The sequence below is a fragment of the Vigna unguiculata genome, chromosome 9 (assembly GCF_004118075.2).
Source record: "Vigna unguiculata cultivar IT97K-499-35 chromosome 9, ASM411807v1, whole genome shotgun sequence".
Lineage (NCBI taxonomy): Eukaryota > Viridiplantae > Streptophyta > Magnoliopsida > Fabales > Fabaceae > Vigna > Vigna unguiculata.
The window spans coordinates 33,023,132-33,163,129 of NC_040287.1; the positions used below are offsets into that span (position 1 = coordinate 33,023,132).

The 139,998-nt window shown below is 30.9% G+C and overlaps 10 protein-coding genes across 14 annotated transcripts; 4 read left to right on the top strand and 6 right to left on the bottom strand.

The window, feature by feature from the left end:
• The first annotated feature begins 3,046 nt into the window (after positions 1–3,046).
• On the top strand, positions 3,047–8,825 carry LOC114162174 (replication factor C subunit 2). The gene is made up of 13 exons (XM_028045969.1): positions 3,047–3,262; positions 3,778–3,834; positions 3,908–3,986; positions 4,066–4,145; positions 4,870–4,992; positions 5,092–5,161; positions 5,260–5,333; positions 5,984–6,104; positions 6,642–6,704; positions 7,386–7,445; positions 7,972–8,097; positions 8,192–8,275; positions 8,460–8,825. The coding sequence occupies exons 2-13, from the start codon at positions 3,803–3,805 to the stop codon at positions 8,562–8,564; spliced, it is 1,017 nt and encodes a 338-aa protein (XP_027901770.1). The 5' UTR covers positions 3,047–3,262; positions 3,778–3,802; the 3' UTR covers positions 8,565–8,825.
• A 2,286-nt stretch (positions 8,826–11,111) lies between these two features.
• On the top strand, positions 11,112–12,081 carry LOC114164427. Its single transcript, XM_028049097.1, has one exon. It carries the CDS (start codon positions 11,413–11,415, stop codon positions 11,920–11,922), a length of 510 nt encoding a protein of 169 aa, XP_027904898.1. The 5' UTR covers positions 11,112–11,412; the 3' UTR covers positions 11,923–12,081.
• Positions 12,082–21,543: 9,462 nt separating this feature from the next.
• On the top strand, positions 21,544–26,324 carry LOC114162122 (metal transporter Nramp5-like). The gene is made up of 13 exons (XM_028045903.1): positions 21,544–21,859; positions 21,939–22,017; positions 22,104–22,144; positions 22,267–22,345; positions 22,433–22,537; positions 23,303–23,412; positions 24,151–24,332; positions 24,411–24,480; positions 24,574–24,747; positions 24,863–24,967; positions 25,174–25,305; positions 25,403–25,498; positions 25,625–26,324. The coding sequence occupies exons 1-13, from the start codon at positions 21,728–21,730 to the stop codon at positions 25,943–25,945; spliced, it is 1,626 nt and encodes a 541-aa protein (XP_027901704.1). The 5' UTR covers positions 21,544–21,727; the 3' UTR covers positions 25,946–26,324.
• A 1,005-nt stretch (positions 26,325–27,329) lies between these two features.
• LOC114162451 lies at positions 27,330–32,144 on the bottom strand. Of its 3 annotated transcripts, none has more exons than XM_028046354.1 (8): positions 31,858–32,144; positions 31,555–31,602; positions 31,440–31,486; positions 28,520–28,586; positions 28,389–28,432; positions 28,115–28,172; positions 27,982–28,028; positions 27,330–27,445 (listed from the first exon to the last, which is right to left on the bottom strand). In XM_028046354.1, coding segments are annotated over exons 1-8 (384 nt in total). In that variant the 5' UTR covers positions 31,930–32,144; the 3' UTR covers positions 27,330–27,444. The 3 variants fall into 3 exon arrangements, with proteins under 3 accessions (XP_027902155.1, XP_027902154.1, XP_027902153.1); XM_028046353.1 differs by lacking the exon at positions 27,330–27,445 and adding an exon at positions 27,641–27,842; XM_028046352.1 differs by lacking the exon at positions 27,330–27,445 and having other exon boundaries at positions 27,641–28,028.
• A 1,934-nt stretch (positions 32,145–34,078) lies between these two features.
• LOC114162893 (SWI/SNF complex subunit SWI3C) lies at positions 34,079–41,550 on the bottom strand. Its single transcript, XM_028046884.1, has 9 exons — positions 41,231–41,550; positions 40,578–41,093; positions 39,949–40,484; positions 36,384–36,747; positions 36,242–36,315; positions 35,769–35,896; positions 35,366–35,442; positions 35,075–35,259; positions 34,079–34,843 (listed from the first exon to the last, which is right to left on the bottom strand). Exons 1-9 carry the CDS (start codon positions 41,247–41,249, stop codon positions 34,385–34,387), a joined length of 2,358 nt encoding a protein of 785 aa, XP_027902685.1. The 5' UTR covers positions 41,250–41,550; the 3' UTR covers positions 34,079–34,384.
• Positions 41,551–48,175: 6,625 nt separating this feature from the next.
• On the top strand, positions 48,176–51,882 carry LOC114162784 (N-glycosylase/DNA lyase OGG1). 3 transcript variants are annotated; one of them, XR_003599297.1, is made up of 5 exons: positions 48,181–48,882; positions 48,966–49,176; positions 49,299–49,527; positions 49,624–49,706; positions 51,538–51,882. XR_003599297.1 is itself a non-coding variant. In XM_028046761.1 (4 exons), exons 1-4 carry the CDS (start codon positions 48,200–48,202, stop codon positions 49,626–49,628), a joined length of 1,128 nt encoding a protein of 375 aa, XP_027902562.1. In that variant the 5' UTR covers positions 48,182–48,199; the 3' UTR covers positions 49,629–49,960. The 3 variants fall into 3 exon arrangements, 1 of the variants encoding a protein (XP_027902562.1); XR_003599298.1 differs by lacking the exon at positions 51,538–51,882 and having other exon boundaries at positions 48,176–48,882; positions 49,333–49,527; positions 49,624–49,960; XM_028046761.1 differs by lacking the exon at positions 51,538–51,882 and having other exon boundaries at positions 48,182–48,882; positions 49,624–49,960.
• LOC114162783 (beta-galactosidase 16-like) lies at positions 50,733–59,387 on the bottom strand. Its single transcript, XM_028046760.1, has 18 exons — positions 59,144–59,387; positions 56,239–56,334; positions 56,024–56,136; positions 55,838–55,904; positions 55,537–55,629; positions 55,280–55,423; positions 54,843–54,937; positions 54,620–54,725; positions 54,425–54,509; positions 54,227–54,345; positions 53,948–54,109; positions 53,609–53,787; positions 53,413–53,504; positions 53,130–53,239; positions 52,689–52,781; positions 52,279–52,383; positions 51,913–52,058; positions 50,733–51,185 (listed from the first exon to the last, which is right to left on the bottom strand). The coding sequence occupies exons 1-18, from the start codon at positions 59,315–59,317 to the stop codon at positions 51,068–51,070; spliced, it is 2,097 nt and encodes a 698-aa protein (XP_027902561.1). The 5' UTR covers positions 59,318–59,387; the 3' UTR covers positions 50,733–51,067.
• A 12,674-nt stretch (positions 59,388–72,061) lies between these two features.
• On the bottom strand, positions 72,062–74,953 carry LOC114196287 (BTB/POZ domain-containing protein At1g21780-like). Its single transcript, XM_028086885.1, has 4 exons — positions 74,624–74,953; positions 74,401–74,546; positions 73,470–73,576; positions 72,062–72,744 (listed from the first exon to the last, which is right to left on the bottom strand). The coding sequence occupies exons 1-4, from the start codon at positions 74,731–74,733 to the stop codon at positions 72,130–72,132; spliced, it is 978 nt and encodes a 325-aa protein (XP_027942686.1). The 5' UTR covers positions 74,734–74,953; the 3' UTR covers positions 72,062–72,129.
• A 7,582-nt stretch (positions 74,954–82,535) lies between these two features.
• LOC114196006 (F-box protein 7) lies at positions 82,536–89,454 on the bottom strand. The gene is made up of 11 exons (XM_028086477.1): positions 89,281–89,454; positions 88,984–89,070; positions 88,765–88,877; positions 88,161–88,277; positions 87,981–88,077; positions 87,317–87,390; positions 85,830–85,883; positions 85,637–85,738; positions 85,391–85,449; positions 83,431–83,641; positions 82,536–82,865 (listed from the first exon to the last, which is right to left on the bottom strand). Exons 1-11 carry the CDS (start codon positions 89,294–89,296, stop codon positions 82,806–82,808), a joined length of 990 nt encoding a protein of 329 aa, XP_027942278.1. The 5' UTR covers positions 89,297–89,454; the 3' UTR covers positions 82,536–82,805.
• Positions 89,455–93,477: 4,023 nt separating this feature from the next.
• Positions 93,478–94,702, bottom strand: LOC114164568. Its single transcript, XM_028049288.1, has 2 exons — positions 93,918–94,702; positions 93,478–93,642 (listed from the first exon to the last, which is right to left on the bottom strand). The coding sequence occupies exons 1-2, from the start codon at positions 94,294–94,296 to the stop codon at positions 93,602–93,604; spliced, it is 420 nt and encodes a 139-aa protein (XP_027905089.1). The 5' UTR covers positions 94,297–94,702; the 3' UTR covers positions 93,478–93,601.
• Positions 94,703–139,998: the final 45,296 nt, after the last annotated feature.

A 139,998-nucleotide genomic window follows, 5' to 3' on the forward strand; every position in this document is an offset into this window, starting at 1 on the left:
GTGTTTTCAAATTGGTCACAAACTCTTAAAAGATAATTAAACCATTTATTCAATTAGGGGACTTGAATGAGACTTTTGTATGAACAGTGGCGGAACTTGAACAAAAAATGTAGGGCAGACAAATTAGATTTTATATATATATATATATATATATTTGTTTTTTATTATCTTGAATTCTTGGTTCTTGTGAGATTTATCAGGTTTAGTTAACGTAAATGCATTTTTTTCATCTTTATCACTAACCTACCTCTTAAAAAAATCAATTTTTTACTTTTTATCATAATCTTTCTAATATAAATTTATCATCTCTCGCCTATTTGGAAAAAATAAAATTTATATTTACAAATCACAATTATCACAATGCAAAACATAACAAAACTCATATAATTTTAATTAAATAAGTAACACCATATGAATTCAAAACTTAAAAAAAAAATTACCATAGGCAGCGAAAAACACAAAATCCTTAAATTTTACAATTAAGGATTATAATAATTTGGGGAAAATTATAATGAGGGTTCATACCAATTTCACAAAAGAATCCCTAAAATCATAATTAGGGTTTTATTAAGTTGAGATAAACTTAATTTGGGAGAAACATTCTAAAAAGAATCATAAATTTAACATACATAAATCATAATAAGATACTAATCTTGATCTGAGAGATCATGCAATAATGTATACTTTAATTTCAATCTATGTTTTCCAACCTCTATTCCCTATCTATCTCCTTGTATTTATTTTTCTTCACACACTTCTTTCATGATAATTTACATGGTGAAAAGATCTTATAGCGAGAAAAAAAAATCCTAATCTCTCTTATAAATCAATGTCTCCATTAAATTTTTTTATTTTATCTTTTATTATAATTTTTCATAATATAAACTTAATATAAATAATATATAAATATAATTTTAAAAAATATATAAATATATATAAAAAAATTCAAAAAAGAAATTGGGGGAGCTGACTCCCCCTGTCACCACATAGTTCCGCCCCTGTGTATGGAGTGTAAAAAATAAAAAATAATCGTGATATAAGAAATGTTGTGGATAGACTTTACTTACAAATTTATATTTACCATTAGGAATGTCAAAAAAATTTGTACCCGCGGATAAAACCCGCAACAGGTAGGAAATAAATATTAAAAATGGATATCCACGTTAACGAGTAGTATTTTTTATACCTGCATGTTAACGGGACTGGTACAAATATTATAGTATTCGTACCCGTGGGTATTAGTACCCGCTATACTATATATTTTTTTGAAATGATTAAAATATTAACCTATTGATTTTGAATGATTTATTTTTTATCAATTGGTTTTAAAAAAATCTCCATTTATTTGTAAATTGTCATTCAAGATTATTTAAATAAGTTATTTGCACTTTGTTTGAAATTTATAAATATTATGCATTATATTTTTATTTGAATTTTATAGTTAAAATTTGTTGTTAAATATTAAAATTTTCTTTTTGTAAATACATGCGGCTACCCGTGGATATTAAAAAAATATGTGGGTACCCGCACGGATATGGGTACGGGTAGGGATGTCAAAAAAATCCAATACCCGCGGGTATCTGCGGATAAAACCTGTAACGGGTAGGAAATAAATATTATAAATAGATACCCGCATGTAATGGGTACGCGTATTTTTAGTATCTGAATGTTAACGGGGCAGGTACGAATATCATAGTATTCATACCCATGGATACCCGTACCCGCTATACTCTAATTTAAATTTTAAAAAATAAAAAAAACATGACTAAAATATTAACATATTGATTTTGAATGAGTAATTTTTTTATCAATTAGTTTAAAAAAAAATCATTTCTTTGTAAACTGTCATTCAACACTATTTAAATGGATTATTTGGACTTTGTTTAAATTTATGAATGTTATGTATTGTATTTTATTTGAATTTACGATTAATATATTAAAATATGTTGTTAAATATTTATTTTTATTTTTTTGTACATACCTGCGGGTACCCGTGGATATATTATACGGATACCCTGATGGATATGAGTACGAGTACAGATACGTAGTAGATATTTATACAGTGAGTAAGGTACGAGGGAGCTACTACCCCTACCCTATTCGTCCCGTTGACATCTCTAAATAGGGTACAGATAAATATTTATCTAACGGGTAGGGTACAAAAGAGTTACTACCCGTACCCTAACCGCCCCGTTAACATCCCTATTTACCATTAATAATGATTATTATATAAAAAAAAACAAAATATAAACGAGAGAAAAAATATTCTCATTAATTAATTTTACTTAATTCAATCAATTTAAATATGTACATGCCGAGTGAACTAAGAAATTTAGTCTTATAATATTATAAAACACTACAACTAATTTGTTGAAAAGTTAAAAACATTTAAATTAAAATACATGAAGTGTAATAATTCCGGGTTTGAGTGAATTTTTCAGAAAAATGAAAAGTTAACAACATGGACGAAGTCCACTCAACAAACGTTCAAGTCACGTAAAAAAAAAAAAAAGGAAAATAGAATTCATAACAAAATAAAAAAATTAACAAATAACATCAAAACCTACAATCATAGAATTACACAGCCCTAAATTACCAAGTTACAACTTACAAAACACACATTTTCTAAAATACCAGCGATGCTATCAATGGACTCAGTTAACTATATTTGATTCCTAAAGTTTAATATAAATGTGATTTTAGTTTCTGTATTTTAAATAAATACTTTATCTATTCTAATATAAAATAAAAGATATGTTTTAATTTATAATTATTTATAAAATAATTTATTTTGATGCTGGTCTCAAATCTAATGCGATGCGACGTACGCAAACCATATATTTTTTGAAATCAAGAATACATTTTTTTTTAAAATTTCATAATGTTAAACAATTTATTTTAAATTTTAAGAATTAAAATAAAAATAAAAATATTAATTTATATTTTAAAAAAGTATTAATCCATTTTTTTTTGTTTCATACGCGATGGCATTTTAGTAAATTAGATGGAACTTTCCCGCGGAAAAATACTCTCGCAACATGTTCCCTCCTTACCCAAATAATTGGGACCCTAATATCAAAATAAGAACAGAAAACCCTCACCCCCTAAACCCTTTTCCTCTATTTACTAATTCCCAATTTATTTCACCCTTCCGTTTCAGACTCGCGATTGTGATATTTTCTTCGTTCCTTTGACTCGTTGCGTGCTCGCTCGGCGGTTCTCGTCGTTCCACTGAAGGGTTCCATTTCAGTCATATAATCTGGTATTTTATTATTCTCTCATTCTCATAATCTTCCTATTCGAATGTTATTATCAGTGTTTATTTTTTGCATTTCATTCACTGTCTCAGTGCTTGCCTTCGTAATTGTTTGTACTTGCTGCATGTATGATTGCCCTCTTAGTACATCAGATACACTCAAAATTTTATAAGATGTTTTAAGACGCAATAGAAGTCACAAATTCGATTATGCACTAAAATATGTATACATATTCTATTGCGTCCATTTTTGTTACAAAACAAGAAGTTTCCTATTGGAAGGCTTAGCAGCAGGTTTCTCACAACTGGGTCTGGTTTTAAGTTCTTATGCACCAAATGAAGATAGTAACTGTTAAGAATCTGGCATGAAGACACCTCATTTTCCTATATTATGACATGCAGCCTCCTAGTAGCTATTTATATTGCTATTTGTATGTTTTATTGTCTCATATGATACTTTCTTGATATGTTATTGCCTTGATATTTGCTGTTTCTAAACTTTTACTTTTTCTTTTAAATAGTGCGTGAAAATAGACTGTGCCAATCATGCAGAGCTCTCAGCAATGGGTCGAGAAATAGTAACATAAGTTCTCTTTCAATTATTTCTATATCTTATTTTGTACAAATCTAATTTTGCCTGCTGTAACCCAGCCGACCGAGGCAAGTGAAAGATGTTGCGTACCAAGAGGAAGTTATTCGAGTTCTAACAAATACACTTGAAACTGGAAGTGTAATTACCCTTTCTGAACGCCTATTTCTCCTTTTCCTCCTCTTCTTCCTCACTGAATCAAGTTAATCTTCTATTGCAGTGCCCCCACATGCTCTTCTATGGTCCTCCCGGCACTGGAAAAACAACTACTGCCCTTGCAATTGCCCGTCAGCTTTTCGGGTATCCCTCTCTGGTTTTATTTTCACAATTATAAGATAGCTTGCTTATTTCTAGCTGTCATGTCAATTTCTTAATTCTGTTGTGTGACTTGTGAAACCTTAATTCTGTCGTGTCACTTTTGCTCTCGTAAATAAAAGTAAACAGAGCTACTAAATAATAACTAATCAAGAATCCAAGATTAACTATTTACATAATAGAAACCAAAATGATATGAACTCTCTGTTAAAACTTTCTCTTAATATATACTTTGTCACTCTTAAAAGTATTTCTGTAAACCTTTGCTAGTTCAGTTACACCATGAAATCATTTACTGAGAAAAAAAGGAAATGAAATATGATTTAAGGAATACCTTAAGTTCAAATATTTTCACAAAAGTTATATGACCCAATTTCTGAATGTTATATGTGTACACTACTTTTGAATTCTTGACATGTTGAGTCATAGGGATCCACAGACTATGCAAATTGTGCATCACTTTAATAGCAACTTATGGTAATAAATTTACCAGGAATGTTTTTTGATCAACTGTTAGAAATGAAAGAATAGTGTAATGCTATAGAGGATCATTTGAGGATTGAATTTACCAAAATGTCAATTTTGTTTGTTTTATGAGTTGGGATTCACAGACAGTAAAAATGATGCTGTTTTCTTCCTTAAGCTAACCTGTTGTGCTAATGGGTACAATGGCACATGTAATGTAATTTGTAACAACTATATATGACAGGCCTGAGCTCTACAAGTCTAGGGTGCTGGAGCTGAATGCAAGTGATGATAGAGGGATTAATGTTGTTCGTACAAAAATAAAAGATTTTGCTGCTGTGGCTGTTGGTACTTCTAAGCGTAAGAAGTATGTGAAATCTAATTCTCTTAAGATTCTTTCCTCCTCCTTTCTCCGCTTGTAAGATCTGTATGACTTCCTCTTTGTTATGGTGTTTATATATTTCAGTGGTTATCTTTGTCCTCCATTTAAGATTATTGTTCTAGATGAGGCTGATTCAATGACAGAAGATGCTCAGGCATGTTTGCTATGTTTTTCATTTCTGCTATGTTTTTCATTTCTAACGTTGCTTGTCTCAAAGTGTTTGCTTTCACACAACCTTCAATTGCTGTACAGAATGCCCTGAGGCGTACAATGGAAACGTACTCTAAAGTTACAAGGTTCTTTTTTATATGCAACTATGTGAGCAGGTATCTTTCTTTCATGCTAATATGTACTGTTTATTTTGTTAATCTATATCTTTTAGGAGCTAATGAGTATTATAGTTACCATGATAACAGTAATTAATCCAAATAATGCCATGGAATGGCTGGCTCCAAAAACGGTATGGCTTTTAAAAAAAAATTTGGTTACCTTTTTTCAATGAGAAAGTATGTTTTCTATATTTGGTTACTTTTTTTTGGCAACACTGTTTTCTGGGAATAGATATTTACCCTGTTTTCCAAAAGCATTCGTATAGCGAGAAGAAAATCTAACTTTCTTTAGTTAAATGGAAAGTTTTTAATGGAGAAAAGAATATCATATTATTTTATTAAATCGTTTAATGTGGTAATAAATTAAAGAATTCAGTAAAAGTGACATTACTCTTTGAATTATAGGAAACTTGTATAAATATTTCTGGTAAAATATTTGATCAACGAAGTAAAACTCATCATTCATGTGAATCATAATTCTCAAGGTTGATATTTCTCAGGAACCATGGTTCCTGAGTATGAAAATTTTCTTTGGTATCACACGCCATGTTAATGTAATATATTGATAGTCCTTTTCCTTTTGTTATTCTTGTACTTTCCAAGGATATGAGACATAGCTTCATATATGGTTGTCATTTTTTTCATAGGATTATAGAACCGCTTGCTTCAAGGTGTGCAAAATTCAGGTTCAAGCCATTGTCAGAAGTAATCATGAGCAGCCGGATATTGTACATATGCAAAGAAGAGGGACTCTATCTTGATACTGCGGTGAGAACCTTATGGACTATTTAGTTCAGTGGATGGGAAGGGAAGGAAGAGGAGGGGTTTTGATTAGATACCCCGTATGGTTAAGAGGAAGGGAGGGGAGGGATATCAATGTAGAGGATAAGCAACTCTTTTCTTGTTTGGCTCATGAGGGGAGGGGACAGATTTTTAAAATTAATTTACTTTCATTTCCTTGTTATTTTGTGTTCCAAAGTGTAAATAAGATTATTTTTTTCCATACATTTTAAATGTTTTAAATTACTTGTGTTCCCCTTCAAATCAGCCGAATGTTGGAGGGGAGCAAAAATTGAATGAGGGATTTTGCTCCCCTCCATTCCCAATCCATCCCCTCTTACAAATTGAATCAAATTAGAAATTTAATTTAAATCAACCCCTTCAACACCCCATTCAATTTCTCTCCATCCCAATGCCATGTCAGTGCTCGCACAATGTAATGTTATTCCTAAAGTTTTCAGTCATTTATCTATAAAGGTTTTGTTAGATCGTAATGGGTTATTTTACATACCATTGCTTCCACAGGCTCTTTCAACCCTTAGTTCTATTTCTCATGGAGATCTTCGCCGGGCAATCACATACTTGCAGGTGAGGTGCATTTCCTGATCAACACACTCAATTTTCGAACATTTAAGTTATATCTATAAATGATTATTTTGCTATTGCATGTTGCCTGATTTTTAGGACATGCTTTCATTTTTTTTTTTATTTATATCTGGTGCTGAATCAACTATTAACATCAATGGAAAGTTGATGTGGTGATGAGGGCAAATGTTCATTGCTGATATGAGAGGGGAGCCTGTATTATGAATTAAATTTGTTTGATTGTAGGAATGTATGCTTTCATCTTTATGCTTTTCTTGTAATGGCATAAGAATAAAATTCAACGGAAAGATGCAGTGGAGAGTATAAAACACTAGGCTGGTAAGAGATGAGGGCCTCTTGTTAAGACTTTCTGTTGAAACTTGGTAGAACATAGATGTGTTATGATTTGGGTATTATTTGCGACCTGTTCTATCCTTTTAAAAATATTTTTATGGGGCTCTCCTTCCTACTGGTTTCCATGTAGATTTTTTTTTTCACTTCATGCATAACCAATTTATTAGCATAAACTATAAAATTAAATTATCTTGTGTGCTATGAGTTAATACATATAATGCTATCACCAGGAAATGTAAATTGTTTTAATCAAGGCAGTCCTACTGAAAATAGAGGAATTGTGTGTATACTTTTTTAATTTTTGAGCTAACTTGGTATTTAACATTGCAGTCTGCAGCTCGCTTATTTGGATCTTCAATTTCTTCAGAGAATCTGATTTCTGTGTCTGGGGTAGGTTGTGGCACCACCTTCCTGCGACTTTTTCTTTCCTATTTTCAAAGGAAACACTGTAATAATAGATTAAAGTTGTTTATAACATTATTTTGTATGTTTTATTGTATGTATGATGATGGGCTCGAGGATTAAATGACAATTATTGACTGAAGGACCAGGATTTTGAATTGAAGTTTTGGATTTACTTTATCATGTGATTTTCACTCTTGCTTTTTTAAGAATATAGATAAAGGGTTTTTAACTTGTCCTGGTAGTGTGTTGTCTTGATATATAAGTTCACAAAATTAGCCATGTATTTGAAATTTTATGAAAGCATTGGAAGTCAATGTTGCATATATTCCTTGATGTGGCCTCCTATTTGGGGTCTTCTCTTCAAGCTGTGTGCCACTTTTTTGCGTCCTTAACTAGTTTTCATTCCAATTTGTTGTTTTGTGACATCATTTTTGGTGACTATGTACTAGAGCACCTCTTTATCTCCGTTCCTGTTTGTCTGGACTTTCTAAAATCTCAATCAATATACCAGGTTGTTCCAGAAAAAGTTGTGGAGGCAGTTCTTCAAGCTTGCAGAAGTGGTAATTTTGATTTCGCAAACAAGGAAGTCAACAATTTCATTGCAGAGGGATATCCAGCTTCTCAAATGCTTACTCAGGTATTTATATGTTTGTTTCTGTTTTATTGGGCCAGTTTCGTTAAGATTTCTACTGTAACTTATTTGAGTTTTGTTTTACTTTTTGTTTTTCCAGTTATTTGAAGCCATTGTTGAAGAAAATGATCTATCAGATGAACAGAAAGCAAGAATATCCAAGAAGCTGGGTGAAGCTGATAAGGTTATTTATGACTCTTCCGGAATTAATTACACACACTACTTCCCCCCTTCCTATTTACTGTTCCTGGACATGATTTTACCACATTTTCTTGGTGTTTTTAACTTTTTAGAACTTCTAAATTTCAGTGAAGTGCAATTGCCTGTTTTTTCTTCAATTCTCACTTGTTGCTTTTATGGAATTGCAGTGTCTAGTTGACGGTGCTGATGAATACTTGCAACTTCTTGCTGTGGTCAGCAATACAATGAAGGCTTTTAGCAACATCCCAGAAGAATTTGCTTACGAGTGTTAGATATTAGATAGTCAGCATATCGGAAGGATCAATTATTCTGCTATAAAGAAAAAGAAACATGTTTAGTTGAGATTTGGTGTCCGTTGTTAACTATTATGTGAATTGGACTGTGAAAATCCGGAGTGGATTACTAGACAGTAGCTTGGACATTCTTGAGTACAAAATTGACGCGGCAGAAGATAAAACGAATACATAGCGTATCAATTTTCTGTTTTTGCACTTAAATATTTAAAGCAGTTAAAGCACTTCATTTCCGTCTCATCCCAGAACGAATTCAATGCAATTGTTCAATTCAAGGTCAGCGGGAACTCATTTCGTTTGACATCTTACTCATTTGTTTTATTCAGCATAAAATCTGATGTAGAAGCGTAGTACGCATTCGTGGCTATTCATCTTGTTAATTGCAACGCTGTATTTGTAATATAAGTTAATTGAGAACATGACTATGATTGTTTTTTGAAACGTGGATGAACTCGTAAGCTTTTCAGGGTATGGTAGAAACTTTTTGGATGATACTGAGGATTACAGAACTAGTGAAAAAGCTTATAAGAACAAAAATAAATAAATGTCTTGTTATATAAATTCTTTGAGAATATGTAATCTGAATCATTCCAAAATATGGATCTATATGCTTCTTAATATATTTTCATGCATGAAATTTTAGCATACCGTTCGTTTTACTTTCAAACGCTAAACTTGATATGTTGAATACCATCGTTCAACATCGGCTTTAGCAACTTAATTAAAAGAAAATGCACATATAAGTGACGCAAACTGAGGCAGTTAATGTAAAAAAAACCACTGGTACCTTAATTATCATTTTATGGTAAAAAAACATCTCAATTCGGGTAACATTTCAGCAATTGCTGTGCTTCTTTGGCTGCATGAACTGTAAATGAATATCTGATGATAAGAATAGCTAACAGGGGTTCATGTATGCCTGGTGCATTTATTTTGACTATATTGGGAATATTTGGAGACCATTTTCCGTAAATTTGTTTGTAAAGTCAAGACCTCTAAGCAGTAAACACACTCCAACTGATTCATAACGGGTTGCTTGAAATCAACCCTTTCCAAAGTTCAAAGTTCACAACGATACAATTACAAAAACTTCAAATCTGGAAACAGAATGAAATTCTGAATGCTATGACAAAGTCAACTCAGGACAATTAATATAAATAACACATGTAATATAAATTCATACCACAAGTAACTCACTCAGTCCAAAACATCAGGGTATGCTTCTGCAAATAACGAAGGAGAACCATGCATCACAATATATCCCAGTTTAATTTTTTTGCCACATTCCACCTTCACAACTCAAAGATCAAATTTTGTAGTCATGGCAAGAAAATATTAATTATCAAACAAACAAAACAGAGATGGATAGATAGATACAAAAGCCATATATGAAGCTCAGTGCAAAAAGCACAGTCACAATACATGAATACAAAACTATCAAGCATATAATTTGAAACTCTGGAACTCATCCACCAGAAAAAACCATGGAGCAATTCATGACAGCACAGGGAGTGTATAAACTAAAGTCTAGTCCTCTTAACAGTCACTTGTTTCCTCCCACCCTTCACAATTCAAACACGAACACAAAATCCAATCATGAACAGCAAGCAAAAAATAATTTATTGAAAGGAAACAGGGAGAACAACAATGCGACTTAAATCAATGCTTTACATTCGGAAATAGGAGCATAAAATGGCATTAGACAAGTAGAGGAGACAAACCAAAGAGGAAGAACAACAATGAAAAGCATTGACTACAAAATAAGTTGACTGAATAAAAAGATAAAAACTTATGAAGCTACTAATTAATTGAAGGGTCAGCATGCTGAGTATTATTACCTTCTGGAAGCTGTAATTGCTCAAAAGGATATTCATCAGTATTTTTTTTGGAAGAAAATGATTTATCAACTTTGGTTTTGAATGTTTGAATGGGAGTGTCATTATGAGTGATTAGGCCTCTTCTAGTAGACTACTACTCATAACAACCTGCAATTAAGGTCATTGTTGGCCTACCACTTGACCTTGTCTTACTCTACTGGCGCCAAAAACAACTTTCTTTCCCCTTTCAAATGCCAGTGTCTCCTTCATCTAAATGATTACACATGTCGCAACTTGTCCCACTGAAAATGCACCCTACATACTGTTCTTTTACCTACCAATTTGAACCTTTTTTTTTACCTGAATCTTTTTCCAACAGCTACAGTCTCTTCAACAGAGATATAATTCTTGATTCATCATATTGTGTGAGGAATAACCCCTTTTACTATACTTTCAAACTTTCAATCCCAGTGCTTATGATATCACCAGTTGACTATACTTCATTGAGGCTGCTTCAACGTTCAATTGTTGTACTCATAAAAGACAAAACCAATGACTAAAAAATGGAGAAATTTATGTCCGCTGAAACAGGAGAGGTTATTGGTTGTTATTTTCAAATCCTGGGAAGAAATGCAGCAAAAAAGGTAGGGCCATGATATGAAATATCAAAAGACGTTTCAATTTTAAAATGTGAGCCCAGAAAGTCCATTACACAAAGCTCAGTCACATGGTGTGTGTCTCACTTTTCTCGAATGGAGTTACTCAAGACAATAACAAAGTCAGATACTTATGTCAAAATGGAAACGTAAGTCCCACCTCGTGTGGGCCAAACCCAGAGTCCCCACTAATCCATGCCTTTGATTTCGCAAGCACAGAACATAATCACTGCTCATCACATCACCATATAAATACAATACAACATGAGAAAGACACTCGCAATTCACAAACCATTGCTGCTTCGGTTTTGAAATTTGTTTAGAATAGTAACAGTGTTAATAAAATCGAACACAATGGGTGCAAGTGTAGAGTATGATGATGATGATTCCTGTAAGAAACCAGGAGCAGTTCCTTTCAAATGGGAGGTAAAGCCCGGGCTTCCCATAGTGCAGCAAAAGCACCACCACCAGAAACTGGATTCGCCGTCAGTGAAGCTGAGACCACCGCCGCCGGCGGGCTCCTACCTCCTTTCTTCGGAGGAGCCGCGGACACGCTCCTTCCGGTCCACTCCGAGGGGCCGATCCGACCGGTGGCGGTTCGAGCGGCCCCTCCTGACCCGAGTCGAGAGCGTCTCGTCGGGTTGCTTCTTTTCGCCGTTTTTGAGGCGGCTGCAGCGGAGGAAGATGGTTCAGAAGCGAGTGGTTGAAGAGGACTATACGTCGGAGCTAGAGACCATTGGTCGGTGGTCCTTGTCGTCGACGAAGTCGCTCTCGCCGTTCCGGGCTTCCACGGCGTCGTCTTCTGTAGCGTCGTCGCCCAGGCCCATTAGCGATGCTGAATGGGCCGGATTTGGGCTTTTCTGAGAGTAAACTGGGCTGTTTTTGGGCTTTAACTTTTTTTTGGTGGGCGGTGTGTGCGTATCGGAATTGAAGAGATTTTTTTTTCTCTCAAGAGTAAAGGATAGTTACGCGATGTCATGTAAATATAAATATAAATTATAAATAAATGTTGAAATATCATTACGAATGACCTGTGGATCTCTGTCAACTTTTTTCTACGATAATAAACGTAAAAAAAATTAATTATTATAGCACGGATTTTAGCTAATTTTATATTATTTATAATATAAAATAATGAAGTTATAAATATTTTTATATATCTATATATAATAAATTTATATTATCGCAATTCATCACGATATAATATTCAATAACAAATAGCTTTCATTCCTATGTGTAATTATTTGACTTAGATATTTACATCATTGTCATTTCATTAAAACAATTCAAATATATTTTAATAATATAACTTATAAGTAAATATTCAATAAAAATGTAATTGGTTGAAAAAATTTCATGTTTTCTGTATTTATTAAAATTTAGTTTAATTTTAACCCTTCTCTCCATGGATCTTTCTACTCTTTTATGCCAAAATTGAGATACTATTCTAATTTAATATACGATATTGTAAGCCCCTTTTTGCTGTCCTAAAGAGGATTGGGCCTGGCCTTTCGTAGGCCCAAGGTCCGCCCCTCTGAAGGACCCCTATATCCAGATCACCTTCTCATTTTCTTTTGTCACCTTTCCAGAGACAACTCCTTCCCCTCTTCTGTCTGCTGCTAGGTGCTCTGCTAGGGCACAATCTTCTCCCATATTGAGCTAACATAATCGATCTTGTACTTCCTGATAAGTCGAACTCTAGAGCCTTTGGCCTACTTTCTTCCCCTCATCTCACTGTTTGAGCATGTTGGTTGGTTAGGGTTCCATGTATTTACCTCGTTTTATCCTGGTAATTCCGTTTCAGCTCACTACTCGCGTTTCTGGAGCAGTGGCATCCCCTTAGTTAGGGTCTTTTTGCGTTTGGTGCTCAAAACAGAGGTAAGGGAAGCTAGTCTTTTCTGTTCGTAAAAATTTTAGTGCTTTTCCATATATTTGTGCTCTATTTCGTGAATGGGATGATTTAAAAGTGTTGTGCTTGTATGTGAATGAACTGTTTGGTGGATGTTGTCTGTTTGTGGTGCTGCATGTGTGAAACAGTGGGGGAGAACTGGTATTCTCGCCTAAACGAGCTCGTCTCGCTCAGGCGAGAATAGCAGAGAGCTCGCCCTGGTGCTGCTCGAGCATCTCGCTCAGGCGACCAAAGCTTGTTTTTAGCGACGCGTTGTCTCGCTCAGGCAAGAATGGCTCGCCCAAGCGAGTACTCGAGGAAAGCCAGTGTGCTCTGTTTGCCTCCTCGTTTAGGCGAGGGGTTTTATATTTTTGGGCGAATGACGATTTCGCCCAGGCGAGCTGGACTCGCCCGAGCGAGGGCTCGCAGAGTGCCACTGTTCCAGGCCTCGCCTAGGCGAGAAAGCCTAGCTTAAGCGAGACAGTCGCTGTAGCTTAGGCGAGGGCTCCTAGCCCAGGCGAGAATAGTGCAAATTTATGTTTTTGGATTCGTGTTTACCTTGGGTGTGGCTAATTATCTCGAACATGCAAGATTTAGGTGTGATTGCATGAGTTGTATGAGTTGTATGCATTGAAATCTGTATGTGAGCATGAGTAATATATGGAATTTTGTCTGGTTGGTTGAGAATGTGCATGAGAAATTAATGTTGAGATAACAAGTGGTGGTTATGAGTTACGAAACATGAAATTGGTGTGAGATAGGCGTAATTCCATGAGTCTCGTGGGGAGACTTTATGGTGGCGTGTAGTGTGTATATTAAGATATGGATTCAAGTAAGGACTACATCCCGAAACTCTAAAAGGTCAGTGAGTTTCAGATAGAGCAAACTGACCCAAGTGGTGAGAGTAGCGGGAGGCCCTAGTCTATGGCAGGATAATGGCCTTAGACGCTTAAAGGCTAACCTTGTGTGTGGTAGGGTGAAACCCATTGGCAATGGCTCTGCAGAGTAGTAGAGGCCACCACAAGTGCAAGCGTCTAGTGAATCCGATCTTAGTATATGTATCCGGATAATTGAGTCATAGTGTCCTGTTTGTTTGCTATAACATGATGCTTTATGCCTCCTGTGTTGCATGTTTGGACTGTTTAAGTACTTGTTCTTTTATACCATGATAAGTTTTAAACTGCACTAGCTTACCCTTGCATTTTTGTGTATGTTCTGTTATGTCTCCTCTTTTGCGATGATCACCTTCTGGTGGGAGTAGATGAGAGAGGTGCTCGAGGTGGATCTGGGGATAGCAGCGGTGCGGCTTAGATTTTCTTGCCTTAATGGCCTTAGGGGCAGTTTCATGGCCATGGGGCCTTTTGTAATAGCTGTTTAGTGGCAACCCCTTTTGCTAAACTGTTAACTTTGCCCTACGTTTTGTTATGGCATGGTGGTATGCCCAAGTTGTTACTTTTTCGGTACCCTCTTGGATGACTGTAATGGTTACTCTTCTCATATTCTATATTCATCAGATTGCTTCTCGCTATTATGATCATGTGATATTTTATTAAGTAAATTATTCTATATAAATGGGATGTCACATTTTACGATATAATCTCAACTTAAAATTTGTCCACAATGCACAATACTTCGTAAAATTACTGAATGTATTTCATTTTTTAAAAACATAATCATACATTACTAAATTCTCCTCTTACTTCAATAATATTATTTTAGTTGACTTAGAGAAGATGTTTAGAATTAAAAAATAATTAACACCTCTTATTTTCTTCAAGAGAAAAATAAAATAAAACATCTTCATGATGATATTCTAAAATTGAGAGTTTTTATTTTGAAATGTTGAAATTAAGTGGTGTTTAGGTAAAATAATAATGTGATGTCATTTGAGGATGTTATAAATATGTTCTCATATATATATATATATATATATATATATATATATATATATATATAACTATTGTTATCAATTTGAGTCTCCCCAAATTGTGGAGATGTTGTGACACATTGATAGGGTGCTTGAATGTGTTTATGTTAATACAAATTCTTCATGCAACCAAAATCAACTTGACTTCAAAAATCCATGGTTGTTGGATTAAAGTATGTTGAAGAAAAAAGATGTGTCATTTTCTACATTATTTATAAGTTATGCTAACATATTTAATTACACTACTTGCTTTGTCTCAACCATCTCATTCTAAGTGTCATCTCAATCTAGAAAAGCTATGTTACAAAAGGATTATAATTTTTATTATCTATGACTTTGGAATAACTTGAATTATGTGATGATTTTTATGATGGACTCTTCTTCACCAATATGATGATAATTTCAAATAAATCTTTCATGATTCATTTATTGTCTTTTAGTTCTGTTTGTTTATTTTACAACAATGTATCTTTAATAATTCCAAGTCAATGAAATAGTTGGCTTCAAAACTTTATCTTACCTAAACTATATAAAAAATATTAATTAATTAGGTATTATAAAATTACTCTAATTATAAGAATTAACATTCAAAATTTAGATTACTTTATTTTATTTTAAAAATAAATTTAATAGTTGACGTTCAAACTTAATAACGTATACACATATCATAAAATGTAGCAATATATATACAACTATTATTATAAATTTCAACTATATAAATCAAGTTATTTATAAAATAATCATTTTAAAATGAACTATTATCATATTTATTTTTATCATCATTTATATTAAAGATTAAATAATCATTTCAATTTTCAGCAAAAGCTTAAACATTTATTAAATTCTTTAGATTAATTAAAATTAGTTATGTTATAAGCTTATAATTGGTAATGATGGTTTAAAAACTTCTAATATCTTTACATTAATAGTTTATTTTTGAATTAAACTATATTTTTTGTAATTTTTAAAATATACATCACTATTTACTTTCATATTTTTCCAACATCTTAATTTTTTTTTAATTTTTAAAAATATATTTTAAAATTTCATATCATTAATTCAAAAATATTATAACTTCTCTTCTCACATATTTTAAAAATTATTACATTTTTTTAAATGCTTCAAATTTACCATACAAGTTTTTAAAAATTAACATTTCTTAAGTTAATAAAAATTAAATAATTAACACTTAACAAAGGGGTCCAATTAGAAATCAGAAACCAATTGTTCAAAGAATTAAATTACATGTTGAGAAATCAGTTCTTCCAGTGATTTGTATTATTTAGATAAATAAGAAGAAGAATGAGATATATTGATGTAAATTTTAATTTTTTTAGTGTTATCATTAAACTAAAACTGGAACAACGACTCCTTTATCCATTTATCTGTTCATTTAGAAGTCAACTAACTATAACAAAATTAATTATGAGAATTGGTATTAATAACTGAATCTAACTTCAAAAAACACTCACAAGTCCAATCAAACACATGTTGTTGTGTCTTAGTTCACCATTTTCTATGACTTCACAACACGTCCATTTCAATGCTGTGTTCTTATATTTTAAGAATCTGAATGAATCATGCAACACATAGCACAAGAACATCACACTAAATATATTCTATGTTGTTCTGCATAATGTTAAAGATGAATATGTCACCTTATGCAACTTGCATATCTTGCCATTTAACTAGAAACATGCATTTTGCAGGCCACACCACACATAAATTTTATTACCAGAGTTTTCAACAACTAATTCCACTAATTGCTTTTGTCATCTTTTGCTTTTCATATACTGCTAATAAATTCATCTATTCCAGACAAATGGGTGGATTCATGAGATGAAGTATATGTTAATTAATTAATTAACAGGATTAAATATGTTTTTTTTTTCACTGAAAATTAGAATAATCTCATTCCAAAATTTTGATCTAATTTAATTTTCTAATTTAAAAAATGTTTGAATTTAGTCATTTTAATCAAATTTTGTTAAGTTTATTTGACGTTTCAAACATATTTTATGATAACATTTGAATTGTTTATACTGTTTGACACAATTTAGCTTTAATATTAGTCAAAAAAATGTATTTAAAACGTCAAATAAATTTAAGAAAATTTGACTAAAATGGTTAAATTCAAATAATTATAGAATTGGGAAACTAAATTGAACCAAAATTTTAAAGATGAACTAATTTTAATTTTTTATGAAAGTCAAGAGACAAAAATATATTTAACCATAATTAATTAATATGTATTAAATAAAAGCCAACTTTGCAACCGGGTGGGATATAATCAATTTATTTTGTTTTGTTCATGAAAATGACTCTGAAGAGATTGTCTTCAAGACATAGAATCATGGATCCTCTTAAAATATTGAAGAAATTCAGTGCTATTTAACAGTGTGATGATGCTCAAAAACAGGAACTTTATGAATTGGAGTTCATCACAAATTAGAAAGAGACAATTGCTATGTGCTAATTAAACAAATTTATTAACCAAATTTCCAATTCAAGACAACTACTAAGAACATTTGCATATTGATCAATAAATATATCTTATTAAACTTTCTCTGTATAACTCATCATGGCCACTGTTTCGTCCTCATCGATTAAAGCAAGTTTTGTACTAATCACTTTATCTTCCGTATTCTTCTTTCTATCTATAGTCATGATCTCAATTCAATTTTCATTTTCTTTCAACATTTTAAGAAAAACTATTGTCTATATACACCTATGATGTACCATAACGAGAAGCTTTTTTGACTATTTCATTTCATCAAAAAATATTTATTATCATTTTCATATTTAATAGATATAAGATTTTTATCTCTTTCTCATTTTCATGTAAAAATAGATATACAAACTTTTTACTATTCTAAATATTAATTAAATAATTTTTTACAAAAAAAATATATAATATTATAAAGTATTAAATATCAAAAGAAATACATTTTTTTTCATACACATTTTTACTCCAATATATCATAAAAGAAATATATAATTGAATAAACTAACAATCCAATAAATGTCAACTAATTATAGAAAAATAATTAAATATGTGCCTTCAAAATAAGTTATGAAACTAAAAATGAAAGTGAACATATAGATTTTTTATATAACCTAATAAATTAAAAGTGTTTTAATTTAAACGATTATGAAAATACGAATCGATACATTATGAAAACCAATACATATGTACCTGTCTATCTCGTTCCTATATAAGTAAATGATGATTGAACGTATTTAATCAATATTTTATTTTATTGCATTATATCAAACTATTAAAAAGAACTAATATAATTTTATTTTTTATTAGTGTCAAATACATTATCAAATAATAGTATGTTATAAGTTTAAATACTACTTTGATTCCTAATTTTATTGAATTTTTAATGTTATTCTAGTTTTTTTTTTTCAATTAAGTCCCATTTTTTTTTAATTTTTGCTAATTTAGTTTTTTTAGTAAGGTTACATGGTATGTCATGTGTTAGATTTATGTTTTTTTTTGTTATTCTTTTAATTTTACTTTTTTTAATTCTTTCTTAATTTTTTTTCTTAATTAAAAAAATTATTCACATGTTTCAACAACACTGACACTGAATTGAATATAAGCTTTTATTGTTATTATTATTATTATTATTATTATTTTATATTTAAATTTATGCAATAATACTATCCATAAAAAATATCTACTTTTCCTTTCAACTTCACACTCTCGTAACAAGTTTATAAAATTCATGGTTTTAATTTTATGTATTTATAATGTATGTATAATTTTATTCTTTTTTATTGACGATAAAGATTGAATAAATAAGGAAGTACTTAGGGTAGTCATTTTACAATATATATATATATATATGCATAAATCACAAAAACCTAACTCTAAACCTCATAAAACCTTTAGGACTCTTACATAAATTTACCTTGTTTAATACACCTTTTATTATTACTATCGGTGATGTCCTTGTCATTGATTTTAAAGTTGTTCTTCCGTAGTATTGCTTAAGTAATTCTTTTTTGTGGTTGTTATTATGATTTCTGAGACTAAGAGTGTGTTCTTTTGGGAGTATGAATTTGGAGGAGAGTGTGAAAATGAATATGTGTGAATTTGAGTATATGAATTTGTGTGTTTCTTTAGTGGATTTAGAGGGTAAATTGAGTGAATTTGGAAATAAATTTTATGAAAGTTTGTGAAAAATTTGATTAATGTGATAGATAAAATAAATTGTAAAAATAGATAAAATTAAAAAGTTACCAAAATACCCTCGTTGGAAAAAGAGAATGATTAATTTTGCATATAGACATAGAGTACATCATAGGTCATTCTTAACATTAGAATTTTGAAACATATAATAAAAATTGCTAAGTCATTAGGATTTTAATTATTCAAGTTTAGACTCTTTGGTAAAACATTAGAGCTTGTTACATAAGGTGTGAATGTTAGAGTAAGAAGTAGAAGAATATTGTTTGATGTTTTTGCTTTGAAATGGATAATCATGAAACCAATCTTAGTGAAGTCTTTATTATATATTGTTGCACACCATATGTTTGAGAAAAATACAAAAAGAGTTTTATTTTTATTTTTGTGAAATTTGATGTGTAATTGAGTTATGAATTGTAAAAGTTGTCAAATGTTACACAAGTCTTTTGAAAAACTATACTTAGACTTTCCAATTAAATTTTTCACTTTATTACTTATGCGATTTGTTACATTTGTCAATCTCATAAGATTTATTAGAAGAGCTCTGATCTCATCCTTCGTCACTTTAAGTTCCTCAATCCATTCTTCAAACATTTTATCCCATTTTTCATTCTCCTCCGATTAATTATAGAACGGTAAAATCTAGGGTTAGAATCTCCTAAAGTAATCCATTTTGATCTTACCTTTTGCTTTTCTAGAGATTCTTGATAGAAGCTTATTTTATTAAGTTCAGCCAACATTTTCCATATCTGCTCTCTCGTATTCCCACCTAATCCACATCTCATGCATGATGTCTAACTATCTTGTTTTTTAACTATTATCATTTAATCATGTATCAATACCCCATTTAATAAATTTAATATGATAAATATCACACTAAACTCGTTAAGTGCTACTGCAATATATTATTTCCAACATACCTTTTATTAAACGAGTAACAATATATTTGTAAATTGTGTAACTAAAAATATCACAAAATTTTATTATATATATATAAATATATAAAAGTAGGAAAAAAATTATGTTCACAAAACACTTTTTACTTTACAACCTTTTAACAACTTCTTCTAATAGTAATAAATATTAAATAAAATATAAAATAGATATTGAATAAAAAATTAATAAAATCAGTTGTAATTATGGAATGTAAATTTGAGCAATTATCAACGTTTTTTTGTTTTTTCTTTAAACATAAAGTGTACTTTATCAACGTGCTAATTTTTTAAGAATAATTAGATGCAGAACTTAATAATCAAATAACTACAAAATCAAGGACACAGCTTTCGTTAGAGTTGTTTTTCAAAATATATGAACTACGTTGCCCGTGAGGGGTATGCAACAAGGCTGCAATACATGTATTTTATTTAAAATCATATAAAATTGGAATTAATATAAATATTGAATTTAATTCACTAAAATATTTGAGAGAAATATGTTCATGTTTTGGTTAGTATATAATACACTATAATAGAAATCCTCACATTTACACATGATATTTTGTTCTTAATGGTCCAACAAATTTCATAAGTTACTGGTCATTCATTTCTATTCTTTAATTCTTTGACAAATGAAGATATCCAAAACTTTGTCTCTTCAAAAACTATTTTGTAAGATGTGAAAGAAGATAAATCCATTCACATGTTAATCATCTTCTCATGTCACACAATATGATTAAATTAGAACGTTTTATTTGCCACTTTTTTCTTTCAACCGAGGAAAAAAGAGTAAAGTAAAAAGATGTCATAAAAAATTAAATGTCAATCATAAAATCAGTTGAATGATCAATTAAAAAGGATAGCAACTTTTGTTTGTTGGTACATATCTTATTCTTATTCCTATTTTATATTAACTAAATAAATGTAATCTACGTTGGAAGGCGATTAGAGATAAGGTCATTTTATACTATATAAGTGAGGTGCAAAATTCATTTTTACAAGTTGATTTTGTGCGATTGAGTTAGACTTAAAATCCACTTCTAATAATCTATGTTAATACCTTTTTTTCGACAACTATAACTCAAAATATTTTGAGTTTATAAAATATTAACGAGTTTTTCTTGAATAAACTATATTAATCATTCATCATTCCACAGTTAAAAATATAATAAAATTTAATTTTTTACCTCTAATAATCTAAATCATTAAAAGTCGAGATTAACAGTAATTTAAATATTCCACTTTTCTTAATTGTCAATTTTTTAAGGATAAAATTACAGTAAACATTATAAGAAAACTTTTAGATAATAATTAATTTTAACCATAAAAAATATGTTTAGAAATTAAATACAATGGTAAATCATAATAATGTTATGTGAAGATACTTATGGTTGAGACGGACTTGTTGTAGCATTAGTTTTTTAAGATTATTTTTTCCTTGAAGAATGGAAAGTTACAGAAAACATAAATAATATAAGGCTAAGTGTGATATAGTTATAAGGTGAAGAAGATTGAAAGGTCCTGCGATTCATGCCACTGCAATAAAAGAATATGCTACGTGGTGTCAGGTAGCTGAGAGACTAAGAGGCATGAAAATGGAACTCTAACTTGTCTCAACACAAAACAAAATGGAGTATTCACTATAAATATTCACACTTTCACAACTACTTTTATTCACTCAACAACCACCCTTCTTCAGCTTATTGCATGCACAGAAACAAATGGCTAGCTTGATGCAACAGCAACCAAAAGGCGTTAATGTAGGTAGTAATCGCATAGTCGCAGTCAATGTCTCTCCCTCTAACAACCTTCCTACACCATCTCATCACGATGCCTCTTCAAATCATGATCAGGTTCTTCTTAAGATTTCTCAAACTTTTTTTTACAGTTCTTCGTCTATTTTTGCATAACATTGATGTGTGTTGATCACAGAAGCCTGGGTGGAAAAAGTTCATGGCATATGTGGGTCCTGGCTTTCTGGTTTCCTTGGCTTACCTTGATCCTGGAAACAGTATTTCTCTCACTCTAAATTCTTCATACCCTTTCTATCACTTTTACTTCTATCTGTGTCGGCTTAATGCTTCTTTTCACATGCAGTGGAAACTGATCTGCAAGCTGGAGCTGATCACAAATACGAGGTAATATAATCAAATGAAGTGATAAATACATCTCTTAACTTTCAACGAAATTTAGAATTAATCTTTTTTTCGAAACTTTTAACTAATTTATGAGATTGAAATTGTGTGTTGTGTTGTGTTAGCTGCTGTGGGTAATACTGATTGGACTGATTTTTGCGCTTATAATTCAATCGTTGGCTGCGAATCTGGGCGTAACGACTGGTAAGATCGAAAACAGAGAGTGGAAGAAAGATGAGGAATTGCATGAAATGGAAAGTTTTATTATTGTTGGGGTTTTGAATTTTGCAGGAAAACACCTTTCAGAGTTATGTAAAGCGGAATATCCATTATTGGTAAAGTACTGCTTGTGGTTATTGGCTGAGCTCGCTGTCATAGCTGCAGACATACCTGAAGGTTTTCCTTTTTTTTTTTTTTTCCTTCGTCTTTCGATCCAAATCTTATAGGCAAAAGTTTCTTTCACACTATTTAACCGTATAAGGGTAAAATAGTTTAAAAAAAAAATTAACTTTAAAAAAAATGTAAAATAGTTACGAGAAATAATAAAAATGTGTCAAAATAGTACAATCTTATTATGTCCTGAAAAATCACTTTGTCGGCTATTTTTTGTAAATATGAAAGAAAATATCTAAATACTTATGAAGGTAGTTTTAATGATTGGGTGAAGATATTAATTCAAATCTATGAGTCAACCAATTACAAGTTAAGTTAGGTTGATTTTTTTTTAAATATTGATTTAAGTGAAACTCAACTTACTTAATTTAAAAAATAAATGAATTTAAATCTAATTAAAGGTAAGTTAACGCTTAATCTATTAACAACAATTTTTTTTTAATAGAAGTTTCATTATATTTATTTACTATTTTTAATTAAGTATGTTTATACTTTAATATTTTTAAGAGTAAAATACTTTTTAATGTGTAATAAAACTGTTGTACTCGGATAAACATATTTGTGTAATAAAAATATGAGAGACGCTAATTCAAATAGTAAAGTGACAATTTGACTCAGGTTGAAACTCCTAATTTTCGTACGAAAAAAGAAAAAAAACTTTTGGTTTCTTGATTTTAAAAAAAGAATTACATTTTTTTCAGATTGACGCATAGTATAGTATTATATGCATTGACGGTGATTAATTTGATGAAAACTTGATGATGACAGTGATTGGCACAGCCTTCGCGTTGAACATACTTTTCCACATCCCTGTATGGGCAGGAGTTCTCATAACTGGCTGCAGCACCCTCTTATTTCTTGGTCTTCAGAGATTTGGGGTAATAATTAAGAATCATTATCCTAACTCATTAAGATACTAAAATCTCATTATATTGCTTAATTTTCTTTGACAATACATATTATTATACTTCGAAGGAAAATGATTTTTTAATAATTAAATTTGGACAACTTTATGATATAATTTGAGATGGTATCTTAAAAAATTGTTAAGACATCATTGTCTTATTTTGAATTATAAGTTGGTTAAATATGTTTTTTATCCCTTAAATTTTCGTAAAAATTGAAATTAGTTATCTTCGAAATTTTAGTCCAATTTAGTCATCTAATTTTAGAAATGTGTGAATTTAGTCTTTTAATAAAATTTTGTTAATTTTATTTAATGTTTCAAACATACGTTTTCATGATAGCATTTGAGTTGTTTATATCGTTTGACAAATCTCTGCTTCAGTGTTAGCTAAGAAATTATCTTGAAACACGTTTGGAATGTCAAATAAATTTAACAACCAAATTTGGTTAAAAGAACAAAATTTACTCATTTATAAAGTTGGAGCACTAAATTGAATTAAAATTTGAAATAAGAACTAATTTCAATTTTGTTAAAAATTAAGAGACCAAAAATATATTTAATTTATTATAATTTAACAACCTGAGATGATATTTTCTAAAATTACTTAGAAGTAATACTTCATGTCATAAGAAAAAGTTGAGAAAATTTAATTTTCAAAAATATTGTCTTACTTTGAATTAGAATTTTAGAAGTGTTGGTGTGTGCACAGGTAAGGAAGTTGGAACTGCTGATATCAGTGCTAGTTTTTGTAATGGCTGGATGTTTCTTTGGGGAAATGAGCTACGTAAAACCACCTGCTTCTGGTGTATTGAAAGGAATGTTTGTGCCAAAACTCAGTGGTCAGGGAGCTACAGGGGATGCTATTGCTCTTTTGGGTGCCCTTGTCATGCCGTACACTTCCTCTTCAACTATTATTACTTTTCTTCAATTTCTCCCATAAAAACCATATTAACATCTTACAAAATGCAGGCACAACCTTTTCCTCCACTCTGCTCTGGTCCTGTCTAGAAAAGTACCCAGTTCCGTGCGTGGCATCAATGTAAGCAAGCCCACTCCGAAAATAAAGAAAGCTTTTAACAATTGACACATTTTTAAAATAAGCTTAATATGACATATTTGCTTGATTACGCAGGATGCATGTAGATACTTCCTCATAGAAAGTGGATTTGCATTGTTTGTGGCATTCCTAATCAATGTTGCAATGGTTTCTGTGTCGGGAACTGTTTGCGCTGCTGACAATCTTTCTGCAGCAAATGCTAATCAGTGCAGCGATCTTACCCTTAACTCTGCTTCCTTCCTTCTCAAGGTTAATTACTTACTTCACCACACAAGTTGCCATAGTAAAATCATGATGTTATGTTTATAATCCTATTTCAGATCCAATTTATCTGACACCAAAAATTGTTGTCCTTTGCTTGTAGAACGTGTTGGGACGATCGAGCTCTACCATTTATGCTATAGCACTGCTAGCCTCAGGACAAAGTTCAGCCATCACTGGAACCTATGCAGGACAATACATCATGCAGGTTACTTAAGAATTTTTTGTTTTCGACAAAGGTTAATTGTTAATATTTTTGTTGGTGAAAGTAGTTGAATCTTAGAGTTGAACTTATAATCTCTTTTACTGTTCGTTCCAACTTGATTCTTAAATGAATCTTATAACTCTTAATTAAGAATACCATTAAGCACTTTATTTTGTATAATTTGATGAAGGGTTGGTTTGATGGAATAGGGTTTCTTGGACATGAGGATGAAAACATGGATTAGGAACTTTATAACAAGGTGCATTGCCATAACACCTAGTCTTATTGTTTCAATCATTGGGGGTTCTCAAGGGGCTGGTCGGCTTATCATCATTGCATCGGTTTGTATATTCTACAACTTGTCTTTCTTTTAAGCATTGGATAACAAATGAACGAGTCAAATTATTATAATGAAAATCACAATAAATTGTTCTGCAGATGATACTTTCATTTGAGCTTCCATTCGCTCTGATTCCTCTGCTTAAGTTCAGCAGCAGCAGTACAAAGATGGGACCTCACAAGAATTCTATAATTGTGAGTTCTATTCTTCCCCTAAAAGAATGATAGATTTGTATCCACTAACCATTATCTTGGAGAAAGATTAAAGATTTTGGATTGAAAAAAAAAGAAGAAAAGAAAAGTGACATGATTCTGGTGCAGATAATTGTGATCTCATGGATTCTGGGGTTGGGAATCATCGGCATCAATGTGTACTATCTTTCTACCTCGTTCGTGGGTTGGTTAATTCATAGCAGTCTACCAAAGGTGGCAAATGTGTTGATTGGGATCATAGTGTTTCCTCTAATGGCACTTTATGTTGGCGCAGTTATATACCTAACATTCAGAAAAGACACTGTTAAGACGTATGTTGAGACGAAGAATGAAGCAGCAATGGAAAAAGGGTTTGTGGTTGATGGTCAATTAGAGTTGAGTGAAGTTCCCTACAGAGAAGACTTGGCTGATATCCCCTTACCACCATAAATGCATCATCAAAAGGGGTTTTTCTTCATAACTGTTGATGGCTGCTTCTCACAATCATTAATTGAAATTGGGAAATGAATGTAATGTTAAGAAGCCCTTGAGAATTCTCCTCTCGAGTTGTGTCACCCTGTGTTTCTTGTTTTAACTACTGTGTAAGCTTTGTGGATTTTTATGTTATAGGAAAGGTAATTTATATGAAAAAACCATTCCGGTGTAAATCCTGTGATCAAGTGGTGTCGAAAATTTTGGAATAATAAACCCCCCAAAGAAAGTAGCTTTTCCATTTTCTTCGACTTTGTAATGGAAGGCATGACTGAAGGTAAGATCTTACCTTATGTATTTGTTGCAGAGAAGACTATTTATTATGGGTTCTTGGGGATACCAACGTTTTTCGAGAGGAGATATTTAAAACTGCAAGACAATAAATCTATAAATTTATGAGTATTTTTATTTTTATATTTTTAACATTATTCATCCTATTATGTTTACGTAATAAGAAATTTTCAATTTATTTTAACAGAAGTATATATACACACACAAATATATATATTTTCTCTTGAAAAGATTTAGACGGTTGTCAAAAATAATAATGCATGAATCACATAATAAATTTTTTAATTTCACCTTTTATTATATAAGGTGTTGTTCCATCTCATTGAAGATTTTCTTTCTAACCTTTATTAATATATACGAGTCAAATATCAAATTTATTTTTTACAAAACTTTCACATTGTTTTATTTAAGTAAACGACATGATGACATTAAAATCTACCGCCATCAAATTTAAGATGAAACATAATCTTGGTATTACTTAAGGATAAAAAGTTAAATATTTAAATTGTACAATTTCGGCAATTCCATATTCGATATAATATTCACTAATTTAATTATTGTATCAATATTTTCAAGCTGAAAATACAAAAAAAATGCGCAACCAATGAAAAATAACAAAGTTAAACACGCAAGTTAAGAAGTATATAATTAAAATATATTTGACGAGAAAATTAAAATATATTTATTTCTACAAATATATTATTACAAATTAAAAATATTCCATATGTTCCTTTGAAATGGTCGTTTACGTTTTATTTGCCTAAACCAAGGAAAAAACAACTATTTTTTTTCTATTTTGAATACAATTTTACGAGAGTTACTTTACTTATTATTTATTATTTCAACAACTATTTTATTTCAATATATATTTATGTATCATTATTACAAAATAATTTCTCTTTTCATATTAATTAAATTAAGAGTATAATTGGAAAAACATCATATATCCTGAAATTTAAAGATGAGAGCTAAAAATTACCAATTATTTGTATTGTACTGACAATGATAATTGCACCACTATTTACAGCAATTGGCAGGATAAAATGGTAAATGACCAAATTTTCAATATTTTTCTGCTCATGGGGGAATCAATAAAATAATATTTGCCCTCCTATCAGCACAGATCGGCATCAATATATAGAACCAAACAACTTTCATCCTCAATCTCTGTTATTCAAAAATAGTAAATAAAAGAATACAAATAACTGATAATATTATAATAATTTTACTAACATCAATTTACCTTAGTGTTACAGATAACTGTCCAATTTTAAAACAGATAACATCAAATTTATAGAGGAATAAATATTTAAATTTCTCTCAATCTCCCGGTGTTTTCTATTTAATTCAAACAAAAGACAATTCAAATCAATCCTTTTATTTCTCCCATTTTAACAATGACATGTAATTTAATGACATATTTAATGGGGAGGCTATTAAACGTTTTTAATTTAAAAACATTATGACAACAATATGAAAATTTTGATCCTAAAAGTTCTACTTTTCCTCTCCCGTTTCCTACTCCGGTCATTAGTTCAACATTGTCTCTCTACACTTATAGTATCTGCAATATTCGTAATAAAAAATATTGTAAATTTTAAAACTTGACCTTAAAATCCAATCACTTTTTTTTTTTTCTTTTGTAGAATGCCCACTTGGTAGAAATCCAATCACTTGATATATTTTCATCAGCAATTTCTTACCACATGCTATTGTCCATCACAGCAGAAACAATGCCTTTCAATGTCTCCTGCATATTGATTGAAATATGTATGGTTATTTGTTTGTTGATTCTTTTCCTTTTTGCGTGAGAAAGAGCAAAGCAGTAAAACATACCACAGAATGGTCTTTAAGACCAAGCGAGAGGACCAATGGCCTGGAGGAGCCAGACAAACTGCGAATCAAGAATTGGAGAGTCAACATGATTCCGAAATCGAATTATTAAAGTATACATGAACAAAAAAAGGCTAATATATTAACCATTTGAGATATCTCTTTTAAGATATTTGAAACCCAAATTAATTTTTGAGGAAAAGTGGAAGACTCCAGATGCGTAATAAAATCTAAAAAAGTTGTGAGATTTTCTCTTAAGGAACAAAAGAATGCATACCTCATTTGCTCAATCAGCTGACGTGCACATGCTACTAACATTGGCTGCATCAATACATTCTGTGAATAAGAAGCACAATATGACAGAAAAGATCAAGGATAACAAATACTTTCCGACATAAGCAAGCATACCTCATCCCGTTTGCCAAATATAACAGAAACGTTGAACGTTGGATTGATGGACACCCCTTCTTCCTTTCTGGCATTGAAAAGTCATACATGCAACTATGTGAGCAATCCTTTCTTATTGAAACATATCACTGATTTGAATGTACATGATGATACATAATTTTAAGCTGACAAATAAACAAGGATTTATCTAAAGTCCTAGTTATTTTAACAACTTTAGTTTGTTAGTTGTCAAAAGGGGTGTCCAATGAGTTGGAGATCTTTGTGATTCAATAAACCATTGCATAGTAGTTTCTTCTCTTTCTCTCTTCTTCATCTCTTAATTCTTTTCCTAAGATTTAAGAACTTTATCTTGGGTTTATAACAAGATAAGTCTGACGATATGATTCATGATGAGGAGACCCAAGAAGGCACGAATTCAATACCATAACAAACACGGCTATGAGAAGCCCAATAGAAAGAAGAAAAAGCCCATTAGGATGAGAGATTATGTTACTTATGAAGATAAGCGTAAGGATAAAATGGGTAGCAAATAGGAAGCACTGATCTACGCAAATTTTTCTTTTTCCTTATTGTTCGTTAGGCACCAGAAACTATATCTATTATAGATTTCCTTTTACAAAGGAGAGGAATCAAAGATTTTATCTCTTCTGATTCTCTTCCATCTCTATTCTGTTGTGTTTCTTCATCTACTCCCTCTATTTTCCTACTGCTGCAGGTCAAGCACATCATCTGACCTACCAGAACATGGACCTGAGGACAGAGGCTTCGGAAAATCTTGTGGACAGCCGAGTGAATATGGGTTCCAATCACATTCTCTATGTTGGGAGACATGGAAGTCCGTGAATAGCAGCAGAAAGAATATTGGAAGAGGAGAAGGTTGATGAACAACTCACTCCTAAGACACCAAACTTGTGGCTGAATAAAGATAAAGCTGAGAGCAAAATCAAATTGCCCAATCTCAATGGCGGCAACCTTATGATTTAGATTGCTAGTGCAGAGAAATATTTTTGAGGTGTGACAGCAGAAGCCAAAAGAGTAGGGATAGGTTGCATTTAGAGGCAAGGATCAGTGGTGCATTGATTTGTGGAAGGACATTTTAGCTGCCTGTATGAAAGGCAACCAACTTAGCAGCAATCAAGATCAGCCAATGATGTATACACAAAGATTTCAAAATATTGGGGGTGCAGATATTGGATGTCCCAAAGGAAAAAACTGAGATTACTTCCTGGGAGGATCAAGTACACAAATGCAATGCCAAGTATGAACACAATCTTAATAATACTACAAAGTCCATACATCTAGCCTGAGATATCAAAGAGGAGTTGTGTGGCACCAAATCTCAATACAATGTTTTGATCATTGTTGTCAAAACCGGACCAGACCAGCTGGTTCAACCAGTTGAGCTGGGAACCAGACCAGTCTCCAGTCCAAAGTTTCCTAAAACCTGAATTTCATTTGAACCAAGATAAAACTGGTTGAACTGGCCAAGAACCGGAAAAAGTAGGGAAAACCAACAAGTTGATAGATTCAAACAGTTGGCTCTAAAAACCTGTTTTTTGTTTTATTTGGTTTTTTTATTTTTTTTGAGACTTGCAGTTTGTAATCAATTTTATGTTATTTTTAAAATTAAATATGATGTATTAGATTTGTTTGCTTTCATATATAACTTACTTTTAAAATATTTTGTGTTGTCTTACGAGACTTTTAAGGGAAGTTTAAATTTAAATTTTATAAATTTATTTCCGTCATCCCATTATAATTAATACTACTTTATATATAGCACTATTATATTTAAAATATTATAGCAATAATATTTACTATAATGGACTCTATCCCAGTTGAACCTCGATTGAAACTCTGAATTCGAACCTTAAAGTCATGCCTTCACCAGTTCAGTGACTGGTCAGGTTTTGACAACCTTGGTTTTGATGTCAAATCTTGAACATAACTCAAGTGAAGGAGGAATTGCAACTCCAACTGGGCAGCTATAGTGGCTTACCAAGCCTGATTCAAGGAATGAAGTTCTCACGCCCTTTCAAGAATACTACTGGGCCAATCAATCATTCAGAAAAAGAGTGTGTGGAAGAAATACAGCAGCAGCACACTCAACTACGAAATCCTATACTATTGGTGCTTATTATCCACAATGAAACAGAAGCGTTTGTACAAGCCATATTACGAATGAAGAAGAAGCAATGAGGGCAACCGTTTTCACTTTGGTTTGGCAGGTCAGAGCCATTTAGCTGAAGACACAGATGTCCAGAAAAAGTATCATGGTTACTATTTTGGCAGAAGATGGAAAATTGGAGGAAGACAAGTGATTGAAAAGACCAGTTCTCAGGAAGGAGAAACTCTGTGGGAAGGTGCACCAATTGTATTTACATGTTAGATGCTCAAATGATCTCTCTTTTCAGCAGGGGAAATTACACAACTGAGAACTATAAAGCAACATCAAATCATGATAGATAGTGGGGCAAGTCATACTTCATTGCTTGGGAGTTAGTAAAGTAATTGGGATAAAATGTATTACCGACCACTACATTGGGAGTAGATTATGGGATGGACACAAAAAATTTCCCCCGAGGGTGATGTCAAAAATTGAAGTTATTGGTTTCTTTAAATGATCCTGAAGGAGATTGACTTGTTTAAGTTGGGAGGAGTGGATCAAATTTTTAGAGGAGGCTTGGTTAGAAGCCACAGGTTCAAAAAAGTAATATAGAGATCTCTACATCTCTACCTGAGTGACTGAGTCTAACAAAAGCAATGATACCTCATAAAACTCTATATAACAAGGTCTTGATGTAGAATTCTCTTTAGTATCAGTAGTAATATATTTATTCTCAGTATTAGTTGCTTATGATTTTACTGGATAAGAAATATAAATAAAATCAATGATATTTCACAGAAGTCACATGCAGACCTGGCATATACTATTGTCCCCATGGTTCCTATTTGGGTAGCAATAACCTGATAAGCAGTCAGAAAAGTAAGTACAATCACCATAAAACATAGAAAAAAACTCCATCAGCACTCACCAGAAAATGATCTTCGTATCTCGAAATAATAATCTCCGTTTCATTCCCCTGCAAGCAAGCAAGTAACTTCTCAACATTAGTCCAACATTTCAACATTAGTATTAATTATCAACATTAAAAAATATATATTGAACAGCTAAATTTGAACCTCTAACATTGGCTTTTGGAATTTAGAACATGAAATGAATATCTGTGTTTAAAATCTCATTGCATCTTCTATAATTACAAAATCAATGGAAAGGAGTTAAAAATTAGTTGCTGGCTACTAAGAGTTGCAGGAAACGAACACTCGCGCATGCATACATTGATTTCCCGAGAGAAATTGAGTTGAGACACTGGAAATTGAGAAGTGGAGCTTTCCGTATTCATTGACATCGGCGCTGATAGGTCACACTCACACTACTCAAAGACTCTAACAGTCGTTATCTCAAAGTGCTTCTTTCGAGAATCGGTTTCAAAGGAGAAGAAGATGAGATCGCCGCCGGTGATGCCGACGGAGCGGAGAGGCGAGGTTTTCGTTGTTCCTGTTGAGAGAGAGAAGAAATGGGAGAAAATGTGCAACTTCCTCTATGCACCAAATTTCGGCCTATTTTAAAAATAAAATTAGAGTCAATTTTTAAACTCCAGTAAATACATTTTAGTGTTTTTTTTTTAGTTTAAAATTATATCAAACCAAACAAGCTGTTGTAGTTGGTGAGTGACACTAAAATTGTGTTTTTTTATGGATAAACTTATATTATTATTAATAAACCTAAATTGAATAAAAATAAAAAATTTATCGTCTTTCTCCATATTCAAACTTTAAGAAAACATCAGTCCCTATATCTGAATCCATGACTTGTTTTTCATTGTCGCTACTACTTCCTATTTTAGTGCCACATACTATTAAAGCCAATGAATATTTTAAAGTATTATTTAATACATAATCAATTATGAGATACTAATAATTAGTGATGAGTTATTTTTTGTTATTTTAAGATAATAATAAATAAAATTATTTAGGGTTAAATATGTTTTTGGTCCTCAAGTTTCAGTGAAATTTGGTATTAGTCCATCTTCAAAACTTTTGATCAATTTAGTCTTTCATCTTTAAAAATGTGTGAATTTAGTCCTTTTAATTAAATTTTGTTAGGTTTATCTAACGTTCTAAGCACATCTTATGATAGTATTTGAATTGTTTACACTGTTTGACACATTTTTGCTTTAATGTTAACTTATGTATTATCGTAAAATACGTTTAAAATGTCAAATAAACGTAACAAAATTTGATAAGAAGGACTAAATCCACACATTTCTATAGATGAAGGACTAAATTTGTATAAAGTTTCGAAGAGGGACTAATTTCAAAATTTATTGAAACTAGAGGGATCAAAAACATATTTAACCCAATTATTTACAAAAGAAAGGCAAAAATATTTGTACCCGTTGTTATATGCGGATAAAATTTGCACTGAATAGTTAGTATTTATAGATTTTTATTACATGCAAATAGCAGATATTTTAATACTTGTCTATAAACAGGTCAAATGCAAGTATCATATTATTTGTACCCGCAAGAATATATTATTTACAAAAATTTAAAATTTAAAATAATTAAAAATAATTTATATTTTATTAAGTTAAATTTAATTAAAATTAAAATTTAATTTATGATTTATTAGGTTAAGTTTAATTAAAATTAAAACTTAATTTATATTTTATTTTATATTTTTTCATAATTTTAATTAAATTTTATTTCACAAATTTATAAAACATCTTTTTTTTTAAATATTTATGAGTATCCAAAAGCACTCACATGTTTCAAAAAATCCACCAATATTTTTTAAAAAGGTACTCACACAAATAAAAAGACGAGTAATGGATGAATTTTCTTTCGGGTTAAGTGTAGACACTATCTACATATGACTCAACCCATTGTCATTCCTAATCTTACCCGTGTTAACCCCATCCAATCATTAACTATTTCTTAATATAGAAAGAATAAAAAAGGTCCTAAATCACACGTACTTTTATTGATTATCTTCTAACCTCGGTATGGTTACATTTATGATATATTATTAAATTCTTAAAACATGGTCAAAAAATTTAATATGATTGAATAAAAAAAACTTAATTGAAAGCAATAAAATCTATTTTAGAACTCTTTTCTGTCGAAAGTAATTGGTCACCAACCGAGACATATCTATTTATGCATAAAAAAGTGTAACCAAATGAAACAAAAATTTGAAATTTTATACTCTTTTTTTTTTACCTAAACTAAAATAAATGAATAAGAGGTCATCCACCATACTAAGAACTTGTTTCATCCACAAACCTTAAAACTTATTGTTGAGAAAGGGTGTAACCATTTCTGTTGCGGTATAATTGCCTTTGGAAGAAATCTAGTTTCCGCCACCCTGTCAAATCATAAATGCTCAAACTCTTTTAATAATAAGAAACATTTTTTACCAATAATTTATTCTAAACCAAAACACAACCAAGAACCGTGAACTACATAACATACCAGGAGCACTGAAGACAGCAGTCACCATAACGTGGTCCTTATTCATCCAAATAGTTTTAATGTAATCTAATTATAGAGGACCTGATGGACTTGACAAGATTTCAAGGTAACTAAAGGCCACAAGAAAATAAACAACGTTGGAACATCACATGATACTTATTTTTCCTTTAACCACAGTTTCACAATCAACTTCAACGAATTACAGGATCTACATACTAGATAACTTTCTTGGCACATCCACCTAACCTCCTCTTCACTTCTGAAATAGATGATTACCAATGAAAATTACACCTTTTAAGTTCCAAAACTCAAAATCTACTCCCCCATTTAACCTAAACCAGAGTTTGTTCCTGATACAGGCCTCAACAATGGATGATTGGACGTGGGCTGCACATTACTAGGGGCATTGAACATGGCAGTTGAAGGTGATTGTGATTGTTGTATCATAGATAGTGGTAATCTTTGCCCCAACCCAAACATCGAAGGTCTTGGGGCAAAGGACATATGTGGATGAAGTGATTGATTGCTGCCATACCCTGAGATACTGGGCTGTGAGGGAGAAGCAGAGATCATTTGTTGCCTGTTGTTGCCATTGCTAGCCATTGAAGGACCAACACCCGATGCAGCCATTGTGGGTGTTGCTCCTGCAGTCCCAAGACGTGCTGATATTACACGAGACCGTTCAGCAGCAAACCTTTGCTTTGTTCTCTCCAGTTGTTCGCATTCTTTCATTAACAATGTTTCTATTTCCGCAAACTGTTTCAGCTTCAACTCTAATCTTTTCAGCTGGCAATAAAAACAGCAAGCCACAAACAAAAGTTAAAAAAATCAAGTTACTAGCTCTGCACCTGATTTTTAGTAATCTCCAATTGCTTAATTTACTTTATTCTAAAAAAATGTTCACTTGTTTTCTCACGTTGATGCACACCATCCAGACAGAAATGGACAAAACAGAAATTAACTATATCTAGAATGTTAGTTTAATATTGGAATAAAGTCAGAAAACAACAGTGATACCTGATGATTAACTATGTTAGCACACAACCTCTGAATTTCTCGTTCTTCATGATCGGCAAATAATTTAGCTTTCATTGCTGCTGCAGAGAGGCCTGCTTTAGCTGCATCTTTAACTTTTTCAGAAGATAGTGGGGTTGTCCTACCATCATTTAGTCCCCATGAACCATGTACCTTCGCCTTATCCTCTGAAACCAAAAAGAAGTATTCCCAAGAAGAGAATTACATACTGGGTTTTATTAGAGGGCTGGGCTTGTATATAGACAACATAAAAAAACAGCACCCATAACTGACCATTATTATTATTATTTGATACCGCTGTTTCTCCATGAGACCCACCATCACGACACCGTATGCTTTCGGAATTTGTCCTACATGTGAAAAATATTAATTTTTAATACAATATTCCTAAACTAGCAAGTTCAGAAAAAGAACAGAACAAGTTGAGCTTAATTTTCCCACTCCACCCACCATACTATTCCAAAATAGGAACAGGATAAGGACATAGTATGGTCTTTTCTTCTTTTTTTTCTTTTCCTTTTGTGGGAGCTTCCCATAATGTTCGGTTCTAGTTATAAGATTTTTTAAATAAAATAAAAAGGCCAAAAGCAGAAGATAAAATGTCCAAAAATGAGTAATAACCCCAAAGAAAACACTTCATCCAACAAACTGCACTTGCTATGACAGGCATACTCACCTATTATCATGTCCAGGTGCTTCCACCTGTGAAGTGCTGCCAGAATTATCCACTGACAATACTGCTAATGCTGCATGAGCACAAGAAGCAGCTACTCTTGGTCCAACTGCAGAGGCTAAAAAGGCAACCTTTGGAATGCACCAACCAAAACAAAATATATAAGAACTGTAGAATATACGAGGCATTTTAATTTGTTGTGAAACTTATAGAATCTAGATACAATATCTTAGCCATCACATCACCCTTTAATGCATTTGTAAGTGCCACAGATAAATTGGGGGTTCCATCAAAGAGAAGCAACGTAACTTGAAGGAACAAGTTTTGTTTATAGCTTCTTTTACAAATAAACATGAATAACATAGTTAAGGACATGATGTTAAGTGTCGTATTATAACCACATCCTATGCTGAAAAACATGTTTTCAATTGCCTTAGTTGAATAATAATTTAAGCATATACTTAGCGGTCACTCACCAAAGCCATAACAGGATTTCCAGAATTTGCAAAAGGAAGCCGGCTGTCAGAACTTCTCACTTGATGGACAGGTCCTGTAACAGCATAGATACCAAATCAAAACCATATAAAAAGCAAGTTGAATTAAAAGTATAAGATAGACCTGGAGTATTTCCGTTTGAGTAACAATGCAGTCTTCCACTACCATCTCTATCAACTGCATTGGATGACAAAGGCATGCTCGGAACATTAATATCTTCCAATTTCCCATCTTCCATGGGTAGACGGAGAAAATGAAGAATGCATTGTGCTTTTGACTTGGTACCAACATGCTCAGCAATTTCATTCCAATTCTCATTGTAAATCTCCATTGCTTCAAGAAGCAGTAAAGTTTCTTGATCAGTCCAATTATCCCCGTCCAGTTCACCATAATCCGTAGTTGAATCCACCCTTAAAAAATCTAGACTTGAATGACCAATGACAAATCTCCCATCATGAAAGCAATCAGTGCAAAGTAAAATATCAACCTGTAACAAGAGATGCTAATTACATATGATGGAAGAGGTGTTCAAAGTTAATCTGCAGCTTACTTAGTAACAAGAGTCAACTCCCATAGTTCACAAATTTTAGCATCATATATCAGGTATGGGAACAACTTGACATAAAACATTTGGTTTTCTTAAAACTTTAAATTGTCCATTTTAACCAAGCACAGACTTGCAAACACTCAAAATAGTAAACATTTTTCTGCAAGACACAAGTAATTGCTACAATAATCACAGTAGTAAATGAGGGGACCCAAGATACAAGAATGAAAGACATCGAGCCAAAGAAGTTACAGTAGTTCTTATAGATAGGTTAGGTACAATAGAGTGGTTACCAAGCATGGAAAGCTGGGAGGAGAATTATATGCTTTACTGATTGTCATACTATATACATCACAAAAGCATTTGATTACTTTCATGTTCTCTGTTCTCAGTACTTTTTTTAATCTCATTTTGTTTTGGAGTTTGTACTAAATAATTTAGTTTGACCTGCAAGATCTTTTACCATGAAGAAAACTGCAGAATTGTTAGACAATCTGGTGATGTTGAGCATGGAATGTGATTATGGACGACATACATTGCAGAAATATGGAAGAATATGCACGGTATAGAATTTCTTTTGGCAACTATCAGATAATAACATAAAGAAACAGGGACTTAGCCTTGAGATGGAGGAAGACAAGGAACAGCCAGTCAAGAGTCACGAATCTGCAGGCAAAAAGCAGATATATAATAAGATGGTAATTGACAATTTCATGTACATTGTCGATGGATGCCAATCATGGGCAAGAAAACGTCAACTTGGCTGATTTCAGGGGCAGCCACCCAATAGTGGTGGATTCATTGCTAGAAGAAATTCTTCGAGGTAGAGAAGATCAAGGTGGATGCGAAGGTTACTCACACTAGTTAGCATGGAAGGTTTAGCAGTACACTGGTTCCATATCTTGAGGAATAAAATGTCAAACTTGACCTTGAAAAGGTCTGATGCAAGCATTGATTCAAGGATTAGGAGAAAGAAATGATGGCAAAGTATATATGAGAGGTTAACCACTGTGACAAACCACATTGGCTGATGACTATGTCCGAGAATACGAAATTTTGGTGGGGCATCTATTGGAGATCTCAAAGGAACTTCTTTTTAGGTATTTCAAGGGGTGATTGAGAAGTAAAGTAAAATGCAAAGTGCAGGCGGATAGAACACCAATGGATAAAAGTGACAAAAGATAATATTGAACAATGAAATCATACACAATACAGCAACACACTTGCTGTCCCAGGGACAAAAAAGAGTCTCATTATACAAATACAGCAATTCTCTTGCTGTCCACAGAGCCAGAAGTATCCTAAAGAGTGTAATCTCAGTCCGCATACTGAAAATAACTACACAACCTAATATCAGCTGTATACTCCTAAACATAGTACATAGCTACCAGCAGTTATTTTCTACACATAACTGTCATCCTGCAGTTTCTAATGCAAAATTAATTATAGCATTTATTGTCAACACTTAATTGCCATGGATCAGCTCCCATCACTATGGCCTGCCGGAAAATCAGTCTACATTAAGGCTGAAAGATAGAAACTAGTTCTCCAAATTATCTTTATCTACTTCAATAACAATTACTTCTCCATCTTTTTTCAGTGCTTCATTAGTGACCAAAATTAACAATCTTAATTGTTTCTCTGTATATATGGGGAACTGAACTTTTCTTCACACCTGAAACACAAAACCTTGCTTTTCCTTTCCATCAATTCTTGATATGTAAATGGTGCAGGCCTTGGTTAAACTTGGCTGAATTTCGTGCGAATACTCTGTTCTTAAACCTGCGAACCCTGTAGATGAAGTTCCTTTGTTTTGTCCAGATTAAATGATATTTGAATTTAAACCTTGACTGAAATGACTTTGGCTTCCATTCCACCCTGCAGTAATAATTGATCCTGCATCACCTTCTGAGCCATACAATACAACTGCTTTGATGGCCTGGCCTTTAAACAATGCTAGAAGATCCCATTTTCACAGGCAAACCTACACTCGCGGTTCCAAACACACACAAGTGCATTTTGTTCGGCCTCAGTACTGCATATGCATACTACATAGCTAGAATTCTTGTTCTGGGTACAAAACTTTGCAAATGATGCTTAATTTCAAGTAGCAAGCTACCAAGAAAATAACCCAAATATTTTTCTTCTGGTAAACAATTGACTTGTGATGTACACAATTCAAATGATTCCATAAACTCCTCCACCAATGAATAGATGGGGGAAATTCCTATATTTGAGGCTTTTACTCATCTTAGGTAGTTTTTGGCCAAACTTTTTTAGACCCTAAAGCTACTTTAAAGTTGAATTTAAAAATTAAGAGCTTTAAAATTAAAGTTAAATCCATTTGATAATTCGATAACTTTTAAAGTCAATTCAAAAGAAGTTCCTTTCATATAAAAAATCCCATTGGAAACTATGAGAGAAAAGATGCAGAAGAGAGAAAAAGGTAGTAATGAGATGAGAAAAGCACTAGTGTGGTACAACCAATACAAGCCTAGCACAAAACACAACAAAAATAAGGGAATGCAGAGAAAGTGTTTCTTATTTTTATTTTCCACTTGTACTTTTAATTACCAAAATATCACCTTGTTTTTATTGTTGTATGGGAAGATTGCTTTATCTGTTTCATAAACAAACTATTGAAAACAAGAAACAAAGAGAAAAGGAAACAAAGTAGTTAAAAGTGAAAAGGGTAAACGAAAGCAAAAAAAAAATAAATTTCAAACCAAATAGACCCTAAGACTTCTAAAATAGTCGGAATGTTAATATTTTAACATTCTCTCAAGTTGAGGTTTGGTTAGTAAGCATCGACTTGTTACACATAAACACACCTAACAAATATAATAACTCTAAATTAAAATATAGAGGTGCATAAGGCCTTTCGAGAAGATAGAGACCTTGGTACAAGCTCAACCAGATAACCTAATATACTATTATCATAACAAAACTTTAAATTAAAATATAGAGGTGCATAAGGCATTTCGAGAATATAGAGGCCTTGGTACAAGCTCAACCAGATAACCTAATGTACTATTATCATAACAAAACTTTAAATTAAAATATAGAGGTGCATAAGGCATTTCGAGAATATAGAGGCCTTGGTACAAGCTCAACCAGATAACCTAAAATAATTCAGAGTACCTCTTTTTGGGACTGGTAGTATACAACAGGAAGTGGACGAGAACAATAAATGCAATGATTATCCGAAAGATGCTCTCTTATTCTGTCCTCCAGATCAAAGACATCGACATTATGTGCAGTCAATGACGAATAAATTTCGTCAGCTTTCAGCTTACAACTGGGATTGTCAAATTTGATCAAACTATCAATAGATTTCAAAGTCTCTACCGGCACACGGACCTCTCCACTCGGCTCCTCCCTCAAGCAAGAAATAACATTGGGAGACTTAAAACTCGATGTCTGAACACAGTAATTAATAATTCCCCAATGATCAAGGAACCTCACAATCCGAGTCAAATCCTCAACATCAATCCCTGTCAACAAACCCTGGCAATCAGAAAGCGTAATCCTCTTCCCAGGTTGCTCCAAATGCATCGCAACAATGCAGTTCCTACACTCCATGTACTTCTCTGGAGTATGATCGGGTGATTTTCCTGAAAAGAAATGTGGCACTGCTTGCCTCTCTAGCCTATGCACGGTGGCAGGTGAAAACCAATCTGTTCACAATCAAACCAACATCAATCCAAACCGTCCAAAACTCAGAAAACAAAACAGAAGTCAAACAAGCACACGACCAAAATTCAGTTCACCTGAATGCATAGGAACTACAAGAACCTTAGTTCCAAATCGCTTAACAACCCCACGACCTTCCAATATGGCAGGGGGAGTTATGACAAAAGAGGAATCACCCTCCAAAGCTAAGTTATCAGATGGCACAGCCGACAGCGCCTGAAGCTGACCGTGAGACACGTTTTCAATAACAGGAGGGACAAGAGCGCACTGAGCCTTATTGTCTCCAGACTCAAGGGCTCGCTCCAGAGCCACAATTGAAGTGACCGAGGAGTGAGGGCGGTTCACGGAGCGCCTTATCACGAGGGGAAACTGAGAAATGGTAATGCCATGGTCTGAGAGAACCTCCGTCTCCACATGCGGTTGCGAATTAGGGTGGTTTTGGTGTGTTTGTTCCTCAGAATCGTAGCCACGTTCCGCATGGTCGTCCTCCGCATTGGGGTTTTCTTCGTCGTCTTCGTCCTCCTCCTCGTGCTTGGGGTGACGCCGAGCGACTTGAGAATCTCTCTTGCGCTTCCTCCATCTGGTTCGGTTCTCTGCAAAAAGGAAAATTCAAATAGAAAGAAAATTGAGAACAGTGGTTAGGGAATTGAGAAGAGAAGAGAAATTGGGGAAATTGGAAGCGCAGTGTTGGCATGGAGAGAGTGAGGGTTTTAGAAGAGTGAATGAATACCTGAAGGAGAAGCTGGCATGGCAAGAGGAGAGAGGGGTTTAAGGGAGAGAAAGAGAGAGAAAATTGTGGGAAAGATTTGAGTGTGGGGTCGTTGATTGGCGCAAAGGATTGGGATTGTTGTTGGAAGAAATATTTTTGAGTTGGAGGATCGATCTCTCTCTCTGCTGGATGATGTGTGATGGAAATGGTTGGCGTTTGGGGCAAAACACAGTGTTGATGTGCGTTTGTGTGGCTGTTACCGGAACCACAGTGGAAGGTCTAGCGGCTTTGTTTGCTTGCCTCGCGCGTGCTTCAGACGCTGCTTTTTCATTAGGCTGTGCTTGCCAGGAAGGGCTGAGATACTTCACATGCCGCTTTTATATCCCTTGCTTCTTCTTTTTTTTTATCTTTTAATTATTCTATTAAGTACTAACAAGTATTTTAAATATGTTAACTAATTAACTAATACCTTAACATTTATTTTAATCTTTGAAAAAACATCTTTATTATGTGAATTCAGGATGGATCAAAGTTGTTAAATGTATTTTAGATTTTTTTGTTGTTGTTGAATAAGTGGAATATCTATAAATTTTATTAATGTTTAATTGTTTAATATTTATAATGAGAATTGATTGATGACATTTAACAAAGTTTTTCTTTCATACATTTAAATTTTACTTTAACCAAGGATATGAATGAAATATATTTAATTTATGATACAGTACTATTTTTAACTGGATATTTATTTAAGAGAGTAAAGATGATACTTTTTTCTCTTCAAATTATATATTCATTTGTATAATACTTAATAAAAATGTTTTTAAAACCAAATTAAGTTAATATATGTTCGAGATTTGTGATGGAAGTCTTTTGTTTTGGTCTACAAGAATTATAGAATTAAGAAGATATTATTACACAAAACATTAATGATTTTGCTAAAATAATAAAACATTAATGACAAAAATTTAACTGGTAAAAATAGAAGATATGTTTATATAACTTTTATTGTATAAATAAATTATGTTTTCTAGAAAATAATTGTATCATATAATTATAATTTTATAATTTCAAAACTTAATTATTTTTTCATTAAAATTTGTAGTACTTCTGTTTATTATTATTTTTTTTTAAAAATGTATATGTTGTTATGGATAAATTATGTAGTTACGAGTATTAATTAAATTAAACGTTAATTTTTATAATTTAATAAATATTAAAATAATTACTACAAATATGTGCGATCATTTTTCTCTTTATAATAAACAATTATTATTAGAATAATAATCAAAATACAAAATAATATTAAATAAATTTTTATAAAAAATATTTTTATAATTTTATTATTAATAATTTTGTTATTTCATAAATAAATTTTTATGAGTAATTATTTAAATTTTAAAAAATAATTATTAAAATAGTAAAAAAGTTAAAATAAATATTTAATATTCTATATCTTAAATATTTAAATAGTTATCTTGAAAACAAATTAAATAAGCAACAAATAAAAATTTAATAGCATGTAATATATAAAATAACAACTTTATAATATAATTTATTTTAAGATATTTAATTAAATATTTTATACTGGTAAAAATGTCGCATATATTTTATCAAACACAATTGTAAAAATGTTAATATAATTTTTAATGATTTCTATCAATTAACAAAAATTTTAGTAACTTATAAATTTTATCAAGGACAATGATAAAAATTTTGATATAACTTTTAATGATTTTTGTCAAATAACAAATACTTTTAGTGGATTAGTTAACATTTGTCTTCTTTTATAAATTTTAAATAATTTTCTACAAATTTAATAAAGGCTTAAATACCTTTTTGGTCCTCATTTGCGTATTGTTTGTTGCGGATGGTCCTCATTTTCACATAATGTTTAAAATGGTTCTCATTTCGACGGAATGTTTAAAATGGTCCTCATTCTCATCATTCGTGTTTTATTTTGTCCTTTTCTGTAACGCTGTTTAAATCATTAATGAAACACCCTACTACAAACTGTGTCACATGTACAATGTTCCATTAATGATTTAAACGGTACTACAGAAAAGGACTAAATAAAACACGAATGCGAAAATGAGAATCATTTTAAACATTCTGTATAAATAAGGACCATACATTCTGTCAAAATGAAGACCATCCGCAACAAACATTACGGAATGAGGACCAAAAAGGTAAAACAAGTTTGTTTCATAATTAATTGATTTCATTTTTTTTTTTCATTTAAAGTTCATAATCACCATAAAAGTAATTTATTTTGACCTGTTTTGGACGTTGATAAAATAGCTGATAAAGTGGTCATAATAATTTAGTGTTGTTTCCTTTTTCAGAAAATAGTTTACTTCGTTCTCTAGCTTTTGCTTTTGAAAACGAAATTTTGAATTAATTTGTAGAAATATAACAATTTAAAGTTGTTTAAAAAAACAAATTTATAGTTATATTTTTAAAATTGATAAAAAATAAAATAAAATTATCTGCATTTGGTTTTGAGAAACTTTCCTTGAATGTTACTCTCAAATGAGAGATTTGAGAATTAAGATTATTGATGGACGCTTATCATTGTATTATTTTTTTAGTTTTCAATTTTTTTTTAAAATAATAATTAAGTTTTATATTTTTCCCCATTTTAAATTTTATAATTGAATTGAATTATTAATTTAAAGCTTAATATTATATAATTTCTATTTTGCTTCGTATTATTATTATTATTTAAAATTTTATATGTAAACTCCTTAAAATGTGAAAATGTTTTCTTTTAAAAAATAACCAAAACAATTAGTGAATTTAAAAATGTACTACCTTCTTCTGTACCTTTTTCTGTCTCAAACGACTCTCCCTTCAAAACTTTTTATCTTCTCTCCTTTTGTGAACTCAAACAAAAATTTACTGTTTTAGAAGACATATTCTCAGTCGTAAAGGTCTCTTCTAGTATAGCCAAATAGATTTTTCAATCAGGTAAGTTGAAGCTTTGGTCTCCTTCGATACTCACCTTGTTTTGGGTCATGTATGTGATCTTTCTTGGATTGCATGTGTTCCTATAGTCTTTATTTTTCCTTTTTGTTAATCAATGATTCCTTCCTTTGGTCTAATTAGTGAATAAGAGTTTTCATCAATCAATCAAAGGGTTTGGTGGATTCATAAAGATATTTTTGGACTGTATTGCAGACAAGGGAAGCTAATGACTTTTCATATCAATGACATTTCCGATTTAATTAGAATATTGCATGTTGATTTTACCCGTGATTGGAGGTTTTTGTTTAGCAAATTGGGTTTTTTTTTTAATTGAGGGTTTAATTATGTATGTTGATGAGAAAAGTTGATTTTTAAAAATGTTAACCGAATATAATTTATGAATCTTTCCAAATATAGTATGGTTGTTTTTATATATGAGATGTATTAAAATTGGTGGTTTATCAGTGTTATGTTGAAAGTCTATTAGTTTGACAAGAGAAAATTGATGAAGGTGAGGTTCAAATTGTGGTCTTCGAGTAATATGATGTTTGAGTTGAACTTGGAATTGGGTTGTGGTATGGTAACAATGAATGTAAAATCTGAAATCAAATGGGATTCAAAGTTGTAACCATGTTGAACTTGCGAGATTGATATTACTTAGTTAATGATGTGTTTTCATTCATTTATGGATTTGTAAATGTTGTAATTTATGTGGTTTAGGATGCAAATTGGAATGAGAGGTCTTGGTTGTTGGAATTGTTCAGTTTGATATCATTCATAAAACATTTTGAAATAAGTTTGAACAGAAAAAGGGAAAAATACCAAACTATGCAATGGAACAAACTAGAAACCTCACACCCAAACGCATTTGTCATGGTGTCGGACGATGCATTTGGGGTCAAGCGCCATCCTAAAATCTACAAAGTCAGAGAGCAAAGTTGGAGTCAGCATCGGGCGGTGGGTTATGGCACTGAGCGCCCACTAGTCAATGGACCTCTCTTGCGCCAATGTCGGGCGTCCCGTGTTAGCTACAGTCTGCTTTGTTTATTGTTTTTATATGTTTCGTGTTCTTTGGTCCTGTGATTTTATGATTTATGTTCTCCATGTTATTATAATATGATTTACAATTGAAAGATGAGTTTGTTGGGGGATCTTTCAAGAAAGGAAATCCTATTTTATGTAATCAGTAGTGTACACATTAATAGTAGTGTACACATTAATGAAAAGAATCAATATTTATGAATTATCTTGATATTCTAATACTCATTTAATAATTTTAATAATATTTATTGAAGACTCATGTAGAGTACAATGAGTTATATGAGAGGTGCAGGAGGTCTTGTCATTAATAACATTTAAAATGTTGTTATGACAGTTAAAATGACTAACCTTTGTTTTAACTCAGTAGAGCAACTCAGGTAGAGCAATATTCTTTTATTATATATCAATGTCTAGATCTAGATAATTAATTCTTGAGAGTAAGGATGTAAAAACAAATTGTACTTGCGGGTATCTACAGATGAAACCCGCAACGAGTAGGAAATAAATATTGTTAAGGGATATTTGTGGGCAACAGGTACGAGTATTTTTAATACCCGATGTTAACGGCGCGGGTACGGGTATCATAGTATCTGTACCCGTGGATACTCGTACCCGCTATACTCTAATTTAAATTAGAAAAAATACAAAACATGGTTAAAATATTAACATATCGATTTTGAATGAGTTATTTTTTTATCAATTAGTTTTTAAAAAAATATTTTTTTGTAAACTATCATTCAACATTATTTAGATGAATTATTTGGACTTTGTTTAAAATTTATGAATGTTATGTATTGTATTTTATTTGAATTTACGATTAAAATATGTTGTTAAATATTTATTTTTATATTTTTGTAAATACCCGCGGGTACCCATGGATATCCGTGGATATTAAAAAATTTTGCAAACGGATACCTGACGGATATGGGTACGAGTACGAGGCAGATATTTGTGTAGTGGGTATGGTACAAGGGAGCTACTACCCATACCCTACCTGTCCCGTTGACCTCCCTACTTGAGAGTCTATAATTGTATGTTTGGTATTTTATAAATGTTTGAAATATGTGTTTTTTTATGTAATTAGTTTAACTGATATATGACTATTTCTTTTATAAATTAGCTTACCCTCATGTGTTTCTTGTTGTTTGTCTTCTTTCTTTTGCAGTCTTGTTGGGAGTGAGTAGAGGATGATATAGGTTTAGAGTTTCCTCTAAGAGATGATGAGCCAGTTAAGGAAGATGTTAGATTTACATGTTAAATTATTCTATTAGAATTAATAATTGGAACTTAAGTTGTAGGTATTAATAATTTAAATTTAATAGTATTGGATATTTACACCTTTACAAAAATATAATATAGATAATGTAAATTTTTAAATATTTTAATAAAAAAACTAAACGGGCCAATAGACTAGGGGCGTTGAACTTGCTCAGTGTTGGTCTGTTGAACTGTTTGGCCTTTTTCAACATGTTCTCCTTAATATTTTAAGGCTCCAGATCGTCCATGTTGGCTAGATTTTTCTTAAAGAGTGAATTGAAAAGATGTTTGGGTTAGAAACATCATATTAAGGAATGCATGATCACTGATGGAGTAAGGTTCGAGATGTTGACGGTCACGACAATGAACCTCTCAATGAAGTGTCTAAGGGTCTCACCCCTTTTTTGCTCCACATACTCTAACGAGGTCAAGGTGGTAGGTGCCACCTTGTTAGGTCTATAAGGAAAGAGTATCACTAGGGAGATACAATACCAATGAAACCTGAGTCCAACCACATAAGACACTGATACCACTCTCAACCCAAAACCTTAAGACAATGAGTTTATGAGTCTTTATCCTTATACAGTGCTCTACTTTCTCATTTCTAGCCAATGTGAGACTTAGACTCACACTTGGATTCCTAATAATCTCCTCCTCAAGGGTGAGTCCCTTCAACCACATTGGTATATTCTCCCTCCAGCGGAAGCATTCCCAACCACAAGTACTATTTTTCTGTACCGTCGTTCTTCTTAACGGGACACACTTACTTGGAACCTTTGTCAGGAAGATTTTCAATACAAAGACTATACTGCACTTGTCTGAGCCGGTTTCAACCATCGGCTCTGATACCATTTGTTAGGTCCATAAGGAGGAGATATCACTTGTTAGGTCTATACTAGAAAAAATAATACTTCCTAGTGTAGTCGTGAACATAGACATACACATTGTACGCCGAACTACGTTAAATTTTCTGTGTCTATTTTTCTCTCCTTTATTCTTACCTTTATTGCCTTGTTCCTAACACCTTGCGGTCAATGAATCAAGCTTTAGACATGGATCAAAAAGTATTAAAGGAGTACACCGAGTTGGGAATACAAGTTTAGAGTTCGACTGTCTAGTGTAATAGGGAACAACCTACAATATACCTTATTGTCCCTGGTGTGGATGTAAACTTAGGTGAAACATGTATTCATTCAGATGGGTCGTTGGATTAGTCATGTTAACATACTTGCATATGTCGATAGTAATCCTTCTTGAGATACCAACGTCGATTATGTTTGATGTATATAAAACATTTACGGTATAATATATCATATAATCAAACTATCAATATTTGATCATGTTATGTTAGGATATGGTAATCAAATCAATAAACATATATGTTAACATTATTTCATCACTTTTAAGTCAATAACGATAAATGAGTATTATTGGACTAATGTTAAGTATATTTGTTGTTGGGTCTATAGGTGCAATCAATTTTAATAATTATTTGTAAATTATATTTCTGAAGATATGATTCCTGGAAAAGTATTACAAATGTTATGTAGAAAAAGAAAATGATATTTAAACCTGGTTAGAATTTATATCCGTTAACTAGGCTAATCTAAGTGGATTTTTAAAATTTCTTTAATTAAACTTCAAGAGTCACGACTCAGCATCACCCGACCCGACCCGAACCGTCCTTATTTTACCGTTACTTTGTCCCTCGTAACATGAGATAGGGAGATGCAGTCGTTGCATTTGAGACTCGTCAAGGTCTCTCTTGCGGCCATGACCACCAAGAAGAGAAAAAGATCCTCGAAACTGATCCCACCCACTCCCTCAACGCCCCCAACTCCCCAAACCCAGGCCCGCCACTCTCTCAACACCGCAAAAGCCCGGGCCTGGGCCCCTCTCAACTTGACCCAGGCCGAACTCTCTCTGCCACTCACCTTCCCCACGGGCCAAACCTTCCGCTGGAAAAACACCGCCCCTCTAGAATACACCGGCGTCGTCGGGTCCCACCTCATAACCCTCAAACACCTCCAAAACGGCGACGTTTGCTACTGCCTCCACTCCCACTCTCACCCCGAAAAAGCCAAAACCGCCTTGCTAGATTTCCTTAACGCCGCCGTTTCTCTCGCCGGCTTATGGAAGGCGTTTTCCGCTTCCGATGCGAGGTTCGCGGCGCTAGCGCGCCACTTGAGCGGTGCGAGAGTGCTCCGGCAAGATCCTTTCGAGTGTTTGATTCAGTTTCTGTGCTCTTCCAATAACAACATTGCACGAATCACGAAGATGGTTGACCACGTGTCGTCCCTGGGAGAGCACGTGGGAGACGTTGGAGGGTTTCAGTTCCACGTTTTCCCTTCTTTGGAGCAATTTTCCTCTGTCTCAGAGCAACAACTCAGAGACGCGGGTTTCGGTTACAGGTTCATTAGTTACTAACCCTAACTACTCTTATGCAAGCATTCAATTGCAAATGTGTTTGTGACTATGATTGTCGTGTTGCTAGGGCTAAATATATAATTGGAACGGTTAATGCTTTGCGATCAAAACCTGGTGGAGGGGAAGAGTGGCTTCGTTCTCTTCGAAAGTTGGATCTTCCAGATGTTATATCTGCACTTTCTACGTTACCCGGTGTTGGCCCTAAAGTGGCTGCTTGCATTGCTCTCTTCTCGCTTGATCAACACCATGCCGTTCCTGTTGACACTCACGTTTGGCGGGTAAGCTTACACTTGTTAGTTATGGTTACTGATTGGCTATTGCATCTGTTGTAGAATGTTGCGATTCAAAGAGTTTAGCATAGAGCGTTTATTTGAATGTATCTCTTTTACACTTGGGTAAGATTGCCACCAAGTATCTCTTACCTGAGCTTGCAGGTTCGCAGTTGACACCAAAACTCTGTAATCGTGTTGCAGAGGCATTTGTTACCAAGTATGGTACATATGCTGGGTGGGCGCAGACTCTATTGTTCATAGCCGAATTACCTTCACAGAAGGCCATCATACCTTCACATTTGTGGACTATCAAACAACGGAATCCTGCAAAGGTAGAAGATGGCGAAGAAGAAGTTGGTAAGAGAAACACGTTTTGTTCTTAACCTTTTAAATTTGCATATTAGACATTTAACTTTCTGGCAAATATTTACTACGTTTTGTTTTTTCAACTAGAGTGAGATCTACAAATGGTGTGACTCTGAGGACATAAATGCACCAGACTTAGGTGTGACATGCTGCTGTCAAGAATTCATTAGGTAGAATATGCTGATACCACACTGGTTGTTCTGTTATACATACTGTTGAGTGTTTTTTCGTCTGGCTTTAATTTTTGTTCTCTGCATTTTATTAGCTTTTTTTTTATCTGCTGTAACCGATAGCTTACATCGTTCTTCTTCATTAATGAATAAGAACATAAACGAAAGATTTATTTTTCCCCATGTAATTTGACTTGGAGTTTTACTTTTCCTGTAAATAATTACTATGCCCAATTGATTATTTACTTTTTACCTCCCTTTCGCTCATTTGATACTTGTATTTGTAATGAACACATCTGTTTGCACATGTTCTTTTGTCTAATGGATGTTGATGTGTACATAAGCAACTTCCTCTAGTGGTTACATACGATTTAGTTTCTAACGCTTTCCTTGATGTTCTTACAAATTGTTGCATGCACGGTATTAAATTGCATCAAACTGTTTCTTATTTTGTTATTTTTCAAGAGCTATGCTAGTATGTACTTTGAAAAGGGTGATATTCACACAGGCATTGGTATTTAAACTTGTACGGTTTTCTTAGTTCTTCTTGCAACTTTCTTTATATGTATGCTATAACTTTGTGTTACTTCTTTCCTTTGACACATAATTTGCGCTCCTTTGAGTTGTAGAGTTGAGACTGGTGCTTCCTCTGTCATAAATGAAATCCTGGATAAATATATTTTCTCCTGTCACTGTGCACTTCTAATTGCTTATATTTCCCTGATGATGTAATACTACATATATTGTGTAAGGCCCCAACGACTAAGTTTGGTATTGAAAGGTAATATGATGTATTGAGTTCTTGATTGCTACATGCTTTTGGGCTATGATATGCCTGAATAAACATGTTCAGTTGTTAGTATATAATTCTTGACATGCATGTGGTATACGAAATAAATTATTAGCTACGTAGGCAGATGAATAGATAATTAATTATTCAAGCACAGGAAAGTTATAAAAATCTGTTATTTTTGTTTGAAAAAGCTCAATACTTTAAGCAAATGATAATTTTAAAACGCCTGAGAGTTATGTAAAACCTTAAGTCTATTTGATTGCTCTTGTTTATGTTATGTAATTTATATTATCACTTTACTGATGGCAAGCATCATCTGTCAAGAGAATTAAATCTGGCTGACAAGGACAGTGAATGGACATATTGAAATTCCTCACAACTAATGACAAATTCTTTCTCTGAACTCTTCCTTGCTTATATTTTGGGGATGTCTAAATATGCATCTGGCGGGAGAAAGGAGAGATGCAGGGCCATGCTGTCGTATATATTTCCTTTATCTATACACCTGCGCTCTCTGCATCCATGTTAAGAAGATAGATCATTCCTGTTTCCTCGTAATATGTATCTTTTACTGTGATGTGATGTAAACTGTGTCCAGAGTGATTGCAAGTGGGTTCCCAGTTTCTTCTTCTAGCAGAACTAGTAGGTTCCCTGTAGATTTTAGGAGGGATCGGGGTATGTGATACCTGAATAAAAATGTTAAATTGTAAGTGAATAAATGCCTGACTGTTGGTAGGAGACTAATTATATTTAGGTGTAAAAGCATTGTAAAATCAGAATTTTGAAGTGTGAATAAATAGAAAATTAATTATCAGGACACTGGGCACATAGATATGCGTTGCATTTGTTTGGAAATTTATGTACTCTAGATGACCATTTAGAATAACAACAGGGGAAAAAAAAAACGAAAAGAATGTATAGTAAAAACAATTATCTTTTATTTTTCACAAATAGGGTTACCCATTTTGAGAGTGGCTACACAATTGAAGAAGTTATAATATTTTATTTATCTGCATTTTTTTATTTATTTGATTGAAGGTATTGTTTTGGAAAGCTGTCTTAGTTGTGGTCAATCCGAGCCCGGCTCAGTCGTGGTCTCTTTTGAGAGTTGCCTTAATGGCAACCTCAAGAGTGATGGTTTACTTTCTCCTCAAATGAAGATATTACTTGAATAAAGCTTGGAACATCCTCAACTTTTACATATGTCTGTTTGTGGGATTGAATTATGTTACAAAACCAATTTCCATGGTTCATAAAAATATTTTGTATCTTTTACTCTTATTTTAAAATAATTACATTACTATGTGTTATAATCATTGAGGGAGGAGCTTCATTGAAATCAGTATCCGGCGTGTTTTGTGACATCATTTAGGGAAATAAGAATTTTTAAAATTATTATGGATAGGATTATACCATTTCTGCGAAGGTGTTCCCCGTGGCGTTTGGAAGGATACCCAATATCGGCCTATACCTTGGCCATTAATCCAAGTATAACCCTTTCCCATGGAATCAAGATTAAGCACTATCGGATCGTTTCCCTCTGGTGCATCAAACGTTGTCTGCCAATAATCATGGAAATAAAATATTGGTAAACTGTTAAAACAATATTGTAGATAAATGATAAGCAGTTGTGATGCAAATGGAAAGCAGTTTTCATTCCGTAGATAAGGGTAGTGACAAAAACCAGCACAAAAGCCTTTTAACATGTTTAGTCGAACTCTCCTCAATGTCCATTCTTGGTTAAGGAAAAAAAGTAGTGTGAAATTTATGATCACATACCTTATACCATGTGAGTGGCTTCGTTGAGCTTTGAAATCTTTCCCATTGAACTTTACTTGATCCACTAGCTGTGTAGATTTGCAATTTTTCTCCCAACAAACCAACCTTAATTACAACAAATGCAAGATCAACATGCAATGTGCAATATTTAGTTTAATAATTAGGAATCGAAGTAGAGGGTTCAAGTACACATATTCTTTTAATTTGAAATTTTAAGCAGCAGGTAATGAATATGTACGATTGAACAGAAGACTGTTCAGAGTAAATGATATGGGACAAAAAAAGTTATGTTAACTAACTTCTGAGAATACTTTGTGAATAGTATGTCAAGATAATTCACGATTGATGTAGCATGATTGACAATTGAAGTTTCATTGGTGGTGGGGGTCTAACAATTTAGAGATAGTCACCTGATATCCCCATGCTTGATTAGTGAAATCTCGGCCTTGAACTTTCACTCTACTTAAACCAGCAATCTTGTGCTCGAGATATGCTCCTGAGTTCTTCATGTAAAAATAGACATAAATTTCACGTAATTAATTATCTTTCTTTGGCTACCATACTGTCAAATAGTTATTTTGTATGATTATAAGCAAAGCATGCTGTATCTGCAGGCGCATGCTTGCCAGATATTTGTTTAAAAGTAAGGGATGCTTCACTAAGTCCTTAGTGTGATCTTAAATCTTGGTAGAGGAAAAGAAACATGAGAGACGAAATAACCATCATACTACCTGGAAGGCTGGTACTTTCATCTTTGGTATTTAGATACTGCGAAGATTAGTTTTTAATTTATTCTTCTTTAAGTGGCTTCATTTAATTGATCCTGAACATAAAACAATTAAGACAAATACCGGCAGTCCAACTGTTGCACTGAGGAAAGAAATATTGTTCATCCCTTTTATGAGATTGAGTTTGTTTTCCATGACAAAAGACGCATTTCTGTGACTTCCATGAGCAGAACCTAGAGTTAGGAGCATGTGTAGATCCCAATGTTAGCAACTCAAACTGTGCATTATAATCTAAAGTATATTTAAATAACCAAGTCTGTTGCCAAATGGATCAGTTAGTTCTATCCCGAAAAAAGATGCTTTCCTTCTTTCTAAAAAAAATGGGATCGTCACGGTTGAGGTTTACCTACTAGATTTCCGTTGATGAAGGTATGCAAAACATGTCCTTGGCTGTGTGCACTTAGAATGGATTGAGCATCAGGAGAATTGTCATTAAACCTGCACGAGATGTCAACAAGAATCTTAGTGTTATATATATGGACGTTGTATAGCATGTATGTATACATGTTCCTGGCATCAAGATCGTATGTTGCTAATTTTACCTAAATGTGTACCACATATAGTCAGATGTATCTTTTGCTGTGCTGATTTGATCCAATAGTGTATTTGCTCTTAATGTAGTATCGTCAAAACTCGGGATGGCTTCTTTGTACACTTTCCATTTCTCGGCTGAATTGAACTGTAAATATGACTTCATTGATCTGTCATTTTTTGTGCGTACCTATAAGAACAGAAAATATGAATCGCCTTTTAGTAGCATCAAGATGTTTGTCGAAGTTAATACAAGATTAAGTAGTAAACAAAGCACAAGGAAACTATCCAGCATATGTCTTGTCTTTTAAATAAATGATGACACTATATATTAAGCGTTTGATTTTTACCTTGGCAGTGTTAAAGGCTACACTCTTGCAGTCTGGTAGAATACTGATTGATTTGGGGGGTAATTGGTATGGAATATTTTGGAATTGAATTGTGACACTTCGATCTTCATTATTTTCCAGGAAGGCAGCACATTCTGTTGAGCTACTTTTGAAAACATAAGCCTGAAGAATGATGGAAAATGATTGATTTTGTTTAAAAGATCCGTCTTTTAGAGAGTACTTTATAAATTGTGACTCAAATACCAGTATTATAGTGAATTGACCCAATAGTTTTCTTACGTTTTGTCGTGAGCCCAAGCTGAAGCTAGTTTGAGTACCATAAAGTAGGGTTTTTGAACATGACTTGATTGCTGCATGTAGCTCCTTAAGATGGCCCCATTTTGGTTGCCTAACCAAACCTGCTTACCTTAGCATAGTCAATCACGTTGTGATTCAATATCTATATTTTACTAAAATGGAGAAAGGAAGGAAACATACCGTATTCATCTAGTGGAGCTTCGTCATAATAGGATGTCGTTACGAAAGCGGAGGCTATCCTGTCGAAATTGGTTCCTCCATGGTACTGCATCAAATCCACATATCAAGCCACTTAAAAGAAAAATAATGGCATGCCTGATTACATGCTGGGGATAAAGAAAAGAGAAACCGTTACAACAAGGTTATGAATGATACCATGTAGTAATTGACATAGCTTCCTCTCTTTGCAATGAACAGAGCAACATTGTACGCAATGTCTTCAGCAGATCTTATGTATGGTACTCCACCAAACACTTGGTAACTTCAAATTTTAACGTGAAATGATTGGAATTAGACTTCTCAAAGGCTTTGAAAGTAGCACTTTCTGTGAAAAAAAAAAGGTTCGTAAATTGTAATGCAGAATTTCACAAGAACTTACAAACTTGTCCAGTTCTCTGTCCAGAGTGAAGGCTTGTTAGGTGAGTTAGGCCCCTTAAAAGTTGTACCGCACTGCATGCCATTGCATGTGTTGATCTGCAGATTACATGACTTCATTTTATACATGATGTAATATGAATAATATAACTGATAAGAAGTAATAAGAATTAGTAATACATTTCTTTAGTGCATTTTGATTGCCAGTTCTGGCTTAATTTTTCCGATTCAAGAATCCATTTTTTGCGTAAACATTCACATCCCTGTACAGTGTTATTAGATAAGGATCCAACGATAGGTATAATTATTGTCCTTTTCTCTGAAGTAAATAATATCCATTATGCTTGAGCTTGTATGAAGTGTAGTATATTTCAAAATTCTCCATTTCTTGTTTTATTGAACAATGGATTTGACAAAATTCCAGGGAAAGTAGAGACTAACCACGGGATCAGGAGCATTATCTTGCTTGCACATGACCCAAGGCACACCAGTTTGGAGTCCCACGGCCATTTGGGCAGCCCAACGAATATAAGATAGTCCTTTCTCGTGAAACGCCCCCTCAACGTTCCCATATTCGTTCTCAATCTACAATCACCATAAACCATTTACAAAATCCAAAAAATAAAAAATAAAAATAAAAATAAAAAAATAAAACAAACACAATTGACAAGTGTTGTTGGTTGGAAGTTTAAACAAACCTGTGATAGTATGATAGGTCCTCCTTGCGAAGCATAAAGATTAGCCGATTTCATCACGTTGACTATTCTGGCAGCGAACCTTTGCATGTGAAACTGCCATTAATGAATGGTCTGTTAATATCAGACTTGAGTGAAAAGTATATAGTAAAGAGTAATTTGTGTTAATGTCTAAGGAGACATGACCCAAATACTAAATAATATTTTGGATAAAGTAACAAGAGACAGATGGACTACCACGCTTGTGTAGTTCAAATTACAGTGATAGATTGAGGATCACAGTTCAGAAACTAGAGTGGAATACCTTGAATTGCTCATTGTCAGATCTGAATACGATACCCGGAATATCATGTAACCAAATTGGAAGACCCCTGCACCAAGAAACCCGCAACTCAGTTTCTTCTACTACGGAATCATTATCATAGTGTTTCTTATCATCAAAGTTCCCAAAGTAACTTCACTGACAACCAAAATATGCTTTAATTCTTACCCATATGTGCATTCACTCTCAATGTATGGTCCAATTCTGAGGGTTACATATAAACCCTGTGCTTGAATTTCCTTAATGAATCTCACTATATTATGCCTCCCTCTAAAGTTATACTACAAACCAAGTAAAAGATGCTTCTCGTAATTAATGAGCTTTAAGAAAATACATGAGAAAAAAAATATATAGACGAGTAGACAGGGTTTGAGTTTGGTCACCTGGCCTTGTTGAGGTTCGTGAAGGTTCCAAAACACGTAAGTTTGTATGACATCTAATCCACCTTCCTTAGCTTTCGCAATTAAATTAGGCCACATCTGTTCAAATCATCAGCAAATTACAATTCACAATTTAGAGATTATTTTTTTTTTTTTTATGTTATTCTTATTTACCTATTCCATTATTCCAACACGCAACTTTTCTATACCCACATTAATTCCTGGCTTCTTTTCATTTAAATTTTACTAAATTACTACGTGAGCCCCGTCTGCATTAATATTGATATAATCTCTTTTAATTCAAACGTAGAAAAATTTCTTCCGTTCATAAAAAAAAGTTAAATCGAAGTCGTTTATGATGCCTACACGTGACCCTTTTCGAATGGAAAATGAGGTTTTGACAAAAAATATTTTGACAAAATTGACAAACTTTCTATAAATAGGATTAAAGTAGATTAAATTTTTAATTTTTAATTTTTAATTAAAAAGAAGTAATAAAAGTAGTACTTTTTTACTTTATTTAGAAGTAATAAAAGTAATGTATCATTTTCCTTTTCGAATTCGATTCCCATTGTTTAATCCTTTAGCGCATGTAGCTAATTTTGGCCCTTAATGATTGCAAACCCCCAAAAGACCTAACCCACTAAATTTGATTACAAGCTTTACATGAACGAACAATGGCTCAACAATGAGCATTTTTTTCACGTTCAAATTAGTAAGCTTAGAACAATATGATACGCTAATTATGTGATTTTATGAATACTTATTTTACCATAATAATAAAATGAAAAAATATAAAGAGATTCTACCGTGTTCTTATTTTCATTATTATTATGATAATAATAATAATAATAATAATAATAATTTCGTTGCCATTAATAATTGACCCAATACGAGAACTTGAGAATATACATACAAGTTTGCTACAAATTAGGTGTCATGAATTAATATTCTACAAAAAAATTGAACCTTGTTTTTTTTTTCAGATATATCTCTTTATAATATATTTTTTTTCCGCGTAAGAGGTTCTTCAAGTTTAAAGCAACGAATAATTCACAAAAATATCCCTTATCTCAAAATTAAATTCAACTTTTTTTCTTCTCTAAAAACCAAAAAAAAACAGTTAATAATGGTCGTTGAGAACATATAAATTAAAAAATTAAAATCTTAAATTGTTTGTAGAGAATATATATATATATATATATATATATATATATATATATATATATATATATATATATATATATATATATATATATATATATATATATATATATATATATATATATATATATATATATATATATATTAAATTGCAACTCTAACGTGGCTTCTTTTAACGTGGTTTTCCTGAACCTCCTATTATATGTTAAGCATAATCATTATCTGAATTTTTTTGGGACATGCGAATAATTTAATATTTAAAAATGTTATTGTGGTGTTAGGACCCGCTTTACTCATTTGGTATTAATAAATATTTAATAAGCCAATCTTGATATTATAATCAATATGTTTAAATTACTTTTAATCATATTAAAATGTATTTTTATTAATAAATACAGTAAATATAAACAATAAACAGGAAAATATTAACATAAAAATAATTTTCAGACATTATATTAAATAAAAATGGCAAGGAAAAATAAATAAGATCTCCATATTTATTGACTAATATATACTCAACAGATGGGCACTATCCTAAATAGTAATCAAATCCCATCAGACATTTTCTCAAAAAAATTACATAATACGCTGACCATATTTTTGAAGATTTATTTCGTTAAATTTGAAGAATACTCCCTGCACATACAATCTTGGATTTTCCTACTTAACGATGATATAAAAGTAGATTTTCTACAAATTAATTACTCTGACCATTTTCTACTTAAGTACTCTTTAATCCACTAGTGAGAAAGTTCTGTCCTGAGTGGTCCACTAAACAATTATTAAACACAATTAGATGACAACTTAATCATAGATAGGTTCAGGGAAGAACAGAAACTGAATCCAATTTTGACTCCAGTGAGATCCGATCGTTGATTAAAAAATAAATTAAGGAGATCCAGTCAAAGCTATAGTGGATGAAGAAAAATGAAGAGTGAAAGATGGAAGTTCCCTTAAAAAATAGTTTAAATCCCAACACTAAAATAGTCAGCTCCAAAGTTTAAACCAAAAGAGGAGAGAGTGAGAACCATGCGTCAATGGTCTCCATGTGAACTCAAACCTTCATTACACTGCTACACATGCATCACTAACACTAGATGTACAAAAAAAAAAAAAAATACAATTTACATTCTTAAATAAAGTACCAAGACTTTATATTATATATATAGTTCATATATAATAGAATTAGAAGACCCTGCAACTTGCTTTCCATTATATAATAAAACAAACCGCTTGTCTTTTTGTAAGATTATTTATGCCAATCTTGCATTCTTTTTATATATAAATTAATCTTTGAGAAGTGATGTTTAAACTAACAACTTAATCACTGATCTTATTTTCTTTTCCTACCATATTTATATTACTTATTATATATGTATATTTGTGTGGGTTGTTGGGGGTGTCTAACAATATTTTCATTATTTTTTTTATTACCGTTTTCAACCACATCGATAAAGAAGTGTAAAACAAGAATAACGTGAACCAACCATAGCGTTGCAAGAATAAACCGTATCAACGCTAAGTTGCAGAGAGTATTCCAACGATGATGGAGCACTCTTTGATATTTCTTACCTAACAATACTACAACCAAAACCAAACGGTTCTTATTTTCTCCTTCTTATTATCTCTTTATCCTTAACCCAGAAACATAGCACAAACACACCATATACGAACTCTATAGTACAAAATGAAAAGAAAATCGTGTGTGTGAAAAATTCAAGAACAAAGAGTGAGGGTGGCGTACCTGAGGAGTGCTGCGAGGATAATGAATTGAACCGGAGAAGAGGATTCGATGCTGTCCATCAACGATTAAGGATCTTCCGTCGTAGGTGACATTGCCACCATAGGCGCCACCGATAAACGCCGTTAAAATGAATGCTAACGGGAAACACCGTCTCCACCACCACACCTTCACCATTTCACCTTCAACTGTCGTTGTAACTTTTTCAGCTTTTGGTGATGAAGCACTCTTAATCTATATATATATATATATATATATATATATATATATATATATATATATATATATATATATATACACATGTGTTGTTTGCGTGATGGTCATTTATTTATATTAACAAGGTTTTGTTAGAAATGAAAGTGGTTCATATATAATACATGGAGTTAATATAAATGTTATTAACAAAAGAATTAGTTAAATAATGTAAATAATTAATTTACCCGACAGGCCCACATCACATGGTTTAACGTATAAGAAACCAATTTCGGGATTCTTTTCAATGCATTTCAATTGATTGATACAACACTGAATCAATTTTTCTCGAATTTTTGAATAAAAAAACGTGGTTAATTACTATAATTACTTTTTGTTAAGTTGTATTATTTCTGCATCAAAGGATTTATGTATGTTTGCATTACATGTGACTATCTCCTTTATGTATTTTTTTTTTCGTTTTATGTACAACTAAAGAATTCTTTTAAGGTGAAATACAACTTTTTGTCGTCAGATTTTGGTGTTCTTTCCCGTTTACAGTAAGAACGGCGATTGAATAATGATTGGTTGTAGCTTAACTGCTAACAGAAAAAGTAGTTAATTATAGTGAATAAATAACTTTGTTTTCAGTACAATATTATTTCATAGTTTCTATTAATTGCACCAGAAAAGGAAAAATCTGATAAGGATATTAATTCATTTTATCAAAAAGCAATGCAATATTTTTTCTTTGCATTGTACAACAAGACAAACGAGTAGATTTGGTAATAAGATATATCTAACCTCAAAATTAGTTGTTTTTTAATTATAAGCTGGTTTGCTTATATATAACAATTTTAATTTTTTGAAACTCTCAAAAATATCAAAGGATTATCTCACAAAACTAAAGAGTTACGATGGGACAAATAAATTATTCGCTGCTACTAAGAGTAATACAAAGTAACACGAAAACTAGTTACTTACTAAATAAATAAATAAACTTAATCAAATTTGTTTTCAATGACTTTAGATATTTTCAGACACACTCGTAGTAGTCACCAAGTCTATTGCATTTGCATTTCTATTTTTATACACAAATAAATTAATATAATATAGTACTATCCTTTTAAAATTCGAACAAGATCATTTACTAGAGATCCATTTTTCGTTGCTTTAATTTTAATTTGGCAATTTGATTCCTAAATGAATAAGTTGGGTTTGGGTTGCTATGTGTTGGCCCAAGTCATGCTGAATCGGTTTAGGTAAGACTAAGTCCATGTGTATCCATGTCAGGTCTAGTCAAGGTTAAGACAAGTCAAGTCAAATCCGATTCAAGTCAAGTTAGATTTAAGTTCAATCAAGTTGAGTTTAGATCAGGTTAAATCGAGCTCAGGTCAAACCGAGTTAAGTTAAACCCATGTCAAGTCAAAGTTATATTGAGTCAAGTGGACTCAGGTACATGTCAGTTTAGAAAAAGTGTGTTTCTACATTAGAAAGAGTAGAGTCAGACTCACATCAAATTGAGTCAAGTCATGTCTATATTGGACCAAGTTTAAGTTAGATTCATGTCTAACAATTTTGGAATAAGTTGAACCCAAGTTAAGTTATGTCATATTGAATAAGTTTGGCTGAATTTTAACATTTCAATCAAGTTTCAAATAGTATATGCAATACCCTTCTTTTCCAAGTTTTCCAAAAACAGATACCCAAACCCCCTCCCTCTCATGTGGCTGGATGATGAATTCTTCTAGGTCAAGCTGAGGAATTCTGCTTCTCCTCTCTTAGGTTGTCTTCACTCAAGTATTCACCCAAAGATAGGTAAGGGAAGCTGACTTTTCACCCAAATTTCGTATGAAATGTGTTCATGAGTGATTGAATTGCTTGATTGTGTGTTCAATTCATGTTTGAAATTGCCTGTGTGTGAAATTGGGTGTTGGATGATTCTGAGCGAGCCTGCATGTGAAGAACATATGTGATTTCCTGGTAGTTTCGCCCAGGCGAGCTGCTCTCGCCTGAGCGAAAATACCAGAAGAGCACCTCTATCACTGCGTGAAATCTCACCTAGGCGAGCCGGAGTCGCCTGAGCGAGATAACTTCTCATCTAGGCGAGCCAGTTTAGCCTGAACGAGAGTTCGCCCAAGATTTTATTTTGCCACTGTAAGAGGTCTCGCCCAGGCGAGAGCAGCTCGCCTAAGCGAGACAAACTCTCTAGCTTAGGCGAGACCCTCTAGCCTAAGCGAGTTTCCCTGCAGAAGTTAGCTCCTTCACTGTTTTTGACTAATTGATATTGTATTAATTGCATTAATATGATAATGGCTGGTCTTGTATGTGATCCTTATGCATGATAGTCAGTGTGATGGAATTGAGTGTGAAATTGGTATGAATGAGAATGTGTTGGAGTTAGGATTTCAAGAAAAATTCTAAGGAAAATGGTTTTAGTAAATGTAAGGGCATGAGGACTCATATTGGTGGCATCCTGACGCTCCTAGTAACCATTAAGACTCATGTAGAGTATGATGGATTACGTCGGGGGAGTAGCAGGAGGTCCTGGTCTATGGACCTGATTCGTCATAGACGTGATGGAGCTTATCTTGGGAGTGGTTGGATAAATACCCCTTGTGCCTAAAACTCTGCAGAGTTTGGAAATCGTCACAAGTGCAATTTAAAATATTTTAATGACTCGTATAATTATGATAAACATTTGAAAGTTAGCCGAAATCTTGTTGTAATTCAAATTTACTTTACTGTTAACCTAATTTAAATAAGAGTTTTTGGGAATTGAAACTTTTCCAATACATTACAGACAAATAAAAAACATCTTATTTTATAAGTGTATTGCAGTCTACCTGAGTCATGAATCAAATCGACCACTCCACACTTATATTATTACAATAATATTAGGTTAAAATACTCCGTTGGTCCTCGTTTTAGTTCAGAAATCTCAAATTGGTCCTCGTATTTTAATTGGTCTCAATTTCGTCCTCGTTTTTGTAATTCAGTATTAAATCAGGGCAATCGTTAACTGTTGGTAAACGACATTTATATGTGATGATGTGGCTGTAATGTTCAATCTTACGTGTCAATGAGTTGTGGTTGGCACCTTAAACAACCATTGTTGTCTTCTCTTTTAAGAAGGTAATATTGGGAGAGGGTAAGTGTTTGAATTTGAAAGAGGGTGCGGAAGGTTTGTGGTCTCCTCCGTTTTGCTCGTCCTGCACCGGTAATGTCTCCCTCTCATTCTTGCTCGTCCTCGTCCTGCACTTGCAATGGTTGGGGAATGAAAAATTCTACCGTTTCTTCTCATGGGGGTGTGGGGAGGAGGTTCGATTTCGCATCTCTTTGCTATTGCGGTGAGAAGGCAACCATGAGAACTGTTAGAACTGCTAAGAACAGGGGGAGAAAATTTTGGGGATGCCCAAAGTTCAAGGTATGAGATATGAAAATGAATTTAGTTCTGTTTTTTGTGGATGTTGTTTTTGTATTTTGGTTTTGGAAAACCTAATTTTGCAATTGGGGGTTTTTTGTTTCGTTTGATAGGGTGGAAGTGAAGAAGTTGTTGGCTGCAAATTCACGCAATCACACTGATTTTCCCAATCCAATCCCTAATTCCCTAATTACAACATTTAGGATTTTTCAAGCACTATGTTATTTTTAATTCAGTCCACGCAGTCACTGTGCCATTCTGAAAAATAATACATAACGCCACGTCAGAAAATCAAAACCAAGATAACGTTAAAAAATTTAACACTGTTACTGATTGTTCTGATTTAATACTGAATTACAAAAATGAGGACGAAATTGAGACTAATTAAAATACGATGACCAATTTGAGATTTCTGAACCAAAACGAGGACCAACGGAGTATTTTAACCATAATATTAAAAAAAAAGTAAAATAATTATAACATCATTCAACTTACGAGAGGATACAAAGTTGTTGTATTGCATGGTTAAAAGTTATACCTAAATTCGCACGAAGCGCAAGGAAGAAGACAAGGAAAAATGGTGACATAATGTGGCAAAGAGGATATTTAAATTTATTTTATCAAAAAAATTAAAAAAACAATAAATTAAAATTAAATTGTATATAAAAATACTTTATACTTTTAAAATATAATTTTTAACTTATACATAAATTAGTTTTAGTTTATATTAGTTTTCTTTTAATTTCCTATTTAATAAGAATTTCTGGAAAAAAAAAATTAAACATTGAATATCCATTGCGACGAGTGGGGGAGTATTTGATCCCCGCAAGAATTCCTTTTTTGGTTTCTCTGTTGCTTTACGGAAATAACAACTTTATTTTCGTTGGGTTGCGTTAATGATCAAAATTTCTGCACTGATGTTTATCTGAACTATGAATCGTAAATTGGACAAAAAGGAAAAAGGGAAGAAATATTCCATTATCATCTGATTTGTGAAAAATGGAAAAACAGAGAAATCTGTTTATATATTTAATAATACTATTTAAATTAATATATTTCTTTTCCTTTTCTATCAGCTATTGTACTTTACTTTCCCTTCAAATTTTCTCTAGTAAAGAAATTTTCGTTCAATGTAAAGGAGAACAAAAAATGGTCTTTCAAGTTATTAAGGAATAAACGAATCAATACCTTATCTTATTGAATTCAATTAAAGCAATTTTATTTGATGTAGGGTTTTGAGTGTGATCAACAATTATTGAGGTATAAATAATCATGACATATATATCCTTCTATCCATAGATTGCAGAAACCAAAACCATTTATTATGAAAGTGATACAAAAAAATATAAGAGATCCAAGAGATAGGTACACAACTAATCAATGCATATCACAAATGCTCTAAATAGACCATTTCTGATAAACAAAAATCTATCCTAAGAAATCATTAATATATATATATATATATATATATATATATATATATATATAAAAGATTTCTTTTGGTGTATATAATTTTTTTCCATTTTATCTTTTAAATAAAATTTAAAATAATTACTTTATTATTTTATTTTTTAAATTATTCTATTTAAACTTATTTTATTCTTTTAAATGATTTTTTATTTAAATTTAATCATTTTTAATTAAATTAATTACTTATAATGAAAATAAGAAGACACACGTTTTCACATGTCGTTTTACTTAGTATATATAATAAAGATAAAATATAATTTGAATTAAAAAGTAATAAAATATATTTTTAATTGCATAAAAAAATTATATTGATGTGAAATTTCTCTTTTCCAAATATTTCTTTTAAATTATATTGATAAATATAAAAAATATCTTGAGGTAACCTTCACTAAAAAAAAGTGATTTTTTTTTTCATGAACTGTATGTTGCATGACCTCCTCAAACTATTGGAGGCCAAGAGTTGTTAATGTAAGGCCCCCATTTTATTTCTGCCATACAGTTAGTGGGCTGCCCTTGTAAGTGGGTCTAAGGCCGGCCCAACATATAAAATCCTTAGGTCTGTCCTAATTTCACACTCGCTCTCACTCTCGCAGAAACACAGCAGCCGTCACCTTTCCCTTACGCACTAGAGTTCTGCTAGGGTTTCGGCGTTCTTCCGATTCACGTTCCATCTTGGCCATTGTTCTGCTCACCTTGCTGTTCCAGTTTGCGAGTTGGGTTCTAGAGCTGTTGTGCTCCCTATTTCAGTGTAGAAGTCCCGCGCAAACCCATTCCAGGTAAGGGAAGCTAGGACCCTCGGTTTGTTTGGTACGAGTTGCTATTTTATGTGGTTGGTGATCTTCTTGTGTTTGCCTGTTGATATGGATGTATGATGCGGTGGGATTGTTGCTTGTGGTACGTATTTGCGTCTGTTGCAGGTGAAAACAGTGGCGGGCACTGATAAACTCGCCCAAGCGAGCTAGTCTCGCCTAGGCGAGATTAACATAGGCTCGCCTAAGCCTTTTTCCCACGAATGGTCGCCCAGGCGACCCGCTGTGGCTTTTGAGCGAGCAGGCAACTCGCCCAGGCGAGAGGGATCTCGCCTAAGCGAGATCCCGCGTTGCTCATGCTCTTGTCCTTGTGCCCTCGCCTAGGCGGAGGGGGTGGCTCGCCTGAGCGAGACCCCTCAGCCTGAGCGAGGTGCTGGGCGAGACAGTGCTGCGATTGGATGTTTGGTTGTTCCTGAATGATCTGTTTTGGTTGAGTATGATTGTATGATGAGTGATATGTATATAATGGAACATGAGGTATGTTTGGCATGATTCATGAATTGCGTATGACGGGTTGGGTATGATATTGGCATGTGAAATGAATGAGTGGTATGGAACTAAAGGGACACGTGATTAATATGAGATGAGGCCCTAGATTCATGGAGTGGTGATGATCAGAGGTATGAATTCGAGATATGATGCGTATGAGGAATTAATCTCAAGGGTTGGTATGGAAATGTAAATATGATTTTATGTTTGTTTATTTCTGAGCTATGAATGTTGGTCCGTGTCAGCGTATAAATTCCTTGGGGTCTCTAGGTGAGACCTCTGGGGTCGCGCTTCAGTGGTCGGGACGTAATTCCAAGACCCCTGTTAGTGGATGTCCATGGTGGTGCCCCATCTGTATAACTAGGTAAGGATTCAAGGTAAGGACTGCATCCTGACACTCTAAGGGGCCAGTTAGTCTCACTTAGAGCGGTCTGACCCCTGTGGTGAGAGTAGCAGGAGGCCTGAAATTCATCAAGGGCTAACCTTGTGGTGAGGGAGATTTGATTCATCGTAACACTTGTAACGCATAGCTCGGGGGTGAGCAGCTCAGGGTCGAGCAGAGGTATCCACCACAAGTGCAAGCATCCGCTGAATCCGACTAAGTTATACGTATCCGGATGAGTCGAGTCGAGTCGTAGTGTATTGAGTGAAGAGTCATAACATGTTTGGTTGTTACATGGATACGAGATGATGAATATATATATTGGACTGTATGATGCATAAGTTGTTGGCTCTAGCTTACCTTGGTTGTTGTATGGTTGTCTTGTATGTAGTTCTTCTTTCTTGCGATGATCATTGACTTGGTTGATGGGAGCAGATGGGCGAGATTCTCGTGGTCAGCAAGGGAATGGTGATTCAGCAGCTTAGCCATCTGGGCTGAAGTCGTTTTATTCATGATTTCTTTAGGGTTTAGGGCTACGGCCCCTGTATCGTCTTATGATTTCTTACTCTACACCTTTTTGTTAGAATTGTATCTGGTTTATGTTGGCATCGTGGTGTGCCAGGTTGTAGGGGTTGCGTTAAGGACCCTAATACTACGCTGCTATACTTTATCGCGTGACGTTTCCTTTAATTTGGTTTAATAATTAAATGGGACGTTACAGTTCCAGATGATATTAGTAGTAAGGTACAATCGTAATATTTCGGGTTTGTACTATGTTAAGCAAACAATCAAATAATTGCGCTCAAATTTGAGAAAGTTCACTTTAATTTCCGCAATAAAATGTTACACTAAAAAATAATAGTATATTTATATATATGTATAATCTTTTATATATAATTTTATTAATTATTAAAACTTAATTATCTATTTTATTAATTATTAATTTAATGATCAAGTTTATCCATAATTGAGAATAACACGTACGTGTATATATTATATTCAACTACAATAATCATGTAGACATAGGACAACTACAGATATATTTTTGAAATACAAGTTTGAAAACAAATGCTATAATATCTTATCTAGACCCACTTATTGTTATTATTACATTTTTTTACGTGGTTCAATTGTAATTTTAGAACTTGTTGAGAGACAACAAATTATGGTGTATTATTAATTATCTTAAACTCCCCACCAAGCCATCAAGATATGTCGTATTACACCGCCAAACTTGATCATGTGCAAAATCCACCGAACTTAAATGCTACATTGGTACTTCTTCCTCTATGTTAAGTTTAAGGTTGTGTTTTCTTGAGAAGAAGGATTAGAGAGAGAGAGGTCAAGATCGAAAGGATTAGAGGTTGAAGTTGATGTTGTTTCTTTTAAGTGATTCAAAGGTGATTCTAGAGTAGATTAGAGAGTAAAGTTTCTAAAAATTTATGACTGAATGGACTATTATGATATATTAAAAAAACTTTTAATAGAAAAAAAAAGTTAGATTACCAAAATGTCCCTATTGTTATAGATAATATAAAATTATATATAAATAATTTAAAATTATTTTATAAATTTTATTGAATGATTGAAAATATAAAAAAAATATTTATAAAAAATGAATGATACAATATATTTTGTATAAAAATAAATTTAATATATAAGGTGGAAAATAATTAATTTACATGGAAACTTTTTTCTTTTTAATAGTAATTTTAGAAGTAATAAATTTTTATTATAACCATAATAAATTATTATTATCGTTAACATAGAATTAAGAATGTGAACTAAAACCACGTGTATTGATTTTAACCGCCAAATCACATGTAACAAAAATTAAATAATGAAGGATAATTTGGTAAATCCAGCTTGTCACCCCCTAATCTCACTATAGATGGTGAGATTGAATTTTCAGTCAATCCCTCTAATCATCTCCTTCCATCACCTTATATCACCTCTAAAAGAACACATTACTCACCTCCTAATCATCTCTTCTCATTCCTTGTGAATAGTACATCCACCCAAAAAAACACAACATAAGTGATGACATTGAAATGTTTATATTTGTGGTGATTGTGATGTAAAACATTATCGATGGAAGGTTGATATTGTAAATTAGTCTAGAAGTATAGATGATTTTTAAAGATCACACTCAAGTATGTTATTAATAAAATTTCAAAGTTGTAAATATAATTTATATTAATTGAGTTGTATTTTCTAAAAAATATCATCTTTGTATAACTTCTTTCTAAAGTTATTTTTTATTTTTTTATAATTCTAACCTTATTTTTCATCCTTTCGAAAATTAAAAGCTATAGGATTGATCTAAGGAAATAACTGTACACATCTATCCGATGAGAAGGAAAACCATAACAAGTTCACTTTTTGTCCCTTTTCTGAGGTCAATTTGCATTTTGAGTTACAAGTGAGTTATGATTCAAAATAGCTTAAATTGAATATTATTTTGTCTATAATCATAAGGATATGCTTAAATTTCTAATTCAAGTTTGGTTTGTATAGTTATATCATCCTGTAAAAAATAGAACTCTAAGGAACAACTTTGAGTTAAAGCTGAGGTAAGGGAAACTAATATCAATTCTTGATTGTTGTACTTGTTGGTTTATAGCTTCATACTCGATTAGATTGTATGATTGATTTGGTTTGAGTTGCTTGATTGATACAATTTATGAAGAACTATGTTGAATGAATTTCTGGTGAATGAGAATTATGTTAAATTGGGTATCTGCATAAATGTTGTTTGAAATAGTGGAAGTTGAGATGTTCATGTTCACTGGTTTCCTGATATGATGATGTGCAATGAGTTGGTATCGCTAGGACCTTGGGATCTAAAGTCAATGCACTCCAGTGACTATAATGTTGGCTACCACCCTAATGTCGTGTTTAGTTTTGAAGATGATTTGGGAGAATAGATTTGAGAGGACAAAGAGGTGAATGAAAGGTGAGATGCACGGATTTAATATGAAAGTTGACGAGTGATGTAATGTCGTGGCGAATCTTCAAAAAATATGTCGAGAGTGCCTAGATAAATATATAAAAAAATTTTAGGGTGTCAAATATAAAATACATACTAAAATTAAAAAAAAAAAAACTTGGGGAGCAAAAGTCTCCTACCTTCAAAGTTCTGCCACTGATGTGATGGATTTGAAGATTAAAAAATATTTTAATGGATAAAATTAGATTATTATTATTTTATCCTTAAAGATAAATGTAAATTAAATTTAAATGCAATTAGTGTAAATTATGTTAAAATGAAATATAAGTTCTTATTTAAAATAAAATAAAAAAGTTAAAATTGATTAAATCATATTAAAATAAAAAGGGATTTGTATTGAATTAAATTTTGTAAGTATAATTTGTATATTATTATAATTGTTAATAACAATATTATTATTTATTATTATTATTATAATGAAATAGGTGTTTATATCAAATTAAAAAAAAATAAGAATTTATGGAATTACATTCAATTAAAATAATATTGGTTTGTATTAAGTTTAAATTAAATAGATGGGATAAGTTTATATAAAAATAGTATTAATATCATTTTATGAAATTATTTTAAATTAAATGATATAGTTTGAAGTTAATGTAAATGTATGAATATGATAATAATAATTATTTTTATTTTTAACATAATAATAATAATAATAATAATAATAATAATATTATTATTATTATTATTATTATTATTATTATTATTATTATTATTTTCAAGAGCTCCTCATTCTTTCTCAAAATTCTTTCTTCTTCTCTAGCATGCTAACCATACACAACCAACCACCACAACGCGATAATTAGGGGTACCTCCACATCTCAAGATCACCAACAACACGAGATCACCATTGTTCATGGGAGATGCACGACCTCCTGCATTATGAAAATGACATAAAATGAACACGAGAATAACATTGGAAATGGCGTAAAATGGAAGGGAGAATTGATTCTAGAAAGATGAGAGTGGGTTCTGCTTAACAACTAACGAGGCAAAAATATCAACCCATTAGGCATGAATTCAAAATTTTCTCCTAGGGAGCTCTCTGGCTGAGCCAAACTAGGCGCCCCTCTATTTCCACTGGGTGGTTTTGGTGAATTAATGCATGGAGTTTGAGATGTGATCTTTTAAGAATGGGTGTGATGTTTGAGGAATACTCTCTATAAATGATGTTGAATACGATGAGAAAATGGAATGATTGAATTTGAAATGTTATGAGAATTGTGTTTATGTATTGATATGGTGTTTCTAATGACGAATGTTATATCAATTAGTCTAGTGTTATGCATTGAGTAAGGATCCATATTGTGAAGTGATCCTAACTTTAATAAACTTACACATTCATATAGAGAATAAAGATTAGATTGTGAGAATTGAAGGAGGTTCCTATAGCGGGACTTGAGACGGGGGGCTTACTTTTGACGATGTTATCAATGGATTAACCTTGTCATGAGGGATTGAGACATGGTAAATTGGGGTCGATTGCGACATTTTATTTCATGATTACATGACAAGTGCAGAACTTCACGAGTATTTAATTCAATGCATAAGTATTCCATAATTAAGTCTAGAGTGGGTATGTTTAGAGTCTATAACAATACGGTTGAATTGGAATGAGGATGGATCAATAATTTGAGTGTTAGTAAATTTTATAGTATATCAAATTACAAATTTTGGTTGCTTGAAATCATCACTACTTTACTCTTTTCTAGTTGTTGTTTGTGTTTCTCTTTTGCTATGATATCAATTGTATGCATAAGCATATTAGAGTGCAAGTGGTAGTGATACTAGACTATAGAGGAATAGAATTGGATGTCAAGGAATATATATATATATATATATATATATATATATATATATATATATATACACACACACACACGTAAACAATATGTTGTAATGCAAATTGAGCAGTAAACCAAAGTTCAAACCTGACTCAACCTTTGACCCGACTCGACCTTCAGTCTATCTCGACCTTCGGACCGGACAGACCCAACTCAACCTTCAGCTCGACTAGCCCAACTCAAACTTCGGCCTAGGCCGAGTTGACTCAGCCTTCAACACATGTCAGCCCAGCTCAAGCTTCGACTTGGGCCGACCCAACTTGAGCTTCAACCTGGATTGATCTGACTTGATCTTCAGCCCAAATTGACCTGACTCGAGCTTCAGCAAAAGCCAACCCAATTGGACCTTTAGCTCGACCCTGCTTGGGTCGACCTTCTGTCGAAGTTGGCACAACTCAACTTTTGACTCGGGTTAACCCGTCTTGACTTTCAGCCCGACCTGGCCTAACTCGACATTTAGTCTGGCCCGACCCGGCTTGACGTCTGGCCTAGCCCAGCCCAGGCTGGCTCGGCTCGACCTTCAATCCGAGCCGACTTGTCTTAATCTTCTACCCAACCCGACTTCACCTTTTGGATTTGTGAACTTTTTTTGTCTTAACACACGAGCAATTCCACAACTTAGAAAATTTCAATTTCTTTAAATTTCAATTTCTTTCTTTTTGAAGTGAATTTCAAAATTTCCTATTTTAATTATTTGAAATACATTCTTAAAAATCCTTAATTTCAATTCCTTTTTATTTTTTTCATCTAAACATATCATTTTTTTTGAAAGAGTTTCAAATTCTTCAAATAAATTAATTACTCTGTTCAATTGACTCATTTAAACACACCATAATAGTCTTTTGCATCAAATAGTAATAGCATGGTTAGGGGCACATTTGTACTAGCCAAACTAGCTTTTGGAACTGTGAATCGGAATTCGGCAAACCATGTTTGGCGATTGTTTATCATAATCAAGAGTGTGTCTAAATGCAAGTGTGACTAAAAAGAGGGACAAAATCTTTGTTAGGATGGAAATTTTATATCAACAAAAATATATGTACTAAATTTTTTCTCATGACTAAGTTTTACCACAGTTTTGAAATGGAAATCACAGCACATAAGTCACTTTGCTTTAAACTTAATTTTAACAAAAATGATTGAAAAACTAAAATCATCCAAAATTAACATTATAAATACTCATTCTAATTCATACTAAATAACTTACCTAGTAAATGCTGACTCAAATATACTTTCATTTACCATTTTAACCACTGGGCCTTCAGGCAGAAGCAGATAAGTTTTATGAAAAGCTACCATTGTATGATAAAAAGTAGAAAGAGCAAACAATGATTATGGTCATCCAAAGAGAATTTACACGATCCATGAGTTAACTTTTACATGGTTTCGAAACTGAAAGCAACTCCTGAAACATCTCAAGCATTAGCTCCCTATCCGCATTTTGGAAAAAAATATTCATTTCATCCTTCATATCATGTACCTTACCAAATTCAAATAAGTACACAAAACACCCATTCTTTAACTTTGGCAATTGATACAACCAAGCCTCATGTAGCATCTCAAGAACATTTCTCGAGTGGATACCTTCCAGAAGGCTTTCCTCACAGATGTCTTTGAGACCACCAATGTCATATTTATTAGCAGCTCCAAGCAATGCAAGCCGGTGTTTCGAGAAATCTTTTTTGTTGATTGTTCCATACAAGAAACTAAGAAGAGCCGTGCAGGATTCAAGTGACATGTCTTCTATATGGATTGTAGAAGACTCTTTTTCCTTCAGGTTGTGATGAAACATGCTCTGGAACACTGGAGAACTTGCTGAGAGAACTGCCTTATGAGCTCTCAATGAGCCATCAGCAGTCATGATGGTTAGGTCAGCATGTTTAGCCTCATCAAGCATACGAGAGAGGACACGAAGACTGCTACTTTGGGATGCAACGGATTGCACATTTCCATCAGATAGCCAAACAGAACTAGTTTCTTCTCCCTAAGTTCGAAAAGAAAGATCATAGGTTAAGCAGGAACAATCTTAAACTAGTTTAGAATGATCAGGGGACAATTCAATCCATTGATAGTGCAATATGGCTGGGAAAGTAACTCAAACCAAATTCATGCCACAGGTTATATTTATAGAGATCTGCTAACAATACACTTTTTTTTCTTCTAATATAGTCTCATTGTTAGTTAAAAAAATTTAACTGCAAGGATAGAAATTCAAATATTCAATTTCAAATACTTGAGATGTTTATATTCAAAGATATGGTTCTTGATATGAGAAGAACTAGCAGCCTAAGTGAGGTTTTATCAAATTTGTCAAGAAAAACTGGTAATCGAAGGTTTCATAAGTTTGTCTAGAAAACTCATAACTGAGGATTTTTCAAGTTCGTCCATAAATCTTGTAATGTCATTTGAAATCATGAATAAATATGAAAAGTTTCGTGGATTCAGGCATGAGGTGTCGAAACAAGCTAATATTGTGTTCTATCGCTATTTCAACATTGTAGTGTTGTTTGATCCTCATTGTGTGTGAAGAAGGATTTGTGTCACAAACAAAATCTTAACCAAGAAAATAATTTCTTAAAAGAATGTCAGAAAGTGTTACTAAACAGGTAAATAGTTAACGGGAAATTAGTATATTTCTAAAGAAAATATATAATATATAGCACCTCAATATCATATAAAAATAAAATATAATCATGTATAGAAACTCACATTTATCTTCAGGTCTAGAAACTCAACATCAATGGTGTAGCGACCAACAAAAGTAGTTTCCACAGACCAGACAAAGTCATCATGTGTCCTGAGCAGCTTTTCTTGAACTGCAGCATTCCATTATATATAATATAAATTTAAAACTGCTACAGGTAATTGCAATTTCAGCTTCGTATTTCCAATTTGAGTTGCAAAATGCAAATCACAATATGAAATCATCTCCGTTCTTCTTGGCAAACAAAGAAGACAAGGAGGTCGTGTCATAAGGCTCAGAACTTCAGGTATAAATGAAAACAAGGCCCTACTGATAAATAAACTTAGATTTGAAAATTCTGGTTGAGTTGAATTTAAGGGGCATGGCAGGATGAACATAAATTTTCTGTAAGTGTTAAATTTGTGAAATGAAAAACACAATTTGGTTGAAACTTCTCAAATTTGAAAAATCAAAACTAAAAACTATCTCTTGTGATCGTGTACCTTATTATAACCTATAACCTTGAAGCTCCAAGACTATGGTATAGTCATTGTTAATCAGTCAATTACTCTTCGTCCTTGCTAAACTAATTTGGTCCTGATGGGATAATCAGAGAATTTGCCGAACAACTTGAGCAATTTATCTTTGTAAAAGTAACCAGAGGACAATGCACCCATTAACCACTTACTACCACTCGTCCCTCTCTTTTGGGAAGCATTCCCCAATTACAGTCACACAGTAGTGAATGAAACTTATTTCCCTAATTTCATACAACATTAGGCAATTCTTCACCAATGGCCAAATCAATCATCCACACGCAAACTCTTTCTCCCATAATTTACAACTAAAATGCACATAACACACAAGCTACTTAAGAAAACGCAACACTTACAATGAAAAAGTAAGGTTTGCTAAGAGGCAATGAACAAAAAATATGTTAATGCATAGTATTGGTACCAGGGGAAATATGAAAGCTGCGAGATGAGCCAGAATTGGAGACTCGAAGAACGAATCGAGCAAAAGGAGGTTGATCCTTAGAAACCGGAGAAGGTTCTGGAAAAAGATGTATGAAGAGGTACTTATTCCTCACAATTGAAAAGTACCTGGTGAAGTGCAAAGTGAAAATCTCAACCCAAACTCATTCAGTTCAAATACACAAAGACACACGCAACAGACTTACCAGTTCCAGATTCCGACCTTGAAAGGGTCAGATTTTTGGTAGGAACAAAGTCCAATGTTGTCGATTTTCCACTGGGCTAATCTCCCAAGCGTCTCCACCTTATCGCCCATGCCTTTCTTTTTTTTTTTTCTTCTTCTTCTTCTTCTTGTTTAGTTTATGGATGGTATCACGATTTCACAAACACCTAACCTACGATTAGAACAAAGTTGGACTCTGTCTAAACATTTTGACTTTCCAACTGATCTAACATACGTAAGAAGAAAAAACACTTAGAAATTCTCAGGTAACATCTTCTGAAAAAGTCTTAAAAAACGAAAGCATCAAATACTTTTTCTGGTCGCATTGAATGTCTGTGCTGGAAATTAAGTTTTATTAGCGAATGCCCTTATTTTGAGTAATATTTTAATAAAATATATTGAAAGTTTTACGAAGTGTATAATTATTAGGTTTTGATACATATTTGGTATTTATTTTGTGGTTTTTTTTTTAATTTGTCTTTATTTTGATTTTGTGTTTAATTAAGTCTTAACTTTTATCAATTTAATTTTTTTTAAGGGGATTTAAATAGTCAACCTTGCATGTTACGTGTGTGTTTATAGTTTTTCTGATTTTTTTTCAATATTTTATATTTTTTAAAAATTAAAAAAAAATTATTTACGTGTCAAGTCACTGTTATATTACATGTTAATGTCAATATCACGTGTTATGTTATTTTCTTTTGTTTTATTTAGTTTTTATATTCATTATTTTTATTAATTCAATCCCTATCTTTTTTATTGTTATTCAATTTAGTCTCAATTTTGATTAAAATGAACTAATTTTGTCCTTCTACTAATTTAAGCCTAAATTTAATTTAATTTTTTTATAAATATAATACTAATATTTTTATTAAAATTGATATTTTTATTAATGATTTTTGAAATTTAATTATAAATTATTATATTTAATCATAAATTAAATATAATTTTTAGATTCAATTGTTAAATACATTATAATTATTTAAAATATTATTAAAATATATTTATTAAAATTGACATTTAAATCTAAAACAATTAATATTTTTATGGTGTTTTAGATATTAAAATCTAAATTATTTTATATTTAAATATAAATTTTAAAAATGTTAGTACTTTTTTTAATTCTCTAAAAAAAATTAAAAGATTTGTCACGTGTCAAGTTGACATCGTGTTACATAACAGTGATAGTATTTCTATATCTACGCATTTCTAAAATTAGAGAATTAAATTAGACAAAAATTTAGAATAGAAACAAATTCCAATTTTCATTCAAAATTAGATAATAAAAAACATATTTAAACCTATATCCGAATACACATAACAAATTTGTACCACTTTTCAAACTTACATTGATCGATGTGAGTCTTCTATTTTCATCTTGCTTTAACATTTTTACTAAAACTGATCCCAAATTTTTTACTACACTTACCATAGGCGAAATATAATTGAAATACAATGCTAATTTTTATTGCGAAAATGTTTGTCTAAAAGCATATGTAACGAATCGTGACGATAACGGTAACGGGGTAACGGTAACGGAAATAATAACGCTAACGGTAACGGTAACGGGGTAACGGTAACAGTAACGGTAACGGTAATGATAACAGTAACGATAACGATAACGATAACCGTAACCGTAACGGGATAACGGGGCAACGGTAACGGGAACGATAACGATAATGGTAACGATAACGGTAACGGTAACGGTAATGATAATGGTAACGGTAACGATAATCGTAATGATAACGGAAATGATAACGGTAACGGTAACAGTAACCGGTAACGATAACGAAAAACGACAATGGTAACGATAATGGTAAGGTAACTATAACGATAACGGTAACGATAACCGTGATAGAGTAACGGTAGCGCGGTAACGGTAATGATAACGATAACGGCAACGGTAACGACAACGACAACGGTAACGGTAACAATAACGATAATGGTAACGGTAACGAGATAGCGAGGTAACGATAACGATAACAAAAATGATAATAGTAACAGTAACGGTAATGGAAACAATAATGGCAACAGTTATGGCAACGGTAACGGTAACAAAATGATAATGATAACGGTAACTATAAAGGTAACAATAACAGTAACAGTAACGATAACGGTAACGGGATAACGGTAACGATAACGATAACGGTGACGATCATGGTAACGGTAACAATAACAATAATGGTAACGGTAACGATAACGGCAACGGTAACGGTAACGGCAACGATAATGGTAACGACAACGATAACGATAATGGTAACGGTAACGGTAACGGTAACAATAACAGCAACGGATAAAGGTAAAGATAACGGGGTAACGGTAACGGTAACGGAAACGATAACAGTTACGGCAACGGTAACAATAACGATAATGATAACGGTAATGGTAACGATGTAACAGTAATAATAACGATAACAATAATGGTAACGATAACAGTAACGGTAACGATAATGATAACGGAATAACGAGATAACGGTAACGGTAATGATAACGATAACGGTAACAGTAACGGTAACGGTAACGATAATGGTAACGATAACGATAACAGTAACGACAACGGTAACGAGATAACGTAACGGTAACGGTAACGATAACGGTAACGGTAACGATAACGGTTACGATAATGGTAACGATAATGGTAACTGTAACGATAACGGTAACGATAACAATAACGGTAACGGTAACGGGGTAACGAAAATGATAACGGTAACGGTAACGAGAACGGTAACGGTAACGATAAACGAGGTAACAGTAACGGTAACGGAATAACAATAATGGAATAACGATAACAGGTAACCGGTAATGGGTAACGGTAATGGTAACGGTACCGTAATAGTAACGATAATGGTAACGGCAATAGTAACAATAACGTAACAATAAAGGTACGACAACGGTAACAGTAACGGCGGTAACGGTAATAGTAATAGTAATCTCCCGTTTGATATTTGGTCACTGTTTGGTCCCTATACTTTCAAAATTATTATTTTTAATCCCTATTGATTGACGATATTAAAAATAACAAACAGCATGTCACATGTTATTTAACTTTTTATATAAAAGAAATTTAGCGTCCACCAAACTGACATTTTTCACGATCTGAAAAAGAAATGCTCTTAATCCCTAAAATTTGAACTTAATTTAAAAATGATCCTGCTTGAAACTTGATAACTGCTTAGTCCCTACATATTAAATAATAATTATATAATAACAATAATAATTATAATAATAATAAACTAATTATAATATTATTATTATATAACAATAATAATATATAATTATTAGTAGTATTATTATATAATTATTAATAATATTAAAATAAATAATAATATAATAACTATTATTAATATTAATATTAATAATAATTATAAAATAATAATAATATAGTAGTAATAATAGTAATAATATAAATAATAATTAATAATATTAATATATCAATAATAATATTATTAATAATTAATAATAATATTATTTATAATTAATATTATTAATAATACTCCAATAAATATATATTCAACTTTTTACAATATTAAGGTATTTTTTAAATATGAATAATAATATCTTAGTAAGTGATAATACTGTAATGTTATTAAGTTAATATATAAAATAAATTTATATTTTTTAAAACTGAAGTGAAATGTTAAAAATAAAGTGAAATGAATAGAAAAATTAATTATTGAAGAATAAAAAAAATAAAAAAAGATAAACAATTTTATAGAAAATAAGTAAAAATAATTATTAATTTTAAAAAAGTTAATAAATAATTATATTGTAAAAAATATAATTAGTATTATGAAATATGGATACAAAAGAGAGAATCATCTTTATATAGTATTATATATATATATATATATATATATATATATATATATATATATATATATATATATATTAAGAAAGTAACTTTAGCCAAAGTTACATGTACAATTACTTAATTTTCGTTTTTCTATATATTATTATTTTATGCATGTCTTATTAATATAATAGTAGTTATATGCTTTTTAACATTTTCTTAATAATTTTATTTTCTTATCAAATATAGTCGTATACTTAACAAAAAGTAAATCTCACTTTTATTTAGTATTTTTTTTGTTTAATTTTAATAATTCTTAAATTGTATTTACTTATTACAAGTACGATACATGTATTAAATACGACACACTTCTTATACGTTGATATATTTTATTTTTTGTTAAAATACCTTTTTGGTTCCAATTTCTCCCACGTTTTATCAAATCAGTCCTAATTCTGTTTTTATATTCAAATAGGTCTCAATTTTCGTTAATTTTGTTAAATTTGGTCATTTTTTTTGTTAACATTGTTTAAATCATTAATAGTGATGAACAATGACGGTCATGTGTCACTTCGTGATCTTTTTATTTTTTTAAAATGTCCACGTGTCAACACAACAATGTGTCACGTGTCAACCCAGCAATGTGTGACATGTCAAAGTCAATGTTTTATATTCAACCTAGTCCCTATATTATTTTTGTTCAATTTAGTCCTAAATTCTTTTAACATGAACTAATTTTGTCTCTCTCAAAATTGAGACCAAATTTAATTTTTATATTAAAATTCACATTTTTATTAAATATATTAAATTCACATCATTATAACTTTTATATAAAAATTAAATTTGGTCCCAATTTCGAGAGGAACAAAATTGCTCAATTTTAAATAAAATTGAGACCAAATTAAACAAAAAAAAACAAATATAATGACTAAATTGAATATAAAATATTGATTATGACACATGACAGGTTGTTGGATGGGTTGACACATGAAAATTTAAAAAAGAATTATAAAAATTAAAAAAAAAGATAAAAAAAAAACTCATGTGACACGTGACAGTCACTGTTCATTATTGTCAATGATTTAAATAGTTTAACAAAAAAGAAACAAATTGAACAAAATTAACAAAAATTAGAGTCTATTTGAACACAAAAACAAAATTAGGACTTATGTGACAAAATTTAATGAAAATTGGGACAAAAAAGATATTTTAACCTTTATATTTTAAATAATAAAATAGGATATGTGATATATGCATATTGAAAAGTGTACAATAATTCTTAAAAACATGATAAATATATTATTGTTATTATGTGAATCCAAATCAAAATCATATATATTAAAATTGTTAACATAAAAAATTATAAATTATTGTCATCATAAAAGTACTATTGTTTTATAAATTAGATATTTTATTGATAAGTATTAGTAAAGTATCTAAAGTGACACGTGATCCAAATTGAAGTATCGGTGCAACAATTTGCATGCATGCTTATTTATTTTATAATTTGAAAAATTAGTTGTTGTTCACTAATGTCCTAACTAAAATAATCATTCATAACTAAGACGAGACTAAGAAAATGGTGAAAATGGTGAAAATGGAGACTTTGATGGATAAGTTGGCCTTATATAGAAGTGATTTTGGTTGAAGAAGAGTTGATAGACTGTTACAGTAGACATGACACACGTGTTGATATGTTATATTCATGTGAAACTTATGTTAGGGAAAGAAAAGTTAACTTTATGATGCTAATTTTGATACAAATCTACAATAAAAAAAATGGTTACAAAATCTTATATTGGAAGGAAGAAAAGCTGGTTTATATGCATGAAAAGAGCGATAATCCAAAATATAGTGAATATTATTGATCTGTTCAAATTTTAAAGACATATTCACTTTACCTTCACTTGATGCATCAACCTAAAATTATTTGAATATTTGATATATTCTTATACCTTTTTCTTACGTTACTCTACTGTTAAATTTCATTATTATCACATCCCTCATTTTTCTCTTTTTCTTAATGACCATATATAATATTAAAAAAATACAAAAATGTCTATATATACTTTTTGTATTATATATTCTAGCAAACCCCCCATTAGAGCCATGGTTAACCATTGGTCTTTAAAACGTATTCTCAAAATACTTATATCGACAGCTGAGGCAATAGGTGCATGATTAGGTAATATTCCAATTTGTCCGCTAGTAGTAGGTAAAATGATTTCCTTCACTTCTGAATCCCAAACAATTCGATTGGGGGTCAATACACAAAGATTTAAAATCATTTCTCAAATTGTTCTCCGTTTCTAAGTTCTTAGTCTTCGCAGTAGCTTCATCGATATTACTTACCAAATAAAAGGCTTGTTCAGGAAGACCGTCTAATTCTCCAGAAAGAATCAAATTAAACTCTCTAATTGTTTCTACTAGACCAACATATTTTCCGGCCGAACTGGTATATATATATATATATATATATATATATATATATATATAAAGTTTAGTTTGGTATTTGAATCTCATGCGGGAATACTCTGATCTCCATATGAAAGTCCACTCACATTTTTTACACATTTTATTATTTAATTAAATATACATAAGTTTCACCAAATACATAATAAACTCAAAGTCTTTAATAAAGTTTACATAAAAATTATTCAATAACTAAAAATATTAAAATTTTATTCATAAAAGAGTTTGTTGCTTTCAATTACTTCTTATGAAACATGATATGTGGGAAGAAAAGTTGTGGATACTTGCTTTGTAAGCAAGGGTATTAAAGCATGTTTCTTTCCATCCTCCCCTCCCTTTTTTTACTTTATTAAAAGTGATGAGAGCATTTGCCTTTTCAAAAGCTCAATAATATGCCCCAAATGCACCCGCCATAATCAATTCTATTACCGCTTTAATTTTTTTTATCCCACTAATTTTTAGGGATGGGCTAATTTAATTAATGAAGTATAGGAAAAAATACTCACTACTTCAATTTCTCAACAGTTAGTGTGTTAATTTAATTTTAAATTTCTTTCAAACACTAAACTGAAAATTTGGATTCTCTATCAAATTTTTTTGTACTGTTTTTTTATGTGCCTACAAAATATACGTATAAACATTAATTTTAATGTTTTAAAATATATTAAAATATTAATATCAATATATTTTTAATATCAAACAAATGATAGTAAAAAAAAAATCGAATAGAGAATATGAACTCGTCCGAATAACACTCTTTTGAGCTTTTACATCACTATTGTTGTCAGTTATATCTGAAGTAATTGGACTCAATCATTGTTTAACGAGATACCTTTGTCTGTTCCAGCTTTCCAATTTGAACAATGAGAACTCACCACTTTAACAAACGAGTCAATGCCCAGACAACTTTCAAATTACGAACACTACCTTAAATTAAAACTTCCCCTTTTTTTCTCTCTTTACTTTTCTCATCCTGTTACACTAGAGCATCACCCATATTAATCAATTATCTGTTATTTCTTTATATCATATTGCACTTTATCATTTTGTTACATACATAAAAGTAGCTTATAAAAAAGAAAAAAACAGAAAGGAGAAAGAGGTGAATAAAGTGATTTGGTTGATTGAACTATTATATTGTTTTAGTCATTTGTTATTTTTACCTTCTTTTCTGGTCTACTTATTTCCACTATCTATTTCTTCGGCTCTATCAAAGACTCTTGGGTGTTCAGCTATCTTTCTCCTAAATAAAACTTATGGAAACACTTTTTATAAAGTGTTTTTAAAGCATTTATTCTAAAATCAAAATTGGATACCAAGTAGATTCTCTTCTACCGGGAACAAGGGGTCTAATACAAAGGTGTGATCCTGAAGGCATTACCTATCTGTTTGCAGGAATATTTTTCTTTTCTTCATTAACTTATTCTTATTTTGAATTTACGTTAAGCTAAAGAGTTTTCAAATAGAAACCCATAAAAATAATAAATAACAGGAATTAGACAGGGTCGTGCATTTAACCTTTTGAAGAGCTGCCTCGCTACTGTTATGAGTATTTCCTTTGCGCTTCATGTTCCCATGGCAGCAAGTCTTCCCAAACCCAGAAAAGCAGTATTGACTGGGTTCACACTTATAATTTATCACCCAATTCCTCTACCAACACGTCTTACACAATTTTTTTATAGTTTTATAACAACATATCTTCAACAACCGAATCCATGATTTGCTAAAAAACTACAATTATTCCCGTTATGCAGGTGCATAAATAAAGGGATGATTCTGCAAAACGAACCAAATCAATCTCATCACGACACTGCTACACATAGATACAAATATACAAATTTAATGACTTCAAGTTGTGTAATATTTACAAATGAGCCAATTCTATTCCGAGGCATCCTAACATTCAACCAGGCACAAAGTAATCCATTTTCTCCACCGGAAGATTCAAAACTGATGTTTCCACCTGCACAAAAGGGGGGCAAATTAAGGAGTATTCGAATTTCAGAAAGATGTGTGATTAGAGCCATAATGTGAAACCATAAGCCAAATAATCTCTTTTGATAATTAATAGTTGGCTTTTCTTATGAAATAATAAGTCATAATGTCAACATGGTCCTCGATAAACAAGAGAGAAGTAATTTGAAAAATATGAGAAACAAGTATGAGTAATATTAATGACATCCAATACCACCTACATATATGCTAGAAGCTAATGGATGCTCCTGATCACATTTTCATCTATATCAACAATGTTAAGCTACGAAACTTCCATTATAGTAACTTCCTACTCAATTGACTAAAATACAAAATGAATAAACTTTGAACTTTATCGCTTTATTAAAAATATATCATAATCTAACATAGAATTTAGGGGATTTTATTACTTTACAACGTTTGCGGCAATATTAGAAGCAACAAAAATCAAGAAGTAATTGTCACTGAATCCAGGGATCATTAAAATGTTTATTAATCAATTTAGTAGCTGCAGGCTTATATAATTAAAAGGATGACGTGAGAGAAAAATGTACCTCTTCAAACGGAACAAAGACAAAGGGAGTCATGCCCCTCTTATGTGAGACAGCTGGTACATCTGGGTTGTGTGTTTCGTCATCCTGCCATCCTTCAACAACCCCAAGAATGTCCTCCTCAGGTACACTTGCTTCACTACTGTTTACACCACTAGTGACAAGTGACATCAAATCCATCCGATTGTTAGCCCCTGCTGCAGTTCCCCTTATCCTATACCGTACGCAACAGAAGCATATTAAGTCCGATTCATACTGTCAGTAAAGATTAATTTCAAAAGAAAAAGAATAAAGAAATAAGCTTAATTCAACTTTATAAAAATCCAAGTTAGTTTTACATGTTACAAAACTTCTTTTCCGTTTCTATATTCTGCTTTTCAGTAGAAAGGTTAAAACCAACGACCTTCTGCAACTTTCAAGAGCCTGGGGGACATTTCAAAGTGATGTAACACAAAGACCAATTATAATTATATTTTGGATTGATGATTTTATTCCAACTCTCATATGGTTTAAATAGGTTGAGGATTAATGATCTTACATCGGAAAGAATTCACCTATTGTAGAAGTACGAAGGCACTTATACCATTTTATAACTTCTCTAAAATTTAACAGATCTAATTACTACATCGTGATATTATTTTGATGACATATACCAAATTTTAGATTAACACTTCACCAGTATGTAATTTCACAGTTAACAACGACTTTTATTTTAAAAATATATTATATACTAAAATATATTCGTAAGATGAACTAGAAGGTAGCTTTTACATTGCATGGTAATTTGCAAACATGATGTACTTAATGGAAACATTTAATCTATTTGGAGAATAAAGAAAATCATCGCCATTAATAATTACAGGGTATCACTTACTCTTGGAGTAACTAGATCCCCAATGACTTTATGTTACATTCTCTCTTCTATTTTATTTGTAGTGATAAAAACACATTCCTCTTTGTTTCTATGTGATCGATGTAGCCATCCTCACCAAGTAAGATAAGATCTAAAAAAATGCGTTTAGAATTTAACATAACCCCACAACATCAACTTGTAAGATGAGAACTATCCAAGTTTTATAAGCTCTATTTAAATCATATCTGTGAAACTGAACCATCACTCTTGAGGCTAAAATTAATGCAAGCCTCGAAAGGCCACAACTAAGACTAGTTAATTAAGGTGGTCTTCAAACACGTATAGGACTACCAGCTTGGAGTTCGGCAAATACATAAAGGTGGCCCAACACAGGACTAAGACTCTAATACCATTGTGAAGGGGAATATAATTTCCTTGCTAAAGCAAAGTTGAATTAACTCCAATTTTGGATTAACATCAGCCAAAATTTAATTATTAATCAATTGTCTGACTAGGTCTTCTCTGTTACCTGTTCTCTAGTATCCCATTTTATTGTCAATTATGTTGCTCAAAAGTCAATAACAGTGACCCATGATTAGCACGTCATATGCCAGTGAGCCAAGTTAAATTTACTTCAGACACATGTGACAAATAGAATGGTTGGGATTTGGGCTTACTAGAATCCATATATATAGAATATCCTTCCCTGTTTCAGCTCCCTTCATAAGCATGAACAACTATGCCTCCTTATTCTATGATCCATGCTGAAAAGGATATTCTGCTTCCTTGCTTTATTCTTTTATCTGGCATGGGAGAAGGAAGGGAATTTTTGAGGCATCCATTGGATCAGTGAACTCCAAATCAAAACAACCTTTAACTTTAACTTATTACACTGGAAACATTTCTCTAAATTCAACACCTCATCCTCCACCGGTTGAAGATAATCTAGACGAATATTTGATCTATTTTATAAAATTGCCAGAGTACAAATGGCCCATCAAATCCCAACCTAACAAGGTAGGGAACGGGAAAAACTTAATTTCTGGTTCTTGATGTTAGCTTTACTGTTCAACAAGACACGTATGCTAATCAGGCAAACTCATCAAATACCTTAAGCGTATCCTCAAAACAGTAGGTCGCATGCCTGGATATAAGACTGCAGCTTCAACCTGCCATGATAATAATACCAATTGCCAATGCCTCAAAATCCATAAGAAGAAACATAAATACTAATTTATGCAATAAATTTCCAAAAACAGAATGTGTACTCAGATATTTAAACAATGCAGTTTAAAGGAGAGGCAGACGTATCAAGAAAATATGAATTATATAATTTAACAAGCATAAGAACATAACCTTGTCATCTGACAATGTGTAGTGGCCACCAAAAACACAGTCTGCTTTAGATGATCGAAAATTCATACACTTCACCACATCCTTGATCTTCATTGATGAATTCTACATAAAACAAAAAAAATAAAACCTTTCAAACAATCAGATACAAGAAAGTATATACATTAAATGGATTCAGTCATTACTGAATTGTAACCTTGTAAAGGAATCGGCCAGATGGAAAAAATCTCATGTACCGGAAATAGCAGACCTGCAGAACATGGTGAAAATTACATGCAAAAAATAAATAGGTAAATAAATGAAAAACTAAACAAGATTTTTGCACAACTTGCTTTTACAATGTCTCTCATACACTGCAACTTGAGGACCAATATAAATAGAACCTACATTCTTATACACTTTTAAATGGTTCAGGCAATCATCCTAGATGCACTGCTTTGCTGCCAAAAAAAATTATTTCTTCTTTCTAAATTAAATATTTCAAGTGAAAAAGAGGTATCAAGTAGTATCCTGTATATCCAGATCAAGAAACCACCATTGCATAAAATAAATGCATAGAACACACCTACCGGGGGAAGGTAATCAAATTTTACATTAAAACCCTCTGTACTGTGGATGAAACTAAAAAGACAATACAAACTTCAAAAGCATTTCATCATATCAAGGATAACAATACACTCACCAGTCTTCTCCAACAATTACAATGGTTTATAAGTAGAAATATCCTATTATTTACTATAGTGCTAAACGGCCATAGTACCAAGGAGACTAGAAATAATACCCAAAGGGGCACTCCTACACTCAGGTTTTTCACACTCTCAACTCAACTCAAGAGGCTCTGACAGAAACGTTGTAGTTTACAATACAACAATACAATTTCATCAATGGGAATTATCACACATCAATCACCAATAGAAACTGAAATTAGAGAAGTGATTTAATTGCCGCTTGAATTTGTGTGACCAAGACACATATCATTCTTAAAGTCTTAAATCGTGTGGGACAACAAGAAGGGCTAGCAGCTACCCATCTAGTTTTTGAGGTTATCCGGACAGGAGATCAAAAGGTGTGATTTGCAGGTTTATAGACTTATCAAGTATATTACGGTAAAGATCTTACAGAACAAGGTTCATCACATGAAAAAGCTAGGATCCCATATTGTATAGGATTTATAAATTCACATACAATTTTATAGTTACGAGTAACAAGGGTTTCGAACTCTTAAAAATCACTGGACACTATAAACTGATGATGCTGAATTTCTAAGTGAGGAATACTAAGGTAAGGGCTGGCTGTTTGGTTCGGTTTTGTTTCTGTCTTTATTTTCAGTTGATAAGTTTTCATTTATAATGGCAAAAATGTAATCTTGTATTCCTTTTCTTTCTTGTCTTCAAGTTTTAGTAAAAGAACTTGAAAACAGGATATGGAATGGAAACATAGTAACACTTCTGTAGTTATTAATGAAAATGTAGAACTGAGAATGAAAACAGAAAATAAAGCAAATACCTTCTGATACTTGCAAAGTAACAGTCTACTACAAGCATCTTATTCCCCAAAATAAGATATTGAAAAAAAGTTGACAAAAACCCAGTTAACAACATGCTACTTAATGACACAGTAACAAATATTTAAAAAATAAAAAATGTCTATTGCTTAGCAATACAAGTAGATATTGATGCATACCACATGTACGGGATTAGTGATTTTCCACTCAGCAACTCCAGCTCGAATATAGGTATTTCTACTCACATAAAGACCTGAGACATGAAAGCATAGTAAGAAAACGGAGCTAACTTAAAATGTAACATAAAAGGGATAGGAAAATAGTGTAAGTTCCGTTATAGCTTGAATTTAAAGTTCATTTTATTATTTTTCTTCTTCTCTTTTGACCCTTGGCTGTGGAGGAGGGGAGGGTTATAAATGTGAATGCTAAGATGTCCCACATTGGCTAGGAATATGTCACGATAGTCCTTATAAGGTTAGAGCAATCCTCTACCTCAACTTAGCTTTTGGGTTTCCAGTCCATTTCCAAAATAAAACCATACTCTATCAAGCCTAAATAATGGGTTACTTGCAAAATGTACTTGTGTGAACTTTAAACTCCAAACCTCCGTATTAGGAAAGGAAGGAGAGTTAAGATGTCAAACATTGATTAGGGAAAAGGAATATGGCCAAAATACTCCTAATAAGGCTAGGACAATCCTTTCTTTTTAAAATAGCTTTAGGGCTAAGTTAGACCAAGTCCAGTTCTAATAATGAAAATAAAAAACCATAACCATCACACACCATTGTCAATCAATAGAGGAGCAGAAAACAAAGTTATGCAATAAAAAACAGTTTTTCTTACCATCAGTCCGCAACCTTGGTCGTAACAGCCACATTTTCCGCCATGATCCATAATATTTTGATTGAAGTATCTTATAGTTTTCCACAATCCCAGATAGCTTCATAAGAGGGACTCCATAATCAGAAATGTGATTTTTAAGCAGTAGGAGCTCTATAGTTAAAAACCTTCTTCTAAGTTTACCTGCCAAGCCTTCAAGCATGCATTGCGCCAAAATACAGGATTACGAATTGTGTACTTCCATTTTCGACACACACAAGCTGCCCTCCCCAAGTCATATGGAGTCATTCGAGTAAAGACCTATAAAATATATTCAGTAAAAATCTCAGTTTTTCTTGTAGACAACGATAGACTTTATAGAATATGAATTTCAGTACATATAATTTATTCAAAAATTGGAGAGAAGGACAAACAGTTTTCATAGAGGTTTCGAACAAGTGAAGAATTACGTCACTGATATTCTGGTTCTTATTTTAAATTCAGTTCCTGAGCTCAAAGCATCGACAAGGCAAACCTACTATCAAGTTAGTTTTCAAAAGTTGTATTTTGGCAAGAGTGTGCGCGTGAGAGTGAGTGAGAGAGAGAGAGAGAGAAAACAATGAGTTCGTGAACATGACCAAACTGTTCCACATCAAACATTTAGATCAGACACGACTGATCTGAAGTAGTAGCATACAGCAGGTAGTAACTAATCACATTGCCACTTTCACATAATGTACTTCCACCATCAAGAACCACCATTAAATCAATGATAAATAAATATATATAAGTTGATGACGTGAAATACTTCAAAAAGCAGCTCATCAGGTAAGGAGCGATGTATAAGTGCAGGATCCACGTAAGGCCTCCTACTTGCACTCCCAAAAGGCGCAACAGGTCTAACATTAACTCCATAAAGATCTGAAACAAAATGCATAACAACAAAAAGAAGTGAATTAGGCCACCCGATTATACAGAACAAACATTTTTGGAACCAAAGTAACCATTGTAACAGCGTGGAACATACCAAGCCATGGCCTCCTCGTAATAAAATAGTCAACGGTCTTCAACCTCAAAACCGACTCGAGTTCAGAGGAAACGGCCAACGCAAGATCTGTAAAAGAAGGAAAACATAAATAAACACTCAGAGTTTTATCACTCGTTCATAAAAGAACCAATCTCCTCACAGGAAATGAACTTAATTGTTCAGTGAATCGCCAATCTTTAATTCTCAATTGACCAAAATTTCGAAAATACACACAATTGGATATTACAAAATTGATAAATAGGAATAATTGTGTGGGAAGAGAAAATCCAAGTGTACCAGAACCAGAAGCCATGGTTGAATGCGGCAGCAGAGCCAGGTTCCTTCGCGAATTTCTGGGACAAAATGAGAAGAAAGACGAAAAATGGGAATGGGTTGGGTAACAATTGCAGAACAGAATAATACATGGAAACGATGTCGTATTGACGTAGGCCAGGTACGTAGTGAAGGCGCTCCAAATTTTATGGCGGGTCCTTTTATAGTGAAACCTGAAACCGACATGTGACAACCCCTTCCATGGTTGTAATTTTAACAAACAAAATATGTTCGATAAATGCGTCTAAATACATCGTTCAAGTTTTAAAAAGCAATTTTTGTCACATTTTTAAAAGTTATTATTTAAATACTTTTATTTTGTTTGAAAAAATTAAATTTTAAAAGACTTGCTTATATTAATTTTAAAAAATATTCAGGAATTTAATTAGCAAGTATCTGTACTTATCGTCATCTAATCATTAATTATTATTTAAATATAGTAAATATTTATTTAAGTTTGATCTTGAAGGTTTAATATGAATTTAGTCGACATATAGATTTATAAAGATTTAATAGTTACAAAATTATTAATTTAAGAATATTTCTTTCCTAATTACAATGAGATAGAAACTTGAATGAGTGCAAATTTAAATAAATATTGATTCTAGTTTAAAACTGTTCTAACAATGTTGAACTTTTAAAAAGTTTATTTATATCAAATGTTAAAATGCATTATCCATTTTATTAACTTATATAATTTTAAAATATGAACTTTTGAAACAATTATTTCAGAAATTATATTTAACTTTGTTATAAAATTATTTCCAATAAAAACTATCAAAATTGATATTTTTATTCAAAAATACCAACCGCGTGAATTTTAATCATATCGTTTAAACAGTTTAATTTATGTGTGCAAACAAATTTCACTCCGTTAGTAAAAAAAATGCTAAATTTAATTTTTGTAATAAACAGTAGAATTTTTTTCTGATTATTTTTATAAGATTATTTACACTATATTTTGTGCATTAAAATGATCCTGTTAAATTATATTGCGGCCCAAACCCAACATTAGGAGTATCAAACCCTCGAACCCTTGATGCGAAGAGAGTTGTCATGGCGACGAAGCTTCAGAGGAGGAACATGAGAAAAGAAAGGAAGCGCGAGAAAGAGGAGAAGAAAGAAAGATCGAGAGAGAGGAGAGCTTCGAAGGTAAGCATAAAAGAACTGTATTCCCTTTTATTCTCTGTATTCTTCTCCTTATCTTTGTACATGAAGGAGATCTATTTATAGTCTCCGTGAGAACGAAAACAAACCCTAACTAATTAACAGACAGCCCTAACCAACGATCAACAGAAAACAAAACAGAAAACAGAAAACCCTAGATCTAGGGGGTTTTCAATACCCTCCCCTCAAGCTGGGTGATGGATGGTCATCAGCCCAAGCTTGGGAAGAATGGTCTTAAAAGAGGTGCGATGGAGGGCTTTTGTGAAAATATCCGCGAGTTGCTCATCGGAGTGAATCGGCAGTAAGTGGAAGAGTTTCTTCTGGAGTTTTTCGCGGACGACGTGACAATCGAGATCAATATGTTTCGTGCGCTCATGGAAGGTGGGGTTGTGAGCTATTTGTCTGGCAAACTGGTTGTCGCAATAGAGGATAGATTGGTCGGTGTGCTGAACATGGAAGTCGTGGAGAAGGTAGTTGAGCCACTGTATTTCGCAAGTGGTAGTGGCTAGGGCACGGTATTCGGCTTCTGAGGAGGACCTGGACACAATACTTTGTTTCTTTGATTTCCAGGAAATCAAGGAGTTTCCTAAGAAAACGCAGTAACCAGTAACACTGCGCCTTGTGTCTGGGCATGTGGCCCAGTCAGAGTCGCTGAAGGCTTTGATTTGAATGTCATTAGTGGCAGCGAAGAAAAGGCCATTGGCAGGGCTGGTTTTTAGATATATGAGGATGTGTTGGGCCGCTTGTTGATGGTATATGGTAGGTGCTTGCACAAATTGACTAAGTAAGTGTACTGAGTAGCAAATATCAGGTCTTGAGTTAGTAAGATAAAGCAACTTCCCTATCAGACGTATGTAGGAATCAAGATCATTTACAGGTTCAGCAGTTTTGTCAAATAGATTTTTAGTGTTGTTCATGAGAGGGGTCTGGCATGGTTTGCAATCCAGCATTCCAGTTTCAGATAGGATGTCCAGAGCGTATCTTCTCTGGCATAAGTGTATTCCTTTAGTAGATCTAGCCACTTCAAAGCCTAGGAAGTATTTTAGGCTTCCTAAATCCTTAATTATGAAGGCTTCATGTAGGGAAGCCTTTATTTTATCAATTTCATCCAGGGAGTTGCCTGTCAATATTACATCGTCTACATACACAAGGAGAACAGTAAAAGTGTCTAATTTTGATTTAGTAAAAAGAGAATGGTCAGATTGGGATTGAGAAAAACCAGCAGATATCAGAAAGGAGGATAGTCTAGCAAACCATTGACGGCTGGCCTGTTTTAGGCCATAAAGGGACTTAGTTAACCTGCAAACTTGACCTGGTTTAGGAACCTGAAGCCCAGGAGGTGGATTCATGTAAACCTCTTCATCAAGGGTGCCATGTAAGAAAGCATTATCCACATCAAGTTGGTGTAAATACCAATTTTTGGTGGCTGCAATGGCTAATAAAAGACGCATAGTAGTAAGTTTAGCAACAGGGGAAAAAGTATCAATGAAATCAATTCCCTCTAGTTGAGTGTACCCTTTAGCAACAAGCCTAGCCTTGTGTCTTTCAATAGTCCCATCAGATTTATATTTGATTTTAAAAATCCACTTACATCCTATAGGTTTCTTTCCAGCAGGTAGATCAGTAAAATACCAGGTTTTATTATCCTCTAGAGCTTTTATTTCTTTATGAATAGCATCAATCCATTTGGGATCCTTGGAAGCTTCAGCATAAGTATGTGGTTCATGCGTGGAAGTTATAGCTAGAGTATATTTAAGATGCTCTTTAGACAAAGATTTATAAGAAAGGACAGAATTAATGGGATAATTAGTTTTAAAGACAGATCTATTATGAATGAAATGCTTGGGGTTCATGGAACTATTCACCTGGTGTAGATAATCCTTCAAATAGGTAGGTGTTTTCCTCTGTCTTTCTGACCTTCTCAGAGTCACATTCTCAGATCCTTGATCATTGTTGTGTGGGAGGTCAATGTCGGAGTGGTTAGTGGATTCGTCACTAGTGATGTCTGGAATGGATTCTGTTTCTGTTTCTGAACCACCAGTGTCAGTTCTGGGAGGAATCTGTTTATTAATTCTGACATCTTGTGGACAGTTGTCAATGTCATCAAATAGGAAGTTTAGGTCATGTTCTTCACTCTCAATGGACTGGATGTGCTGACTAACATTCTTGTAAGGGAAAACATTTTCATAGAATATCACATTTCTGGATATAAAAATTTCTCTGCTGGAGGTGTCAAGTAGAACATAGCCTTTAACACCATTTTTAAAACCTAAAAACACGCATTTTCTAGCTCTAGGGTCAAGCTTGGTTCTATTACATTCAAGAGTACTAGCAAAACATAGACTTCCAAAAAACCTTAAGATTTAGGTAAGTGGGAGGTTTTTCATACAGAACCTGATAAGGACAAGCATTATTTAGAACAGTGGTAGGCAATCTATTAATGATATGAACAGCATGATTTACAGCATAGCACCAGTAGGCTTTTGGTAAATTAGATTGGAATAAAAGACAACGAGTAGTATTGAGGATGTGCTGGTGCTTTCGCTCCACAACAGAATTTTGTTGGGGAGTTTCAACACAACTCTTTTGATGATTTATCCCATAGGTATTGCATATATCAATACAATTAAATTCTGGACCATTATCAGTTCTAAAAGCTTTAATAGTCTTATTAAACTGATTCTTAACAAGGATTATAAAATTCTGGATAAGTTTTCTAGTTTCAGATTTAGAGTGCATAAGAAAGATCCATGTGTGTCTAGAGTGATCATCAATTACAGTTAAGAAATATCTATGACCATGAACAGAAGGAATGGCAATAGGTCCCCATATATCAAGATGAATAAGATCAAAACAAGCATCAGAAACAGTATCACTTTTATGGAAAGGTAATTTATGTTGTTTTGAAAGATGGCATGTATCACAAGCATCAGAACCTTTAGATTGAATGTAAGGAAAAGTTCTACAGATTTGCTCAGTAATCCTACAGGCAGGATGTCCAAGTCTATAGTGCCAAGTATCAATATCAACTTTAGAGCAGTTTAGGACAGTATTAGGAAAGAAATTAGTAAACTTGGTGACAGGAACAATGTCAAGATAGTAGAGGCCCTGATTGAGATTAGCTTGCCCAATCATCTGTGATGTAATAATGTCCTGTATCTGGCAGCACTTAGAAGAAAAAATTAGTTTACAGTTCAAATCCTTGATTAAGGTTTGAACTGAAATTAAATTGAAATGAAATTCTGGAACATATAGAACATTAAAAAGAATCAAATCAGCACAGAATTGGACTGTTCCAGCAAATTGAGCAGTGACATCATTATTATTGGGCAATTTTATTTTTACTGGTTTTATTTTGAAAAAGGTAGTGAAGCAATTTTTATTGTGTGTGACATGATCTGTGGCACCAGTATCAAGAATCCAAAGATTCTTACCTTGTGAATTCCTGCTTGAGTCATTATCACGTCTCTGTATTTGGTTGATGTTGTGTCCAGCACCTTTAGTGTCATCAAGGAGTCTTAAAAGTCTCTGCATTTGTTCTGCTGTGAATCCTTTGGTAGATTCATCTTTCACTGGTTGTTGTTTGTCAACAGAGTCTTCCTTAATGTTGAGATTACAAACTTGTTGTTCCCTCTTTTCTTGACTGCCCCTTTCTTGAGTGTTGTTGCTGCCATCATTTCTTTGTTTGTACCAAGGTGGGTATCCATGCTTAGAATAACATTCTTCAACAGTATGATTCATCTTATGACAGTAGGAGCACTGTTTGCCATAGTTAGGATTTCTTCCTCTTCCCCTTCCTTGAGATCGGGGCATGAAGCCTCTTCCTTGACCTCTCCAATTGCCTTGATCTTGAGACTTTCCATGTCTTTCAGAGGTGTTAAAGAGAGCTTTTCCCTCAGTTCCTAGGTTAGCACTGCCATTATTCTACCTTTCTTGCTGCATAATAAGAGAGTAGACTTTGTTTATATTGGGAAGAGGATCTAAGAGCAGGATTTGAGTCTTCACTGTGTTGTAGCTGTCATTCAGACCCTTCAGAAAACAGATCACATACTCAACTTCTCTCTGCTTTATGAAAATCTTGGAAAGGTTGCAGTCACAAGATTTACCGCAAACACAATTAGGGACAGGGCGTAGGAATTCCAATTCCTCCCATATGGTCTTTATATCCGTAAAGAATTGGGTGATGTTTCTTTCTCCTTGCTTGGCAGAATGCATTTCCTGCAGAAGGTCAGAAATTCTGAAGTAGTCACCTTTAGTGAACCTTTCTTTCAGGTCCTTCCATAAATCTCTTGCAGATTCTATGTAGATGACACTCTCAGCAATCTGAGGTGAGAGTGTTCTAACAATCCAGGAGAGAACCATGACATTGGCTCTCTCCCAAGTTTCATACAGAGGATCATCTCTTGCTGGAGTCTTGATGCTCCCATCCACGAACTTCAATTTATTTTTGGACAATAAGGCTCTTCTCATATTCCTGCTCCAGGAATTATAAGTGGTTTCATTTAAGGAAGGAGTAGTGAGGACCTGTCCTAGATTTTCCCCAGGATGAATATAGTAGGGACTTGTGGGAATCAAAGATTGGTCAAGATCCAATCTTTCCATCTGCTGTATTGGTTTTTCTTCCTTAGATTCTTGATTGTTGATTTTGTCTTCCATGTTGCAAGACTTGGTCCTGTATCTTGCAGATTGACTGAATTAGGCTGTAGAGTGGGCAAACGGAAACAGAGCAGGCTATGAACCTGCTCTGATACCATATTGCGGCCCAAACCCAACATTAGGGGTATCAAACCCTCGAACCCTCAATGCGAAGAAAGCTGTCATGGCGACGAAGCTTCAAAGGAGGAACATGAGAAAAGAAAGGAAGCACGAGAAAGAGGAGAAGAAAGAAAGATCGAGAGAGAGGAGAGCTTCGAAGGTAAGCATAAAAGAACTGTATTCCCTTTTATTCTCTGTATTCTTCTCCTTATCTTTGTACATGAAGGAGATCTATTTATAGTCTCCGTGAGAACGAAAACAAACCCTAACTAATTAACAGACAGCCCTAACCAACGATCAACAGAAAACAAAACAGAAAACAGAAAACCCTAGATCTAGGGGGTTTTCAATAAATTACAAACTTATTGTGCAAAATTGTAGTAGTGCTTATCTTTTTTTCTTTTAAGTTTGAAGGACGCAAATTATAGATAATGCATTTGGAACCACAGAGCTTGAAATTGTAAATGGGTGTTGAGTTACGTGTGGTTTTGATTGGTTATGGGCTGCTTGAGACCCTACTTTGTTTTTTTTTTCGGGCTTGGGCCTTTGGTAAAGAATGAAGCCCAAATGTAACCATAGCTACAACATGTTTTCTTTAAAGTTTCATTGTATAATTATAGTAATCTATTAATTTATTTAGACATTAAAGTTAATTATTAGTCTATTTAGAGACTTGTTCATTTATTTAATGTTGGCTTATCCTGTATAGTAGTTTTTTTTTTTTAGATTTTTGGATGAGTTAGTAGACACTAGAACAGTATATGAAATATTATGACAAGTATAAAAGAAGAATAATTAAGATAGAACATCTTTCAATAAGTTTCTTCATAAACGCTTTTAGACAAAAAATTATTTTTCTATGAAATAGAATCAATGCATATGAATTAGAAAAGCTACATATGTGAACTTCTATATATAACCTCATGTAGGACTTAAATAAATTGAGTTTCCATTAAGTTATTGAACTTTTATTTTAAGAAAAAAAGGGACTTAATTGATTTTAAACATAATATTTAAAAACTAAAAGATGTTTGGATAAGCTTATACAATTAAATTGAACTTATCTAAATTTAAAAAGAAAAAATCTAAAAAAACTCATTCACTCATTTAATGTTTTTATTTAGTGTCCAACGTCTCACATTTCTTGTTTCTCTTGCTAAACTATTAATTTTAATTTTCAGTTCTTAGTTGTGGGTTTGTCAACAATTAACAGTGGCTCCTCCCTCCATCTCCAAATATTTCTTTCTGCATCAATAAAAAAAATCTACTTTTTCTTTTCAGATTGTATAATTTAAAAATTAAAAATGACCCTAAACTATATGATTTAGAAATTAAAAATAATTTTTTATTTATTCAATTCAAAAGTCATTTTTTATAGAAAATATTTTTGAATTGTATAAATTAAAAGTAAGAGATGACTTTTTTAGACTGTATAATTTGAAAGATTGACTTTCAAACTGTGAAATTCGAAAATTATATTTTTTTAAATTTTTTTTACAACTTTCGGAAGTTATTTTTTATTTTTAAATTATATAATTAAGGGAAAATAAACTTTCAAATTGTATAATCAGAAAGGACAATTGAAAAGTTTTTGTATATGGGCTGAAAGAAGAAACATACAAAGGTGCAGAAAGAAACTGCCCAGTTAACATTCTCTACAGTCCAAATATGTTGGTTGAAATGTTGGTGTAGTTTTCTTTTGAAGCTACTGAGACAAAAAACAATGATTAAAGATTGGGGTTATTGGTTGAAAATCTTCATTATGTAGAAGTTTGACACAAGCAATATTATTGAGTGCTTATATGGGACAACATAATCAGAATATGTTAGGAACAACTTCAGAAATCAACTTTGACCAAAAGTTTATACATCACAGCATTTTATTGTAGTTAACCCTTTTTAGATACAAAGTGTACAAGGGTAATTCAAATACTTCTAAGACATTTTATATTCTTTCATACTTTATAACATTCATTAGGGGTGGATATATGGACCTGACCTTCGGGTCAGTCGTAGACCTGCAAAAATAATGCGGGGTGGGTCAGAATAGTGAATTCACATACCTACACTATCTTGGCTCATCGAAGCCCGTAATCTGTGTGGACTGATCCGTAAGTCCGTATAAAAAAAACTTACACTTGTATATATCAGTTACTTTTTTCTAGACTCTTGCATTAACGTTTTGAATTCTTGTATGATTGAAAAAGACAAGTATTATATATTTTTTAATGTGTTAATATTTGAAGAATACATCTTCTATGTTAAAGTACGAATATGAATATGATAAAAATGTTGAATTATCAATTTATCATCCAACTCTTCAAATTCTTGCTTATTAATTTTGTGAACTTCTTAAAGTTTTTCAATTTTTTGAACATTAAAAGTTTTATCATAAGAATTTTAAAAAAATAAAAAATTTTAAAAAAGTGGGTTGGTTCGTGGGCCCACGAGCCCGCACTTATGTGAAATGGGTCAGATTTTTCAACCCGTGTTAAAAATGCGAGACTAGAGCTGTCAAAATGGATCGAAACCCGCGAGGTAACCTGGCTCACCACATGTTCATGCCGGGTTGGGTTGAAATTTTTTTACAAATTTCAATATGCGTTGATTTTTTACCCGACTCATCCGGGTTGAACCTGTGGTGAACCAGGTTGGCTCACCAACCCGCAGATAAAAGGGTCACACAAATGTTTTTATTTATTTTTATTAAGTTGGGTTTTACATTTGAAACATATTAAGTTATTTTTTTATCCAACACATAAATAATTTATATTTTTTTTTTATTTTGGTTTGTATTTAGATTGTATTAAAGTTTATTTAGATTTTAATTAGAATTACAATTTAGTTTTGACTGAAAAAAATAAAAAATAAAATCTTTTTTAATTAAGTGAACCCATGAGCAGCCAACCCGTTTAACCCGTCAACCCGTGGTGGGCTAGACCGAGTTCAAATTTTTTTGGCTAACTAAAAAGTGAGTTAGGTTGACTCACTAAATTATCAACCCATAATGGATCGAGCTGGGTCCGACCGGATTACCCGTTTTGACAGCTCTATGCAAGACGAGACAAGTTGATCCGCATTGTGCAAGTCAAATACAAACCGAGCCTAAATAGATCGGACTAACCCACGTTACCATCCCTAACTTTCATAAACCTTAGTATTTGTAGAACCTAGGACATGTTGGTACTTCTCGAGTATCCTAACCTTTTCTCTTGAGACGTTTACCGCACTACCAATCTAACAATAACTTTTCCTTATATGTTTGTTCATTTCTTGTAATTGAGATGCAATATCTTTAATTATATAATGGACGGATTATTAAAACAACGAAAGATAAATTTTTTATATTTATATTTTTTTTTCTAAATTATATATTTTATTTCAGAATAGGAGTTTTTGTTGAAATTTTTATATTTAATGAATTAATTTATACATCCATTTTCTTGCATATTGTACATCTCCATCTAAGATAAGACTCCTAACTCTACACTTATATTTTTCACAGTTTCATTTTGGATAAAGGAAAATAAAAGAGTTTATTTGTAATTAGAAACTAAAATGCTACATATATATATATATATATATATATATATATATATATATATATATGTGTGTGTGTTAAATATTTTAACAATTTTACTTTTTTAAATATTTTTATCTAATTATACATGCTGACAGTGTATTACACCTCAACAAATATATAAAATAAATTAAAAAAAAAATTGTTTCAGTGAATTAACCTATCTAATGGTAGATCTATTAAAATTACAAAATTTCTAAGTCATTAATATGTAAATTGAGTTTAAATAACTTTTACTTAATTTTACTAACACATAAATTCAGTCGAAGTAACTTTTTCTTAATTTATACAATAGTAAACCACCATGTCAAGAGCAAAGTTAATTCACTTTAATATCCATATTATTATAACTATATTATGAGACCTACACCTAAAAAAAATTACTTAAAAAAATAACATAAGTCTCATTGAAGTTCTATCACAAAAGGGGTACCTCTATTTTAGATATGACAAATAAATTCGTCTCTGTTGATATTATTTGAATTTGTTTCCGTTTTGATTGGAATCCTTGCATTGACCGGGTATAGGTATGAAAAATTTCCGACTTTTTCAATTGGATATGGGAATGAGTATGAGAATGTACATATCCCGCCATAACTCGTTCCCATTTAAATTATTAAAATATTCACAATTAATTAATTAAACCTATATATATATATATATATATATATATATATATATATATATATACATATATATATAGACACACACACACACACACTTTCTATTTTTTATTTCTTCTAATTATTTGGTTTATCATGAAATTCATTCGCATCTCCAGTCTATTTTTTATCTTATCATAACCTTTATGTAATTATGTTAAAATGATGTATGTCAATTAATTTTTTTTTTATGAATCAAATTTGAATATTTCTATTATTTTTTAATAATTTTACTTATTATATATTTTTCTTTCACATGAGAATGTTTAATACTTTCAATTTAATTGTTTAATAGCATAAACATTTTATTTACTAGATAATATAAAAAACAATATTATTTACTTATTATTATTCATTTTTATTTCATTTGAATAACTCTTTTGTTTTTCTTCAACAATTTCCGTTATTTTTCAACCATTGAGTATATATGTTGATGTTTGAAAAGTTTTCTTAAATCTCTAAGGTATTTTCCATCTTATCATATTCTTAATTATACATTTATTTTGTTTGTGCGATTTCTTTCAATAGTCTCTCAAATTATTTTTGAGACACACATTTGTTAATTTTTTAATATTTTTAATATTTTTAATTATTGTTTATTTTCATAGAATACTATTTCGATATATTTTATCTAATTATTTTTTATTTTCTGACTCATTATCAATCATAGTGTAATTTTTTCACTATAATTGTATAAATATATTTTATTTACTACAATATAAAAATTTTATGTAATTGTCATGAATATTTTTTTTATCACATCAAACATATATTAGAGTTTAAAAGATACAATATTTATGTCAAAATTTTATTATTATGTTTATTATTTGTTCTTTGTGTCATTTTGATCAAATGATGTATTATAATTTTTATTGGTGTATAAAAAAGATATTCATTAGAATTTAAAAATTGAAGTAAACAAACATTTAAAATATATTTTAATTTGAATATTTGTTTTCCTTTTATATTTTTTAAAATATATTTTTAAATTTTATCAACTAATTTTTATTAATATTTACAAATTTAACAAATATTTTGGTTCTCATGAAATTTTATTTGGTATTCTAATATAAAATATAAACAATTATAATTTATTTTAAAATATTTCAAAATATTTAAATTTAGATACGAGGATATAGATGAATTTTTTTATAAAAATAAATATAAAATAGCGAAATTCGTCTCGCTCATCACGTTGTCATCCTAATCTAATTATTCATATTTTTAAAAGTATTAAAGAAATACAAAGCAATCAAATTGATTAAGTTGAATTATTTTTAAATTTTTATTAAGTTGCTCAGAAGATTAATTCAATTAATTAATTATTATTTAAGTTGGAATGATCGCTATTTACGAAAAAGATAAAAGTAATCTTAAGACATCTGCAGTCAGAGTACAACTCCAACTCTAACATCCATGGTTACGTCTACCATAAACGGACGTTAAACTTCACGGTCAAGATTCTTTAGTCATATATTTTGAAGACTAATTCAACCTTGGCACTTGAAAATGACATTCAATATCCTTACTAAAGAAATTCGATGATATGCAAATAAAATTAAAAATCTTTAAAATATTGTTTATAAATTAGTTAAATCGTTTTATGTGACATCCTATAGAATAATTATAATAAATAGAACATCACATCATTATAATATAAAATAGAACACTGATAGAAAAGTATATGAGAATTTATTATTACAGTTATCTCAAAATATATTGAAAAGGAAAAACCATTGGCACAGAACAACCATTGGCACAGAACAATACCATAAAAACATAATTTAAAAGGGCATCAATTTAGCAAAAGATTACTCACAAAGTAATGAATTACAAAATATAATAGTCCAACAAGAGATACTAAAAAGATAATTACTAATGCACCTAAACTAAATAACAACATCGTCAGTATGATCTTCAGAAATCTCCTCATCTACTCACACCAAAATTTGGTGATCGTCGCAAAAAGAAAAGTCAAATAGGAAACAAACACAAAGAGAAAAGGGTAAGCTAGAGAAAATAATTGTTAACATATGAATGACCAAATAGATTAGAAACAAATGGATCAGTAAGCATACAAGGCATGCGATGACAAACAATACAAGACCCTCTAACTCAATTATCTAGATACATGTAAAGAGATCAGATTCATTGGATGCCTTCACTTGTGGTGGCCTCTACGGCTCTACAGAGCCATTGCCAATGAGTTTCACCCTACCACACACAAGGTTAGTTCATGATCATCTAGGACCATTATCCTGCCAAAGACTAACACCTCCTACTACTCTCACCACTTGAACCACTCTACTCTAAGTGAGTTTGACTAATTCTTTAGAGTGTCAGGATACAACCTTACTTGAATCCTTATCTAATTACATATACTAAAACACCACCATAAGATCTCTCCAAGAGACTCATGGAATTACGTCAAGCACAACCCATGAATATATCCTCACACATCCAATATCATTCATACCGGGCACAACAATTTCAATTCATTACATCACATTAAACATATATGGCATCATACTTTATGCTTTTAAGGAGTAAATCAATCAATTATGGAAGCAATCAAGTAAGTGTGAAACAATTCTTTTGTCAATCGCGCTAAAGCTAAAGAGCTCGAGCTCGAGCGACAACTTAAAACAGAGAACAGGGACGGGTTTTTGCTATTCTCAGTTAGGCGAGAACTTCTCGTTTGAGTGAAAAACTTAGGTGAGTACAACAGATCCCCACCTGCACTCACACATGCAAAGCCAAAAACCAGTGCAAAATAGACATGCAATCAACTCCATTCCATACAATCATCAAATCAGTATATTTCAACACCTAATCTCAGACAAAAACTAGAAAAACACCACTATAAAATAGTTTGAGTTCTAGCTTCCCTTACCTCAGAACTGGAAACAAGCTTGCGGGCAGCACCACTACTCTAGAAACAACTAAAGAGCTGTAACAAAAGCACAAGGACAAAAATAAAGCTTTAGGAAAGAACTCAAGACAGAACCAAAGCAACTAAACTAGAAAAGAAAGAAAACACAGAGTTTTAGTGTTTAACTTATGTGAAAGGGCATTCAGACAACTTAGGATACCTTCTGTTTTAGAAAAGGAAGGAAAGAACTAGAAGGAAACTAGTGACTTGCCTTAAGGGCTTTTTAGTGAAACTGGGCCCAAAACAGGGAACAAAAGTGGGCCTCACATTTTATGATTCATATTTTTATTTTTTAACAATTACAATTTACTTTCAAACTATCAAAATTCATTCAGGATTAAAGATAAATAAAATATTAGTTTAAAAAATCAATGTCCAATGTAAAAAATTACACAACTAAATCAATATTATAATAATTAAAAAAAAAATTAAACGACTCTTATATGAGAAGTTTTTAAATCTATTTTCCAAAAATAATTTTAAAAGCAAGAAAAGGGATGTGGTAGTGGATTGAAAGAACAGTGGCAGTCCAAAAAATAATGAAATGTGAGAGCAAAGGTTCCTATATTGATGATGGGCTTCCACTACAAATTCCACTTTCTTTTTCTTGTAGAGTTGTTCAATCAAACAAGTGACAATTATGGCTTCTGAGACATTTTAAACAAAAAATGGAGAGATCAAAGTTCTATAGTGGATGGGATCAAACTATTTCTTAAAGATGTCAACTTCAGAATTATTGAACACATGTGCATGTTTTTATTTATAGTTATCTTATGAACACACAGTATTTCATATATCAAATATAATCATAACAAAAATCAAATAATTGTAAAAGAATAATAAACTATTTAACAATTTAGATAATATATAATAATATAATAGTATAAACCATAATATCAAACACCTTTCTTGTCTTTCTTTCTTAGTTTCTCGTGACATGACATGATGTCTTAATCCATGTGTTTTAGATCATAGTTAAAGTAAAGTTATTTTTTCTTTTATAATCGATTTTTTACTTTTAATAGTTTGAATAAACAACTATATCATAACATATGGATGATCTTCAAACCAACATACATTCCATCACTGTATGCACTATTATTAACATTCAAAGTATAATATTGATGCCTACACATACATAATCATTTATAATAAATTTAGAATCATCTAATTAAATTAAACATATGGATGAAAAAAAAAAACTTTTGTTGAGCATAGTAAAATTTGTCAACTATACTAAATTCAGAATTTATTTGCTCTTTGTTTGAAATCCGTTGAACAAATTAATTAATAAAATTATTAGATGTATAGGAATTAGGATAAAAAATTGATAGTGAAGATGAAATATACTACGGAGAATTCTATCTATTTGATGGATTGGACAAAAATGTCCAATTTTGTATAATTTTCCAAGACAAGTTAAACTTCAAATCTATTAAATTTTCTCATTCTAGCTATTAAAGGTACTAATTAACTTATATACTGCACATATTACATGTAATCACTATTTCTCAATTTAAATGTTTGTATATAGTTTTACTATAAAAGATGATGATGATGCATAATTTAGTCACACAAATATATCAAATATGTTAATCAAATAAAACTCTTTTACTAAGTCTGCAATACAAAGTATAATTGTTTCATGATTTAATATGCACATATTTGAACCAAACAATTTTTTTAGAGTATACAGTACTCAAACTAACCAATCAACTTACATTTATGGTGTATTTGGATGAGACAATTTAACAGGATAATTCATTTATTTGGAAAATTTGAATTTCTTTTACCTCGTGTTTAGATAAAGTATTTCAACAATGTTGAAAAATTGAAATGTATTGTATTTGAATTGATTGCAATTAGATTTTCTTCATTTTCTAAATAACTTGTTTGGATAAAGAAATTAAAATACCTTGTATTTCAATTTCTTGTTTGGATAAAATAATTGAATTTCTTGTGAGATAAAATTTCATTTTAACGATATTTATTTTAGGCTTAATTATGTTTTGAGTTCATGACAAATTTGGAAACGGACTCGACAACCCAAATGGATTAGGCTGACCCGACGACCCAGTCGATCGGGAAACCCAAATGGGTTAGGCTGGGTTGGCCCGACGATCCAAACAGGCCTGATCAGCTTGACGGCCCATACGGGCCGATAATGTTCCGTCAAGTTCGTTGACCCAGCCACCCGACCCGTCTAGGTTGTTGGCCCGACTTGGCCCAACTAGGTCGTCAGGCCTGCTCGACCCATTTAGGTTGTCAGGATCGTTTGTGTCATCGGGCACATCCAACAAGTATGTGTTGTTGGCCCGGCCCGACCCAACAAGGTTGTCGAGTCTGTCTAGGTCATCGAGTCGGTCAGGCTTGTCAGGTCAACGGGTTAGTCTGGTCGTTGGGCCTGTTCGACATGTCTAGGTCGTCATACATGCCCAACACCTCTAGGTCATCTGACTCGCCCGATCCGTGCGAGTCAGATGACCTAGAGTCAGCCTAAAATAATTGAATTTCTTGTGAGATAAAATTTCATTTTAACGATATTTATTTTAGGCTTAATTATGTTTTGAGTTCATGACAAATTTGGAAACGGACTCGACGACCCAAATGGATTAGGCTGACCCGACGACCCAGTCGATCGGGAAACCCAAATGGGTTAGGCTGGGTTGGCCCGACGATCCAAACAGGCATGATCAGCTTGACGGCCCATACGGGCCGATAATGTTCCGTCAAGTTCGTTGACCCAGCCACCCGACCCGTCTAGGTTGTTGGCCCGACTTGGCCCAACTAGGTCGTCAGGCCTGCTCAACCCATTTAGGTTGTCAGGACCGTTTGTGTCATCGGGCACATCCAACAAGTATGTGTTGTTGGCTCGGCCCGACCCAACAAGGTTGTCGAGTCTGTCTAGGTCATCGAGTCGGTCAGGCTTGTCAGGTCAACGGGTTAGTCTGGTCGTTGGGCCTGTTCGACATGTCTAGGTCGTCATACATGCCCAACACCTCTAGGTCATCTGACTCGCCCGATCCGTGCGAGTCACCGGACTCGTTCGTTCTGCTTGGGCCATCAGACCCGATAACCCATCTTGGTCGTCAGATCAGTTTGACTCGTCTCCATCTTTGAGTCCACCCAACTTGTTTGGGTCATTAAGCCCGTTTGGATCGTCGGGTCTACTCGATCTATTTATGTCGTCAAACCAGTTTGATTTAATTTAGTTACGTCGGGCCGTCCGAACTGTGTGAGTTGTGGGCGGTGTGAATTTCTTAAAATATACACATAATTATATATTGAAATCTATGAAAACATAAAGTTAGAATTTATACATGTATATAGTATAATTAATTTAAGGAGAAGTGACATCTAATTTGTCTCTGTATTTTTCATCTTCAGATTATTTCTTTGTCTTTCACTTACTCATGCTTGTGGCCGGTGTTAACTGAAAAAAGTAGCAAAAGTTATTTGTATGGCAAAGGTTTAGTGATAGGGGTATAGGGAAGAAGAAAGGGTGTCGTCTTTTTCTAAGAAAGGAATCCATGAAAGTAGAAAGATTCTCCTCCAAAACATATAAAATATTAAACAAGTTATGATAGTGAGAATCAGACACCAAAAAAAGGTTTTATATCAATTAAATGAAGAATACGATACTAAAAAAAACAAAATATTGCAATTTATTTTTAATTGGGTCCACCATTTCTATGAACCCTTAAAACATGGTACGAAACCGCCTTAAATATTTTAATGAAAACCTGGTGTGGAATTGCAGTTTATTAATGTTTGGATTATTAGCCAGATCAACTTTAACTTCTTAAAATCACATTAAAAAATTATAAAAAAATTGCAATATAAAATTAAAACTATTTATTGAAAATTTGGATCTGATTCAAACAACGTTGATTTATATATGGCGTGACAACTATGACATAACCACCCAGTGTTGTCAAACTCAATAAATCTTTGTTCCATGTTTGTCCCTTTACCAACGACAACGCCCATTAACTTCACACCAACAATTTTTAAACCTACAAATTCAAACAAAAGTTAATAAATTAAATAATTAATCTTATAACTCTAAGAAAATAATAAAATACAACATTTCAATAACGTGTCCAAAAAAACATCAACAAATCAAAATAATGAATTTCTATACTAGAACATTTAAATAATTTTATTAAGGAGTACTTTCATACCTACCTCCACTCCCTCTTTATATGCAGAATAGTCATCCTTAAATACTCGTTTAAATAGTATTTATTTTCTAACCACTACGAATTTTATCCACAAATATGAGTGCTTATGTCATTATTAATACTTGTTAATCAATCAGCATCGTATTAATTGGTAGGTGACAATAACCTTTCAGGCAAAATACCGTAAAAGCAACATAGCATTTGATCCTTCAAAACCATGCATATCATTTTCTCCGAAAACAAAAATGGAAAAAGACAGTTTCCTATTATGTTATATTTTTAGTAATGTCTATGTTTTAATATATTCTCATACGAATTTTGATTAGTGCTTTGTTAAAAAAACTCTTAATTAAAAAGAATAATGATATATTTTTAATTATTTTTAAATAATTTCATTACATCAATAAAAAAACCAAATTACGTAATAAAATAGTGATTGAAATGATGAATTGAAAATAAAAATTAATTGTCAAAATATCATTATTCATATTTATTTTTTTAAAAGTAAAAATATTCAAACTTATCGCTTTATATCTATAACAATATATGAAGGGGATTCTTCTTTTTGTGTTCACTTTTCAAAATACTGATTTTACCTTTTAAATATAATAATTTATTAAATTTTTAAAATTTGACCGTTACTTTTACAAATTTTTTATAAAATCAGATGTCTCTGCTTCTTCTCTTCTTCTTTATTTATCAATGGTTATTTTTTTATCTGTTTTGATATATTTTACTTTATTTTAATAAATATTAACTTAATAATATTATAATATTATTACCTACTAATATAATATCACACATATTTAAACAATACATACGCGAATATATCACGTGAATATCATTATCACATATCTTATATTCAATTCAGTTTTAATATTCGTTAATTTTGTTTAATTTTGTACCAATTTTGTCACATTTTACATGGACTAAATTTAATTTTTATGTAAATGTTATACATTATTTTTTATTAAAATTCACATTTATACTGAATATTTCTTTTACTAAATTTAAACCAAACCTAACTATACTTTTAAATATTTCTTTTATTAATTTTAAGCCAAACCTAACTATATTTTTTGGAAGGAAATTATTAGACTTATGCTTGATTTTTACTACATGTAAAAAATAAAAAATAGGATTAGAGTCAATTTAAAATTAAAAAAAAAATTTTTCAATATTTTTAAAATTAGAAGAAAAATTCTTCATTATTTTTTTAAAATTAAAAGAAAAATTCATCATTATTTTTAAAAGTCAGAAGGAAAATTCTTCATTATCTTTCAAATGATAAGGAAAAATCTTACTTATTTTTAAAATAAGAAGAACGTTCTTCATTATTTTTAAAATTAGAAAAACGTTCTTCATTATTTTTAAAATTAGAACGAACATTCTTCATTATTTTTAAAATTAGCAGGAAAATTCTTCATTATTTTTTAAAATCAAAAGGTAAATTCTTCATTATTTTCAAAAGTTAGAAGAAAAGTTCTTCATTATTTTTAAACCAACCCTAGTCCTAATTTTTACATATAGCAAACATCAAACATAAATATAATAATTTCTTTCCAGTAATATAATTATGGTTGGTGCAAAAATAATGAAAGAAACATTTAATGTAAATTTAAATTTTAATAAAAATTTCAGTATAACATTTACATTAAAAAAAATTGTCAGTTTGAAAGGGTCAAAATTGGAAATTAATTGATCAAAATTAAAGAAAATTGGAATTAAATTGAATAAAATTAACGAAAATGGAAACAGAGTTGAATATAGGACACGTCACATTGACACGTGACAATGATACTGACTTGACATTTAAACAGTTTTTTGTAAATTAAAAAGAAAAAAGAAAGAATAATAATAAAATTTTTTAAAAAAATTAAAAAATTACAAAATGATATATGACTGTCATTGTTTACCTTCCGTTTACAATTTAAACATCTCACAAAAAATGATAAAATTAACTTCAATTAAAAAAAAAAGGAATCCTTGTTGAATATTTAAAAAAAAAATCAATTTTAACAAAATAGAAAGGATTTGGAATCAATAATATATTTAAACCTAGAAACAATTATGAAAATTCTAGATTTGAAAATTTTACATGATGAGGTTCTGAGAAATTTAACAGAAGTGAGCAGTTAAATAACTATCCAAATCATAGGGTCAAATTCAGTAGTTAGTAGTCATTTTCATCCATGTCAATTTCATGTTTTTAAACATACCATGGCAATTGGACCATCGTCAACTATTTATAAATATTAGTTATAGTTTAAATTAAATTTTAACATATCCATGCTTAATTTTTCTTTTTCATTTTTTTTGGTAAATTTCATCATAATATTATTTATTCGGTTATTACATTATATTTTTAATAAAAAAATATTTTCTTACTAAGGTGGGCAACAAAAAAACTCACCGACCAAAACTAAAACTAAATTATTTTTATCAGGCATAAATAATTTGATCATAATTTCCATTCAGTTTTCTCAATTTAATTCTAATATTATTTTTTGTATTTGGTTTCAATATTTGTTAATTTTGTTTAATTTGATATTTTTTTAAACGTCATTTAAATAATTAAATATTAACCAATATGTCACTTTGTGATTTTTTTAGTTACTAGTCAAATAAGATTAGGATTGATTGGTCAACCAAAAACATTACTAGATCTCTCCTAATGCTCATCTTTTGTCCCCTTTTAACAACCATTTTTCCTACATTTTTCCTTTCTTTTTTCAGAAATTGCCTCATTACAGTCTTTTACTCTTTTATCCCTCTATCTCTTCGATGCTACCTATCTTTATTATTTATAAACAACCTTAAATCTTTATTGTCCCTCACTAAACAAATAGTTCGACCTATGTCCTATTAGTAATTAGATCGGTCATTAGGTCTATCACAACAATTTTTATTTTAATTTTTTATGGGTTAAATATGTGTTTGTTCCTTATCTTTGAGTGAAAATTTGAACTAGTTCCTCTTCAAAACTTTGGCCAAATTTAATCTCCGAACTTTAGAAATGTGTAGATTTAATCTTTTTAACCATTTTTTTAAAGTTTATATAACATTTCAAATACATTTCATGATGGTATTTGAGTTGTTTACACTCTTTGACACATTTATGCTTCAATGTTAGTTGAGAACTGCGTTTGAAACGTCAAATAAAAACTTAACAAAATTTCATTAAAATGACTAAATTCACGCATTTCTAAAGATGTGGGACTGAAGTGGTCCAAAGTTGTTTAGAGAGACTAATTATAATTTTTACTAAAAGTTAAGGTACCAAAAACATATTGAATGTTTTTTTTATTTAAAAAAAAATGTTCACGTGTCAAACCAGTATCGTGCCGCATGTCAAGATCTGTTTCTTTTAATTTTTTATGGGTTAAATATGTTTGTTATCCCCTAACTTTTAGTGAAAATTGGAATGAAAGGTCAAATTTAGTCCCTAAACTTTAGAAATGTGTAGATTTAGTCCTTTTAAACAAAACTTTTTAAGTTTATCTAACATTTCAAACGTGTTTTGTGATAGTAATTGAGTTGTTTACACTAGGGATGGTAATGTGAGCCAACCTGACCCGTTTTTCCTCACCCTGCATTTTGGCTTGCAAAGCGTGGGTCGGGCTAGTCTGCCCTACAACTCAAAAACGGTTTTACTTTCCTAACCCGTCTCGTGGGCTGTCCCGCATTTGTAATGAGCAAAATAAAAACTTTTTTATTTTCCCATAATAATTAATATTTATTTCCTATCGAAATAATTCCAATTGGTTTAACTAATCAAAGACTACAAACAATAGCAGTTAAGATTATAGCTAAAATACAATAGCGACATGTCACCACCTTACAAGACAGATACAAATTTGTTAAAATAAAAATGCATAAAAAGATATTCGATATTCAAGAACTAAAATCATTATCTTATATACAATGATAATAATAATAATAATAATAATAATAATAATAATAATAATAATAATAATAAAAGGAACTTACAAAAACATGATAAATGGTGTGGGGATTAAAAAGGGAGAATATTTAATTTTATAAACAGGCCAACGCGTCCTGCCCCGCCTTAATCCCGCACGGGCTGTGGGCATGTGTGGACCAACATGTTCAACTACCCAGCCCGCCCCGCATTTTTTTTTCTGTGGGTCAGCCCGCTCTGAATTGTCACCCCTAGTTTACACTGTTTGACACATTTTCGCTTCAATTTTAGTTGAGGTACGCGTTTAAAATGTTACATAAACTTAAAAAAATTTGATTAAAAGGACTAATTCGCACATTTGTAAAGATGAAAAACTAAATTGGTCCAAGGTTTCGAAGAGAGACTAATTCTAATTTTGACAAAAAGTTAGGATACCTAAAACATGTTTAACACTTTTTTATTTTAAAAGAAATGTCCATTTGTTATTTTTTTTCAATTCAGTCTCAATTTTTTCTAAAATTGAGGAATATTGTCTCTCTCCAAATTGAGACCAAATTTAATTTTTATATAAATGTTATACTGATATTTTTGTTAAACTCACATTTGTATTAAATACTTTTAATTTAGAGTCATAATTGGTCTAAAATTAAAATTAAAATTTTAAAAGTGGAAAATAACACTATTGATTTAAAATTTTAAGAGGTAAAAAATGTTAATAAAACAATAGGTCAATCTTTCGCAACCAAGAGGGGGGAACCATTTCTTTAACCAATTAACAAGATAAATGGATGATGCACAATTTAAAGACCTAATTAATCACCCAGAAATAGAATTTAATATGAAAGAAAGAGCAAGGATGATAGAAAGATAGAGCACACACAGGGGTTTATATTAGTTCGATTCCTTAAAATCTACATCTAGTTTTTCCTAGCAAACACAGTTAGAGAATTTTTGCACTATGTCTCAAAAGATTTGCAAGATTAAGAAAGTACTTAGAAAATCTTAACCCTAAGACACAAGACAAGAAAAATTATAATGCAAGGCTATACACACACGCTTGCACTAAACAAAATCACACTCATAGTGATTTTCAGATAACAAAATACAAATTCTAAAAATAGTAATAAGATTGAATCACTTATTTAATAAGATTTTACTCCATAAGCCAAGATCTATGTGATTAATTCCACTCTTGAAAGACCTTGATAAACTTCAGCTATTTCCTACGTTGTGCTCCAAGAAGACTAGCTCTAAATCTTTTCCAGGAATGAATTGCTCAGTCTCGTGAAGACAAAATCCCATATTTAATGATCAAATACATGTTATGAGATGTTTAATGGATTATATTATTATCCTAATGGATTAGCTCTTTAGTCTATTAGATTATGAGCCTAATGGATTAATTTGACACTTTTTCAAATATCTTTTAAACTTTCGATCCATATTAATTCATAATAAATTATGCACATGGTTAAGATTCTAACAAGTTCTAGTTTGGGCTAATTATAAACAAATCTTTCATAGCACAAGGACATCATAAAAGGCAACAACTTGATCTTCTTTGATATATTAACAACAAAAAATCAAATATAGTAATATAATCGATTAATATAATGTTGTATGACATTTTTATGTGATTTTTAATACTTCATGTGATTTTTAACCTCTTAAATTTTTAAACCAATAATGTTATTCTCCACCTTTAAAATTTTCATTTTAATATCAAACCAAGTATAACTCCAAACAAAAAAATATTTAATAAAACTGTGAATTTTAATAAAATATCATTACAAAATTTATGTAAAAATTAAATTTCATCTCAACTTTGGAGATACACAAATTTGCTCAATTTAAACAAAATAATGAGACTGAATTGAACAAAAATAATGATTATGAAGACCAAATTGAATATAAAAAACTGACTATGACGTGACATTGATCTTAACAGGTGACACTATCCTAGATTGAAATGTGAATATTTTATTAAAAATGAACAAAATTTAAATATATATATATATATATATATATATATATATATATATATAATCATGAAATAACACATGACAGTCATTGTTCATTGTAAGGCCCATTAAAATTGGCCTAATACTTTCTGCCCTAAAGTAAAGGGGGGCTACCCTTGTAAATGGGCCTAGGGTGGCCCAAGTGATAAAACCCAACCCTAGTCCGTCCTAACCCACTCACTTTCTTCATTCTCAGATTCGCAACCGCCTTCCTCTCCACTGTCTCTGCTAGGGTTTGTTTCCCGCCTCGAACCGGTCCGCCCAAAAGCTCAAGTAGTGATTTCTACTCCACGTAAGCGATTCTAAACCTACTGTATTTACTCCCTAAAGTTGTTCTTCGTATTTCACCGTTTAGAGTTTGAACTAATCCCGTTTTTCCACTGTTCCACCAGTTCTGCAAGTCCATCACTCGAGCTACTATGCTCTGAGGTCCCGTGTTGAAGTTTCGTTAACCCTCTTTCAGGTACGGGAACTTAGAGTCTGAGTCTAAGTTGTGTTTTTATGCCTGTTCTTGAGCTTGTGAATGGTCTGCATGGATAAATCACTGGTTGGGTGTGTGTAATGCTTGGTATGTTTGGTTGGATCGGGAAACGCCTTTGTTGCAAGTGAATCAGGGGCGAGAGCTGTTAATCTCGCCCAGGCGAGTTAGGCTCGCCTAAGCGAGTCTAACGAAGGCTCGCCCAAACCCCCAATGCGCGAAAGGTCGCCCAGGTGACCCGCTCGAATTTTTTGAGCGAGCGAACACCTCGCCCAGGCGAGAGGGGTCTCGCCTAAGCGAGATCCCGTGATGTTCTCTGGGTGCTTCCTCGAGCCCTCGCCTAGGTGAAGGGGGGCTGGCCTGAGCGAGACCCTTCAGCCTGAGCGAGGGGTTGGGCGAGGCAGTACGCTGTTTGGGTGCTTGTTTATTCTTGGATGATTGATATTGGTTTGGGTGTGAATTGTATGATGGGAAACATGTATATAATGGAGTATTATGCATGCTTGGCATGAATCATGAATTGTAGATGATGGGTCTGGTATGAAAGTTGGCATATGAACTAAGTGAGTTGGTTATTGTTAAAGTGGCATGAAAATGAGATGAGTTGAGACCCTATGAGCATGAATGGTTATGATAAATTGAAATGGGTTGGTCCTGGAACATGAAAGGCGTTGGCTTTAAAGGTTGGTACAATTAACGTATACGTGCATGGTGAATATTGTTTTGGCTGCGTGATTATGTTTTGTATGTGTCAGTGCATAATTCCTTGGGGGTCTCTAGGTGAGACTTTCAGGGTCGCGCTTCAGTGGTCGGGACGTAATTCCATGGCCCCTGTTAGTGGGTGTCCATGGTGGTGCCCCATCTGTATAACTAGGTAAGGATTCAAGGTAAGGTTGCATCCTGACACTCTGAGGAGTCAGTTAGTCTCACCTAGAGCAGACTGACTCCTGTGGTGAGAGTAGCAGGAGGCCTGAAATTCATTAAGGGCTAACCTTGTGGTGAGGGAAAATTGATCCATCGTAACACTTGTAACACATAGCTCGGGGGTGAGCAGAGGTATCCACCACAAGTGCGGGCATCCGTTGAATCCGACCAAGTTATACGTATCCGGATGAGTCGAGTTGAGTCGTAGTGTATTGATTGAAAAGTCATAACATGCTTGATTGTCGTATGAATATTGGATGGTGAAAGTATATTTGACTGTATGATGAAAATATTGTTGGCTCTAGCTTACCCTATTTGTTGTATGGTTGTCTTGTATGTGGTTCTTCTTTCTTGTGATGATCATCAATTTGATTGATGGGAGCAGATGGACGAGGTTCTCGTGGCCAACAAGGGAATGGTGATTCCGCTCTGGGCTGGAGTTATTTTCTTCATGTTTTCATGTATCGCTTTATGCATTTTTACTCTACACTCTTTGTTAGATTTGTATTCATTTTTACTTTGGCATCATGGTGTGCCCGATTTTGTAGAGGTTGTGTTTAGAACCCCAGGACTACGCTACATTGTTATCTCTATGTGATGTTTCCTTTAATTTTACGCATTAAATTAAATGAGGCGTTACATTCATCGTCCATAATTATTTAAATTATTTTAGAAAAAATTATAAAATTAAATAAAATCAACAAATATTAAGACTAAATTAATATATATATATATATATATATATATATATATATATATATATATATATATATATATATATATATATATATATATAGACTTAAACGAAAATTAAGACGAAATCCTTATTTAAATTTATTTTATTAAGATAGCTTTGTAAAACATCCAAATGTTAGCGTGTGAAAAAAAATAAAAATAAAACACTGAAACCATGTCATACATTGAAACCATGTCATACATTAACCATCTAAAAATGTTAAATCTCCGACTTCATGTTAAAACAGTGAAAATACTAAGTACATTAAGAATCGTGTTTAAACTAAAATACACCATAAACTAAATTACATATCATCTTCTAGCCTTTTCATAACTTTCTAAAATAATATTTTTACCAATTCGACCATTTTTAACAAGTGTAAACCAACAATCAGCACTACATTAATGCTTTAAAATTATAATTCAAATAATCAAATAAAGTTAAAGTTCTAACTTATTCTTAGATATTTTAATTCACTAATAAAATATTGGTATAGTCCTAAATTAATAAATATTAATTTATTTGACTCATATTTCACATGTAAAAAATAAAATTATACATGCAAGTTAGAGATGAGAAAATAAAATTAGGAAACTGAGGGAAAAACTTACTAAAAATATCCAATATGATTTATTATCTCTATTATCTTATAAACTACGATTTGTAATAAGAAAAATATTATTATTATTATTATTGATTGATTGATGATAACTATCATTTTCATATCATATTCTATGTTTTAATAAGGCTTAAATACCTTTTTGGTCCTTATTTTTGTAGTGTTTGTTGCGGATGGTCCTCATTTTGACAGAATGTTTAAAATGATCCTCATTTTTACCGAATGTTTAAAATGGTCCTCATTTTCGCAATTCGTGTTTTATTTGGTCATTTTCTGTAACATCGTTTAAATCATTAACGGAGCATTGTACAAGTGACACGGTTTGTATTAAGGTATGTTACGTGTACTGTAGGTGGTAATTAGATATTTGGGGATAAATAAGTGAGCTAGGGTTTTGGTAAGGAATGTTTGGGCAGTTGGTGAGTTTTGACAATCTTGTTCTTCCATTCTCAATTAGTGTTGCTGCAATCTTCTTCTTCCTGCAATCCCATTATATAAGTATGTTACGGTCCCAATCTTCTTCCTTTACCTGTGGTTGTAATCGTTGGAGGCAACCGTATTGTATCACTTCGTGCATTGTTGGTGGTTCAACGAGAAAATGGATTAACCCCGATTTGTAGCTGTGGAGAGATGTCAGCTTTGAGGATGACAAGAACTCCAAAAAATATTTTGGTAGAAAATTTTGGGTACAATCTTTTTTATTTGTGTGTTAATAATAAATTGGTTTTAATTTTTGGTTTATTGATTTACAGGGTGGTGGTTCCAATAATGTGAGCTGCAACTTTTTCAAATGGCCGTGTTGGTGAAAAGGATGTCGTCATCATGACACAAATGATTCTTTTATGTGCTCTTTAAATGTGCATAGTCGTAGATTCTTTTATATTGCTCTTTAAATGACCCATCTACTATATCTGCAGCCATTGTCCTTACTTTACGAGTTGTTGATATTGACACATGTGTAATCCATTTTCTTAAAGCCCTTTGTCTTACGTCATTTATCTTTAGCTTTGGATTCTCTATTAGAGTTCGGTCCAAGGTTTCACTAAGCCACATATTAATCTTGAACTCCCTGCTATAAGAATGAACATCAAGAATGAACCCTAAACCCACCTACCTCGTTGATGATGATTAACTGAAAAATTGAAATGAAGAGTGCAACTGCAATCCAATGATGAAATGGCAAGTATTAGCTGCTTCCTCTGCAAATCCGAGCTCAAGAAATACGAAGATGAAGAAATTTTCCTAATTGCAAAATTTCCCCTAAATTGAAAAAATTAACCATATGTACAGTACACGTAACACATCCTAATACAAACCATGCCACTTGTAGAATGCTTCGTTAATGATTTAAACTGCGTCACAAAGAAAGACCAAATAAAACACGAATTGCGAAAATGAGGACCATTTTAAACATTCGTTAAAAATGAGAACCATTTTAAACATTCTGTCAAAACGAGGATCATCCGCAACAAACACTACGAAAATGAGGACAAAAAAGGTATTTAAGCCTTTTAATAATCAAACAAATGTTATTTTAATAATTAAACGAGCCTTCTTTTTATTATTAAACAAGCCTTTATATTTCCATAGAGATTCATATCATTCATGAGCATGTAGGAAAAAGAAGTTAAATTATAATAATAATATTTTTTCAATTATTGTAAAAGAAAAATTAGTTTATATAGTGAAAATATTTGCTTGAAAAAAGTTAATAATTGTGTTTTTTACAATATAATCTTATAGTTTTTCATATTAAATTTTTTACACCTTTAAAATATAAAATATAATTATTTTAGAATTATTTTCCAATAGATTATTTAAATATGAAAGAATATTATATTACTCATTAGATAAGAACAGAAGTTGAAAGATATTGCCCATATGCATTTATTCATTAGATATTAGAACACGACAGAAGTTTGAAGATATCTACTCTTACAACCACTCGTATACGACTTTATCTCTTATTTTATGTCATTCGAATAACTTATGTAAGATTTTATAGACTATTGAATTCAGAAAACAACTAGTTATTTAATGGAGTATCTGTTTCTTTCTATCTTTTGGAATTCAGTATTCTTTTTAAATATATTATGAGGCCCATTTAAGAAATATTTTAAAAATTGTTTGATTTGAAAAAAACATAAAATATTTTTCAAAATAATAAAGTCATGTGATATTATTACCAAACATAAAATATTTTGTGTACAGTTTAATATGCTTAAAAAGATGCTGTGTAAATCAGCAGCAGTATTAAATATATAAATCTAAATGTGAAGAAAAACTATAAACGATGTCTTCCTTAGCATCAGCTTTAGCTGATGTGACTATTATGAAAGCAAAAACAACACTTATACCAAACAAATCTTCTTATTTCTTTTTCCAAGATTCCATTATATATAAAACAGAATAAGTTTATTTTTATTTTCTTAAAATACTAATTTGGTCCATAATTTTGTTCAATTTTATAATTTCAATTTTAATATTAATTTTTTTAAATAAATTCTAATTTTAATCAATTTTATTTTTTTAACGTCATTTAAATAATTAACGATAATAAACAATAATGATCACATGTCATTTAGTTTCTTTTTAACTTTATTTTTAATTTTTGTTAAATTTTTAAAAGATGTTTACGTGTCAATCTAACGGTATGTCACGAGTCAGTGTCAATGTTTTATATTTAATTTGATTCCTATATTTATTATTTTATTCAATTTAATCCCAATTTTTTTAAAACGGAATAACTTTGTTCTTCTATAAATTGATACCAAATTTAATTTTTATATGAATGTTATAATGATGTTAAAATTCACATTTTTATTAAATATTTTGGTTTAGGTTACAATTTGTGTAAAATTAGAACGAAAATTATAAAGATGAGGACCAATTTTAAAATTTTAGATATATGGTGTTAGTTGTCATCCTTAAAATTTTCGTTCTAATTTAAAAATAATAGTAACTTTCAACCAAAAATATTTAATAAAGATGTGAATTTTAATAAAAATATCGTTATGTTTTATATAAAAATTAAATTTGGTATCAATTTTGGAAGGGACAAAATTGTTCAATTTTAAATAAAATTAAGACTAAATTGGAAATAAATATCGAATATAAAAACTAAATTGAATATAAAACACTGACCCAAACACATGACACGTTGGATTGACATGTGGACATTGTTTTTAAAATAAAAATAAATAAATAAAAAAAGACATAAAGTGACATGTGATAGTCATTATTTATTACTGTTAGTTATTTAAAAGGCATTAACAAATAAGGACTAAATTGAACAAAATTGACAAAAATTGATACCTATTTGAAAAAAAAATATTATGATTAAAATGACAAAACTAAAAAAAATGGTGACCAAATTAGTATTTTAATAATTTTTTCAATTTTTTTAAACGGGTATATACCTATAGGTCTAAAAATTTTTACATTAATTAAAAAAAAAAGGTTAAACATCATGTACAAAATATTCATAAACTTATTGATGAGTTAATGCACTTTTTAATTTTAGTTTTGTGAATAATAAGATTGATTAAATAAAATAAAATAAAACTAAAATTAAAATATTCATTCAAGAATTGAGTTTTGATGAATTAATAAAATGAATATAGGTTCTAAGTATTCATAATCTTAATATTTTAGATTGATTGAAAATTATGTTTATCATTTATGTAAATTAGACTTATATTTAATTAAGGTTGTGTTTTCATAATGAATCACTTTAAAAATAAACTATCAGTATCGTGTTTATTAGAATATCATTATATTTAATTATTTATATCATGTTTGGGTATAACTTAATCAACTTTGCTTCAACAAATAGATTAATGACAGAAGGGTAATGTGAAAGTGCAATGGGATTATAACTCTTACTTTTTTATTGTCATCTTTTATATTTTCATGTGACTTAGTGTGGGTCATTCATTAATGTACCACTATTTTTTCTTTTAAAAGAATCAATGATACACACTAAGCCACTTCAGGAAGAGTAAGAGATGAAAGTCAGAAAATGAGAGTCAAAGTATAATTTTCCATTGTGAAATTAATTAAACGTGTAGTTTAGAGTTGGTCTATTATGGTGTTTTTGGATTAGATTATGGATTTTGGGAGAGTGAATTTAAATGAATTTGATAGGAAAAGTGGATGAAGTTGAGGTTGTGCATATTAAAAGAAAGACGATGAGAAATGAAGATATTTGAGATAAAAGTTAATGAATAATGTGATATATTTAATAAATTAAAAATAATTATAGTTTTTTAATATATAAAATATTATATTTTAATAAATAAATATTATTTTGTAATTATTATTCATTTCCTTGCAAATCTTTGTAACATAGGGGGGAAATTTAAGATACCAATTCTACCTCAATTGTTGTGCAAATCTTCATTGGTTTGTACACAAAACATCCACGTTTTTTCATCGCACTAAACAAACAGACTCTTACCTTGTATTTGGATGAGAGATTTCAACAATTTCAATAAATTAGAATATCTAGTAATGGAATTATTTGCAATTGAATTCTCTTCACTTCTTAAACAATTGGTTTGGATGAAGTAATTGAAATATTTTAAATTTCAATTTTCTTGTTAGGATAAAGCAATTTAATTTATATTTTATGGTAAACTCAACTCTACCTTCGAGTCTAACTTAACTCAACCTTCAATTTGGTACGACTTGTCTTAACTTTTGGTTCAAGTCAACCTTCGGCCTAGCTCGAACTTCAATTTTGTTCGATCGAGCTTAACATTCAACCTGACCCGGGTTGGCCTGACTCGACTTTCAGCCCGACAAACCCAACTTGACCTTTAGTTCGGACAGGCCCAGTCTAACTCGACTTACGACCCGACTCGACCTTTGACCCAACTTGACTTTCTTCCCGGGTCGACCCAGTTCAACCCTTGGATTGGTCTTGGCCAACCTAGTTTGACCTTCGGCCTAGCTTGACCTTTAGGTCGGGTTGGCTGGCTCAATCTTCGGTTCAATCCGACCCTATTCAACCTTCAGTTTGATCCAGCCTAACCAGGCCTAACTCAACATTTGGCCTGGCCAAGCCTGACTCAACCTCTGGCTCGACCAAGCCTGGCTCGACCTTCAATTCGACCTGGCCTAGCTCGACTTTCGGCCCGGGTTGGTCCGACTTGACCTTCGACCTGAAACGACTTTTCTCGACCCTCTATCTTATCTGACTTGACATTTTCGACCTATGGACCTTTTTTGTCCTAACCAATGAGCATTTCCACAACTTGGAAATTTTAATTTCCTTCTTTTTTTTGAGTGAATTTCAAATTTTACTATTTTAATTATTTGAAATACCTTCTTAAAATTCTTCAATTTCATTTTCCTTTTTTTTTGTCTTTTTTCTTGCGTTTTTTCTTTCTGCTTCATAATTATTTCTTATGAAAGTATTTTTTTTTATTGCCTTTTATTCAATGTTGATGGTTCTACGATGGTTAGGGAAAGGGTGGTGTGACTCTGTTTGCTGGTGGTTCTATGCTGGTGATAGGAAGAGAAATGTTAGGAAGCATGGTGGTGTTGAAACAATAATTAAAAAAAAAAAAGAGGAATAAACCGGTTAAAAGGAATCGAAATCTAAAGACCTACCTTTTTGCCTTGCTAAATATGCTTCGATTAAAGAATCAAAATAAATTTTTTAAAATAATTGGTGTTAAAATCCTTACCTACACTAATAAGTAATTGTTGTATAAAAGAGTGAGACCAAGAGTTTATTTATATATAGAATTTAGACGATGTGGATTTAGAACAAGTTCAACCGTATTTAATCAATTATTTCAAGCATTTAATTAATTGTTCTTGCTAAAATTTGGTCATATGGATCTAAAAAGAGTGAAAGTCACCACCAACAAAAAGATTTTCCGATGTTTATAAGTAATTGCACAAAATATATGAATATATAAAATAAGTACGAGAGAAAATGAGAGTACTTCCACTTATATTTCTAAAGAAAATCACTTCCCATATATTTTTTCTTAAAATTTCATTTACTCATAAAAATAAGGATAGGTTTATCTTAATCTGAGAAGAATTTACCACAGCACAGGTGAAAAATAAGGCACATAGAACATATTTATCAATAAAACTGGGAGCATGTAATTTGAGTAATTAATATTTAAAATATGTTATTTTAAAAAGAAAGCCGCATTTAAGAAACTTATCTTTAGAACAGTTTAGACATAAAATAATGGAGTGGTCTTTACACATATTATCCACTTGTTGTCTCCTTTTTTCTAAACGTTAAATTCAAAGCAACAGTTGTATGTTCTTGGTCAAGTATGAATCAGACTTCTTTTTCGGTCTCTTTCTGTCGACATATTTGATAAGTTCACAAACCAAAGCGTCACGCAAGAAATCTGGTTCTAACACTATATGTGCATTAAATGAGACTATTATAATTTAAATTGAAATTTCAAAAGTAACTTTATGCTTTATGATAATTCTGTCCTATTTAATTATGACTACTTTAACGCTAAAAATAATACATGTAAAACTTGTATATAACTTAACAAGTTAGGTTAATAATAGTACACAAATAGTCTTCTTTTTATTGTGACGAGATTATTAACTTTTAAAGGAAATTGCATTAGTTATAATGACCTGGAAATTAGAATAATGAGATTCATAAAAGAGATTTGATATAGTTTTATTCTAATATATTTGTATTGGATATCACACATTAATTAGAGATAAGTTTAACTTATTAGTGAAAGTAAATTTCATCTTATAATTTGATTTTGTAAAGTTTAATATCTAATATAAGAAGAATTTGAGGATAAGTTATTGTAATTCAAAAGGTTTATGACAAGTTTAATGACCAAAGTCTTGTAAGAACATTTTTTTTTTAAAATTCATGATGCTTCATGAACATTGGAATTAAAAAGATATAAAAATCATGGTTGGAAGCATATTTATAGAATAGTTTGAGGCAGTTAAAAATATTTGTAATTTTTTTTTAATTTCTTAAACAATTTGTAATTGTTGCTGGGCAACGAATCTTCACTGGGCAACAAGTCATTAGCCTAGCGCCACTCATTGAGCCAAAAGTTTGTGTTCGCATACTGGGCGGTTTTAGTTATTTTCATGCATGCATACTTTGAGTTAAAGGACCAAGACTCATTTGAAACGAGTAAATAATGATGCTTGAGCAAATTGTGGTTAAGATTAATCATTTTAGTTGTTTATAAATTGTATTAGTAAAATGCAAATTGAATATTAATTCTTACATATGATTGATTTGTGTTTTTTTTAAAGGAGTTATATTGTATTACAATGTTTATTGAGATTGATGAAACTTGTATGAATTTGAGGTTATACATATGGAATGATGTGTGAACCATTGTTTAAGTTGTTGATCATGTATTGATACTCATGTTGTAATAATCTAAGTCACATAGACTAAGATATTAGATGGCAAAAAGCTAATGGAGGAGTTCTCACATTGTAACATGTATAAATGTGCAAACTTAATTGGATTCTGGTAAACTTATCCTATTTCATGATTCATGGGTTCGATTGTAAATCCACATCTTGGATCGGATCGGATCAGATCTTAATATCTACTAGAACGTACTTGATAGAGGACTATCCCAAGATTCCATACAAGAAGAACTTGAACTTGAAGATGAACTTTTGGGTTTTCTTTTAGAAATTAGTTATGTTTTATGTTTTTGGGTTTTGAGCTTTCTTTTATAATTAGTTTATGCTTTTATGTTTTGGGCTTGGGCCTTCTTGTAGGGTTTGCAGATTTGCTTAAACTTATGTGCCTATAAATAAAGGTACTAAAAACTGATGTAGACACTCTTAGTTATATATTGAATTTGATTTCATTAAAGAAAGGGTTCTCTTTGTTCTTGGCTTAGGCCTCTGGTTCTTATCAAAGATTAACATCTTTGTGGCGAATCTTCACTTGACTTATCAATCTATTGTGACGTCCTTCATCTTTGTCTTATTCCGTGTTCTTCTCTGATTTATTCGTGTTGTGCCTCTTGAGGATTCAAATTCAGAAACGATCATACTCTTTCCTGGATAGGATCGTATCAGTACTTCATATGAATCTTTCAAAAAGCATGTGTCGATATTTTGCTTGTTGAATATCTTTGCTGAATAAAATCCATGTGTGGTCTTTATGATTTTTGAATTTTTTTCTTTTTGAAAAAATTGAATTATTTTCTGTTAACTCATTAATATGTTTCATTTATACATATTTTCTTAAGTAAAATATTATTTCAATACCTTATCCTTGCATGTGCTGTTGTAGTATGACATGTGATGATTTTTATATGTTCACGTGCATGCATGTAGATACAAGACAAGAATGAAAATTTTTATTTTAAATATCTAAATTGTATTTTGTATTGGTATAAGTTTTATATTGGTCTTTTAATGAATTTATAGTATAATTAATAGTGTAAATTTTTATAATGTTACTTTAAAACATAAACCTCGTCACCACATAAAATAAAACTGAACCCAAATATAGAAAAAGGCAATCTCATTCACAATACAGAAAATCCTAAGACAAATGCAAAAAAAAATGCATAATTGTTTGAAGGAAAAGATAAAAAAAAATTAAAAAAAATATTGTTTAGAGTTATTTAATTTTAAAAGTGATATTTCTATTTATTAACATTAAATTTTATTATTGTTTTATACTATTAATATATTGTTTGTTGAGAATAGTTCAAGTGTACCGCATTTCCGAGGTATTGTTTGTTTTGGAGTATTTTAGCTCCGTCACGGTTTTGTCTTTAAAAGGCGACTCAGAGGGTGGAAGGAGGTAAGAGTATATAAACTTCGCTTGACCTCGATTGCTAAACGATGTGAAACTTATTGGGTGTACCGGAACAATAAACATTATATAAAAATAAATCGAACTTTGACTCACACTTAACTATTCCTAACAATCTCTCTTTAAAAATGAGTTTTTTTTTTCATATGATATATATATATATATATATATATATATATATATATATATATATATATATATATATATATATATATATATATATATATATAAACCAACACCGTTATAGTTATTTATCAATAACTTTATTTATTAGTATTAACATTTAACAAGAAATAAAAAACTTGAAAATAGAAAAAAACGAAAGAGAAGGAAGATTATTATTCTATAATGCATAATCGATTGTATAATTTACAAAACAATAAAAATAGAGTAAATAAGAGACAGCATAATGGACTATGTCACTCGAAAAATAATTAAAAATAGTTATATTTGATAACATTAAATAAGTTTGTTATACCACATCATTAATTACATTACATTAAAGCTTTTTTTTTTTTACTTTTTTATAAAGTTAAAAAAGTTATTCATGGATTTCATTCTTTCTTTCGTCCTTTCTCTCTCTCTTTTTAATATTTTTTTCTTTTATCAAATCACTTCCTCTGTCTGTTTCTTTTTCTTTTTTTCTCTTTTTTCTTCTTTTTTTTTTCTCTCTTTAATGGAGTAATTTGAAGACAGAGTTAAAAGAAAGTGCACCAGTTTTCTTTGGTGAAAAGATTGTGAATTTGAATTAAAATTTATTGTATATGTGATTGATTCAATTGAATTAATAAAGATCGATAAGTTGTTTTATAATGTAATGTCAAAATTATCCCTAGTTGCAATTTTTTAAAATGTAAACATTTTTTGTTATTAAAGAATTAGTTAGTAAAGGGAAACTAATAATTTTCTTGAAAAATATAAACTATTTAAAAATATTGTTAATTGATTGTTAATAATAATTATAAAAAATTTAAAGAAAAAACAACTATTTTAAAAAAAACAAATCTTGAATATAAGAATAAATTAATAATTTCTCAAACAATTCCTATATCCACGAATTTCTAATTTGATCCTTAATTTTCTTTTTAAAAACTTTCAAAATGTTTTAAATCCTTAATTAAGAGAAATTTTAAGGTCATCCTTAATTTCCTCTTCTAAATACTTTTCCTACGAATTATTACAAAATGTAGAAAATAAGTTAAACCAAATAGACACAATTATGAAAAATCATATCAAATCAAATTCTCATAATACCCACAAATAATAAATTATGTGAGAGGATGTGTCAAGAAAGAAAGACACAAATGTATTATCCTGATTGCCTTCACATTTAGAGATGAAACAACCATAAACACATAACATTCACGGAATTACTCTTGACCTCTTCTTTTCTTCTTATCTCGTGAAGAGATTTATACGGTATAATTGATTATGTAAAAATTAATCAGTGACAAAAATTAGAATAATTGATTGTTATATATACAACATAATGGACAATTGGTTATGTTGATCTAATATATTAAAATAGTAGTTATCATTTTATAAATATATTGTTTATAATTTCTTAAAATTATTATATATCTAATTATTTTGATTGAGTCTTTATTAAATTTTTGCGATATATTAAGTTCTTAAAATTTCAAAATTTTTAAAATGAGTTAGTGTTGTTGAATTTACCTATAACCTATATGAAATGAGAGTTATTTTACACTATCACTACACTTAAATATTGTCACATAATAAATCATTATAAACTACCAACAAAACTTTTTCAAGGATTTGATGTTGTATTTACCTAAAATTAATCTTAAAGCTAATAAAAATAATAATTTTCTAAAATATAAAATAAAAATATATATAATATTACAAAATTAAAAAAAGATAAATAAATTTATAAAATTATACAATATAAAATTAAAATATATAATTTTATGATTTTAAAAATTTATAATTTATATAAAAATATTAAAATATAAAATATAATTTCTATATTTAATAATTATAAAAATATGATTTTATAAAACTATAATTTTATTAAAATGTAATTTTATAATTTTATAAAAATATATAATTTTATAAAAATGTATAATTAAACAAAAATTATATAAAAGTATAAATTATAAAATTATAAAACGATATAATTATAAATCATAAAATTACGAAATTATAAAATTATAAAATCATTAAATTACAAATTTATAAAATTATAAAATTTTTAATTTTTAAAATCATAAAATAATGTATTTTTATTTTATGTTTGACAAAATTTATAATTTATATTTTATATTTTTTTATTTGGTAATATTATATTACTTTTTTAATTTTTTTAATTTTATATTTTATAAATTTATAATTTTTATTAGCTTTGAAAATAATTTTAGGTAAATATACCAACAAATCCTTCAATGAGATCTTGTCATTATGATAGTCTACAACTATGTATTATATATGATCTTATATGATCATATTTAAGTAGGGTGGTAATGCAAGATAACTATCACATTATATATGTAATAGAAAAATCTAATAGGAAAGACTTAATTGAAATTTTTTTAAAATTTTAGGATATAATAGACTACAAAAATTTAATATCGACTCAACTGAAATTTTTCAAATTTATGAGGATCTAAAACATAATTAAGCCAATTATTTTTTTCATTTTTTTTAATTTAAATTGTTAAATATGTTTTTGGTAACTTAATTTTCACATAAGATTGAAATTAGTTTTTCTTCAATACTTTAAATCAATTAAATTCCTCAACTTCAACAATAAATGGATTTAGTCATAAGAACAAAGTGAGGTTAAAATTTTTCTAAGCTTTGTAAGAGCATTCCAGGTGAAGTATGATATGTCATTATTGACATGTGTCACTTTGTTTTGTTTTTGAGTGAACTATCAAAAAAAAGAAACTTCCTCTTCTCTCTTTGATTCAAAACCCTTAAGCCCCATCTATTTTTCTCCATAATTTAAATAGACTTATAAGGTGAGATTTGCACCCCACTTATATATATTATGAAATTGTCTTATCTCTAGTCAATGTGTGAAACTTCCAACATACTCTCTTATGCCGAGATATATACATCTCGTTCGTAGGTCTAGAAATTGGTAGTCCGATAGCGACCTGATAACTAGTGGAACAAAATGTCCAAGAAATCTCGTTAGGATAGACTTTAACTATGACTATGATACTATGTTAGCATGTATAATTCATGAGAAAGAAGAATGTGTACAAATACGCAAACAAATACGCACAAAATATGTTTGGTGAAAACAACTCTAAGAGAGTTTGCTTGCTAATTTATTAGAACTTTGTCCAATATATGAAGTACAATGTCTCATCATATAAAGGAGAAAGTAAAACCTAATAAAAAAGAATATTTAATACTGATAAGAAAGAATACAATATATGATACCTCTATCAATATAGTTAAAAACAAGTAGAAGTTATATAATATTTTTATCAATTATTTTTATACTAAAAAGGGATGGATGAAAATTTCACATTTTCAAATTTTTTAATTAATTAACTACAAAATAAATAAGTAACTTATGCATAACGACGTGTCCAAATATCATATTATAGGATAGAATATCATTACACAACTCTGTAAAAAATTAATATTTTTCCATTTCAATAACTAAATTCATTTATTTTTTAAATTAAGAATTGAATTGATTTAAAGTTTTGAAAATGAATTAATTTAAAATTTATGTTTAAATTAATAAAATTATATTTAACTGTGATATAATTTATTTTTCTCACTCAGTAATTCAAACAGAACCTAACTGAAATGATTGTTTATTTATTATGATAAGCGACTATATAGTAGGAGTAATTAGGTTGGAGACTGAACATTTGCAAAGCTGACCATAGGTCCTGAGTGCAGAAGAAGATAGATTCCATTGTTAGGTAACTGCAACGTTAACGTCGTAAGCACGGGTCCACACATATAACACTAAATCATTGCAGGATGACACAACCAAGTAAGCTCCACATGATTAATGTCACCAAATATTACAAATATAATAAAATAAAAATCAAGGGCTTTTTTTTTTTTTTACGACGTTAATACGTACGAAAGGTGAAGGAATAATTGGCTCTAAAATTAGAGTGCTACCCTTTCCTTGCACCAAAGGAATTCAAGGAATGTGAGGCTCAAAATAGATAATGTTCAGACACACACATATAACTCATATCACCAACTTTCTGCACCAATCATCTTGTCCCAACCACCATCACTGCTTATGCAACTACTCAACTTACACAATTTTTTTATATTATATTATATTATATTATTATTATTATTATTTTAAACATTTTTATATATTATAACATGTTATACTTAAATTCTTATATGTTATTTAAATGTTAAGGATTTATAACTTTATTTTTTTATTTTTTATTTTAACAGCATTATATATTTGGATTCCAATGATTATCCCCACGTTGTTATTCATTATTCACAGCATCTAACAACTACAACAACTGTCACACCACACAATTCGTCTTGTCCTTCTCTTTCACAATCACGTCTACAAAATCAAGATCCTTTCAATTACAAAAATTATACTACCGACCACTTTGTGTTCCACGCCTTCACATTAATTCTTTCCAAAGTATTTTTATTGCAAGATTATATATATAATGAATTATAAAAATTTAGATGAGTTTAGTAGATATTTTTATTAGAAGATTTTAACATCACATCAAAATTTGTTCTTGTATCTTAAAAATATATATTTTATCCATGATTAAATAAAATGTTAAGAGATTTGTGAGTTTTATAATCTTGAAAATAGTGTAGAATGATGGATCTCGTAAAATTTAAAATAAAATATTATATAATAACTTCGTGGAGAAGGAGACAACTAGTCAAGAAATAATTAATGTAAATTGATTTTATTATTTTTATTTTAAAATTTTGAATAATTGTGTTCATTAATTAAAATAATATAAATATGTGTAACAGATTTTATAAAAATAAAATTGTCTTTTGAAATTTTAAACAACTCTAATATAAAACAAGGTCTCAACTAAAAGTTCTAAGTAATTAAATTTTGTTTATATTATTAAATTTATGTATTTATAATTAATAATTTTAGATATTGAAATATTGTTTATTTTTTTAATACTTAAAATTTTGTTAAGTTAATATAAATATTGCAAAAAATTATTAAGTTAAAGAAAATAAATTCAATGAAATCTCAATACTTTTAATTTTTTTTTATGACAAACTTGTAAGATGTTTAAAATTATTTTTTTTAGTTTTTATATTAATTTAAACTTTTTTATGTTTATATATTTATTTTTTAGCAACATTAAAATATAATTATTTTATTATTTAATTATTTTTTAACTTTTATGGATGAACACTAAATAAAATGTTAAATGCAATACTTAAAGACAATTTTTTTTTAAATAAAATAAAATTGCATTAATAATTATCATGTTAAATTTTATTTATTATTGTAATTAATTTTAAATTTTATAAGATTTAATGCATATTAATTATCTTTAACATGTGTCATTAAAACACCGATTAACTAGGTCCTGACTTGTTCATTAATATAGTTGAGCAAATTTTTAATAAAGGTAAACTTAAAATTAAATTAAATACATGTAAAGTTACACTATACGTTTTCTCTCACTCTCCTGGCATTACTTTCTCCCAAACTAACAAACAAAACATCATTTATAGAAATTAATTTCGAAATAAAAACAAAATATCAATAGAAAGGTAACATATACATCGTCAGAACCGTATTTTTTTTTTAGTTTATACCATGTTATTTTATTTTAAGGAGAAAAAATTAATATTCCTATTAATTTTATATATTTTAAAATAAAATAGGTTATGAACTCCAAATAAAAGAGTTTTTATTGTATATTATTATATATTGTAGATTATAGATAAACAACATGCTAAAGTATGATACAAGTTGGAAAGAGGAAGAAGAAATACTAAAGATGAGAAAGGAATAATTGTTTCTTATATGTTGAAAAAAGTTAAAGAGGAGTGAGAGAAAAGGGAGAGAAATTAAAAAGAGAGAGAGAGAGAGAGAAAAAAAAAGCTTTTTCAAGGAGAAAAAAACATTGACTACTACAAATTCTTTAAGGGGAATTAATAAAACAAATGAAGTGGTTGAGTTTTTTCTTTTTCTTTTTCTTTTTGTCATATACTTATCTTTTATGTACGTTATTAATGTACTTCATAAATAATAGTATGTCATCAAAGAGTCAAAAGGTCAAAGCTTCTTGATCTAGTAAAAATAAGGATTCCTTTTATACATGTTTCGAAACTCTTTGCTTTAAAAGGCGAATACATTTTTGTTTTAAAAAAAATGACTTTCTTTTTTAGAGAAAAAATAATATGATTAGAAGAAGACCAATTGCGTAAAATTAGAGACTTTTTTGTTTTTATTTTTTCTACCTCTATGGTAATATTTTTTAGTTTTTTTGAAAATATTACATCACCGTCTCATGTATATTATATTATATTACAAGAGACGTTAGTTAATAGTAAAGTAAATAGTATTCATTAAAAACATTTAAAATGTTACCTATTGACAAAATATGGAGACTCTTCTCTCAACAAATATTATTTCTAAAAATTACCTATTATATTAAAAACATATTTAATATCGTTAAAAAAAATTAATCTAAATATAAGGTGAGAAATAATTAAACATGTTTTAAATAAACTTATTTTTTATTTAAATTTATGTTTTGAAATTATATTTTATTTTTTATGGAAACAGAAAAGCTTAGATATATATTTTTAAAATATTCATGACCTTTGTAAACCTTCAAAAATAAGTCAGAAGGTTCACACTCATAATTATAACACCCACTCACTCCCTTCTATCACTATCGTTGTCATTCATCTTCAATATTTTAAATGTATTATTATTATTATTATTATTATTATTATTATTATTATTATTCACTCCCTTCTATCACTATCGTTGTCATTCATCTTCAATATTTTAAATGTATTATTATTATTATTATTATTATTATTATTATTATTATTATTATTATTATTATTATTATTATTATTATTATTTTAATTAGGAGTATCAAAGTGAGCCAACCGGCTTACATGGATTGGTTCATCACAGACTTAAAAAATGTTAGTTCAATTCGGTTTACTTCTTGGTGAGTCAAAATTTTACAACATGACCCGACCTACCATAAATTGGTGGATTAATGAATTGGCTCACTTACGATTTTTTTATTTTTGCAAATTATTGCATTATAATGAGAGTAAATTGAGTTGATTTATCTTTTACAATAGTGGAATCAAAGTATTCATCTAATTCTCGAAATATTATTATAAAGACAGTAGTTAAAGATTAAAGTATCAATGTACATAACTTGACAAACAAATAAATTAAAAATTCAAATTATTTAAATATTATTAAGCAACATTCTAATATTCAAAAATATCAAATTGTTAACCTATATAATTAGAAGTAATAAATATTTATAATTAAAAAACTAAAAAAAAAATAGTGTTGTTGTTGTTTATGGTTTTCGAGTCAATGTACTTTCAACCCAACTCGAATCTGTTTAATCATCTTAGTTAAATGGGTCAAGTTCAATTCAACCTACTTTAAAAAAAAAATTAATCCAATTCGATTTGAATCCACAGTGAACTTGATTGGTTTACGAATTAAACTCATTTTGATATATCTATCTTTGACTTATATAGACATATCGATATGAGTCCATCTTAAACTTTAAAGGTGTAAATTATTTTCAAAATTAAGTAAAATAGAGATAAAGCAATTTATTATGTATCTTACTAAGAAAACTTGTTTTGATGGTAAAAAAAATTATTTGGCTTATTCTTCCCGTTAAAGAATAAAAAATTTTCACACTTATAAAGGAATAAAAAAATTAAATTTATATTTTTTGTTTTGGAAAGGATAAATTAACAAGTTATATTTATAACTTTTATAAATATATGAGAGAGAAAAAAAAAAGTATTTTAAGTTTGAATAAAGTTTTAAAAACATGAGTTATTGATGATAGGTGAGAGAGTTAAAGTGGTGGGGTTAGCATGGAGTCTTAGACTAGGCCGGTACTTATGGTGGTATTATTGCAATTAAATTTTGATTGAGCCGAAATCTTGTTTTCCGTCAAACGCCCAAATGTCGACCCTTTGAGCCACACGCAACACAACGCAACTACCTCTCTCACTTGTCACTACTCACTCCCACTTACCCATTCATATTTTCTAATGCACATTTTTTCTAATGCCCAAAAACACAAACTTCATCATTATGCAACATCTTCCATACTTTTTATCATTACATATCATCTTTAATAAAAATCGGAGAATCTTAAGTATTTGTAATATTAAATAGACTCAATTACTCGGAACATATCCAGTTTGGTTTCAAAATTTTAAAATGATATCTACTTTTAAGTTTGTTTCAATTTAGTACTCAAATTTGAAATTGTGCATCAATGTAGTACACTCCGTTAATTTTTCACAAACGTCAGCGTGTCACGTGTCAACCTCTGTTTTTTTTTTAAAAAAAAGGCTTAAATACCTTTCTGGTCCTCATTTTCGTAGTGTTTGTTGCGAATGGTCCTCATTTTCACATAATGTTTAAAATGGTCTTCATTTTTAGCGAATGTTTAGAATTGTCCTCATTTTCGCAATTCGTGTTTTATGTGGTCCTTTTCTGTAAGCCGTTTAAATCATTAACGGAATATTGTACAGGTGACACGGTTTGTATTAGGGTGTGTTACGTGTACTGTACAGGTGGCTAATTAACGTTAATTTTTCAATTTAGGGGAAATTTTGCAATTAGGAAAATTTCTTTATCTTCGTCTTTCTTGAGTTCAGATTTGCAGAGGAAGCAGCTAATACTTGTCATTTCATCATTGGATTGCAGTTGTACTCTTCATTTCAATTTTCTAGTTAATCATCATCAACGAGGTAAGTGGGTTCAGGGTTTTCTGGGTTGTGTTTGCTCGTGGGTTAGGGTTTTCGTAATTCTATTTTTGGGTTTGTTTGTCTTTCGATTGTTGTGATGTTCTGCATGGTTTCTAAATTACTTCCATGATTTTGTATAGTTTGTGTCTGTAGGTGGGGTTCAGTGGGGTATTATTTTAGTTGGTTTGTTTGTCGGTTGTCGATGTTGGTGTAATGGTTCCCATTATTTTATTTGTAATTGATTGTAGCAGTGGTCCCCCATTGTCAAACATTGATGTAGTGCATTTTGATGAGGATGAATTAATGTTATGAATTTAACTTCTTCCAGACTTATATCAATTTAATTTTTCCCAAACTTAAATCAATTTCACTTACTTCAATGCTCAGATTAAGATGTCATTTTGAACATGTTGGGACTAATATCAACATAATCAAACTAATTCATTTCTTCATTTAACAATAGTACAAAACAGATTGGACTTTAAAAGATTACACACAATAACAGTACGAATAATACAATAACAACTCAAGTGAACCCTATTACTAATTGCAACCTCTTCTCAGCAACCTTCAATGACTTGTCCAAATCATTAATCTGCCTCATTTATGTCATGATGATGACATCCTTTTCATCAACACCACCATTTAAAAAAGTTGCAGCCCACATTTGGAACCACCACTCTGTAAATCAATAAACCAAAAATTAAAATCAATTTATTATTAACACAAAAATAAAAATAGATTGTACCCAAAATTTTCTACCAATATTCTTTGGAGTTCTTGCCATTCTCAAAGCAGTCATCTCTCTGCAACTACAAATCGGGGTTAATTCGTTTCTCATTGAACCACCAATAGTGCACGAAGTGATACAACACGGTTGCCTCCAACGATTACAACCAGAGGTAAAGGAAGAAGATTGGGACCGTAACATACCTATATAATGGGTTGCAGGAAAAAGAAGATTGCAGCAATACCAATTGGGAATGGAGGAACAAGATTGCCAAAACTCACCAACTGTCCAAACATTCCCTACCAAAACCATAGCTCACTTATTTATCCTCAAATATCTAATTAAGTCACCTGTACATTACACGTAATACACCCTAATACAAATTGTGCCACATGTACAATGTTCCGTTAATGATTTAAACGACGTTACAGAAAATGACCAAATAAAACACGAATTGCGAAAATGATGACCATTCTAAACATTTGGTAAAAATGAGGACCATTTTAAACATTCTGTGAAAATGATGACCATTCGCAACAAACACTACAAAAATGAGGACCAAAAAGGTATTTAAGCCAAAAAAAATAGAATTTGCAACATGTCAAATCCTTGGTGTGACACGTGGCATTGTTAGTGACTTATGTCATAAATAACAGATTTATGTTTTCTTACATTGATATTTGTTATACTCATGAATAACAAAGTTTTGGTAAATTTGTTATTCATGACTTTTATCACTAAACTTTAATATGAATTTCAATACTTAATTTTATAAGTCATTTTTAATAACAAATATAAATATAACATTTATATAAATAATAAATTTGGTCTTAAGGGAGACACAATATTTCTCTATTTTGTAAAAAAAATATTCAGACAAAATTGAAACAAATAGAGTTGGGACTAAATTGAAACAAATAAACATATATGGGTACTAAATTGAAACAAATAAAATATATGAGGACTAAGTTGAAATCAAGACAATGACACTTGACATGTACCTTAACACGTGACAGTACCTTGTCACATGTCATTGACAATGCCACGTGTCACACCAAGGATTTGACACGTGGCAACATTTTTTTTTTTAAATTAACAAAATTTAAAAAAAAACAAAAAAAAACCAGAGGCTGACACATGGCACGCTATTAACGGCGTTTGCGAAAAATTAACGGAGTGTACTACATTGATGCACAATTTCAAATTTAGGTACTAAATTGAAACAAACTTAAGAGTGAATACCATTTTGAAATTTTGGAATCAAACTAGATATGTTCCGAGTAATTAAGCCTATTAAATAAATTATGATTTTAGTAATTATGTATATTTTTATTTTATTTAATGGACAAAAATATTCATAAATATTATATATTTGTAATCTATAATTTATTTTATGAAAAACATTAAAAATAACTAAATAATAAAATAATTACATTTTAATATTACTAAAGTTAAAATACAATTAAATATATAAAAAAATTAATTAACAAAAACTAAAATATTATTTGTTTTTTAATACTCATCTTTTATTCGTTTTGTTAAAACAACAAATAATATTTTATTTGATGTTAATTTAAGTTTTTTTACGTTTAATTGTTTTTTTTTATTTTTAATAATATTAAAATATAATTATTTTATTATTATTTTATGTATGTAACAAATAAATTATTAATTATAGTTCTGTAATATTTATGTACAATTTTTTCCTCTAAATAAAATAAAACTATATTAATAATCAATAAATTCAGCAATTATTTAATATCATAGTTAACTTTGACTTTTTATAAAATTCAATGTTTATTAATTACAAACACAAGTTAACAAGACCCACAAAAATACTATCTTCATGGTCCTTTTATAATAGTTTTTCTTTCTTACTAGGATTTATCATCATTAAAAAGTATGAGTGACTTATATAGGTATCATTACATTTACGAGGCATCGTTTATTTTTGAAACTAGAATTCCGTCACAATTTTGTTTTTAAAAGATGCATCAGATGGTGAAAAAGGAAGAAATATTTAAACTACACTTAACCTCAAATTCTAAACGATTTGAGACTATTGAGTTTAACGGATCATGTTCATTTTAAATAATTCAATGAATGAAAAATTATTAAGAACATTATTTTCCAAGTATATTAGAATTTTCACTGTGGATTATTTCTATTAAATTGTTGAAAATATTAAGTTTTATTATGCTTTGAAAAGTTAGTCCTTAGAGCATATTTTGCAAGAAATAAAAAAAAACTATACTATAATAATAAGTATGGAGGAAGTTATAATTAAAGAATATCAATTGTAATTTTTATACTATTTTTTTTTTCATTTCCTATCTCTCTTTTCTTATTTTCATTTTTTTTCCTTTTCATGGGTCCATGAAAAATGATTTTTAATCAACTTAAAAAATCAAATAAATTAATAATTATTTCAAAATAAAAATTATATTAATTATTTTTTTGCTAACACAATAAACTCATGAATATATTATTTGTCTGAAAATACACTAACATACATTTTTAGATTAATTCGTACTAAATCATTCGATCAAAGTCTCTTCATAATCAATATTGTTAGTCGTTTTATTAATATTTAAATACCTTATGAATATCATTCGTATATTATATATTTAACATCTCTTTCATCTCCTTGTTACATCTCTTTCATCTCTTTGTTTGAATGTTAAAAATATTTTATAAAAGTAAACTTTATTTGTACATAATTCATTCTTAATCTTTCATAAAATTTATTAGAAAAAAAATTTGTCGCTTTATTGATATAATATAATAATATGATCTTTGAATGAAAATTAAGTCACACATATTTATTTTTTATTAACAAACTATAAATGAAAATAAGAAATGTGTAAGGAGAATATTACACATCTTTAGTGATCAAAATGAACATGATTAGTAATATTTATGTATGAAGCTAAATAACTTGAAGATTATTATTGTATTACTAAGAAAAAGAAAATCACAATTAATACTTGCGTAGAATTTACTTTTTTCATGTGAGAGAAATGGTCCTAAAGTCAAGTGAGAAAAAATTATTAAAATAAAATAATCTATAAAAGATTAAAATTAATATTTTTAATTATAATTTAATGTCTCATTTAATAAATATACCAAATCTTGCTAAAAGAATAATTTTTAATAATTGTTAAAATGTGGTGATAACACAGTTTCAGAAATCGTGTACGGAAGAATAATTAATTACTTTAAACTATTCATATTTATGGAACATTTTAAAATAGATTAAACAAGTAAATAACAAAAATTGATAATTCATAAACACGTAATGTCAGGTTTCATGTGATTAAATTGAGAAGTTTTGTTAATGGAAGATGCATTAAATTTTAACTAAAGGAGGCATTGAGTACAAGTTTTCATAGTTGTGTTGATAAACATTTTCCATACGCTACAATTTTAAACCAGATCGAGATAGATCTTAATTTTTTGCTTTTCCTCTTGTGTCAACTTCATCATCATGACTTGAAGGAGTATATTTCATAGTAATAATAGTATGAATTTAGCCAAATAATGAGTAAATATCAATACCAAAATTGGATATTTTTATTACAATCAATTATTCATATAGCGCGTATTATTCACGTGTTTTAAAGATTAATTTAATGAATGGTATACTTCCTTCCTATCTAGATTAAAATAACTCTATTTTAAATTAAAGTGATATCATTTTTTTATATAATGTTTCTAAGTTTTACAAGTATAAACATGGAATTCACTTTTTGTTTTTCTTAAAATAATTCCCGATTTTATAATTTATGTAAATAAAGATATTGTAACATGGGTAGATATGTGAAATGAATTGTAATAAATTTATCTTCGATCTTGTATTATTTGGTTCGTTCATAATTATGAATTTTGAATTGGATCAAATTTTAGTCTCTAATAGAGCATGTTTGATATGAGTTTTTCGGATGTTATTAATTGATATTCTTTTTGTTGAATATTTTTTGACATATAAATTCATGTTTGATTTATATTGTTTTTGTATGTTGTTTTTAATTTAATTTGATATTTTTGTGGATTTCTAATGAAATTCTTCCTTTTATATTATTATGTTATGTTATAAATTTATTTTCAATAACTTAGCTTTGTATATATTGTTTGTGTGATGACTTTCTATGAGTGTATTATTATATGAGCATATAGAGGGAGGTGCAAGCACCATTTGGACACACATAGATAAATATAAGCTTAATTAAGTTTTAAGTATATTCAATTGATTCTATATTAAATTTTTGTGGGTTATTAGATAATAATTTTTTATTATATTTTTCAATTGAGTCCTTGTCATTTAATTTTTATGTTAAAAGGATGAGTGGACATTATATATATATATATATATATATATGTTATTTTATCATTTTATACTTTTATAATTTTATATTAATCTCTCATATCAGAATTTTCATCATCAATCTCAATAACTACTATTTATCCCTTTTGTCTAACCTTTATTAATAATTCGTCAACCTAGTCTGCAATATCTTCATTTGGAAAATTTTCTACCACCTCTTCGTCTCCTTAAGTTTCTTAAATTTTTTCGACAACATCTTCTTTAGTGATATTTTGGTGAACTTTTCATCAAAAGCTTCACTCAAACTCATCATCATCTCCTACAACAAGTTTAGTGAAGGAATACTTGACTATATGAAAATGTTGCAAAATTTGTATTATTTATAATTGGACTCCAACCGCAATTATGAAACCATACCTTTGGTTAATACAAATTGTTCCTCTCTAGCACACCTCATCGATGAGGATAATGCTATCATTATACTTTTTCCTTTCACCCTCATATTTATATCACAGTTTCAAATGCTTTTATTTTCATGAAACCAACTTTTTTGGTTTGATCCACACTCTCGTGTTTTGTAGTGTGTACCTACCTAACGTGAAACTTCGATTCAATTCCTTCACAGGGTTTCCAACATCGTAAGGTAGGAAATGCAACAATGTTTTGAATAATAAAGATAATCACATTATTTACACATAGTTCTTCTCGTGATTGACTCACGTGACGACATTGTTGAAGACCTTTAACCTTTATGAAAACTTATTTATCAATTTTGTGTTGATTAGAGATGATTGGAATTTTTTTCATTAAAAATATTATAGATAAAAATAATAATTTATTGATGTTGAATTATTAAATAAGGAATGAATTGTAATCGTTGAAAATTATGACATAATAATCAAATTATAATATTACAAAGTTAAAATATAAAACGCAACGACTAAAAAGGTGGCGAAAGAAAATAACAATCATATTAAACATTTAATAGAAAAATTAAATGACTGACACTTAATTAAAACATATATAAATTTTAAGTAGGAAGTGGATCACAAAAATTTGATAGAGAATGAATTAAACATAACAGATTTAAATATATTTAAATTTATCAAAAACCTAAATCTTAATTATCAAGATTTTAATTTAAAAAACCATTACGATTAAAAAAGTTATCTCAAGATTTAAAAGGAAAATGGTATACATGAATGATAAAATGATAGAAAAAATATACTAATTACAAACTCCATATGCGGTAAGATTTTTGATTTTGTTTTAGTATCTGCACGTCGATTATCTCACCTTTTTAATTTTTATGCATTTAGATTTTTTGTTGACATCAAAGAAATAAATATTAGTAGCCGTTACTATGATGTTTCACCAGATTTGTAGTTCTGTACGTTTGGGAGTTTTTAAATCTTTGTTTGGTTTTTAATTAAAAATATACAGCAATAAGACATAAATTATATTGAGTTCAATTTGAATAAAAATAAGATAATATAATATTTTTGTTTAAGTTAGTCTGAATTGTTTTCAGAATTTTACTGTATAGTTGTTTATTAATACATTTATTTGGTCTTATATTTAACGTGATTTTATGAGAAATAATTTTAGTTCTTTGTTCTGTTATATTAAAAGATTTGCTGTTGTCAATGTTATGTTAAACATACTTACTTTTACACACATTTTCTTCCTTTTTTAATTATTAATTAAACTAAAAAAATATATAAATATACAAGCGAGGGCGCGCTCTATATTTTTATAACAAAGAAAATTTTTTAAAATGCAAGAATATCATGTTATATTTATATAAGCTTGATTAGTATTTTAGTCATAATAGCTGTGATATTTATTCAATATGATTTATTGATTTATTTTTCAGAT

What these genes read in the sequence shown, in the direction of transcription:
- LOC114196287 (XM_028086885.1), bottom strand. Translation starts at nt 74,733, where the DNA reads ATGGGCGATAAGGTGGAGACGCTTGGGAGATTAGCCCAGTGGAAAATC. An exon ending in AAGGTCGGAATCTGGAACTG is followed by an intron (nt 74,547 to 74,623) that starts GTAAGTCTGTTG and finishes GCACTTCACCAG; the next exon opens with GTACTTTTCAATTGTGAGGA. An exon ending in CAGCTTTCATATTTCCCCTG is followed by an intron (nt 73,577 to 74,400) that starts GTACCAATACTA and finishes GGAATGCTGCAG; the next exon opens with TTCAAGAAAAGCTGCTCAGG.
- LOC114162784 (XM_028046761.1), top strand. Translation starts at nt 48,200, where the DNA reads ATGCAGTCGTTGCATTTGAGACTCGTCAAGGTCTCTCTTGCGGCCATG. An exon ending in GACGCGGGTTTCGGTTACAG is followed by an intron (nt 48,883 to 48,965) that starts GTTCATTAGTTA and finishes TCGTGTTGCTAG; the next exon opens with GGCTAAATATATAATTGGAA. An exon ending in TTGACACTCACGTTTGGCGG is followed by an intron (nt 49,177 to 49,298) that starts GTAAGCTTACAC and finishes CACTTGGGTAAG; the next exon opens with ATTGCCACCAAGTATCTCTT.
- LOC114162893 (XM_028046884.1), bottom strand. An exon ending in CTCAAACGGAAATACTCCAG is followed by an intron (nt 36,316 to 36,383) that starts GTCTATCTTATA and finishes ATGCTGTTACAG; the next exon opens with GACCTGTCCATCAAGTGAGA. An exon ending in GAAATCCTGTTATGGCTTTG is followed by an intron (nt 35,897 to 36,241) that starts GTGAGTGACCGC and finishes TGCATTCCAAAG; the next exon opens with GTTGCCTTTTTAGCCTCTGC.
- LOC114162451 (XM_028046352.1), bottom strand. Translation starts at nt 31,929, where the DNA reads ATGTCAATGAATACGGAAAGCTCCACTTCTCAATTTCCAGTGTCTCAA. An exon ending in TATTTGGCAAACGGGATGAG is followed by an intron (nt 28,433 to 28,519) that starts GTATGCTTGCTT and finishes GTATTGATGCAG; the next exon opens with CCAATGTTAGTAGCATGTGC. An exon ending in CAGCTGATTGAGCAAATGAG is followed by an intron (nt 28,173 to 28,388) that starts GTATGCATTCTT and finishes CTTGATTCGCAG; the next exon opens with TTTGTCTGGCTCCTCCAGGC.
- LOC114196006 (XM_028086477.1), bottom strand. An exon ending in CTGGCCGATTCCTTTACAAG is followed by an intron (nt 85,739 to 85,829) that starts GTTACAATTCAG and finishes TGTTTTATGTAG; the next exon opens with AATTCATCAATGAAGATCAA. An exon ending in TCTTTGTTCCGTTTGAAGAG is followed by an intron (nt 82,866 to 83,430) that starts GTACATTTTTCT and finishes CCTTTTGTGCAG; the next exon opens with GTGGAAACATCAGTTTTGAA.
- LOC114162783 (XM_028046760.1), bottom strand. Translation starts at nt 59,317, where the DNA reads ATGGTGAAGGTGTGGTGGTGGAGACGGTGTTTCCCGTTAGCATTCATT. An exon ending in ACAGAGAACTGGACAAGTTT is followed by an intron (nt 54,726 to 54,842) that starts GTAAGTTCTTGT and finishes TAAAATTTGAAG; the next exon opens with TTACCAAGTGTTTGGTGGAG. An exon ending in GTGCAACAGTTGGACTGCCG is followed by an intron (nt 52,782 to 53,129) that starts GTATTTGTCTTA and finishes TTTTACATGAAG; the next exon opens with AACTCAGGAGCATATCTCGA.
- LOC114164427 (XM_028049097.1), top strand. Translation starts at nt 11,413, where the DNA reads ATGGGTGCAAGTGTAGAGTATGATGATGATGATTCCTGTAAGAAACCA.
- LOC114164568 (XM_028049288.1), bottom strand. Translation starts at nt 94,296, where the DNA reads ATGCCCCGATCTCAAGGAAGGGGAAGAGGAAGAAATCCTAACTATGGC. An exon ending in CTCAAGCAGGAATTCACAAG is followed by an intron (nt 93,643 to 93,917) that starts GTAAGAATCTTT and finishes AAGTGCTGCCAG; the next exon opens with ATACAGGACATTATTACATC.
- LOC114162122 (XM_028045903.1), top strand. Translation starts at nt 21,728, where the DNA reads ATGGCTAGCTTGATGCAACAGCAACCAAAAGGCGTTAATGTAGGTAGT. An exon ending in TTACCTTGATCCTGGAAACA is followed by an intron (nt 22,018 to 22,103) that starts GTATTTCTCTCA and finishes TTTCACATGCAG; the next exon opens with TGGAAACTGATCTGCAAGCT. An exon ending in GAATCTGGGCGTAACGACTG is followed by an intron (nt 22,346 to 22,432) that starts GTAAGATCGAAA and finishes TGAATTTTGCAG; the next exon opens with GAAAACACCTTTCAGAGTTA.
- LOC114162174 (XM_028045969.1), top strand. Translation starts at nt 3,803, where the DNA reads ATGCAGAGCTCTCAGCAATGGGTCGAGAAATA. An exon ending in ATTGCCCGTCAGCTTTTCGG is followed by an intron (nt 4,146 to 4,869) that starts GTATCCCTCTCT and finishes TATATATGACAG; the next exon opens with GCCTGAGCTCTACAAGTCTA. An exon ending in GGGCAATCACATACTTGCAG is followed by an intron (nt 6,705 to 7,385) that starts GTGAGGTGCATT and finishes TTAACATTGCAG; the next exon opens with TCTGCAGCTCGCTTATTTGG.